General features: G+C 30.2%; 10 protein-coding genes and 1 long non-coding RNA gene across 19 annotated transcripts; 5 read left to right on the forward strand and 6 right to left on the reverse strand.

Annotated features, from left to right (window-relative positions):
• The first annotated feature begins 6,215 nt into the window (after nucleotides 1-6,215).
• Nucleotides 6,216-10,629, forward strand: LOC122852005 (nardilysin-like). Its single transcript, XM_044151548.1, has one exon. The coding sequence runs from the start codon at nucleotides 6,291-6,293 to the stop codon at nucleotides 9,588-9,590; it is 3,300 nt and encodes a 1,099-aa protein (XP_044007483.1). The 5' UTR covers nucleotides 6,216-6,290; the 3' UTR covers nucleotides 9,591-10,629.
• Nucleotides 10,630-11,823: 1,194 nt separating this feature from the next.
• On the reverse strand, nucleotides 11,824-18,406 carry LOC122852006 (constitutive coactivator of PPAR-gamma-like protein 1 homolog). Of its 3 annotated transcripts, XM_044151549.1 has the most exons (9): nucleotides 18,171-18,406; nucleotides 17,121-17,488; nucleotides 15,373-17,017; nucleotides 15,264-15,281; nucleotides 14,793-15,033; nucleotides 14,156-14,719; nucleotides 13,982-14,077; nucleotides 13,797-13,906; nucleotides 11,824-13,729 (listed from the first exon to the last, which is right to left on the reverse strand). In XM_044151549.1, exons 2-9 carry the CDS (start codon nucleotides 17,317-17,319, stop codon nucleotides 13,561-13,563), a joined length of 3,042 nt encoding a protein of 1,013 aa, XP_044007484.1. In that variant the 5' UTR covers nucleotides 17,320-17,488; nucleotides 18,171-18,406; the 3' UTR covers nucleotides 11,824-13,560. The 3 variants fall into 3 exon arrangements, with proteins under 3 accessions (XP_044007484.1, XP_044007486.1, XP_044007487.1); XM_044151551.1 differs by lacking the exon at nucleotides 15,264-15,281; XM_044151552.1 differs by lacking the exon at nucleotides 15,264-15,281 and having other exon boundaries at nucleotides 18,134-18,406.
• Nucleotides 18,407-25,661: 7,255 nt separating this feature from the next.
• LOC122852007 lies at nucleotides 25,662-26,435 on the forward strand. Its single transcript, XR_006373786.1, has 4 exons — nucleotides 25,662-25,740; nucleotides 25,847-26,107; nucleotides 26,184-26,299; nucleotides 26,382-26,435. It is a non-coding gene; the product is annotated as an uncharacterized LOC122852007 (long non-coding RNA).
• A 1,934-nt stretch (nucleotides 26,436-28,369) lies between these two features.
• Nucleotides 28,370-41,192, forward strand: LOC122852008 (calcineurin-binding protein cabin-1-like). The gene is made up of 5 exons (XM_044151553.1): nucleotides 28,370-28,755; nucleotides 28,855-33,793; nucleotides 33,886-34,139; nucleotides 38,283-38,446; nucleotides 38,533-41,192. Exons 1-5 carry the CDS (start codon nucleotides 28,672-28,674, stop codon nucleotides 40,640-40,642), a joined length of 7,551 nt encoding a protein of 2,516 aa, XP_044007488.1. The 5' UTR covers nucleotides 28,370-28,671; the 3' UTR covers nucleotides 40,643-41,192.
• A 6,904-nt stretch (nucleotides 41,193-48,096) lies between these two features.
• Nucleotides 48,097-50,152, reverse strand: LOC122852009 (probable uridine nucleosidase 2). 2 transcript variants are annotated; one of them, XM_044151555.1, is made up of 5 exons: nucleotides 50,015-50,152; nucleotides 49,810-49,898; nucleotides 49,443-49,641; nucleotides 48,951-49,379; nucleotides 48,097-48,853 (listed from the first exon to the last, which is right to left on the reverse strand). In XM_044151555.1, exons 2-5 carry the CDS (start codon nucleotides 49,869-49,871, stop codon nucleotides 48,545-48,547), a joined length of 999 nt encoding a protein of 332 aa, XP_044007490.1. In that variant the 5' UTR covers nucleotides 49,872-49,898; nucleotides 50,015-50,152; the 3' UTR covers nucleotides 48,097-48,544. The 2 variants fall into 2 exon arrangements, with proteins under 2 accessions (XP_044007490.1, XP_044007489.1); XM_044151554.1 differs by having other exon boundaries at nucleotides 48,266-48,853; nucleotides 48,951-49,397.
• An 18,742-nt stretch (nucleotides 50,153-68,894) lies between these two features.
• LOC122852011 (regucalcin-like) lies at nucleotides 68,895-70,865 on the reverse strand. 3 transcript variants are annotated; one of them, XM_044151557.1, is made up of 6 exons: nucleotides 70,600-70,865; nucleotides 70,265-70,428; nucleotides 69,988-70,197; nucleotides 69,511-69,720; nucleotides 69,309-69,421; nucleotides 68,895-69,221 (listed from the first exon to the last, which is right to left on the reverse strand). In XM_044151557.1, coding segments are annotated over exons 1-6 (924 nt in total). In that variant the 5' UTR covers nucleotides 70,602-70,865; the 3' UTR covers nucleotides 68,895-68,996. The 3 variants fall into 3 exon arrangements, with proteins under 3 accessions (XP_044007492.1, XP_044007495.1, XP_044007494.1); XM_044151560.1 differs by having other exon boundaries at nucleotides 70,763-70,858; XM_044151559.1 differs by having other exon boundaries at nucleotides 70,713-70,858.
• Nucleotides 70,866-71,412: 547 nt separating this feature from the next.
• LOC122852010 (regucalcin-like) lies at nucleotides 71,413-73,581 on the reverse strand. Its single transcript, XM_044151556.1, has 6 exons — nucleotides 73,378-73,581; nucleotides 72,708-72,871; nucleotides 72,404-72,613; nucleotides 72,109-72,318; nucleotides 71,889-72,001; nucleotides 71,413-71,814 (listed from the first exon to the last, which is right to left on the reverse strand). The coding sequence occupies exons 1-6, from the start codon at nucleotides 73,440-73,442 to the stop codon at nucleotides 71,578-71,580; spliced, it is 999 nt and encodes a 332-aa protein (XP_044007491.1). The 5' UTR covers nucleotides 73,443-73,581; the 3' UTR covers nucleotides 71,413-71,577.
• A 21,324-nt stretch (nucleotides 73,582-94,905) lies between these two features.
• On the reverse strand, nucleotides 94,906-96,297 carry LOC122852012 (RING-box protein 1A). The gene is made up of 5 exons (XM_044151561.1): nucleotides 96,080-96,297; nucleotides 95,879-95,906; nucleotides 95,510-95,631; nucleotides 95,325-95,410; nucleotides 94,906-95,225 (listed from the first exon to the last, which is right to left on the reverse strand). Exons 1-5 carry the CDS (start codon nucleotides 96,182-96,184, stop codon nucleotides 95,213-95,215), a joined length of 354 nt encoding a protein of 117 aa, XP_044007496.1. The 5' UTR covers nucleotides 96,185-96,297; the 3' UTR covers nucleotides 94,906-95,212.
• Nucleotides 96,298-107,588: 11,291 nt separating this feature from the next.
• LOC122852015 (protein anon-73B1) lies at nucleotides 107,589-111,428 on the forward strand. The gene is made up of 2 exons (XM_044151567.1): nucleotides 107,589-108,059; nucleotides 111,319-111,428. The coding sequence occupies exons 1-2, from the start codon at nucleotides 107,895-107,897 to the stop codon at nucleotides 111,418-111,420; spliced, it is 267 nt and encodes an 88-aa protein (XP_044007502.1). The 5' UTR covers nucleotides 107,589-107,894; the 3' UTR covers nucleotides 111,421-111,428.
• An 8,468-nt stretch (nucleotides 111,429-119,896) lies between these two features.
• Nucleotides 119,897-134,528, forward strand: LOC122852013 (exocyst complex component 8). Of its 3 annotated transcripts, none has more exons than XM_044151562.1 (6): nucleotides 127,907-127,945; nucleotides 130,520-130,660; nucleotides 130,737-131,095; nucleotides 131,532-131,837; nucleotides 132,478-133,683; nucleotides 134,212-134,528. In XM_044151562.1, the coding sequence occupies exons 2-6, from the start codon at nucleotides 130,606-130,608 to the stop codon at nucleotides 134,416-134,418; spliced, it is 2,133 nt and encodes a 710-aa protein (XP_044007497.1). In that variant the 5' UTR covers nucleotides 127,907-127,945; nucleotides 130,520-130,605; the 3' UTR covers nucleotides 134,419-134,528. The 3 variants fall into 3 exon arrangements, with proteins under 3 accessions (XP_044007498.1, XP_044007497.1, XP_044007499.1); XM_044151564.1 differs by having other exon boundaries at nucleotides 132,478-133,692; nucleotides 134,212-134,315; XM_044151563.1 differs by lacking the exons at nucleotides 127,907-127,945; nucleotides 130,520-130,660 and adding an exon at nucleotides 119,897-120,092.
• Nucleotides 134,502-135,728, reverse strand: LOC122852014 (sperm-associated antigen 7). Of its 2 annotated transcripts, none has more exons than XM_044151566.1 (5): nucleotides 135,515-135,728; nucleotides 135,361-135,428; nucleotides 135,202-135,290; nucleotides 134,782-135,119; nucleotides 134,502-134,702 (listed from the first exon to the last, which is right to left on the reverse strand). In XM_044151566.1, the coding sequence occupies exons 1-5, from the start codon at nucleotides 135,591-135,593 to the stop codon at nucleotides 134,569-134,571; spliced, it is 708 nt and encodes a 235-aa protein (XP_044007501.1). In that variant the 5' UTR covers nucleotides 135,594-135,728; the 3' UTR covers nucleotides 134,502-134,568. The 2 variants fall into 2 exon arrangements, with proteins under 2 accessions (XP_044007501.1, XP_044007500.1); XM_044151565.1 differs by having other exon boundaries at nucleotides 135,193-135,290.
• Nucleotides 135,729-140,179: the final 4,451 nt, after the last annotated feature.

Consider the following 140,179-nt stretch of genomic DNA (forward strand, 5'->3'; position numbering starts at 1 on the left):
AAGCAAATATATTTTTTTAAAACATAATTCTTTGGCAGCATTAATTCCTTAGCTACATCTTTTCCTTAGCTATTGCTTTTCCTTGGACAATTTCGTTTTTTTTTTAAAATAAAAATGACTTGTATTTTATCTATTCAATAAATAAAAATGTCCAGGAGTAGTAGTAGTGAGAAAGATGTTATAGGAATTGATGCTGCCAAAGAATATATATTTCAAGCAAATATATTTTTTTAAAACACAATTCTTTGGCATCATTATTTCCTTAGCTACATCTTTTCCTTAGCTACTGCTTTTCCTCGGACAATTTTATTTTTTTTTTAAATAAAAATACATGTTTTTTATCTATTTAATAAATAAAAATGTCCTAGGAAAAGCAGTAGCTAAGGAAAAGATGTAGCTAAGGAATCAATGCTGCCAAAGAATATATATTTCAAGCAAATATATTTCTTTAAAACATAATTCTTTGGCAGCATTAATTCTTTAGCTACATCTTTTCCTAAGCTACTGCTTTTCCTTGGACATTTTTATTTTTTTTAATAAAAATACATGTATTTTATCTATTTATTAAATAAAAATGTCTAAGGAAAAGCAGTAGCTAAGGAATTAATGCTGCCAAATAATATATATTTCAAGCAAATATATTTCTTTAAAACATAATTCTTTGGCAGCATTAATTCCTTAGCTACATCTTTTCCTTAGCTACTGCTTTTCCTTGGACAATTTTTTATTTTTTAAATAAAAAGACTTGTATTTTTTCTATTTAATAAATAAAAATGTCCAAGGAAAAGCAGTAGCTAAGGAATAAATGCTGCCAAAGAATATATATTTCAAGCAAATATATTTTTTTAAAACATAATTCTTTGGCAGCATTAATTCCTTAGCTCCATCCTTTCCTTAGCTACTGCTTTTCCTTGGACATATTCATTTTTTTATATAAATTTATTTTATAAATAAAATACATATAAATTTATTTTATAAAAATACGAATGTCCAAGGAAAAGATGTAGCTAAGGAAAAGATGTTTTTTACATGTTTATTTTTTTTAGGTGAATCAATTTTTTATAACATAATATGTGGCTACATTCTTTTCTTAGACCTTTTTTCTATAGCTTATTATTTATTCAAATTAATCAATTACCTAAATATAGTTATTACAATCATCAAAAAGAAATTCAATTTAGCGGGTAAGAAAGAATCGCGACAGATAACGTAGAAATAAACCGATTTACCATCTCAATACAATATGGCGGGCTATACTTATACTCACTAGACTCAGTCTAGGGTCCCTTGTGGCAAATAAGCCCACATAAAAATACATGTAGTGCTATACCCCTGGGCAACACTGCATGCAGCGTTGCCAACCATACCATAATTATGGTATGTTTACCATATTTTGATCTTCCATACCATATACCATAACGACTTTACCATATACCATAATTTAGTTGTAACGCTGATAGTGAGAGAACTTTCAGTAAAATTAACTTGGCTAAAACAAAAATAAGAAATAAATTAGCTGTACCAACAATGCGTGGAATATTATTAGCTAGTCAACATGTTATTTCCAATTGAAATTGTATTAAATTTAAGCCATCCAAATAAATGCTTTCACGTATGACTACAAGTACTTTATATTATAAACCAAATGTTAAAGAAAAAGAAAATTATATTAATGATGATGATGAGTTATGGGGAGTTTCGTTTGATACAAACTAAATATTTTAATTAAAAAAAAAATTAAACAATATATATTGGGTGCATTCCTTTAATAAAAAATTTTTTTTCGTTTTGCAATTTCGCCCTGTAATACCGACTAAAAACTAGAAACAGAAAAAACGACAAAAGTGATAAATTTCTCTATGCAATATTCCAGCCTTTACAGTTTACGATAATGTGTGGTATGAGCTATGTGACAATAACAAACAATCACAACAAGTCAATTTTCTATTTATTTCAGTTTGATATAAACATTGAACAGTTATCCATCTAATAATTGGAAGCCAAAAAAAATAATGTCATGTGCCAGTACTGCCACTACACGAAACAGCTTTTTCCTATAAAATTTTGGCCGGTATTACAGGGCGAAATTGCAAAACGAAAAAAAATTTTTTATTAAAGGAATGCACCCATTGTTTTTTAATTAAAAATATATTTTACATTAAAGAGTACTAAAATTCATTTGATAAAAATTAAAAAAAATTAATATGAAAAATGTCATTATTAATAAATAATTATATTAATAAAAATAAGTAAATATGAATAAATAAATAAATAATAAAAAAAAAAAATTAATTGCATGGTTTCATTTAATTTATTTCAATAAAAAATTTAAAATTTCATTTTTTACCATAATGGTATCCATTTTACCATATTTTCCCCTCCTTCATACCATATTGCTGTTTTTAGAGTTGGCAACGCTGACTGCATGGAGTTTTATACTCCATGGCTTTAACCAGTGATGGGTAATTCGACGATTTTCGGGGTATCATACAATCATACGTATCATACTACATAAAGCGTATGATAGTTGAAAGTGCCCTCTTTTTTTATAAAATGAACTAAATGATTTATTAAACTCTCACTCACACTACTGTACAAAGCTGTCAAACTTTTTTTTTTTTATTACACGATAAATAATAAATAAAAGCTGTGTTCGATGGTCGTCTCGGCTCAGTTCCGTCTCACTTACGGCTCACTTATGGCGCTAGCGACGTACGGTTGTTTGAAGAACTACAAAGGCACAAAATCTCAATACAGGTGCCTATCTATATCATCACTGTATTAATGTTCATTGTTAAAGCCACAAACAAATGGAGCTTCCGATAAACGCCAATACAAACGTGATTTTCAAAATAGAAAATGGCTGAGCATTAGCGTCAACTCTGTTATTTATTTGTTATAGTTGTCGGTCGACCAGATAACCGGGAAAACAGAGTTGACGCCAATGCTCAGCCATTTTCTATTTTCAAAATCACGTTTGTACATTTGCCCACAGATGACGCTCTTCATTCCAACAGATGGCGTTTATCTGGAGCTCCGCTACAAGATTTTTGTGAAAGAAAGCAACTAATAAATGGCTTGCGGCCCGGAGCGCTAGTTTCGGTTACACCGTTCAGGGTGAACATCCAAAAAATAAAGTCTCTTTCAGCTCATTCAGTCCGTAATAGGGATATTGAATGTTGGTAAATATCCAGTTGGCACTATGTCCGACTTGAATACTTTACGTAAATCAACTTTTCCTAATTACATATTAAGCTATTTTGCTTTTATCCGATATAATGTTATGCCACAAGATGAATGATAAATAAGATATATTTATTATGTTTAAGAGTTATAATTTTCGATGATATATTTTTTTTTATTTTCTCGTATTTTGTAATAATAAATTTATGACACTATGTATTTCTATTAATTAGCATATTTTAATTTTTTAATTTTTTAAATTCATGTTATTACGATATTTATCATAATATATGAGTCACCTTTTAACGAAAAATAATATCCAATAATTATACCGAATACGATAAAAATCACTAGTAATTTTTTACGAGTTTGTGTCTATGAGTTTGTGTCTATTCATCGTCTGAAAAATAATCCGTCTTATATTTATATGTAGAAATAGATTACAGACAACAAATAATCAACGGTAAAATCTATCGTAAAAAAATTGGTTCATCCATATACATAGAGTACTCTTATTATCAAATTCCGCTAGTACGAATGAGCCAAAAACGATTTTATTCAAATGTATATGTAGCTAATTCTACTTTTCTATATTAAAATTATTGTCCGTTTGATTGATATAGCCGAATAATAATCTATGTATATTATTTTACAACCTCTTTCTGTTTTCAGATTCAATCAGCTAAGCCGATCAATAGCTTTCTGAAGTTGTATCTTTATTGTCTAATCATATATTCATTTGTTCTATATTTTTCGCAATGTATTTTCTCCGTTCGAATATATTAACCATTATAGAGTTTCTGAAATTTAATAAAACTCTAGTGATGATTCCATCATAATTATGTAACACTAGATTTTTACAATGCTCAGATTTGCATTTGTTATTAAAACGAAATACTAGAAATCCTGATTCATCCGCAAAATTAATCGATAAATAGGGCCCTGTTCTACTAACTCTTTTGGCACAAGATGGCGACACCATTCACATTTATTTAAAATTTATGTTTGTTATTATTTATAACATAAAAAATTTTTTATTTACAATTTAAGGCTATGTATAATAATAATAACAACAACAACAATAATAATAATAATTGAAAAACTGTACGCCTAAAATTTCTGCCTCATCGACGGTATTTTTTGGGTGATAAATCATACGGCGGATGAATCAGGATTTTCACACTTTGGATTTTGTAGAGAACCGTTTAATGAAAAACCATTATGTACATATTTGTATTAACGTTGCATGCACACAAGCGGTCAATAATCTGATTATATTATTTTCACTTTTGACTATTGTTTATTCTTAAGATTGAAAACTTTAACGACTCAGGGTGAGAGATGATTTTCAGTGTCGTATGGCTATAAAATTGGTGTAACAATACAATAGGCCTAAGGTACAATTATACGATGCTTAAAAAGTTCCATAGCATTTTTATAGAATTGTTTATTCGGATTAACTTTTTTTGATTGTGCACAAAAATAACAGCTTCCTATTTTCGAAAATTGGTGTAGAAATAGAATATTAATTTTATTGAAACAATATTTGCGGACACATAACTATTTGGTTGTTAAGTGCAAATTCAGAATTCTATTTTATTATCGTTTATAAAGTGGCATTTAATTCTTTATCAATATTTATTAAAATGATAAAAAGTTGTAGAATAAAATTCGCTTTTATCACCAACTCGTATTAAGAGAATCAAAAGTTTAGTGTGATAATATCATATATTTTCCAAATATATGAACAAAAAAAAATTATACTTTTATCTAATAATATTTTTAGTAAATATTATCAACTCACATGAAACATAATTTTTTTTTAGTAGAATTCAGTAAACGGCAAAAAAATGTTTATCATTTTCAATATAATGCAAACAACAATATTCGAAATCTCTAAATTCGTCCTAATCTAATTTACAAATGATAATTATAAACGTTAATTAATAATTTCTATTTTTAAGAGTTCGGCCCAACTTAAGAAAAGTTCATTTACGAAGCTTACACTTCAGAATTTGGAAAGATCCGCTAGTCGGCTAAAACATTACGGCGGCAACTTGTTCTAGCTCACAATAGATGGAATCGCAATATTATGTCAGAAGGACTTTTTCATTTACGGTGTTTTCTGATTCCCGAAGATTGAGACATGGCGCTGCAGGCCGCAAGCCTAATAAATATTGTTTATTTACAGTGATGATATAGATAGGCACCTGTATTGAGATTTTGTGCCTTTGTAGTTCTTCAAACAACCGTACGTCGCTAGCGCCATAAGTGAGCCGTAAGTGAGACGGAACTGAGCCGAGACGACCATCGAACATAGTATAATTCATCAACGTGTATAAAAAATTTTATCAGAATTAAAGCATTATACGAGAAAATAATTTAACAGTTAATATTATGACTTCTTTGAAAAATTGGCTCATGAGTTCGCCTGGAATATATTCAAGTATGCTATTATGATGAAAGAGGTCAACTTGGCAAATAGGTCTCCCAGATTCATATAATACGTTTCTCATGAAGAACAACAGGGAAAATATATTTGTGATATTGAGTGATGTTAAATTATCTGTGTGATTATAATCTCATAATTACTGTATTTATTATTTTTTTGTTGCAAGCTAATGAAACTATCTTTTTTCTTGGCATTTCATGATGTTCCTTAGAACTTGTCAAAACCCTCCTTGCCCACATATCATGTCTATTATCTCATTTTTTTATTGTAATTTTTGAGATTATTCAAATAAAATACACACAATCATTTTTCGTTAGTTGATTTATTAATGAATATTAATAAACTCTTGAGATTCCATATTATGTTGGATGTTGACATATTGTTTTTGGGCGCCAAATATGTGTATAATGGCGGATAGGCAAAATGGCGTCAGTAAAATAGTTTAAAAAGTGAAATGTAGAGGCGCTCTTAATGTATGATACATGACGTATGATAATGGAGATGTATCATACTGTATGATACAGTGTATGATACTGCTGTATGATACACCGGTATCATACCTACCCAACACTGGCTTTAACACAGTAAAAAGGGTAAAAAGGCAAAGATTAAACTCCTCATTCACCTCCATGATCTAATACATATCTGTCGAATAATGCCAAAACGATGTTTTAATTCTACTGTGATAAATAAAAAATTCAAAAATAATAAAAAAATAATAACTACGAAAAGAGCACGTTTGCAAGTTGACTATAACCTTGAAATCAACTTATGCAATATGGCACAAGGATGTATTGAAAAAACAACTAAGCATGACATTATTGATAATAAGTTTGTAGATATTAAAGTTGACTATTTAGATACGCCTGTTAAGTCAGAAAATGATAAGAAAGATTATAAGGTTATCAAATTACCGAATGGATTGACAGCATTATTAATTGCTGACTTGCATGATGACAATAAATCAATTAATTGTCATCAAGGTGATTCATTACAAAGTGAAGATGACGAGAGTGAATCAGATAACTCAGATGATGATGTTGATTCCGGTGACAGTGGTGATAGTGAGGAAGTAGATGGGATTGATAATGGTGACGATTGCCAAAAACGAAAATCATCAAATGTAGAAGAAAAAATGGCAGCTTGTGGTCTTTGTGTTGGTGTTGGTAGTTTTTCTGACCCACCGGAGATACCAGGAATGGCTCATTTCCTTGAGCACATGGTATTTATGGGCTCAACCAAGTATCCACTCGAAAATGATTTTGATGTATTTATAAAAAAACACGGTGGCTCAAACAATGCATCAACGGAATGTGAACAAACAACGTTTTATTTTGAAATTAATGAAAAATATTTACTTCCAGCACTTGATAGATTTGCTCAATTTTTTGTAAGTCCATTGATGCTGAGAGATGCAATAACTCGAGAACGAGAAGCTGTGGAGAGTGAATTTCAAATGGCACTTCCATTAGATTCGTACAGGAAAGAGCAACTCTTTTGCAGCTTTGCTGAGCATGATCATCCATCAAGAAAATTTACTTGGGGGAATCTAGTTACTCTAAAAGACAATGTTACCGAAGATAAGCTTTACGAAACATTGCACGAATTTCGAGAACGTCACTATTCAGCACATCGCATGACAGTGACAATCCAGGCAAGATTACCACTAGACACATTGGAAGATTATGTTAAAAAATGTTTTGCAAATGTACCATGTAATAATCTTCCTTCAGATGATTTCAGTAAATTCATGGGTGCCGAGTCATTTGATACACCGTCGTTCAAGCGAATCTATAAAATAAAACCCAGTAAAGATGTTTGTCAGATTGAATTGACATGGGCAATGCCAACGTTGCAACATTTGTATAAATCAAAGCCACATCAATATGTTTCTTGGATAATTGGTCATGAAGGTAAAGGTTCGTTAATATCTTACCTGAGAAAAAAAATGTGGTGTCTTGACATATTTTCTGGCAACGGTGAATCTGGATTTGAGCATAGTTCAATGTATGCTCTTTTCAGCATTTCCCTTGTTCTCACTGATCTTGGACACGTTCACATCAAGGATGTTCTTAATGCTGTTTTTTCTTATATCAATATGCTCAAGAAAATAGGACCAAAAAAACGCATTTACGATGAAATTTGTAAAATTGAGGAAACTAATTTTCGATTTGCTGATGATGAAGCACCTTGTGACTATGTTGAACAAATGTGTGAAAGTATGCAATTTTATCCGCCAATAGATTATATTACTGGTTCAGAGCTTTACTTTGAGTATGATCCAGTATCAATTGTTCTTTGTATCGAAGCCCTGAATGCTGACAATGTCAACATCATTATTTTTAACAAGAAATTTGATGATGATAATTTTGAAAAAATTGAACCGTGGTTTAGGACAAAATACACTGACACTAAAATTCCTGAAGATTGGATAAACAATTGGAAAACAATTGAACCATTACCCAGCTTTCATCTGCCAGAACCAAATAAATTTGTTACTGATGATTTTACGTTAATTCCAATTGAAAATCAAGAATATCCAAAAAAAATTCACCAAGATAATCTCTCGGAAATTTGGTATAAGCCAGACGCAAAATTTCGCCTTCCTGAGTGTTACATTAATTATTTACTAATATCACCATTAATACATAATTCACCCGAAGGTTCAGTAATAGTTGATCTGATGGTTTCAATATTAAAACAACAATTGGTAGAAGAGCTGTATCCAGCAACAGCAGCTGAGTTGAATTACGATATTCAAGCTCATGAAAGAGGCATGATCATTAAAGTTTGGGGATTTAATCAAAAACTTCCTCTTGTTCTTCAGACAATTGCCAAATACATTTCAGAACTTTCTGTATTAGTTCGTGAAGATTTATTTGAGGTTATGAAAAAACAACAGATTAAATCATATTACAATATGTTTTTGAAACCTTCAAAATTGAATAATGAAGTTAGATTATCAATATTGACGATTCCACACTGGACATCAATTGATAAACACACTGCAGCAGCAAGTATATTTTTTGATAAGTTTAAAATTCTTTCAAAAAAATTTATGGACAGTATTTATATCAAATGCCTTGCACAAGGTAATATGCCAAAAGCTGATGTGATCGCACATTCATTGAAAGTTTTTAAGAGACTTAGTTGCAAAGCTTTACTGCCTGGAATTGTACCAACAATACGAGTATATGAAATACCAAAAGGAATCAAGTGTTGTCGAATTAAAAATTTTAATCCAATTGACACCAACTCAGTTGTGACGAATTACTATCAATCAAAATCTACAATGCAGCTGTCTGTAATTATTGAAATGATAATAATGATCATGGAAGAGCCATTGTTCAATCAACTCAGAACTTTGGAGCAATTAGGCTACAATGTATCCTGCCGATTCAGGGACACATATGGTGTTATGGGATTCTCGGTGACGGTTTGCACCCAGGCATCTAAATTCAGCGTCGAGCATATTGACAACAGGATTGAAGAGTTCTTAAAAACATTTGATGATTCATTGGGCAAAATGGACGAGGATGAGTTGAAAGAGTTTAAGGATTCTCTACTTTATATCAAGCAGTGTGCTGACAATCATTTGAAGGAAGAGCTTGACAGAAATTGGTCAGAAATCACATCAGGTGATTATATATTTGATCGGCTACCCAAAGAAGTTGAAGCAATAAGCAAACTTCAAATTCTTGAAATTCAAGATTGGCTAAAAAAACACAGAGTTGGAGGCGAAAATTTTTGCAAATTGACGGTACAAATTGTTGGCAATGACAAAAATGAATCTGATGAGCAAATACAGAAAGTAAACGATAAAGAAAATATATCTCAATATTCATTGCAATATGTTCATATTTTAGAGAATAAAAGCAAAAATTATTGCATCAACGATATTGATAGTTTTAAAAAAACACTTGTCGTATTACCTCTTCAAAACATAAATTCATGATAAAATTAGAATTAAAAAAAACAAATAAATACTATTATCAAGTTGATCATTTTTGAACGAATTTTTATCTACATAATATAAGTTTTGTATAAATACAAAAAGGATAGAATATGTTTAATAAATTCATTTTGAATACTTAATATGTTTTTTGTTCTCACTTTATTTATTATTATTATTATTAATTTATTTTTATTTTCCCAAAAATTTATTCAAGTTTACGAAGATGAATTTTTTTTCAACTACTTCGATAGTTGTGGTTTTTTTTTTTTTGAAATACTGCTTACGTGCACACATACATTCTATGACACAAACAAAAAAGCATTACAACAATGTAAATGTATTCAATTAAACAATATCTAGATGCGATTTATCCTTATTTAATATTTTATTTTTTTTCGAAAAATTACATTCACAATTGATGTTTTTTAATAAAATCAATAATTTTCTGGGTGACTGTACTAATTTTAATCAATTACCGTACGACGAATGACGGCAACTGCGTACATCAAAGGGGGTTGAGGCACATTGACTACTCTCGGCGTTGCTCTTTTGCCTCTACGGCTAAATGTGCAAGCCTCATTTCACGACGTTTTTTGTCCCATTGACTCGAGTCTTCTTGCCCATTCCCAATATATGTACATAGTGAACTCTCCTGGTGTCTAGCCTTCTTGGTTTAAAAAAAGAAAATTTAAAAAAAACTGCACCGCAAAAAGTATGGTGTATTTCGCATTTATGAGATTGAAAAAAAAAAAAGGGAAATTTAAAATTATATTTTAGATGGAAACAGTTAAACACGAGAATACATCGGACGTACCTATAAATAATTAAATATTTTTATTTATTGTTTAAAAAAAAAAACATTGTAAGATTATTTTTTCTTGTCTTTTACGTACTATTTCATTAATGTTATTATATTAGGACCCACTTATGTTTTATCTACATCAATAGCATTGGTTTTCATTTTTTTATTTTTTTTTATTTTTTGTATTTTTAATTTTTTTTTATGACATTCTAACAATTTTCGTTTCTTTTTTTTCTTTACTGTTTATGAAATTATTAGAAAATCCATCTTTTTCTTGATATAAACTACGAACTGCTTATCAGGCACTATATACCGATTTTTCATCTGGAATATATATTTATTTTATATATTTATATATTTCTTTTATCAATCTGATGCGAAATTCTGGAATTGAGTTTACATATTATTATCAGAAATTAAAACTATGATTTTTGTTTTTGTTTCATTTCATCTAAGTTTTATGACAGTATAATCAAGTAGTATAGGCTACAACAAAAGAAATTGATTCCATTTCTTTTCATTTATTACATTTATATTTGATTATTTAAATTTTTAATCATTTTCTATATTATTGAAATATTCTCTTGAGTAAAATTTTTCCGTTGTCAAAAACTAAGAAATTTATAAATGATTAAACTGTTTATTCGGAAAAATTCAATAATCATCATCGCATTTTTTAAATTTATTCTCTTAATTTCTATTTCAATTGAAGTATTTTAGTCGTTTATCATCATTCATAATTTTTATCATACCTTATTTAGAAGTGTGTGAATTGCGCAATTAATTGCATTTTTCGAGTGTCATTTTTTAGTTTTAACTATTCGCAAATTTTTATTTTTTAGTCGTTGAATGATTTTTTTTAAATTATTCATCTTGAATTATTATTTAATTTTTGTGGTTTATATTGAATCATTCGAAAAATACGATATATGTAGTTTTACATAAACATTGATTTGTATTACTTTTTTTACTTTGTAAGGAAACTTTTGTTCTTGATGAAAAAATTATAACTTTTAGCAAGCTCAAATACGATTCGTATAATTTCACGTTTTTTTCATGATTAGTTCGAAATCAGTGGTTCTAATTTTAGTTAGTTGTTTCGATTTGTTCACATATAAAGTTTCAAACTAATTATCAATTTTTGAGACTTCCATTATTATTATTTCATTGTGTATTAATTGACATTTATACACAATTAATTAGCCAAACAAAACTTTGGTAACCATATGCAATTATCACATTTTATTTTAAAGAATAAGATAAATATTAAAAAAAAAAAAAAAATGCTTATCTATGAACGCATTATAAAATAATATTCTAATAATAATAATAATATTCTAATAATAATAATAATAATAATAATAATAATAATAATAAACAATGACCAAAGATTTGTCTAGCATTGAAATAATTATTGTTGATCACATTCATAAATAATTAATTAACATGGCTACTCTTACGTTGTTTATTTTTTAAATATTAAAAAACTATCGCACGTTAAAGTTATCTCATAATTGTCATGATACATTTAATGCAATAACAAATCTACAAAAATATAACATATTTTTTCATTTTCAATCTTGACCGTTATAATATCTCGTTTAACGGCATTATCACGTTATGATTTTTTTTTTTTTTTTTTAACAAATAATATTATTTATTTGTCACATTAATTTAACTCTTAAGAGGCTATCTCCATTCAAGTCAATTATTAATTTATGCCTCATATACTTTTTTATTTGTTATCAATAAACTTCTTTCACACAGTAACACACTAATTCGGGCGTTATTCGAATAAATAAATATGTACATTGTTCTTCATCTATAAAAACTGAACAAATTAAAAAAAAAATTATTAGATACTCTATTGCGTATTTTTTACATCCAAATTTAATAATAATTTATAATAATAATAGTGCTGCATATTATCATAAATAATGTATTTATGTTTCAATAATGTTTTCATTTTTTATTATAACAGACATTTACGGTTCAGCTCATATATACTTTTTTGAAAATGAATGTATTTCTCAAAAAAATCATACTTGATGAAAAATCCTACACATTTTAATTGAGAAACAAACTATTCAAGGATTTATCGGTTGTAATAAAGGGTATAGTGAAAAGCAGTCTCTGCGTTAATAATGCTACGACTTGATACATATTTTTTTTACTTTTTTGTGTTTTAGAAAAAAGTCGTCGTTTTAAAAAAAAAAAATTAAAAAAACTACAGCTAGTAATATTATTCTCATTGTTCATCTACGAGGCACTCTCTGCAGTTTTTTTTTGTTTCATAAATTGGTCAACATAAATTACATTATATACTTTTATATGAATCACGATATATGTAGGCAAGATTGGACAAAGCGAGCATTTCACATGATACCGGAGAATATACATTTCTATTATGGTAAAAAAAATAATTACGCTTATTCAACAATACATTTTTTTTCTTTTTAACAGCTGATTTGGTGCTATTCCAAATTAGTTTTTTTTTCTTGATCTTGGATTGAAAGTTGGTAAACAAGTAGTTTCGATGAGATAAAGAAAAAAAAATCATTTCTATTTTTTCTTCATTTGTCAGAAGTATTATTTTTTACAATGCATAGCGAGCTAGTATTTGGCAGTGGGAAAATTGTAACAATTTAATTATTAACATTTCCGTTCTTCTCAATATCCACATGATACCACAGTTCGATTTAAAATAGTTTTGAGCTCCTACCAGAGAGCATTATATGCACACCGAGCCAATGTGCACTTGATATTACTATTCATGCTTAAACATTACATGTAGTAACACAAAACTTATAATGAAATTATACTTTTGTTATTTATAAATATATATATATATATGTACATATAATATATATATTTATTTAATAATACAAAAATATAATTATTATTATTATTATTTTTTTAGTTTAATATTTATAATAAAAAATAAAAGTTTAAATTAAATTGTTAATATTCTATAAAAACTAAAATATTTTATTTAAAAAAAAAAACTGAACTTTTTTTGTTATGAATTGAACTGAATATTTTGAGCACACAAAAAGTTGCTTTTTTTTTTTTGTTTTGTGCCCGATCGCTCGATACCCATCCAATAATATTGGTTTGCAGTCTTTAGTCACATCCGAGAGATTAAATTTTTTTTTTTCTTAAAACGTTTTAATTATCTTTTACTGATTGTGAAGCAGCATTAGTAGCAGCATCGACAGTGGAAATAGCATCAGTAGCGACTAGTTTGTCCTTTTCAATAGTTTGGTCAACACCAGATTTATCAGCTACTGTTGCTGAGATTATTTCTTTGGTATTTATATCTTTTTTAAGTAATTTACTGCACATTAAAAAAATTTAATTGATCATTAAATATTAAAAAATAAAAATTCAATTTTTTTACTTACGAAAATTCATCAGCATTAACAATTTCTTCAACAGAATTGTCACGTAACTTGATATCTTTTTTATTATCATTTTCTTGGTTTTTCTTTATTCCTTTCTTTTTACTTGTGGCCTAGACATTTTATAAGATATTTATCATTTACTTATAAATAAAATAGTTTGAGAAATTATATTTATTTTAAGCTACCTTCATTTGAGTTTTTTTTCCTCTTACTGCAGAAGAGTTAATATTGTTATTTGCCCTTGGTTGGAACAGTCGTGCATTAATACGCGGAAATTGTGGCTGAAAAATCATCATTAAAATTATCAATCAATTGTTTATAGAAGAGAAAAAAAAGCATACAAATAATTTAGTCAATACCTGGGGTGGTATGCGTCCTCGAGAAGGTCCTTGAATAGTGGCATGAGGTTTTGTAGGTTGTCCATAATTAGCCCCCCATTGTCCTACAACAACACCAGCAACTTCTAGGCGACCACCACGCGATGGTACTGGACGACGAATAAGTTCTCTAAATAAATTATTGTTGTTATTACGTGGGTTTGTTCGACCACGTGCTATTGTGTCATTAACGACGCAACCAACTGGTAAAATATTTGATGGTAATGTTGGAACTCGTAAACCCGGTACAGTTGGTACAATTGGTGGTCTGGCGAAGACAACACTAAGGCCTTCAAGTATTGCCTTTCGCATTCTTTCAACTTTAACAACACGATCAATATGACCACCACAAAGTTCCAAAAGATTTTTAGCAATTGTTGAACGTGCCAGAGTGTGATGAAATAGTTTACCATCAAAATACAACCATGGACAACACATGAGCCATGGTATTGGTGCACCACAAGCATCATTGGCCAAAAGAGCCGTTTCAACACCAGCCATAAACAGTGTGGCAAGTTGAACTCCACGGAATGTAACAAGTGGAAGCTAAAATAAATTAATAATATAATGATTTTTATTATTTATTTTATTTTATAAATAAATTGATATAAATAAGTACCTGCAGATCTTGAAGATACTGAGCATTCATGAGATTTGGTGAAAATGCCTGAGCAATAAATGCATCAAGCTCTTGACGTCGTAATATTTTTTTGTCAGAATATGTCATTATGTATCTGAGTACACAAGCCATGATAAGCAAATGTTGAGGTACATGTGAAACGTTGAGTATTAATGGTGTATCTGATCTCATACATGTCAAAAAGCCACGAAGTCTTCGGCGTTTATCATCTATACTAGAGCTAGAATCAATATTAAGTACTCAAAATAAATTAATACAAGTTGGCTAATGGCTTAATGTTCTTTTTTGATTTTTGCCATGGGTTCTTTTTTAGAGAATTGTGCCCAGGTTATTATCATCACTGCACACAAATACATTATAATCAGCAGAATTAAATAAGGATAGTTGTGCTAAAGTAAAATTAAGATAATGAAAAAATAAACATTGAAACGTTGAGAGCCTCAAACATACCCGAAACGCCCTCGTGAGCTGTAACGAGTTTTAGTTTATTGTACAAAACTCATTATTATCATCATCATAATTAAAAAAATAAAATATAAAATAATTTTAATAAACTTACCCAAACCAAAGACGCTGAATTGTTGGTACTCCCCATCCAATTTTTTCAGCCTTAACTTCTTCTGGTGTTTGATATGGATTATTCTTTGACCATATCCATTCCTTAATAATAACATCAGGCACTTTAATTTTTTCATTACAATTTTTTTCTTTTCCATTAGTTGCCAGGAAAATTTTGTGATTTAAATTAAATAATATTGCATAAACCATTTGTCTTATTGGACGATAAATTAAATGTATAGATGGAAATTCACGATTATTTTCATCTTCAAGTAACATCGGTAATTTAATTTCACCAGTCTCTAGAATTTGATAAATATCTGGTGACATGAGACCCTTTTGATGACGTTCAATTGCTGTACGCATAACTTCAGCCACTGTAGTTGGAATACTAATTGGTTTTTCACAACTGTGTTTTGTTGCTGTTGTATTATTATGAGATACAGCTGTTATTATTGAACTGGATGCACTCGATGAATTGATTGATAAATTGTTTGTAACACCATTAATAGTTGCATGTCCATTGCTTGCAGGCTCTTTAATTTTAACGTCATCATCATTTCCTGTATTTTTATTCAACTGTACAACAGGTGGTTCAATGACAATTTGCGGTGCAACTTTAGAATTTGCAGTTGCTTCGTTATAAGCATTTAAACTTTCTTGTTCACTCTCTAATGTTTCAGATGCAAATTTCGATGTTTCAATATTATCACTATTATCATGTTGAATTGCTGATATTTCTGTTATTGACTTTGATGATATTGTCACTGACGAGGATGACGATGATGATGATGATGATAATGATAATGATAATGATGGCTTAACATTTTGTTTGATATGATTTTGGGATATTTGTTTTGATGTTTTTTGACGTGAGGCCTCCTTGGTTCCACTGATGTAATATTGGATAGATTGCTCTAATTTTGAGCATCGCGAATCAGTCGTTGTTCCAAAAACTTTCTCGGAAACAAAATCAATATTACTTGATAATAAGTCTTTAACAAAACCAGCAATAATTTTAATTGATTGATCGATATTTGTTTTATTTGGTCCAGTACTGTTAATACTCAATTTTTTATAAAAATCATTGAGTTCTTGTTCTGATAAAATAAAATTACCAAGTAATGCTGTAAGTATACAAAGACGATCAGCTTGAATACCAAGAGATTTAATAACTTCTGGTATAAGATATTCTTTTGTTTCAAGAGAACCTTTGTAAGTAAGTTTTAATTGTTCAGATGAAAAATAACGTGGAGGATCAAATGCAATATATTCAGCATCATCAGCAATCAATCCATTGTAATTATTATCACGACAGTATTTAATAACTTCAAGATGATGATCATTCATACTTAAAACAACTGTTGTTTTTAAATGACGTAATGACATACGTAAACTTGTATGTAAACAAATTGGTGGTATCCACCATATTTTGGGTGGCGGTGTACCTTTTGTTGCTATGTGTTTTAAAACATTATTTACTTTTACACGCATATCTAATTGACTTTTTATCCATTCAGTACGACGTTGTGTTTCATTACATCCATTTAAAAATACAATTAGTTTAACACCATACATTTCTGTTTGTTGTATTAATACAGCAAGAAATTGTACCATACGATTCCATTGTCCACCTGACGCCCAATCTATTTTTTTTGAATAAAATAAATTTTAATAAATCAGTCTTTTTGAATGATTACAGTTCTCAATTTTTTAAAATGAAAATGAATGTATAGAGATCTTACTTACCGGAAAAATAACCACCATACAGCCTATCAAGACAACATTCACCATCCAAAACAAGTCGAAGAAGACCCAGTGGCTGTTGATGATTCTTATTTGAACGATTACGCTGACGTTGTTTCGCTATTTTCAGCAAATCAACTGGCACAACACCACTGGGCGCACAATTACTGTCTAAAAATGTCTGCAAATCCTGTATTCCCATTTTTATTTATTATTTTATAAGAGTAATCGAAAAAATATAAATAACTGCTTATTGTTGAATTTATTTATCTAATCAACTTCAATAATTAGAAGTTTTATATTGCATTAATAATTAGAATTATTATTGAATAGCTTAAATGAACATGTCTTGATTTTATTCAAACTGACACCTGAAACAAAATAATTTATTATTATTGACAATAACTTATAAAATGCCGATCATCCTAAATGATGAGCAGTGTTAAGGCAATTAATGAGTTGCCAGATCCCTAGATCCAAACAAAGTCAACGACATTAACTTTTAAGATAAAACTAAAAATTTTATAAAATTCATCAGTGTTAAAGAATATTGTCAATATGGATTGGTTATGTTTACATAAAATACATAAAATAATACATAAAATCAAAATAAGATATAAAACAGTATGAAACAAGTAAACTCCGATTAGGTTACATGCCAAATAAATAGTACCAATAATGTCGATTATTAAAATTAACAGTTATTTATGAAAAAAAAAAAAATGTATCGGATGATAATGATTTTTGAGAAAAAACGATGATGTTTGATTTGATTAGATTAATCAACTTAACTAAAATAAACAGGATATTAGAATTAACAGGATTATAACAGCAAAATATGAGGAATATAAGTGACGAACCGGCATGGCGACTAATGATTTACAGTGATAGAGATGACGCCATTGTTGATTGTTGATGATAGAAAAAGAAAGATATAAACTTATGTAAGGAATTCGGGCGTATATGCTGCCATATATCATAATGTGCAAAAAATGCCTTATAAAATTATCATTAACCTTTTTGTTAGCAATAATTGAGACTTATTAAACTCACGTGACATTCAGCGTATAACATCGTATTTGCAGATCGTAAAAAACCATGATAAATCAAAGAAAAATTGCCTTTTTTTTTGCAATTGTAACGTTTGAGTAGGGATGTGCGGTATCAGACGGTATATCGGAAACTCGATATTTTTACTCGATATCGACCATATATTTATCCGATATGGGTAGGCGTTAAATATCGGATATTCGATATCACTCTCGGAATATCGACAGGAAAATATCGGTTGATATACCGACTGAAAAACGACTAGTGAATAGTGATGAGGTGCATTCCTTTAAGGTACAACTAGGGAAAATTAAAAATAATGACGATTTCACGAATTTTATAGAGTAGATAATTGAAATAACGATACACCTTTTTCTTTAATCAGTTTTTTTGTTATAAGATGTTTTTTTGATTAATTAACTGTTAAAGATGGTCCTTTTTTTGAGGTTAAACATAGGCTCTTATGGAAAATGATGTTCGGCTTTTCATAATACCCCATCGAAATACTTGAAAAAATAATGCCATATTTACCAAAAACTAAAGGAAAAAAAGACGAAAAATCATCACCCAAATTTGGTATAGATTTTAATATTCAATTTTAATTAATAGAGGATAATAAATTTTTGTCTTTGTCTAAATACTTGAGTGGAAGAGAGAAACAGTATTCTCTTTCTAATCTTTCGTCCTTTTCGCACTCATGAATATATAATGTTTTTAGCAAACATCCGCCAGATGTCTCTCATTTTGCCCTAGTTGTACCTTAATAAAAAATTTTTTTTCGCTCTGCAATTTCGCCCTGCACCCGTATTCACAGGGCATTACAATTTAGGGCTTTTTTCATCCACCGGTGGCGCTTGTGGAGCTTTTATATGTAAAATCTATATAAAAAAAATTTTATAAGCGCCATCAGTGGCAAAAAGAAGCCCTAAATTGTATAAAATTTGCCCTGAGAATACGGGTGCTGTAGCAGTGTTGAGTAGGTAAGATACCATGTAAGATACTGTATCTTACATCATCGATTTCATACATCGAGGTATCTTACATTGCGTTCCCAGCGCCTTCTACGAATAAAAGTGGTACCTTCGTGCTACAATTTTTTTTTATTCGATAAATACATGTAATTCATTTATTAAATAAATAAAAATTCCAAAAACAAGCAGTAGCTAAGGAAAAGATGTAGCTAAGGAATTAATGTTGCTTCAAAAAGAATTTCTTTGGCAACTGTAATTCCTTAGCTCCATCTTTTCTTTAGCTACTATTTTTCCTTGGGATTTTTATTTATTTAAAAAATTAGTTATATAAAATTAAAGCAACATTAATTCCTTAGCTACATCTTTTTCTTAGCTACTGCTTTCCTTGGACATTTTAATTTATTTAATAAATAAAATTACATGCATTTTATTTTTAAATAAATAAAATCCCAAGGAAAATAGTAGCTAAGGAAAAAATGAATAGAACCCCAATTATAAAAGAAATTTTAACGACATTAATTCCTTAGCTACATCTTTCCTTTAGCTACTGCTTTTTCTTGGACATTTCCATCTTTTAAAAATAAAATGACATGTATATTATTTATTTAATAAATAGAAAATGTCCGAGGAAAAGCAGTAGCTAGAGATGGAGCACTAAGAAAATTAATGTTGCCAAAAATCTATGTTTCAAGCAACATTAATTCCTCAAAACTGGTTTTTCTTAATATTATATATATATTCATATAACAAATAAATTACATGTACCAATATATATCGAGCAATAAGAACTAGTTGTCGAGTCGACAGTCAATAAGAATTTTCAAAATGGCGTCAGAGGTATCTTACAGTTTCTTACAGTACCTTACAGTATCTTACTGTAAGTGTATGAAACCTCGAAAATCGACCATTTACCCATCACTGCCCTGTAGAACCGACTAAAAACTAGAAACAGAAACAACGACAAAAGTGATAGATTCCTCTATGTAATTCTCCAGACTTTGAACATTTACCATAATATCCTGAACAACTTATGTGACAATAACAAGCAATTACAACAAGTAAATTCTCTTTTTATTTCAGTTTGACCAAGAAGACTAAAAATACAGGAGGACTTACTCCTCATCTTGCCTGTATATAAAAACCGTATCGCTATATGGTCGCCACAAAATTGAGGGGCGCTAGTAGTACCACGGTAACGTACGCGACTTGTATCGCTTTTTTTTTACAATGCGCACAATACAAACATACTCTACCAAACATCATGTGTATAATGCTCTATTAGTGTTTGTCAGAGTATGTTTGTATTGTGCGATATAAAAACGATAAATCGCACGTACCGTGGTACTATCGGCAACAACCGTATAGCGATACGGTGAACAAGTTCCTCCTGTATTTCTAGTCTTCTTGAGTTTGACATAAATATTGAACAGTCGTTTGGATAATTTTTCCAATAATTGAAGACCAAAAAAAATAATGTCATGTGCTAGTCATATATTTAATACTACTATATTGCGCATCGCCTATGCTTTCCCATAAGTGGAACACTGGTTCCTCAAACGGTGCAGACAATCTCTCTGTCGCAGTCCTTGGAAGATTTAGGCAATGACAAGAGTGGGGATTCGGCTTCCATACATGCGCAATGAATTTGTGTGCGTATTATTTCTGTATATGTGTTGAGCTATTCCGAGTTCTGGGGGACGTTCCAAAAATCACTCGGAAACCCGGACCGGCGCAGTAGATGAAAAAATATAGTGATAAAATAAACTTAAACGTGACTAGAGGTTACTGTAGATATTGTAAACAACAAAAACAGCCATATTGCATATGCCATTTGCTTTTGTTACTTATTACGGTTGTAAAAAGTATTTCTATAATTATTATTAATAATTAAACAATAATAATTTATTGATTTGTGCCTATAAAAATACATGAACAAAAAATCATGTCTACCACAACAAAATATCAAAAATTTTCTATGATCACAATCTTGAACTTCCGGGTTTCCGAGCGATTTTTGGAACGTCCCCCTGCCGAATCCCCACTCTTGTCATTGCCTAAATCTTCCAAGGACTGCGACAGAGAGATTGTCTGCACCGTTTGAGGAACCAGCAAAATCGAGCCCCATGCGCAATATAGTAGTATTAAATATATGGTGCTAGTACTGCCACTACAAGAAACAGCTTTTTCCTATAGCATTTTGGTCGGTATTACAGGGCGAAATTGCAGAGCGAAAAGAAAAATTTTATTAAAGGAATGGGGTGCATTCCTGTAATATCGACTAAAATTTTATAGGAAAGCGAGCTGTTTCTTGTAGTGGCAGTACTGGCGCATGATATTATTCTTTTTTTGGTTTTAATTATTGGAAGAATAATCTGAATGACAGTTCAATGTTTCTATCAAACTGAAATAAATAGAAAATAGACTTGTTGTACTTGCTTGTTATTGTCACATAGCCACATAGGTCGTACTAGACTGTACTTGACATTCGGTTAAGGCGTGTGGCCACTAGCATAGTTTTTCGAACAAGATCTATGCCATAGTCCATTTATTACCAGAAACAACTGACTTTTTCAGTGATAACTGGGAATAATCTAGATGTTTCCGGTAATAAATTGACTATGGCATAGAACTTGTTCGAAAAACTATGCTAGTGGCCACACGCCTTTAGACCATATAGTCGCGTGCAGTGTTGGGTAGGTAAGATACCTCGGTATCTTACATCATTGGTTTCATAAATCGAGGTATCTTACACTGCGTTCCCAGCGCCTCTTATGATTTTTTAGTGGAACCTTCATGCCACAATTTTTTTTTTATTCGATAAATACATATCATTTATTCATTAAATAAATAAAAATCCCAAGAACAAGCAGTAGCTAAGGAAAAGATGGAGCTAAGGAATTACAGTTGCTGCAGTGGGTATAAGGAATTATTTTTTGAGCAACTGTAATTCCTTAGCCACGCATCTTTTCCTTAGCTACTGCTTTACATGTATTTTATTCATAAAATAAATAAAAATGTCCAAGGAAAAACAGTAGCTAAGGAGAAGATGTAGCTAAGGAATTGATGTGACTAAGGAATTATTTCCTTGAAACATAATTCTTTGGCAACCTCAATTCCTTAGCTACATCTTTTCCTCAGATACTGCTTTTCCTTGGACATTTGTATTTTTAGAAAATAAATTTACATGTATTTTATTCATAAAATAAATAAAAAATGTCCAAGGAAAAGCAGTAGCTAAGGAATTGATGTGACTAAGGGATTATTTCCTCGAAACATAATTCTTTGGCAGCCTCAATTCCTTAGCTACATCTTTTCCGATGGTGGCGTTTGTGAAGCTTTTCTATGTGAAATCTATGAAAAAAAATTTTGTCAAGCGCCATCAGCGGAAAAGAAAAGCCCTAATGAGAACAATTTTGCCCCGTGAATATGAAAATATTCAGAGAATGCCTCATAGGCTTTTTTTCCGATGGCGGCGCTTGTGAACTTTTTATATAGATTTTAGATAGAAAAGCTTCACAAGCGCCACCATCGGAAAAAAAACGCCCTAATGAGAACATCCTCTGAATACGGGTGCTGGTTTGGCCGCTGTGAATCGACCAATCAAAACGTCGCCTTCTCGCCACAAAAATGGAAGACTTTATGCGCGCGCGATACAAATTTGTTAAGAAAATTTTCAAGTTTTTTTTAAATTTTTCAAAAGTTATCATATTTATTCAACTAGATTTGGTATATTTTATAATGATTCACATACATCAAAAATAAAAATTAATTATTTATATTAAATAAATAAATCCAAGTATAATAAATACAACACAACCTCCATTGTTTGTGGAAAAAAAAAAATAACAATAATGAAAATATTATAATTTATTTGTTAAACTGTCTTGGTTTTTTTATTTTTTTGATTTTTTATAAACATGCTCCACATATATTTAGGGCCGGTTTTTTTGTCCAACATTACAGTTAACTGAGCATTAACTAACTTTAACTAACTAAGGATTAACTACTTATCGATTGATATTTTCAATACTAAAGCATGTAAAAAACGCAGTCGGTAACCAAATCCTTAGTTAGTTAACTAGAGTTTAAACCTTAGTTAACTGTAATGTTGGACGAAAAAACCGGCCCTTATTAGTATTTACAACAATATAAAAAATAGTTGTCAAAACAGTATGTTAGAGAGAGAAGATCTTATAATAGAGATTGCGTGTTAGAAAGAAAAGCAAAACAGCTCGATGGCGCGTTGTTGATTGGTTGAAAAAATAAGGCTGCGCAGAACGCGACGAAAAAAGCATGGACTACTGCCATACCTGTAGTACTTCTACCATGCTTTTTTCCTCCACTGGCGGCGCTTGTAGAGCTTTTGTATGTGAAATCTATATAAAAAAAATTTTACAAGCGCCATCACCGGCAAAAAAAGCCCTAAATTGTAAGAAATTTGCCCTGTGAATCGGACTGCCGTATTCAGCAGTCCAATTCACAGGGCATTACAATTTAGGGCTTTTTTTCACCACTCACGGCGCTTGTGAAGCTTTTATATGTAAAATATATATAAAAAAAATCTTTACAAGTGCCATTAGCGTCAAAAAAAAGCCCTAAATTGTAAAAAATTTGCCCTGTGAATTGGACTGCTGAGGATGTTCTCATTAGGGCGTTTTTTTTCCGATGGTGGCGTTTGTGAAGCTTTTCTATATGAAATCTATATAAAAAAAATTTTGTCAAGCGCCATCCGCGGAAAAAAAAAGCCCTAATGAGAACAATTTTGCCCCGTGAATACCAAGGTCTGCAGTCTAATTCACAGGGCATTACAATTTAGGGCTTTTTTTCACCACTCACGGCGCTTGTGAAGCTTTTGTATGTAAAATCTATATAAAAAAAATTTTTACAAGCGCCATTAGCGGCAAAAAAAAGCCCTAAATTGTAAAAAATTTGCCCTGTGAATTGGACTGCTTAATAGATAGATTAATAGACGGCTAATAGATTTTTGATAGATTTTTTAAGTAAAATTCACCAAAATACAAGTGACGTGAGTAAGAATAAACATTGAATTTTAACTTATATTAAAGTTGTCTTGATAAAAAAATATTAATAGTTATTTTTTTTTTAGAACATGATGTTAATTAGACTTCATGTGAATCACTAAAGCAGTTGTCAACAACAAACTTAGGTGAATCCTTTTCCAGACCATTGCTTGATGTAATCATAGATAAATATACCACTGACAACAAAAAGAGTTTATTCAAGTTACCAAAGTCTAATAATACCAAATGTTTACCAAGTGATGAGCAGCAGATTGAATTGCCACTAGTAAACTTGGATAAGGATCATTTAGTATCAATTCTTGCTGATGAATTACAAGCAGAAATAATAAAAAAATATAATGAAGGAGTTATTAAATTTAATTTCATGCTTCAAAATCAACATTGTCTTTATCACCACGAAATTTCGAGTTTAAACTAGGAAGTAGAAAGCTTAAAAAAAATAAATATTAGTTTAGACTGCGAATTACGAGTTGAATAAGAAAAAAGGATACTGTCAAAAAGACAACGAGAAAAAATTAAAAACGAGTTTAACAAGCTTCTTAATGTATTCGGAAAATTGTCCATTTTTAAAAAACCTTTTAATTGAGTTATTTTATTCACTTATTTATAGTATGCGACAGGCAAAAGCCTACTAAAGCCAGAAAAATATATTTTGTTGTCAGATAAAAAATTGCATTCGATTATTTTATTTTTATATTGAAAAAGAAAAAATTATATTATTCTTCTTCTTCTTTTGTTTCACTTTTTTACAACTATTTATATTAAACTGTCTGATAACTTTGTCAATTTTTCAGAATATTTAATTAATTATTAATTGAAAAAAATTAAGTGTTAACTTCTTGTTGTATACTGTTTCTGTAATAGACCAGATGTAAGCTATAAAGATGGTTTAAATAATGCGCGCCTAAAAGTTGGCCATGTTTGATGCTTGTGCGACGACCTTATCCCAGCCGTCTATTAATCTACAGACCTTGGTGAATACGGGTGCAGATAAATATGCATTTGAGTGCTTCAATATTCGCGCATGTGTATAAGGTTTCTCATGATCTTCTGCCGGTTTTTCACTCTATAGCTGTGTTCGATGGTCGTCTCGGCTCAGTTCCGTCTCACTTACGGCTCACTTATGGCGCTAGCGACGTACGGTTGTTTGAAGAACTACAAAGGCACAAAATCTCAATACAGGTGCCTATCTATATCATCACTGTAAATAAACAATATTTATTGGGGCATTAATACAGTGATGATATAGATAAGCACCTGTATTGAGATTTTGTGCCTTTGTAGTTCTTCAAACAACCGTACGTCGCTAGCGCCATAAGTGAGCCGTAAGGGCCGGTTTTATAATCCATAATTACAGTTAACTACTAGTCCATAAAAAATTTAACTACTAGTTAAGTAACTAACCGAATTCATTACCATAAGTCGACTTATTTCTTCTGTTCAAACGGTAGATGTCACGGTATGTTAAGTACTTTTAATAATAATTATTATTATTTTAATAAAAAAATATTAATAATTTATAAGGATTATTATATTATTTTTTATTCCTTTCAAATTTTGGTAAGACAAATGTTTATTTAATAAAAAAATATTGTGTTAAAATAATTAAAAGAGTAATTTTCCTTATAAATATACCTATATATTGACAAGTTTTTATTCTTTATAGCTGGTGACTGCTCTTGCAGCAATGGGAACAATAACTGTTGGTGCTGTTGTTAAAAATTATTTATCATGGAAAACAAAGCAAAAGAAAGACACCAGTTCGCTTGGAAGATCCAACAGCCAAGAATCAATTGCCTTTAATTGAAAAAGAGATATTAGTTCATATACAAGAAGATTTAGATTTGGTTTACGAACACCAGAACATGTATCTGGTTTACCACTTGGTCAGCATGTTCATTTGATAGCCACAACTAATGATGAAATTGTTATCCGACCATATGTTATTATATTTTAACTTAAAATGTGATTAAATTAGTAAAATAAATAATTTGTTTAAACAGGATACGACAAGATCAACAACAGTTAGTCCAAGTATAATAATTGACAAATGCAAAGAAGACACACTACCATCAGTACCAAGAAAATGCACATGAACTTTGACATAATCTTCTTGAGGGTATATAAAACGCATATTTAAATGAAGCAAGTTAACTTGATAGAAACAACACCGATTAATCAAATATTTGGTGGTTACATAGGTACTAAAGTTGGATGATGTCGTCATTGTCGTCATATACCTATATTTAAAAGCATTTTACATTTTAAGATTTACTTTTGATATTATAAAAGCAAGTACACTTGATGAAGCATCATAAAATTATTTTAGTCGTCAACAACTTGATAATAATGATTATAAATAAGGATTCTGTCAAAGATGTGTACCACTAACCAAAAAATTTAGTTTATAACAAACACCCAAAGTTTTATGTGTGCAAGTAACATGTTTTGTACTTGGTGGTAACATATCATGTTGTATTGAATTTAAACAAACAATTAATATGGGACAATATTTATAGCGTGAAAATAATGAAAAAACACTTAAATTAAATTATAAATTAATGTCAATTGTAGCACATGGGACTATCTATCTTAATTGTGGTCATTATATTGCTGCTGCACAAGTAAAAGCTAGACAATATTATACATTTGATGATTTATCAGTACGCTCAATTAATTTTTCAAATATGAACACAAATCCATATACCTATTATAATATATTTGAAATAGAAAAATCATCACATGATCAATTAATAAATAATCCGAACCAATGATGATCAATTACAACAACAACAACAACACCAACAGATAATAATAAGATATTAATACAGCTTTTATCAATTTATCTAATAATTGTTAATAATAAATAATAAATAAATCATAATATATATAAACAATCTTATAACCTCTAAAAGTCTTTCCTTATGTTTTTATTTTCAAAGAAGACGACGTCCTGACATCTAGATGTAAAATTTGTATCAATATGATAAAGCAGCCGATAAAAAGTTAATCACTAGTTAACAAACTACTAGTTAAATATTTTAACTACTAGTTAACTGTAACTATGGATTATAAAACCGGCTCTAAGTGAGACGGAACTGAGCCGAGACGACCATCGAACACAGGAGTGCTATTCTTGGTCCCGTATTGCGGGAGTTATTGCGGGTCCCGCAATAACGATTCGCCGACAAGATATGTTTGTCGCGATCAGAAAAATATGAAGGTGCTTGTTGTTGCTTTCATGTAAATTCTACCTTATTTTTGTATTTGCTGCACCCGCAGTCCAATTCACAGGGCATTACAATTTAGGGCTTTTTTCCTCTACTGGCGGCGCTTGTAGAGCTTTTGTATGTGAAATCTATATAAAAAAAATTTGACAAGCGCCATCACCGGCAAAAAAAAGCCCTAAATTGTAAAAAATTTGCCTTGTGAATTGGACTGTTGTGATTCAGAGGGATAGCCATTAGCGTTTTTTTTCCGATGGTGGCGTTTGTGAAGCTTTTCTATATGAAATCTATATAAAAAAAATTTTGTTTAGCGCCATCAGCGGAAAAAAAAGCCCTAATGAGAACAATTTTGCCCCGTGGGCCGTGAATACGGGTGCTGGTATTTGCATACGACTATGGCAGCTTTCCATGAAAGCAACAACAAGCGCCTTCATATTTTTCTATCGCGACAAACATTTCTGTCGAGTGAATTGTGTTGATAGGTAGCTTATTAGGGTAATTTTTACTTAGGAGTTTTGCTGGTGATGGCGTTTTGTCAAATTTTTATATAGATTTCGTTATTATATAAGCTTACAGCGCCATCAGTGGCAAAAAAAAGCCCTAAATTGTAATGCCCTGTGAATTAGACTGCTGGACCCGCATTACAATTTAGGGCTTTTTTCCTCCACTGGCGGCGCTTGTAGAGCATTTGTATGTGAAATCTATGTAAAAAAAAGTTTACAAGCGCCATCACCGGCAAAAAAAAGCCCTAAATTGTAAAAAATTTGCCCTGTGAATTGACTGTCTTCCAGAAACTAATTACAGGGTATTATATAATTTAGGGCTTTTTTCCTCCACTGGCGGCGCTTGTGAAGCTTTTGTATGTAAAATCTATATGAAAAAAATTTTACAAGCGCCATCAGCGGCAAAAAATAGCCCTAAATTGTAAAAAATTTGCCCTGTGAATCGGACTGCCGCAATACGGGACCAAGAATAGCACTCCAGCTAATGTCCCGCAATTTTTTATTTTAATTAATGTTTTCATCAATTGATTATATGTAGTCATTTGGTACTCACCCAGTCATTTGGATTTGACAGAACAATTTATTTTCCTTTTTTTAATTTCGTAGTATATTTGATGAAGATCGAACTTACTTGTGCAATGAAAAACTATGTGTTTTTAAATATTTAAAACGAAGGGTTTGACATTTGTTTGTTTTGAAAAAATCGAGCCATATTGTTGCATATTATTTTTAATTTTTTTGAATAAATAAACATTAATAAAATGATTAAAATAACAGCATTGAATGAGGAATTAAGTGAGGAAAGTGATGAAGAAAATATACCAGCACTTACCCAAGAAGCTGAGGTACTAAAAATTGAATATATAAATAAATTACTAAAACAATTTTTGTTTACATTTGTCGTTTCGTATAACCTTCAAACCCGTTTAATGTTTGTTTTGTAGGAACAAATAGCCTTGACAGAATACAACAGAGCCTTAGTGTTACTGAAAGAGGAACAAATTGATGAGGCACTTGATGTCCTTAAAGACCTTTTAGAAACAGAATTGCTTGATCAAGTTGAAAAACCAGATGTTTCTGATGGACGTACACGTCCTATGATTTCTTTGAAATACTGTTGCTACAAAAACATTGGGGCAATTTATTCACAAAAAGAAAAGTATAACGAAGCTATCGACAACTATTGTGAAGCAGCTAATCTCGATGACACTGATGTTATGCTCTGGTGTAGAATGGGTAAATTAGCCATCAAAACTTCAAATTTGGAATTTGCAGGTTCAGCATTCAAACAAGGCCTTAAATGCAATCCGAATCACTGGCCCTGTCTTGACAGCATTATTACAGTTATGTTTGCTGTACCAGATTACATGAATTGCCTTTTGTATATCTCAATGGCACTTGAACGAGATCCAAGCTACGTCAAGGGTCTAGCATTTCGTGATAAAATATACAGAGACATTCCATACTTTGAAGAAAGCTATAAACTTTTCAATAGTGACTGGGCCCTTGATCCACCAATAAACCGTGAATTTGATCGTTTGTTAGGAGACAAGTTGATCACAGAGGCCAAAGATATAGCTAACAAGTGGATTGAATATTGTAAACCTGATTTTACGTGTAAATCATTGTTAGAATTATCATTAAGAAAACCAATAATCAGTTATTCGTGGCTTGACTTTGGACTGTCTCTTGTTGATATGCATCAATTTATCAGTGATAATAATTTAAATTTCATAAGTAAAATAAAGCTAAATGTAAATAATTTGGATGATGAGAAAATGGAGACTGATGTAAATCAGCAAGATATCGAAAAAGATAATGGAATCCTTGAGGATGTTGTTCCCGAAATTAATAATTTATTAGCTGATAGTGTAAATATTACAGAAGAACGGAAAAACTCAGTAAATAATGATCAAGAAGTACCAAATGTTAATATTGATATTGAATTGATGGAGGTCGATGTTAAGAAAGAGGACGGAAAAGATGATAAAACAGATAAATTGAGTAATATTCAGGCAGATAGTGAAAATAAAGCTTTTATCCAAAATAAACAAGTTGAGACTGTTGATAATAATCAAGAAGAACTCGAAAAACCATGTTATGCTGTAAATCTGGACTATGATGATGTTAATAATAATGGTGATGCTTGTGAAAAATCCGAAGCAAGTGAAGAAAAAAAAACAGAAGAAAAATCTAAAAATGATCAACAAAAAGTAAAAAAAAGGCGTAGAAGTTCACTCTGTTTTCTTCAACAATGGGCTTGGAGTAGTAGCAGTCAACGTAGATCACCGAGGGTAAGAGGATCAAATCGTCGAGAAGCTGAAAGAGAAGAAGTACAATTGGAAGAAATAATGCGTCGTATATTTCCAAACAATTTACTTCCTGATACAACTAAAATTATTCGTGATGATCCATTAAAAAGTATAGATGATTCTATGGATACAATGGATCTTTATCAATTATTTGCTAATCGGGATAATAATTCTAACAATGAAGGTACAAAAAGTTCAGAAAGTTCAAAACCAACGAGTCCAGAAATAAATGAAAAATATTTTGATACTGATTTGGAAAAAAATGATGTTTCTGATTTTATTTTACGACACAGTGGAAAAAGCAATATAATGATTATTATTGCTAGATTTACTGAAATATTAGCTACCAAATGGAACATTGAATGGCCCAAGAAGTTAACTGAAATTTACTTGCAAACTTATTTATTTATGAGAGAGCATATTCCACATGGTTCACCTTTTAGTGAGTCATATAAGGAAGAATCAATTCTCAAGTATGATGCTGAAATGACTCTTCTATTTTGCGAACTTCACACAGACAAGTGGCTTGATAATAAACCAGATACTCTTCCAAGTGCAGCAATTGATAGATTTGGCACTGGTATACCATCAGAAGAACTTGGATACGTATTGTTTTCAAGTATACCGGATATATCAAATGAAGAAAGAACATTATTTTTATTAAGAGTTCTTTGGGTAAAGGCAAATGTATTTATGTGTCAGGGTGATGCAGATGTGGCAATCAAAACACTAGAGCTTCTTCTCCATGATATGCAAGAATTGTTCTCGTCAAAAACATCAATTAGACTGCCAAATTGCAAATATTATTCGTGTTTCAATGCGGAAATTGTGAAAAAAAGACTGGCCTCAGTTGAAAGAGGACAAAAATTAGGAGAAGTACAAAAGTTGTATGATGAGCAAAGATACATGGAGCTGTCATTAATTCTCCAAGATACTTTTAAATTTACAAAGCAACGCAATGAAATTGTCACAGTTACAAAGCTCAATGTTGATCGAATACAACAACTATCAATGTTATTAGATTGCTTTTGGCAACTTCAACAGTATGAAGATTGTTTTGTCTGGGCTGAAATGTGTCTAAATGAGGCTTGGCAGGTTTATATTAATTTGTCTGAAGATGCTGAGCAAATTAAATGGTCACAAAGTGTTATGAATACTCTTGAAAAACTTGAATCTTGTATTGAAGCTACTGGTACGATGATTGTAAAATATTTACCCGATTCAAAATCAAAGAGATTAATTCAAAATCTCATACAAGTTCTCTGTCATCAGTTAGATGTTCCAGAAGGAACTATTGAAATGCCCATCGAGACTGTAATACCATGGATTATTCTTCATCATATATTGCAATACGAAGATGATAAAGAACGTGCTAAATCAAAAATATCACAAAAAATAAAATCATCTAATGTCCATAATTCTGTGTCTGATGATGAGGATGATGATAAAAACATACCAGCAGCAATAATGATATTATTTACTGGTCATGATTTTTTGGGTCGACATTCTTGGTGTTGTATTAATGAAGCAAAATTACTTATTTTTACTATTAAAACAGTCATACCAAGTATATGTGGACCAAGATTACATGGTTTACGAGAAAAAATTGGCAAACATGTTGAGCAAATATTTTGGTGTCTATATGGGCATCCAAATCGTTTTAATAAAACAAAACCTAAACATCTTGAGGACCATGTTGTACCTCAAATCCCAATGACATGGGATGTTGCACAGCTATTGTTTGAATTTTACAAGCCAGATATTTATCCAGAATTTGATACAGCCAAGGCTACCGCAATATCAGCTGATACAAAAATATTATTTAAAAAAATAAGTACACTTGTGCCAAAAGAACATGATCCAAGTTATTTAGTCGATGACATGGCAGCTTATATTGTTGGTGACATGGATAAACCACCAACTGTAAAAAAACCTTTACCATATCAAGTTGATTCACTCTACTATCTTCTTGGTGATTATTCATTTAAAAATAATGTCTGGCCATCAGCAATTAAATATTACACAATGGACATTATACTTCATCCTTTAGCTTTTAATTCGTGGGTAGCATTGGCAATGTCAGTATCAACAGTCATTGGAACATCACTCAATAATTGTAAACCTCTTTTAGACATAATGAAACTTCTTCATCAGGCGAAAATGGCACAATGCAGTTATCGACGAGCAACTGAGTTGAAACCCGGTCACAGTGTCATTTGGATTGAATATGGTAATTTTGTTTATGCTATTCATTCATTTTGTTCACGTCTATTAAAACAAGAGTCTGATACATTGAGTATGGAAAAATTTGCAATTCTCGAAACACGAAAAGAAGAAACATTGGATGTTGCTGCTAATTGTTTTAATTCAGCAAATAGTATTTATTTGGCTAATATTGATGATGAACCACATATGCAAGATGAAAGATGGCTTTATCAGTATATGTTGGCAAAAATATCCGAAAAAAAAAATGATGAACCACTTATTTTTTTGGGATATTATAAACATGCTAGTGATTTATTACATCAAAATAATGCATTTTATCCACGAAGAATAAGTCATAAAAATGCTCTTTATTTATCAATTGAAGCAATTGAAGTCCACTATAGAATTCATGCAAGTATATTAAAATATCTTGAGCAACATGATTGTAAAAAATTGAAAAAATCAATGGGTCAATTGTTCATGAAAAATCTTATGGACTGTGCAAGTAGTCCTTTTATGCAATTTCCATCAAAATTAATGAAAAATAAAAAAAAAGAAGATGATAATGGTCAGGAAAAAGTGGTTAATAATCCAAGTGAAAATATGAGTATTGATATTGTGTCGAATAGTAGAACAAATGGGGAAAAACGTCAGAACAGTGTTGAAGAAGTTATTATCTATGAGAAAAGTGAGACAATCAAGTCTAAAAAACGATCAAGAGAAAGTTTATTAGATGATTCATCAAAAAGAATTAAACTAAGTAGTGTCTCACACCTACAATTGATGCAAGATGTAGTTGGTCTTATTGATGATTTGATAACTAAGGTTTGTGAAAATGTTGTTAATGAAAAAGAACAAAGAGATACATCGAGTGATGAAGTAATGATTATTTCAAGTGATGAAAGTGATAAAGAACGATCAAATCAGCCAGATAATAAAAACGACACACTCGGTGCTAAAATTGCTGGTAATTCTCAAGATATTATAGATGATTTAATGAAACATGCTAACGAAATCAACGATATACCTCTGTTGTTGCCCCATGATAATATTGATAATGTAAATGTGCAGGCTAATGACTCCTTTACATCATCAAAGGATAAATCTGATAAGAAAAAGAGCCAAGTTAATGCTGTTAAAAATGAGGCTGCATCGACAATGAGTCGACGAGGCTCACAAGAAAGTACTACAACGACTCTTACTACAACAACTAATGAAACTAATAATTCAAGCTTCAGTAGCAGTGATGAATCAAGTAGTAGCGATGACAGTTCAAATTCTGATAGTTCAAGTGTTGAAACAGATAGTGATTCTGGTGACAGCGACACTGAGAAAAAAAAGACATTGACTTTGGAAGAAGAGAAAGGTATAAATTAATTGCTATTTACTATAATTATTTTAAATAATAGTTTTTTTTTCACTCAGTACATTTTATCTTCAATATTTTTATTGTTACAGAAGAATACATGACTGATGCCGAAGTCGGAAAAATTATTGCACTCAGTATAGCTGGTCTTGAACAGTGTGTTTTGCGATTTCCTGAACATTACAAATCAATTTATCGTATTTGTCATTACTATTTTAACTCAAAAACATTAAAAGATAACAACAAATGTCGTGATTTACTTTTGGGAACATATAAATGCCAGTATTATACTGGTCTCACATTTCAAGGATTATTTGCAGACCGCAAAAATACAAATTTTTTTAATGTGAGTTCAATTTTATTATTATTATTGTTATTATTATTATATAAGGGAAAGCAGGGCAAAATGGAACACTTAAGGAAAAAATATGAATCGATGCATGAGAATAGTATTTTCCGATTAGTTTTTCTCACTAATGAATTAAAAAAACGAAAATAATTTTTGAAAATTAAAAAAAAAAATTTTTTCGTTTTCAAAATTTTTTTTTTTTTTCTATTATTTTTTTACTTGAAAATCAATGGATATTGATTTAGAAACACTCCCAAAAAAAAAAAATTTGCATATCTTTTTGCCACTACGTGTTTATTAGTAGAGACCTGACTCTTGTAGGTCCATTAAGGTTGAATGTAAATACGAGTTCCCTCTACTCGATTTCGCTGATTTTTTTTTAATTGCCAGCTAGAAGAATTCTCTATTCGGTAGAATTTTTTTAGATTTTTCAATAGTAAAATAAAGTTTACCTATTCAACACAGCCGTAAATAGAAAAACCCACGTTTTGATTTGTATCTACTAAACCCTCTACTCGAAATTACTAAATTTAATTGAGATTTATACTTTTTTAAATTACGAAAATTAAAAAAAAAATCGAGAATATCCGAGGCAACGTCCGAATTCAGGCCCGTGGTGAGGGACGTAACTTATCGTTCATTCTGGCTTCCATGACCGTCCGTTGTCATTTTTATTTATTGACTAGTTTCGTCTAGTTTTGCCAAGTTCAAAATAATGGACTTAGAAAAAAAAATGAAATTTTACAAAAAAAAAAACAGATATCTACATTATTTTACAAGCAAAATCTCTTACTTAGCTAGATTTTTTACTTCGCTGTAACTGTAGCCAAACAATCAATATCTACATTATTTTACTTAGCTAGATTTTTTACTTAGCTTTGATTATAGCCAAACAATCAATATCTATACATTATTTTACTTAGCTAGATTTTTCACTTAGCTTTGATTATAGCCAAACAATCAATATCTACATTATTTTACTTAGCTAGATTTTTTACTTAGAGTTCGGTATCAGCCTTATCCACATATCCGAATTTAGGGCAATTGCCGAGTTCGTTCCCGCTTCCCCGAAATGCCCGGATTAATTTTGGAGGGCGGGGCCCGTTCATCCGAGTTCGTTCCCGAAAAAAAATCCGAGTTCGTTCCAACGATTCCCCTACGCTGTCCCCTCCATTTCGCCAGTTTGCTTTTTTCCGAAGACCGAATCTAACCGAGTCTACCCGGTGTAGCACGACTTTTTAGTATTATTAAGATATTATTGACTAATATCAAATATTAATACTTTATTAATTAACTTATTAATTACAATACTAATTTATTAATTAATTCATTATTTTTAATTGAGATTACTAATTAATATAAAGTTTGACTTTTATATATTGACATATATATCGAATTTAGGGACGTAGGTGAATTCAGTTCCGTGGTACCCCATGGTGCCCCCTGTGGCGGCTTATTGCAGATTATGGCCATCATGACCGTCCGTAGTCATTTTTTTTTTTTTGACTCATTTCGTCTAGTTTTGCCAAGTTCAAAATAAGGGAAAAAGGAATAAGTTTTTTTTTTGTAATTTTTTTTTTTCAAGAAATTAAAATAATGCAGATATTGATTGTGAGGCTACTATTACAGCTAAGTAGAAAATCTAGCCAAGTGAAAAATCTACTTAAGTAAAATAATGTAGATATTGATTGTTTGGCTGTAATTAAAGTAAAAAATCTAGCTAAGTAAAATATTTAGCTAAGTAACAATTATAGCTAAGTAAAAAAATAAAAATTTGGACTTTTTTTTTTTCCGATATCCGAGACAACATTTTTTTTTGTCGGTTTCTTACTATATTTTTTACTTAGCTATATTTATAGCCAAACACACAATATCTACATAATTTTACCAGCTATATTTTTTACTTAGCTATATTAACATTAGAAAGATATCGATAACTCGAAAACTTGCAGTTTTTTGGTCGGCCATTAAAAAAGTGCCCTCTAAATGGTCGGCCATTATTATTTTCTTATTTAGGGCATCATTACCAATCGATTGGGCCTATTTTGAATCGTTATGCGATGAGGTAAGTTAACTTACCTCATCCACCTACTTTGACCGTCAGCCACCCCCTGTCGTTCAACCAAAACGGTCGGCCACTGAAGCTGCATATTGTACTCGTCAAGACACGTCGAATAAACGTATTTCAAATCGTTATGCGATGAGGTAAGAAAAAGCACGATGGGCTCCCTAACTAATTCGCGCGATCAAAAAATTGTATTTGATTTTCTTTTTCTCCTTGATGAGTTAAATCGATTTCCGAATTTTTATTTAGGCTTATTTCTTAGCTCGGCGAGTTTTATCGATTGCCTTTATTAAAATAAAAAAAAAAAAAAAATCGGTATATCGAAATTTTAAAAAATATTATAACTCGAAAACTATTCGAGATATCGAAAATTTTCTTAAGACATTTTTTTTTCTTTAATTGCGATCATTAAATTTTGAAATTAATCGTTATTTTAATAACCATACGATATATAACCGATAAATAGCCATTTTTTCCATATTTCAACTCCATTTTCAACCACTTTGCGCATTCGTAGGAATTTTTTCTGTATTTTTCCCGTAATCCTGAGGAAATTTCCTATAAGAAACCGACAAAAAAACATGTTGTCTCGGATATGATAACATCCCCAATTAATGAAGATTACTAAATGATTTATTCAACCTAGTGGTCTTCGATATTGAGCGATATACCGGAGACACGAGTATCTACTCGGTATACCGAGTACCCAACTATTCGGTATTTTTTTCCCCCGATATACCGGTACTCGGTATATTTTTGGCCAATATCGGACGCGAGTACTTTGACCGGTGGCGACCTCAAAGTGAACTTAAATTATTATCAATTATTATTATTTTTTTTTTTATAATAGTGCCATTTTTAGAGGCTTTACGTTGCCACATATAAAACAACTTTTATTTGCAGTTGACGTTATGGCGTCTATTTTTGCACAACATTGTGACAACCAGTGACAACAACAAATTGACATTTGACAATATTAATTATATTTATTTCATTGAGACCAAACAACTAACTAAAAAATAAATATATGAAATGTTTATGCAATATTAACATTATATTTAACAAGTTTTATATAATATTAATAATTATCAAAGAATTTAAAATTATCTGTTTGACTTGACTATAAATATATGTATTAATTTTATTTTTATTGCATGTATTATAATTATTATTGTTAATAATAATTAATTATTATACGCAAATTTTGTACTGACTGATAAATTATAAAAAAATTAAAAAATGTCTCACAATATTTTGTTTTATTTAGCAAAAAAATACTAGTTGAATTCTTTAAAAAAAAAAAAAAACAAAGTACTCGATAGTCGATATACCGGTAGTTTTTTGAGCCGATATACCGAGTACCCGGTATTCCCACGAAACTATTCGATTCATTTTATACCGAGTACTTTTGTTGAATATCGAAGACCACTAATTCAACCATATCTTTTCCTTAGCTACTGTTTGTCCCTAATCATTGATTTATATAACAAATAAATTTATTTAAATACATGTAATTTAAAACAAATAAAATACATACAGTATAATTTAGAAAATTTTGTCCTATCTAATATTTTAGATAATTAACTTTAAACATTGAAACTTTTAGCTCATCGTAAATGGAGAATCATTATTTTTTCAAAAGTAAATTCATAACAAAAAAAAAAACTGTTCTTACCAATTTCGCGAAAAACTGATATTTTTTTAGTGAAATTATTTAGAAAATTTCTATTTTTTTAGTCATACAAATCCGAAGATCAAAACAAACATCAATTAATTTTTTTATGGTTAGAAAGCAAACGAGCTTCCATGGCAGGTATATCCCTACTTTTCGTCGTCCTCCTCTTACTTTTTTCCCTTCTCTAACCTGTACTATACCAAGGATATTCTTTTATGGCGGATTTTATAGCGGATTTCCACCTCGACTAGATGTCCCTTCTTTTTTTATACCCCTTCTTAAGGCATGTCCAACGCGGAACGAAAATACAAAGAAGTTTTTGAAATTTTGACAGTAGATTATTTAATAGTAAATCTGTTTAAAGAATATTTTGAAATTTTAAAATATTGTATAACTATAGGGTGTTTGGAGAATTCCAAGTGAGGAGATTGATAGACCAGGTAGTTTTGCATCTCACATGTCGCGATGTGTTACACTTCTCATGCAAATTTTGAAAGAGACAGATGACAGTAAAATGCTGATGGAACTTTGTATACAATTGCGAAAAATACCTGATTCTGACAAGTACGTATTTTTGTTTTTTTTTTTTTTTTTTACAGATACAAAAAATAACGAAATCGTTTTTTTTTTTTTTTTTTATTGTATTTTAGAAAATATGTACGGGATTCTGAACGCGAACAGTTATCAACGCAGGCATTGACACTGTGTTTGCAATCCTTGAGAACACGAGTTAGTATCATGGGACCTCCAAGTATCACTGATAATATCCAACAGTCACGTTTAGATGCTAGAACACATTGTCTTTTAGATGTTTGGAAAGCATATCAATTAGTACAAAAAAACATTCAAGGAAAAGAAGCTCAAGCTTTTGCAACACTACTTGTTGATGCATATAAATCATACATGGGTATTAAAACGGCTGAAGGTAATCTTGTAGAAGTAGCATTAAGGTTTTGCCAACAGCAAAATGCCGCAAATAAAAATGCATCTGTAAATTCATTGCAACAAAACAGCAATACTTTAACATCAATAGCAACAGCAGTAGCATCATCATCATCATTAACAACATCTACTGCTGTTGCTGCTGCTACTGCTATTGCTGTCACTACTGTATCAAGTGAACCAGCAATCCAAACTCAGTCACAATCAGTACCAACATCCCCAAAATCATTAAATCATCAACGAAAAGCCTACAAGCATTCAGGTACTGGTCGTCCTCGCGGTCGACCACCAAACATAAACAAACATCTTCAAAATCCATTTAATACATCTGGAGCATATGGAAATTATTTGGGAGCAACTGGAAATCAATCGCTTATGGCTCCTTTTTACATGATGGATCCAAATATGCTTTCAGCAGTTATTGCCAGTGGGCTTAGTGGAAATATGATGGATCCTCTTGCAACAGTTAATTATCTTGCACGAATGGGTAATTATCAAGATATGTATAGGCAATACTCCAATTTATCATCATTAAGTAGTTTTGGCAATCTTCCAACAAGTTTACCAAGTGTCAGTAGTATCTCTACAATGAGCACAAGTGCAACAAGTAACTCAACATCATCACAGCCAATTGTTTCTGTCCATGGATCATTGATGACTAATGCCGGCAATCCCACTGTTCAACATGTGTTAAATAAAAAAAAATCAACAAGCACCCCAACAACGTACAATCCAATGACGTTCAATCAATCAAAACCAATTACAACGATATCGTCCTTGTCAAGTAAGGAATTGTCGCACAGTGTCTCAATTACACCAGTTACTGCTGCTAATTCTAAGCAAAAATCAATACACATACCAGTACACACTGATCCAGTTTCTGCACAGTTTGCAAAAGTCATAGATGCCGCACAACCATTAAAATCAATATCTCATTCACCAACTCAAATGCCATTGCTGAAATCTTCACCAGCAACACAGCTACCACTACCACAATCATCAACATCACCACTGCCTAAACAAATGTCAGCTACACAAATTCGTATATCAAAAACTCTCTCCGAACCACAACCAGCTCACAATTCTTCATTTTCGGTATCACCAGTAAAATCCAGTGGTTCAACTGGTATCAGTTTACCACCAGTTGGTATCAATCATCAAAGTTCAAGTTTAAATATACAATCAGTGCCACATGGTATGTCACAATCATATGGTCCATCTTTGCAACAAAAATTACAATTTAAAAAGCAAGGACAGCCAATTTCTACAAGTCAAAAAACATCTAGCAGCAATCCAGCTAAAAAGCAAAAAACATCATTGAAAAATCAAATTCCATCATTACCTACGAATATTCAGAATTTGTTGAATATGGGTGGTGCCGGTGCAATTGCTGCTGCACCATTTGTTCCCTCAGAACTTGGTGGTTTGTCTGTAAGTGCTGTTAATCATTCTATAAATCAAAAAGGATCTTCAAAATTATCAAGTTTTCGTAAACCTAGTAAATCAAAAACCGGTGATTTACCAACAAGTTCACAAAATTCAGTATTACAGCCAAGTCCGTCTGAAGCACTATCAATGCTATCACAATTACAGCAACATTCACATCTTGAAATAATACCACAAGCAAAGACATACAAATCAGCTGTTGATTATTCGACAAACGTGCCATCATCTTCGAGTGTTTTACCCAAAAAAACAGTAGACAATACTCGATCTGTTGTCTCACCTCATGATGCCTCACGAAAATCAAATAATTCACAAAAACAAATTGATAAACATGTGCATGATAAAGTGGAAATAATCACTTTGGATGATTAAATTATGTAAAATGCTTAAACTCTAGGCTTACTAATAATTATTAATTACTAGTAGTCTCATTTTAGATTATGTAAAATTTATTTATTTATTTTTGTTTTTTGTTCATCAGAAATAAAGTGTTTTATCAATTTTAAAATAAACAGTGAGAAACAGTTTGTATTTCAGTGTTGTTTTTTAGATTCCGGCCAGAGAGTCTATTGGTTTTTACATGATGTTTCTTTTTTTTTTCTAGTTTTTTGTGACTGGAGAGCTTTGATATGTGGCTTATAAATAGAGGAGAGAATTAATTTGACGTTATACGAACGAAGGAGAAATGAGCCGGAGAGTGGGAGTATAGGTTTACCGAAAAATTTCCTCTCCTCTTACCTATTGACTATCTTATAAAAAGAGTGTACTGTACTTTTTTTCTTTTAAACAAAAAATCGTGCGTAAAAGTATTTCTTTACGCATTATAATTGGTGCGTAATGGCGTCTTTTACAGAGTGTCAAAAATGTGTGAATTTCCAAAGCGTCGGAGGGGTAGTGCGTTTTTTGGAAATTCACACATTATTACCACTGTCCCTAGTAACATCAAGAGGCACGGTAGTGCCTCGCGTCAAGTATGAGAAAAAAAAAAAAAGTGGGGGAAACGAGATTTAATCAAGAGGCACGGTAGTGCCTCGCGTCAAGTATGAGAAAAAAAAAAAAGTGGGAGAAACGAGATTTAACTACCGTGCCTATATATTATCGACACAAAGCTAACCCTAACCCTCCAATTCCTCGGGAAATTATTTTGAAATATGATTGATCAGATAAATATATTATGTCTTCTGATCATTTTATTAAATCAATATCACACTTTTTTATAAAAAAAAAAACAGATTTTTTAGAAGTATACTTTTCTTTTAAACTTCAAAATCATTTTCAGAAATTGCGCTTTTCTTGAAATTCTTATAAAACCTTACCGCACTCTGACAAACATTATAAAACCAAAATCAGATCAAAGCATTATGGCTGCCAAGTCCAGAGCAATTCACAACCTTATAAAATAAAAATTGAGCAATAATAGTAGAATGGTGTGAAAGAACCTTTATTTATATCATATACAGTATTCAATATCGCATCGTTGGTGCTACAGTATTCAATATCGCAGCGATGGTGCGCGCGCCATATGCCGTTGGGATATAGGCGCGAATCAAGAAGACTAGAAATACAGGAGGACTTACTACCTATCTCGCCTGTATATGAAAACCGTTCCGCTATATGGTCGCCGCATAATTGAGGGGCGCTAGTAGTACCCCGGTAACGTGCGCGACTTGTATCGCTTTTTTTTTACAATGCGCACAATGCAAACATACTTTGACAAACACTAATAGAACATTATACACATGATGTTTGTCAGAGTATGTTTGTATTGTGCGCATTGTAACAAAAAAGAGATACAAGTCGCGCACGTCAGGTACTAACACGGCGGCTCTATAACGGAACGGTTTTAGTGAGATTCGTCCTCCTGTATTTCTAGTCTTCTTGGCGCGAATTCTACTCATCAGGAGTGCTAATGTGTGCTAATATACAACATACACATGCTTACTGATAAACGTAACCTTTTGTTTATACATCCTTTTGTCTTTATCGTGCCCTTGTTTCTTGTGCCTTTTGGAATATATTATTCGATTGATGTGAAAAATATTAGATAATTATATATTTATTTGGTGTAAATTGGATAACAACTGTCAAGGTAATAATATATTATACTATATAGTAAATAATACAATTTCAATATCAAGAGGCACGGTAGTGCCTCGCGTCAAGTATGAGAAAAAAAAAAAAAAAGTGGGAGAAACGAGATTAACTACCGTGCCTATATATTATCGGCATAGAGCTAACCTTAACCCTTCAATTCCTCGGGAAATTATTTTAAGATATGATTGATCAGATAAATATATTATGTCTTCTGATCATTTTATTAAATATCATACTTTTTTTAAAAAAAAAAAAACAGAATTTTTAGATGTATACTTTTTTTTTAAACTTCAAAATCAATTTCAGAAATTGCGTTTTTCTTGATATTATCTTAAAAACTCAGGGCACTCTGACAAACATTAAAAACCAAAATTAAATCAAAGCATTATGGCTTCTGTGACGTATTCATATTGAGCAACGTTTGTATAAAATAATTTAAATCAAGAAAAGTAAAATAAATAATTAATTTTAATTTCACAATAAAATATCATATATCGGGGCAATAAACTCAGTATTTTTCGCTGACTATTTAAAATCAAAATAAAACAATAAATTTAATTAAAGTTATTTAGTCCACGATATTCAGCTATAATTTTGCTGACTATCGTGAGATACAAAAATTATTATTGAACAAGAGTTCAATCCCACCAATATTTTTGGGCTAATTTCAAGTTTATAAAAACGTTAATTTTTTAAGTCAAGACACTCATCGTTTCACCTTCAAACTTGTAACTTATATTTTTATTCAATAAACCATTTAATTAAAAGTTCAATCATTTTTATTTAATTATTTTATTCACTCATAAATCAATTCAAACATCGTTGTAAAATCAAATACTAGTGTGTGCTATACAGTTCATTCAACATCTGGGCGACCATCCATTTTGACACTCTCAACATTTATACTGGAAGTACACATTTACAACATCAAGGTATTTACAAATTCTTACACATTTTCCTTTCCTAAATCCTGTTACCCTGTAGGGAATAACAAAATTAGGTAAAATTAATAATTGTTTAGTGACTTGTTTATTCATGTGTTTAAATAATTTAATGTTAATTTTCTTTTGAGTTCAATTAAATTATTTTAATAAACAAAATAAACCTGTCACGTAACACTTCTAAGTCCAGAGCAATTCGACAACCTTATAAAATAAAATTGAGCAATAATAGTAGAATGGTGTGAGAGAACCTTTATTTATATCAGTACAGCACCCGTATTCACGGGGCAAAATTGTTCTCATTAGGGCTTTTTTTTTCCGCTGATGGCGCTTGACAAAATTTTTTTTATATAGATTTCATATAGAAAGGCTTCACAAACGCCACCATCGAAAAAAAAACGCCCTAATGAGAACATCCTCTGAATACGGGTGCAGTACAGTATTCAATATCGCAGCGATGGTGCCTCCGCCATATGCCGTTGGGATATGGGCGCGAATCCTGCTCATCAGGTGTGCTAATGTACTAATATACAACATACACATGCTTGCTGATAAACGTAACCTTTTGTTTATAGATCCTTTTGTCTTTATCGTGCCTTTGTTTCTTGTGCCTTTTGGAATATATTATTTGATTGATGTGAAAAATATTCTGTCTTCTGATCATCTTATAAATTAATTGAATCTTTTTAATAAAAATAAAAACAGATTTTTGAGATGTATACCTTTTTTTTAAACTTTAAAATCATTTTTAGAAATTGCGTTTTTCTTACCACAGTATCCAATATCGCATCGATGGCGCAAATTAAATAATGATACTTTAAGCTATGTTCCCAAGTCACATGTTATTGTTTATTTTTTCCATTAAGTTTAATGAGTTTTTTACATCATGTGTAAACAAAAATATAAAATATTTTATTTACGAAAGGATTTATTTTCGATTATCTAAATCAGCTGCCAGAAGCATCGGTCTATAGAGCAAGAAAGCTAACATATTTAGATGGTGTAAAAACCTTTATATTTGTCAGTATAGTATTCAATATCGCATCGATGGCGCGAATCAAATAATGATACTTCAACCTATGTTCCCAAGTCTCATGTTGTTATTGTTTATTTTCTTTCCGTCAAGTTTAATGAGTTTTTACAGGATATGTAAATAGAAATATAAAATATTTTTATTTACGAAATTATTTACGAAAGGATTTATTTTTCAATATCAAAATCAGCTGCTAAAAGCATCTGTCTATAGAGCAAAAAAACTAACATATTTAGATGGTGTAAAAAATCCTTTATATATGTCAGTATAGTATTTAATATCGCATCGATGGTGCGTGCGCCATATGTTGTTGGGATATAGGCGCGAATCCCAGGTCTGTAAAGTTAGCACATACATTTATAGCACAATCAAACCAGACTATAAAAACAAAAAGCACAAAATTGCGGATTCACAAAAACGCATATAATTCGCACCTAACTCCTGATATAGTCCGGTTTGATTGTGCTATAATGTATGTGCTAACTTCACATACCTGCAAATCCTGTCATCCTAATTATGCTAATATATACAACATACACATGTTTCCTGATGAACGTAACCTTTTGTTTATATATCTTTTCGTATTTATTGTGCTTTTGGGAATATATATATATTATTATGTTATTATATAAAAAATATTCATAATTATATATTTATTTGATTTGAATTTGGATATTAATTGTCAAGGTAATTAATATTATAATAATACAATAAATAAATAATATCAATATAGATTGATGCATATAGTAATTAAGTAAATTTTATAAATTTGTATTGTGTGCAATTGTGTGATATTTTGGTGACAATTCATTTACATTTACAAATGAAAAACAATAAAAGAAAAGAATGAAATTAAATGTAACCAGTGCAATAAAATTTTTAGTGGAAAAAGAAGTCTTCATGCTTATACAAGTTGAATTCATAAAATTGAGCTGGTTAAGACAATAACTGAAAACGAAACTTGTGTATACTGTGATGAAGAATATGCAAATAAAACAAACTTGTATTATCACTATTCACATTGTCATCAAGTCTCAGAGTATCAAACTATAAATTGTCCATTCGTAGGTTGTCCATTCGTAGGTTTATGAATCTGTGAATATATATAAGTATACTTATTTAAAACTGAGAAAACACATTTGAAACAAGCATCATTATCCAGTGAAGATGGAAGAATTCGCTTTTCTTAATGATGATAGTGATTACAATGTTATTTGTTCATTTATTCATTTCATTAATAATAATTAGTGTGATATTTTCTAATATAAATTATATTTATTCATTGTAAAATATATTATTTATACAGATTTCATGGATTGGAAGGGTAGAGTTAAAACTAAAAAGGCTGCACCTTTATAATAAATGATACGAAAAGCAGAGTTTTGGTAATTCCAACACCAAAAGACAATACATCTGCAACTGCAACTTTAAAAAATTCAAAACCACTGTATGTCCATCTATGATGGATGTTACAGGTGTTAAAGATCCTGACAATAATAATCAAAGTAAGGGTGCGAACTCACGACAAGCTAAAATTTCCGCTTATAAACATGGCAGCTATAAAAATAACCAAAAAGTAATTAAATTCACTAAATTATCACTGAATTAACTACTATTTACTGAATTGACTGCAAATCCGTGGTGTCTCTCCGTGACTGCAGAACAAGCTTGACACCACCAAGCTTGTTCTAAAATCACGGATTCGCGATAAATTTAGTAAATTTAGTTACTTTTTGGTGATTTTTATAGCCGCCATGTTAACAAGCGGAAATTTTAGCTTGTCATGAGTTCGCACCCTAAAATTGATGTCAAGTATTGGTTATTTGATTGTAGAAAACCCTTAATTTTCGAAAAAAAACTGTTTTTGAAATATTTCCATGTTAAATAAAGTGTATTTTATATTTTGTTATTTTTGGCTTATTAATATTTTTTTATTATTGTTTTATCAATTATCGATATTTTATATATTTTTCTATTGTTGTCAAGTGTATTCAATTTTAGAGCTGTGTGTTCACACGCAAGCTTTTGCTGCAATGCTTTATGATTCATGAATGAGTGCCCTCATCGGTAAGTTTTCTCGCTCACTGACGAATCGAGTCTCCGCTCGGTCTCTACGACTTCACAGCTCTATGGTGTTATTCTTTTTTCATTAGCAATCTACAATTGTAGCTACGAACAAAAGTATTTAGAAAAATGTGAATCGTGTTCATATGCAAATGTTTCCTTGTCAAACGAATTTATGATAAATCTTTTAATACCAAATAAAAATAACACATCCATTTTGCAAGAAACTTATCGATCAATCACTATCATTGTGGCACGAAGGGGTTGGTACATGTGTCGATTGTTTTAGATCAACGTATTGAAGTCCTCAAAATTAATGATATCATTGTTTTAAGTCTACTCTACATCAATAAATTTAAATGGTCAAGTAAAAATGATAATTGCTTAATCAAAGGAATACCTACTTCTTAAATTCACATTTGTGGTTCTACCAAGAAGACTAGAAAGAAGAGGAGTCAACTCCGTACATTGGAAATGGGACAAAATATGTCCTGTACCTCGAGCTTCTTAAATTTGCCAATTTGGCGCTGATTGGGTTCTACGTATAAAGTTAGTTATTTTGTCAGTTATTTCCGCAAAAATACTAGCTGGATAAAAATTGATAATTTGTTCGTTGCTAGCAAAAACTGGTGAAGTAATGCAAAAAATGCTTACATATTTTTTTTTTTAGAACGAACAAAAATTAATACGGATGGTACCAAGTAATTTTATATACTTCTTAATATTATAGTTTTTTCTATCGAATGATTGAAGGACTTTACAAAAAGATGTGATATCTAAACAAAAAAAGAAACACAGTTTTTTTTACAAAAAGGAGCGTCAAGTATTCAAAATCCCCACTAATTATGTGATTATAGTAATTTTATTTTATATTGATATTTATTAATTTTTTAGATACAAAAAGATATAATACCAAAATAAGTCAAGAAGGAAATATTTAACGCATATAATTAAGTCTTAATCTTTGACAAAATTTTATACTTGACCCCACCCGGTTCTTCCCAAATAAAATTTAAAGACTTTCACACTAATGCAGATCTACTGAAATTTAGTAGACGTTCACTTTCAACATAAATGTATGCGCAGTCACAACCTTGCAACTTTATTATAGTAGTTTCATATAAAAAAGACAAGAATAGAGCGTGACAAGTGTGATTTTTTTGAAAATCTATGAAAAGTATTTGAATTATATTAAATTAATGTCTTAGAGCTCAAACGCACGACAAGCTAACTTTTGCTTGTAAACATGGCTGACGTAATTCTGAGTGATCTAAGCATGCGCAACACGTAAAATTACTAGAAAAACCACGATGGCTGGGGACATATTACTAGTTTCATGGGAATTAGGACGGCAATGTTTACAAGTTCGACACAACCCAACTTGTTGCGCGTGCTCAGTGCGCTTTACAAGCGAAACTAGGCTTATCGTGAGTTTAAACCCTTAGCTTATTAGCATTGTAACTGAATTCATTTAGATTTTTTGGTGATATCTGGGAAAATTGCATAGTGGACACCACCTTTTACACTGTAAAATATATATTCGGCGCTCGTGTCATATTGTGTCATACGCATTCATTATTGAATTGTTGATTGACGAAATAAGTATATATATATATGTATAGAGGCCGGGTATATATATATATATATATATATATATTTTTAAACACGCCGGCAAGGTAACAAGATTGTACGCTGCCAGTCCTAAGCCTAGATAAAATGTGAAGGGTATATATATATAATAATGGATAATTGGAAAATACCATTAACTCTGTTGTCGAGACGTGTGTAGGCTTCAAATTTTATTTGGGAAGAACCGGGCGGGGTCAAGTATAAAATTTTGTCAAAGATTAAGACTTAATTATATGCGTTAAATATTTCCTTCTTGACTTATTTTGGTATTATATCTTTTTGTATGTAAAAAATTAATAAATATCAATATAAAATAAAATTACTATAATCACATAATTAGTGGGGATTTCGAATACTTGACGCTCCTTTTTGTAAAAAAAACTGTGTTTCTTTTTTTGTTTAGGTAATAGTATATTTGAAACAAAAAATAATTATAATGCAAAAACACAACAAATTTACTCGCGTCAGTGAAAACAAATCAACTTTTTTTAATTAATTTTTCATTTCATATTTTTACGATAAATAAAATATGAGCATTTTTTTAAACTCTTCAACATTGACTTCTTGTACGATTTCAACATTTTTTAGTTTTGTTGTTAAATCAGAGTAGTCAGTGAGTAATCCACCTCTAGCTTCACCATTAATTATTGGAGTTACATTTTTTACAAGGGATTTTTTAATTAAATTTGGCCACAGCATTACCGCTGCTGCCAAAGGATCAGCTGGATTATAAAATGGAGTTTCTTTAATTTTAGATTCAGCTAAATTTAAAAACTTGATAAATTTTGAATCAATACTGCCAAGCTCATCTCGTCTCCATGACTAGGATAAAAAAAAATTTAGTTGATAAATTTATAAAAATTTTTTTTTTTTTTTTTGTTACATTGAATAAGTTTTTATAAGTGAAAATCAATCTTACCATTGATATATTTAATGATAAAACTGTTTCCCATGGAAGCAAAAGATTGATTTTACCTCTTGTTGAATTTAAAAAAATAAAATTACTGGCAGGATCCATACCAAAATTAAATTCAACACCTGGTCGAACATTCCCAATGCCACCAACACTTCCACCCATAACATAAAATCTTTTAACATTATCTACAAATTTTGGATCCATTGAAATAGCTAGAGCGATGTTTGTCGTTGGCCCAAGGACAAGAATTGAAATTTTACCAGCATATTTTTTTGCTAATTTAATTAGTGCAATTGCTGAATGCTTGGATCTATCAATTTCAGTAGTAATTTTTTCATTGAATTGAAAATCACCAAACCCATCTTCTCCAAAAAAATTATCAGATGTATAATTATTAATCAGAGGCTTGTGAGCACCAGAATAAACTGGAATCTTGAGAAAAAATATTAACTTTATAATTTTCAATTATTAATCAAAAATAGTTTTATTTTTTACTTTTGATGCATTGGCGATCGTCAGTATTTTCAAAACATTATTTTCGACGTTTGTTAGATATGTGTTACCATATGTGCACGTAATTCCAACTAGATCAAAATCAGTGTCATTGTTTGCATACGCTGATAGTACAAGCAAAATTGATATTGCATCATCAGCACCAGCATCTGTGTCAATTACAAGTTTATCGGCATTTATCCTAGCAAAATTAATTAATTGAAAGATTAATGAATTTTGATAATTATACAATATGAACAACTGAATTTATGTTTAGAATTGAATCATATAGTGTTTAGAATATAAAAAAAAGGCAGATTGATTTTCTTATTATAAGATAAACAAAACAAAAATAAATATTCAAGATTACCCCAAAGAAGTTGTCATCACTATGATAATGGCAAAAAACGATAATTTTTTTTTACTCAGCATTTTCAGATTTGTTGTAACTGTATTTATCTTGCAAAAAATAAGAAAAATTATTATACATTGTTATCACTAAAACTGTTCACAGTTATTTTTTTTCCTAAACTCCTGAATTTTTTTATTAACTTTATTTTTTTTTTCAAGCTTACCTAAATAGCGTGTTAAATATTGTTACAGTTTACAGCGACGGTAAAACTTAATTTGAATTAAAAAAGGAAAAAAAAAAAAATGATAAAATAATCAACACATGTTGATGAATGATGTCGATATAATATAACATCTACACTTCCGACAATATTTATAACAATTTTCTTTTTTCATTTTATTTATCTACAAATAAATAATCAATTTATTTACAGTATATTGTAATGACATTTATCAGCTGTTTAATCACTGGAATTGTTTATATAGTGATAAGACTTGACAGCTTGATTGCCATACAACTTTTTGTAAAACAACAGAATAATTCAAAAGTAAATACGTATAAAGTTATATTGTATTTTTGATAACGGGAAGGTTAAACTTGCAATATGTTATATAGAAATAATATTTCTGAAGTTTGAGTATTGTTTAATAAGAGGTAAAAAATAAAAGAATATCACTCTAAAGTTAAAAATAATGAATTGGTATTTTGCATGATTGTCCTCAACTCATTTATGATATATTAATTTAAAAAATAATAAGACAAAAAAAGTCATAATTCAAATGCAGTGAAATTGTTTATTTTATTACCGAAATTTTATGGTATAACTGTCTAGACATTCATTGTCATTTCGAAAAAAATATTTTCGGACTACTTCGTTTAGGTAGAAAGTTAGAGTTTTTCAATCAAGGAATTAAAACCTTCTAGTTTTATTATTATAAACAAGGAAGACAACCAAGCAAATAGCCAATAACATCATCTGGCGATTTGACAGATTTAAAGGCAATTGCCGAGTTCGTGCCCGCTTCCACGAAATACCCGGATCAATTTTGAATGTCGTATCTTATATATTATAAATATAATATTTTTTTAAATCAATTTTTCGATATTTATATATTTATTTTTTAAAAATATGAGTCAAAATTAATAAATTTTTGCTTATAAAATAGATAAAAACTTTTACATGTAAGTATATAGAAAATTTATGTCCCCAAAAAACCTCAATTTTTAATTACCTACATCATACCTTGAATAATCAAAAGACGTGAAATATCTAAAAAAAAATGTCAAAATTATGAAATATAAAGTTGAATAATTTGCTGGATAAAAAAAAAAAAATTAGGCGGTTTTTATCAAGAGACTCGGTAGAGTCTCGCCTCAATTTTTAAAAAGCGAGACTCTTTACCGGGTATTAGTATTTTAAGTCAGTGGTCCGTGACGTCGTCGTTTTTAATTTATCAAATGGCGTTCTAATTATTTGTTAAAAAAAAAAAATAAAAATAGTTTCACTATGTATATCGATGCCTCTCTTTCCAATAAGCCTACTCTCGATTTTTTCCAACAAATAATAAAAAAGATATAAGAGTCAGTAAAAGCCAGGTATTAAATCTTACTAAATAGTGGTCTTCGATATTGAGCGATATACCGGAGACACGAGTATCTACTCGGTATACCGAGTACCCAACTATTCGGTATTTTTTTCCCCCGATATACCGGTACTCGGTATATTTTTGGCCAATATCGGACGCGAGTACTTTGACCGGTGGCGACCTCAAAGTGAACTTAAATTTGTGGCCGCATAATAGCGCCATTTTTAGAGGATTTACGTTGCCACATATAAAACAACCTTTATTTGCAGTTGACGTGATGGCGTCTATTTTTGCACAACATTGTGACAACAACAAATTGACATTTGACAATATTAATTATATTTATTTCATTGAGACCAAACAACTAACTAAAAAATAAATATATGAAATGTTTATGCAATATTAACATTATATTTAACAAGTTTTATATAATATTAATAATTATCAAAGAATTAAAAATTATCTGTTTGACTTGACTATAAATATATGTATTAATTTTATTTTTATTGCATGTATTATAATTATTATTGTTAATAATAATTAATTATTACAGGCAAATTTTGTACTGACTGATAAATTATAAAAAAATTAAAGAATGTCTTACAACATTTTGTTTTATTTAGCAAAAAAATACTAGTTGAATTCTTAAAAAAAAAAAAAAAAACAAAGTACTCGATAGTCGATATACCGGTAGTTTTTTGAGCCGATATACCGAGTACCCGGTATTCCCACGAAACTATTCGATTCATTTTATACCGAGTACTTTTGTTGAATATCGAAGACCACTATTACTAAAAAATAAATTTTCAAGCTGAAATGTCTAATTTCTTCGGATACGTTGCGCATACCCCGCGCCTATCCCTACTCCTGAATTTTTTTTATATATGCGTGTATGCAGCCGCATGTGTTAGTTATTTATCATTGATGGTATAGTCTGCTCAAAATCTTATCAACCTCGGAAATTTTTAAGTTTTTTAAAACAAAAAATATAGGGGTATGTAATCGGGGCTCGCGAATCGAATGGTTGGGTTTATAATTTGATAGGGCTAAGGGAAAGAGTTAAAAAAAAAATAATTAAACATAAAATAATCAATTACGCGTTTCCCGTTAGACTTAAAGTAAAATGTTTCAAGTAAAAGTTGTAGATAATAAGATTTTAGGGGGGGGGGGGTAGTTCCTATAAGTTTTTTTGTTTTAACCGACCGTTTACGCGTAATTAATTTTTAAAGTTTGTGATTTTCTATTAAATCGTTACCCCTCACGTGTCCCCACTCAAAACTCCCATGCGCGAGCGCGATAGATATATGAAAAAGAGAGATAGTGTTATTTTGAGCCGACTGTACCCGACTCGACGCACGTACACACACACAGCTATTGTATTTACGCGCACTGTAATAGTATTAGTGATATACACTTTTAAATTCGATTTCAGGCAATTTTCTTATTTCTCGCGTTGTCGGCCCGGAATAACAACAAACAAGAATTGTTAATAAAAAAAAAATCTTAACAAATGGCTCCAATATTCAAAAATGCATCGATTTAAAAAATTTTTTTTTCATCGTGTTAATGATTACATGCACTATCGTATGCTAATAAAAATACTCTCATATCTATTTTCTCATGAAACGTAATTATTTTTGATATAAAAGGGGTGGTTTTTTCGAGAAAATGCCCAAAGACGAAATTAATCTACTACAATCAAAGAAAATTTTCCTGTTCTTATTTTATTTTTCCGTCGATGATTTAACAAATTATTCACGATTTCTCCGGCAAAAAGAATTTTTTTTAAATTCTTTTCGCGACGCGTAATTATTTTTGAGATGAAAGGGGTGGTTTTTTCATGAAAGTGCCCTACAACGAAATTAATGTAATACAATTAAAGAAAATTTTCCTGTTTTTATTTTATTTTTCCGTTGATTATTTAAAAAGTTATTCGCGATTTCTCCGGCAAAAATAAATTTTTTTTTATTTTTTTCGCGACGCGTAATTATTTTTGAGATAAAAGGGGTGGTTATTTCGCGAAAAAAAAATTGTAATATCTAGTAGACAATATGTAGATTATTATGAAATAAATTAATTTTTATGTCTCACCATATTAACAATAGATATTTACATAAACATAAAAAAGAAAAAAACTCGTTCATTTAAAGACTTTTATTTGTTTATGCAAATATTAATTATTGATTAGGCAATACACTTTAAAAATTTATTTACTTTATAATAATCTACATATTGTTTACTATATATTACTATTTTTTTTATTGTAAATATCCCGCGATTAAATTGTTTAAACAATTTAACAATTTAAATTCATCGAATATATACACTTTTTTCTAGTTGTTGAATTATTTAAACAATTTAATCGCGGGATATTTACAATAAAAAAAATAGTAATATATAGTAAACAATATGTAGATTATTATAAAGTAAATAAATTTTTAAAGTGTATTGCCTAATCAATAATTAATATTTTCATAAACAAATAAAATCTTAAATGGAGCTTTTATTTTAAAATATGTTAATATGGTGAGACATAAAATTATTTAAACAATACATATTGTCTACTAGATAACAAGTAACCACCTTCTCAAAAATAATTACGCGTCGCGAAAAAAATTTTGCCGAAAAACGCGAATAACTTTTAAATAATCAACGAAAAAATAAAAACAGGAAAATTTTAATTTTAATTGTTACATTGAGCAAGTTGTGAAACAATAAACACCCAAAAATAATTACGCGTCGCGAAAATTTAAAAATTCTTTTGCCGGAGAAATCGTGAATAATTTGTTAAATCATCGACGGAAAAATAAAATAAGAACAGGAAAATTTTCTTTGATTGTAGTAGATTAATTTCGTCTTTGGGCATTTTCTCGAAAAAACCACCCCTTTTATATCAAAAATAATTACGTTTCATGAGAAAATAGATATGAGAGTATTTTTATTAGCATACGATAGTGCATGTAATCATTAACACGATGAAAAAAAAATTTTTTAAATCGATGCATTTTTGAATATTGGAGCCATTTGTTAAGATTTTTTTTTTATTAACAATTCTTGTTTGTTGTTATTCCGGGCCGACAACGCGAGAAATAAGAAAATTGCCTGAAATCGAATTTAAAAGTGTATATCACTAATACTATTACAGTGCGCGTAAATACAATAGCTGTGTGTGTGTACGTGCGTCGAGTCGGGTACAGTCGGCTCAAAATAACACTATCTCTCTTTTTCATATATCTATCGCGCTCGCGCATGGGAGTTTTGAGTGGGGACACGTGAGGGGTAACGATTTAATAGAAAATCACAAACTTTAAAAATTAATTACGCGTAAACGGTCGGTTAAAACAAAAAAACTTATAGGAACTACCCCCCCCCTCCCCTAAAATCTTATTATCTACAACTTTTACTTGAAACATTTTACTTTAAGTCTAACGGGAAACGCGTAATTGATTATTTTATGTTTAATTATTTTTTTTTTAACTCTTTCCCTTAGCCCTATCAAATTATAAACCCAACCATTCGATTCGCGAGCCCCGATTACATACCCCTATATTTTTTGTTTTAAAAAACTTAAAAATTTCCGGGATTGAAAAAATTTTGAGGAGACTAGTATAGCAGAATTTGTTTCTTTTTCCTTTTATTCAAAGCGTGCATATATAGTATACATACACGTTTAAATTTTTATATTCCAGAAAATTAGTATTCGATTATTATTTTTTATTTATTATGGTATTCACGGTCAATTTAAAGTAGATGAATTACAAATATAATTTATTATTAATTTAAACAAAATAAGTGAAATAAAAACAAAACATAAATTTACAATTAATGTCGCCAAAAAGCCTCAATTTTTAAATACCTGTCTATTCATCATACCTTTAATAATCAAAAGACGTAAAATATCCAAAACAATGTCAAAATTTTGAAGTATAAAGTTGAATAATTTGCTGGATAAAAAAATTTTTTTTTTTAAATTAGGCGCTATTTCGATACATGGTATAATAATAATATAATAAATAATAAAAACTGCAGCGCCTAATTTTTAAAAAAATTTTTTTTTATCCAGCAAATTATTCAACTTTATACTTCAAAATTTTGACATTGTTTTGGATATTTTACGTCTTTTGATTATTAAAGGTATGATGAATAGACAGGTATTTCAAAATTGAGGCTTTTTGGCGACATTAATTGTAAATTTATGTTTTGTTTTTATTATAATATTATTATATTATATTATTATTATAATAATATTATAATAAAAACCGCCTAATTTTTTTTTTTTTTTATTTAGTAAATTATTTAACTTTATATTTCAACATATTGACATTTTTTTTTAGATATTTCGGATCTTTTGATTATTAAAGATATGGCGAATAGTTACACTGAGAGAAATTTTAACTAATAGAATTACAAACGTAAAAGAAAAAATTACAAAATAAATAGTAAAAACTGCGTTCCCCCGTCATTTATAAGAATTATTCGTATATTGATACATAATTTTTACAATAAAGTTATGTAAAAAATCTGGCCATTGACTATATACAATACTAAGCCATAGAATTTACACAATTTTATTGTAATTTCTGTTTAAAAAAATGACTAAATTCATGACACTCACAAGTAAATTTTAGCAGGGTGAGAATTTACCAACTACCGGTTTTAGAATTTACTAAATTTTATTAGTAAATTAATTAATTAGTTAATTAATTTATTTAAAAGTTGGACATTACTTGTGTTAAGTTCGGCAGTTTGTGCTAGATTCACGGAAAATAGCAATCAATTCCCGGCAACATTTTTTCTTTTCTGTTTACACGCTCAAAACTCGAAAACTAATTGTTAAATAGAAAAAAGTTATTCTTGATAAATTGGTTAGAAATAATTAACCAATAATAAACCTCGCTTAACCCCATACCTAGCTTCAACAGATAAGGCTGTAGAAATGCTTGAAATTACATGACAGTTCAATCATTTGTTCAATCGGTCGGCCATCTTTGTGTTATTTCGCCCCACAAACAGAATTTTTACAAAGCTATATAGTAAAAAATATTTAAGTCTATGCTAACTTTTATATGTGTCTATGATAATTTTTATTATATATATAAGAATATTTATTAAATTGTGCAGTATTTTTCATTCAAACATATAATAATTTTTATTGTTTTCACTAAACATGTATGTTCTTTATTTTAATTAACTCATAACTCATAATCTAAGAGATTAATCAAAAAAAGTAATTCTTCATAAATTGTTTAGAATTGAATTTTCAATAATAAACTTCACTCAACCCGATGTCCCCATGGTAGAAGTACTACAGGTATGGCAGTAGTTCATGCTTTTTTCGTCGCGTTCTGCGCAGCCTTATTTTTTCAACCAATCAACAACGCGCCATCGAGCTGTTTTGCTTTTCTTTCTAACACGCAATCTCTATTATAAGAGCCTCTCTCTCTAACATACTGTTTTGACAACTATTTTTTATATTGTTGTAAATACTAATAAATACTATGTACACATACTATGTACACAAATAAATGTATATGTGGAGCATGTTTATAAAAAATCAAAAAAATAAAAAAACCAAGACAGTTTAACAAATAAATTATAATATTTTCATTATTGTTGTTTTTTTTATGCCACAAACAATAGAGGTTGTGTTGTATTTATTATACTTGGATTTATTTATTTAATATAAATAATTAGTTTTTATTTTTGATGTATGTGAATCATTATAAAATATACCAAATCTAGTTGAATAAATATGATAACTTTTGAAAAATTTAAAAAAAACTTGAAAATTTTCTTAACAAATTTGTATCGCGCGCGCATAAAGTCTTCCATTTTTGTGGCAAGAAGGCGACCTTTTGATTGGTCGATTCACAGCGGCCAAACCAGGCTGCGCACTGCCATACCTGTAGTATTTCTACCATGCCCTAACCCCATGTCTATCTGCAATGGATAACGATGTATAGAGGCTTGAAGTAACCTAGCAATTTTTTGACATTTTACACATTTTACATATTAGCTAAGGAAAGGATGTTGTCTGCATGTTTATTTCTTTGGCAAAATTAATTTCGTATAAATTAACATGTGACAACTTCCTTTCCTTAGCTACTATTTTTCCTATGACCATTTATTTATTTAAATAAATAAAAAGCTATGGGAAAAATATTAGCTAAGGAAAGGGTGTTGCCTGCATGTTAATTTCTTTGACAAAATTAATTTCGTATAAATTAACATGTGACAACTTCCTTTCCTTAGCTACCATTTGTCCTATTAGTCCGTAAGACAGAGGCAAAAACAGTGTGTGACACTGAATTGAACGAAATATCTGTTGAATGGTCGTCTTTAAGACCCAGAACACGTTGCACCTATTTCCAATCATTTTTATTGTCTGCCGTCCACGCAGGTACACGGAGAAAAATTTACATTTTTTTTTAATATAATACCATAGCAATTTTTGCGTTATGTTACAGTAAGCTGGAACCATAAGAGCATCATATTAAATTTTGAGATAGGCCATAGCAATTTTCATTGAAAAACGCCACTTACTGGCCGTACGACCTTTCGCGATGTACCATAGTAATTTTTGCGATAGGCAAACGCAAAATTTATTATGTTTATAAACGCTCGTAAAAAAATTTAAAAATATTGTAAAAAAACATTTCAAGCTTAGGATTTGAACCCTATATCATCGGGATACAAATTCCACGAGTTATCCGCTGCGCCACAACAACGTATCTGTAAAGGAAATATTATTTGTTTTACATTAACAATTTGAAAATAAGCAAAGTCACGCCTGCGCAGTTGACTAAAAAGTGGGGCAGTTGACATTTCTGAGTCCTTCATCAATTTTGCTATGGCCCATTGTAATTTTAAATATGTTGCTTTGTATTTGTTAGTGACACCTACAGGAAATCCAAGAAAGTTATTAAAATTACTATGGTACATTGTAAATTTTCAGAGGATCATTTTAATTTTGTCCATAACAACAAAGTAAAATTTTAAAAATAAACAAAGCAAAAAAAAAAAAAATATTTTTTGCTATGGTGCAATGTAATTTTTAGACTGGATTATTTTAAATTTTAAATTTGGTTTCTGTAAAAATTTCTTTATGTGTTGTAATTTTTTCATTGGGGAATAGCAAAAAAAAAACATGACAAAATCGCTATGGTACATTTTAATTTTTCAAGACTACAATTGTTTTTTTTCGTTGAAATGACAGTAAATTTTTTAATAATCATAATATAGTTCTATGGTAATGTGGCACCATAGTAATATTGAGTGAAAATTTTTCTCCGTGTAAGCCAGGTAAAAAATCGATAATTTATATGACTCTGAATTGATTGGAATTTGTTTAATACTTTTAATTTTATTATATTAAGTTAATTTTTAAATTCCAATCAAATGAGTTATCATCCGGCCAAGATATTAATTTTTGAAAATTGAAAAAAACATGAATTATAGCGTACGTCTAAACTGATTGGTGAGCTAGGTTATTTTTCTTTAATGTATTTTAAATATAAAAAAAAAAATTCCAATAAAAAAAAAATCATTAAAAGGGTTAAAAAAATTATTAAAAATTAAATTGAATTGTAGAGTAATGCGGGGGCTGAGCGTGAAAATAATAGAATGGTGGGGAGTTTGACAGTCAGCTTGGAGTTTATATTAGAAGAGGAAAACTATAGAGAAAAAAAAGATAAAAAACTCCCATCACTCTATTATTTTCACGCCCCTCTGTATTCCCCATACCGCTCAGCCCCCGCATTACTCTACACTTCAATTTAATTTTTAATAATTTTTTTAACCCTTTTAATGATTTTTTTTTTAATTGGAATTTTTTTTTTATATTTAAAATACATTAAAGAAAAATAACCTAGCTCGCCAATCAGTTTAGACGTACGCTATAATTCATGTTTTTTTCACTTTTCAAAAATTAATATCTCGGCCGGATGATAACTAATTTGATTGGAATTTAAAAATTAACTTAATATAATAAAATAAAAGTATTAAACAAATTCCAATCAGTTCAGAGTCATATAAATTATCGATTTTTTACCTGGCTTACCTGCGTGGACGGCAGACAATAAAAATGATTGGAAATAGGTGCAACGTGTTCTGGGTCTTAAAGACTACCATTTAACAGATATTTCGTTCAATTCAGTGTCACACACTGTTTTTGCCTTTGTCTTACCGTTTATATAGCTTTTTATTAATTTAATCAAATAAAAACCTATGGGAAAAATATTAGCTAAGGAAAGCGTGTTGCCTGCATGTTAATTTCTTTGGCAAAATTAATTTCGTATAAATTAACATGTGGCAACTTCCTTTCCTTAGCTACCATTTTTCCTATGACCATTTATTTATTTAAATAAATAAAAAGCTATGGGAAAAATATTAGCTAAGGAAAGGATGTTGCCTGCATGTTAATTTCCTTGGCAAAATTAATTTCGTATAAATTAACACGTAAACAACTTCCTTTCCTTACCTTTATTTTTTAAATTTAATATATGTTTTGAAATAATCAAAAAGCTATGGGAAAAGTGTCTAAGGAAAGGATGTTGCCACTTGTTAATCTATAAAGAATCAATTAAGCTAAAGAAATTAACAGGTAGGCAACAGTTTTTTTTCAGCAATTTGTCATTATTTTTTTATTTATTTAATTTTAAAATTTTAAATTTTAAAATATTTTATGACAAGTGTGTGATTGAAATAAAAATATAAATTATGCTTTTTTTAATATTATTTCAATTTATTTGACAAAATCTGCTTTTGAGCTGGTACTGTAGATATTCGAATTGAGACCGATATTGTAGAAAATAAATGGGATTATCATTTGATATCAAAAATTTACTATAAGAAACAAAAAAAAAAACCTGTTGTTTGGTATATGATCTCGCCTGATTTTAGTAAATTTAACACGGAAAAAAAAATTTTTTATAATGAACCCATCGTTATCCCATGATGAAATCTGGAAATTAAGCTTATCTTGTGCTCTACTATTCACAGTAAAAAAATCAGAATTTTAAAAAATGGCGAAATTGTAGTTTACTCTTGTGAAGGAGGTGTTTTTTGATTCTGGCTCGGCGGTTAATGATGGTAAAAATAAAAAAAAAATCAGAGGTACATCTGAGTCGATGACTAACTCAAACAAAATATTTGTTTTTGAATCTAAGAGGGTGAAGGAAAAAACCCTGTGAGTTGACATGGAATGCCCCATATATTTTACTGGTTGTGAGGTGGGGGTGCGTTCCGTAGAGGACCGCGGTCTACCAAAAATAGGCGTGGTTTATCATGGTGAATTTAATTTCGTTGTAGTGTCAGCACTGCTATGTATTAGAAAACGTAAACAAACATAAGCAAACGTAAACACCGAAAAATATGATTAACGTATTATAAAGAAAAAAATAATTTGGCATCAAAAAAAAATTGTCAATTAAAATAGTAGGTGTATATTGTTGTTATCTCAATTATTTAGCTTGTAAATTGTATTTCTTTTCAAAGTTAATGCTTCAAAACGCTATCATAACTCAAATGTAAGGTTAGGACAGCACTTATATTTTTGTTATCTTTCAAGATCTTAAACTGGCTGATGTTGCTGTTCATTTTCAACAAAAACAACAATTACTACCAACATCAGTCAATAGATAATGTGTTTGAAGTGGAATTTTTCTTTTCATTTTGTTAACTGTTATTAACAAATTTATTGTTTTAATAATTTTATTCAGTACAAAATTCAGTAAGCACCACATCCACAACATTAACAATACATACATAGAAAGGTGTAAAAAAAAGTATACATGAGACTAGTTATTTTTTAGGGATTCCTAGGGAGATTTTTAATTTTTATGGATCCACTCTGATTATGGCCAAAAAGGACCGCGGTCCCCCTACGGAACGCACCCTGACATAGCCACATCACCAATACAAATTTACAAGTATAGTTCGGACGCACCGTTTGGCTTGGTGGCCAGACTAGAAGCGAAGAGAGCAGAGTCTCAATCGACAAGAGGAAGTGAGGGTTCTCGTACCCACACATATATACATGGCTAAAACACCTCACTGACTACGTCACATGACATGTCAGTGTGGTGGGAGACATCAAATATTTCTGGGGACGTTCCAAAAATCACTCGGAAACCCGGACCGGCGCAGTAGTATAGATAAAATATAGTGATAAAATAAACTTAAAAGTAACTAGAGGTTACTGTAGATATTGTAAGCAACAAAACAGCCATATTGCATATGCCATTTACTTTTGTTACTTATTACAGTTGTGAAAAGTATTTTTATAATTATTATTAATAATTAAACAATAATAATTTATTGTTTTGCGGCTATAAGGGCTCAAACTCACGACAAGCAACATTTCGCTTGTAAACATGGCCGCTGTTCCTACGGACCTACTGGGCATGCGCGAATCCGTGATTTCAGTATGAGCTGTGCTATTGTCACGGTTCAAAATAAATAAATATAACCTTATTAAAATCTCAATATTGATGTTTTGATTAAATTTTGGAGTATTTTTTAAATCCTTTTTTAATTGAACACTTTTGCTCAAGGTTTTGTTTATATATTTTTTTGTGTAATGTGGTGTCATGCCCAAATGTTTTTATAATTATTTGGTTTTTATTTTTGTAGCACTACTGACAGCTGACTATTTACACTGCATATAAACACAGTGCCGTGATGAATCACAAGTTCGACACTGTCGAACTTGTGACTTATCTCACGGATTTGCGCATGCTCAGATCGCTCAGAATTATGTCGGCCATATTTACAAGCAAAATGTTGCTTGTCGTGAGTTTGAGCCCTTTGTCGCTACACATGATTTTAATTTTTAGTTAAAATTTCTCTCAGTGTAGGTAATTACAAATTGAGGTTTTTACTTTTTTGGGGACATAAATCGTAAATTTATGTTTTGTTTTTATTTCCCCCTTGGTAGAAAAATTCCGTCGGCCCGACGTTGGCCCGACTTTACATGTATAATCATATATGCTTATTAGGGTGGCCGTTATTTTTTTTTTTTTCGAAAAATTCTGCTCCTAGGGGTTTTTTTTTCTTTAATCCGTGAAAAAAAAATATACGCAAAATTTTAAAGCTTTATCTCAACTCTAACCCGTGCCGCTGGAATATTGATTTTTGCATTTGAAATAACATTGCATTCTTGTGATTTTCAATTTTTTTTTTCTGGAGGTCGTAAAAAAAATCGGAAAAATATGAAATTTGCGGTGTTTAATTTAAGAATTAATGCACTTTAAACTAGGAATTCTCAAACTGCTGGATCGTATATTTTCGCTTGCCCATAGACGTTATCCAGTGATTTTTTCTGATTTCACACAAAAATGACGGTTTTTTCCATTAAAATGGTTTATACGAACTGTAATCACGTTTTTTCTATTAATTTGAAATAAACTACTCGAAATTATGGTAAAAGTAATATTCCGTAAAATTCTACAGAAAAAAAAATTGTGATCCATTATAACAGCAAAACCCTGGTGAAAATATTTCTCCGCGATTTCTCCTGAATTTCTCCGCGATTACTCCGAATTTCTCCTCATTTACTCCGAATTTGTCCGTGATTACTCCGAATTTCTTCCGAATTGACCCATGCGGAGAAATGAGTGGAGAGAGGTATCAAAATTTTTTTCCGAATTTTCTCCGAATCGACTTGGGTAGAGAAACGTTCGGAAATATTTTTCCACGATGAGAATACGCGGAGAAACATGTGAAAAGAAAATTTACCGCGGAGAAATTTTACGAATTTTCTCCGAATCGATTTGGGCGGAGAAACGTTCGAAATATTTTTCCGCGATAAAAGTACGCGGAGAAACGTGTGGAAAAAAAATTATCACAGAGAAATTCTTCCGAAATCAACGACGAAGAGAAATTTTTCCACTTATTTTCCCACATTCATCAATTTGATGAAACGATCGGGAGTTTTGTAGACCAAGTACCAGGTATATCAACTTTTTGAAAAGTGTCTTCGAATTTCATTTTTTCAAAAAAAATAAACATCATTATGCTTTGCGTTATGTAACAATTAATAATTAGTCATTCTTTTTTTAAATAATTGAAAATTAAAAAAGTTGGAAAAAAATTGAACAAATGGTGGAGAAAGTTGGAGAAAGGGTAAAGAGATTCGTCCGCCATTTCTCCAACCGTGTGAAAAAAAAATTTTACTGCTGAGAAATTTTTTCTAAAATCAACGAAGAAGAGAAATTTTTCTTTCGTTTCTCCGAATCAACTTGGGTAAGGGAACATTCGGAAATATTTCTACGCGAAAAAAAATACACGCGGAGAAACATGTGAAAAAAATAATTTTACCCCGGGGAAATTCTTCCGAAATCAACGACGAGGAGAAAATTTTTCCACTCATTTCTCCGCATGGGTCAATTTGGGAGAAATTCGGAGTAATCGCGGAGAAATTCGGAGTAACCGCGGAGAAATTTGGAGTAATCACGGAGAAATTCGGAAAAATTCGGAGAAATATTTTCACCAGGGAAATATCAAAAGAATAGCAGTAGCTAAGAGAAACATGTTTTGTTGCAACATAATTATTTTGGCTACATTAATTCCTTAGCTCCATTTTTGTTCTGTTGTCTTGAGATATATTAAAGAAATAAAATACATGTAATTGTATTTTTAAAAAATACGAATGTCAAAAGAGAAGCAGTAGCTAAGGAAAAGATGTAGCTAAGTGAATTTGCCAAGAAGTATGTTTTAGCATTATTAATTCCTGGCCACAGTTTTCTGTAGCTACCGTTTTCTTTTTCGACATTTTGTTTTGAAATAATCAATCACATGTATTTTATTTATTAAATAAATAAAAATCTCAAGGACAAGCAGAAGCTGAGTAAAGGAAGGACTTACTTGTTCTCGGATTTTCATTTCATACAATAAATAAAAAACATTTAATTCATTATTTCAAAAACAAAAATGTCCAAAGAAAAGCGGTAGCTACGGAAAAACTGTGGCCAAGGAATTAATAATGGTACAAACATACTTTTCTTGGCTTAAGTAATTCCTTAGCTACATCTTTTCCTTAGCTACTGCTTGTCTTTTGACATTTGTATTTTTAAAATAAAATTACATGTATTTTATTTATTTAATATATGAAAATCTCAAGGACAAGCAGGGTAAAAAATAGGGAAAAAATGGAGCTAAGGAATTAATGTAGCCAAAATAATTATGTTTGTTGCAACATTAATTTCTTAGACACGTTTTTCTTAGCTACTGCTATTCTTTTGATATTTTTGTTGTTAAAATAATGAATCACATGTATTTTATTTATTAAATAAATAAAAATACCAAGGACAAGCAGTAGCTAAGGAAAAGATGGAGCTAAAGAATTATTGTAGCCAAAAAATTGTGTTTTCAGCAACATCGATTTCTTAGCAACATCTTTTTCTTAGCTACTGCTATTCCTTGCCCATTTATATTTCTTAAAATTGAAATTACATGTATTTTATTCATTCAATAATACGGAAAAATTTTTTCTGTAGAATGTTTTACGGAATATTACTTTTACCATAATTAGGAGTAGTTTATTTTAAATTAATAGAAAAAACGTGATTACTGTTCGTATAAACCATTTTAATGGAAAAAAACCGTCATTTTGTGTGAAATCAGAAAAAATCACTGGATAACGTCTATGGGCAAGCGCAAAATATACGATCCAGCAGTTTGAGAATTTCTAGTTTAAAGTGCATTCATTCTTAAATTCAACACCGCAAATTTCATATTTTTCCGATTTTTTTTACGACCTCCAGAAAAAAAAAATTGAAAATCCCAAGAATGCAATGTTATTTCAAATGCAAAAATCAATATTCCAGCGGCACGGGTTAGAGTTGAGATAAAGCTTCAAAATTTTGCCTATTATTTTTTTTCACGGAATAAAGAAAAAAAACCCCTAGGAGCAGAATTTTTCGAAAAAAAAAAAAATAACGGCCACCCTAATGCTTATACAGGTTAAGTCGGTCAGCGCTCACAAATTTCTTCCAGGGCCTTATTTTGTTTAAACTAATAATAATTTATATTTGTAATTCGTTTACTTTAAATTAACCGTGAACACCGTGATCAATAATAAATAACAATCGAATACTAATTTTCTTTAATACAAAAATTAAAATGTGTATATAAATGCTTTGAAAAAAAAAAAAAAAAACAAATTCTGCTATACCATCAATGGTAAAATAACTAACGCATGTGGCTGTATACACACACGTATATGCATGAAGAAAAAATTCGCGGAGTATGGCGCGACCTATCCGAAGAAACGAAGACATTTCAGTTTGGAAATTTATATTATTTTTCATTATAGACGGTGGGCTGATGGCAAAAAAACTAGACAGAACCGCGTCGGACAAATACCTGTTAATTGGTAGTCCTTGGTAGACTCAGATCACGTTGCACCTATTTTCAAGCAGTTTTTTGTCTCTCGTCCACAGGTAAGCCAGGTAAAAAATCGATAATTTAGACAACTTATAATTACATAATTTTTTGTTCAAAATTTTTAATTTTATTATATTAAGTTAATTTTAAAATGCCAATTCAATCAATTGTCACCCGGCCGAGATATTAATTTTTGAAAATTGAAAAAAAACACCAATTATAAAGTACGTTAAAACTGATTCGCGAGCTAAGGTAATTTTTTTTAATGTATTTTAAATATAAAAAAAAAATCTCAATCAAAAGAAAATTGGTTAAAGGGGTTAAAAGAATTATTGAAGATTAAATCAAATTGTAGAGCAATGCGGGGGCTGAGCGGTATGGGTATTAAGCGGCGCAAAAATAATAGAGTGGTGGGGAGTTTTTTATCTTTTTTTCTCTATAGTTTTCCTTTTCTAATAGGGATATTAAGGATATTCTTTCAACTAGTTATGCTCAAACGCTCAAAGAAGGGGTAAAAAAAAGAAGGGACATCTAGTGGAGGTGGAAATCCGCAAGAATATCCCTAATATAAACTCCAAGCTGACTGCCAAACTCCCCACCACTTTATTATTTTTGCTCTGCTCTGTAATTCCCATACCGCTCAGCTCCCGCATTGCTCTACAATTCAAATTTTATAATTTAATTTTTAATTGATTCTTTAACCTCTTGAACTATTTTTTGCCAGTTTTTTATAAAAAGCTGACAAGAACCATGGTAGAAATACTACAGGTATGGCAGTGCGCAGCCTGGTTTGGCCGCTGTGAATCGACCAATCAAAAGGTCGCCTTCTTGCCACAAAAATGGAAGACTTTATGCGCGCGCGATACAAATTTGTTAAGAAAATTTTCAAGTTTTTTTTAAATTTTTCAAAAGTTATCATATTTATTCAACTAGATTTGGTATATTTTATAATGATTCACATACATCAAAAATAAAAACTAATTATTTATATTAAATAAATAAATCCAAGTATAATAAATACAACACAACCTCTATTGTTTGTGGCATAAAAAAAACAACAATAATGAAAATATTATAATTTATCTGTTAAACTGTCTTGGTTTTTTTATTTTTTTGATTTTTTATAAACATGCTCCACATATACATTTATTTGTGTACATAGTATGTGTACATAGTATTTATTAGTATTTACAACAATATAAAAAATAGTTGTCAAAACAGTATGTTAGAGAGAGAGGCTCTTATAATAGAGATTGCGTGTTAGAAAGAAAAGCAAAACAGCTCGATGGCGCGTTGTTGATTGGTTGAAAAAATAAGGCTGCGCAGAACGCGACGAAAAAAGCATGAACTACTGCCATACCTGTAGTACTTCTACCATGACAAGAACTTTGCTGAAACTTTTTTTATAAAATCATAACGGCTAATATACCATTCTGTTGGAGCAAAGCCATTTTACTGTGCTGCCCTGGTAAATATTTCTCCGACTTTTCTTCAACTTTTCTCCGCCATTTCTCCACCTTTTTACGAAAATGACCTATAGGGATCTGACCTATTCTCCATGGCATCTGGTGGCGCACAGTAAACTATTTCCAGACCATTGAAAAATTTTATATGGTATAGTTTGTTGACGATAGCATACTATAGTAAAATGGTCTGGAATGCGCCATATTGCTTCACAGATAAGCTTTTACACAATAAATGTGTGCGTGAGCGACCAAACCCCGCCCATAGGTCAGATCCCTATGGTTGGAGAAATGGCGGATAAATTTCTCCAACCTTTCTCCAACCTGAAATTTACTGCAACTTTTCTCTACCATATCTCTGACTTTTCTCCAACTTTTTTCTGCCATTTTTCCAACCTGAAGTTTACTCCAACTTTTTCCCATCATTTCTCCAACCTTCTCCGCCATTTCTTTACCTAAAAATGATTTCTTTATTTTTCAGCAATTACTAAGCTTTCTCTGCCTAAAATTTATACGACTATTGTCCACCTAAAATTTATACAAATCTTTTTCCATCATGAAACGATCATGGGAGTTTTGTAGACCAAGCACCATAGGTATATCAACTTTTTGTAAAAAAAGTGTCTTTAAATATTCATTTTTTTCAAAAGAAATAAACATCATCATGCTTTGCATTATGTAACGATAATAAGTGATTTTTTTTTTTGGAAAAAATAAAAATTGAAAAAAATTGGAAAAAAGTCAGACAAATGGTGGAAGAAAGTTGGAAAATTGGTGCACCATGGAGAAAAGGTGCACTGAAAAAAATTTTTTCTGTTTTTAAGAATAAAACTTCTATCTGGTAGAATTTTTGTTCTTGGAAATTTTTAGTATTGAATTATGAAAAAGATGTCTTGATACAAAAAAAAAAAATTCTTAATTGAAACCGTAAATTTTGTTGAATTATTAAATATTTGATTTAAATTAAGGCTGAATGTCAAAATATTGAAAAAAAATTCCCTCTCACAAATTCTGATCAAAGTAGACTTATTTTTTAAGTGAAATAAAGATCTATTTTATCAAATTTTTTTTGTAATTTTCTACCACGATTTAAGCGAGATAATTGGGGTCAAAGTTGACGCTTTTTACACACGCATAGGAAGCATCGGCACGTTTTCACTTCTATTGAAAAAACGCTCTCACAAAAAACCTTTGTTTTACTACAGCTAATACTTCTTCAAATTACGAAAATAATAAAAAAAAAATCATCGATTTCTACCACGGATTTTGAAAGTTATTAATTATTTAAGAATATTAAAAACAGTCAAAAAGTACCGGGTGAAGCATTGAAAATCTGCTGAAGTAGATTAGTGTGTGTAAATACACTCATACTTTTAAAGACGCGGCAGTAAAGTATAAAAATTTTAGACATTAGGGGGCGCTTATTATTTTTTTTAACTATGGTTATAAGGGTGCCCTTTTGCACCCAAAGAGTCGTCCTACTTTGGGATTTACATTCAGCCTTAATAGTAAATTGCATTTGATAAGAGTAATACTGTTCTTGTTTCAAAGAAAAACTTGCCCGGTGTGCAAACGACCCGGGTTCGAATCCCGGCGGGGAACTTCTTAATTTTATTTCAAGTTTCTGTTTTATAAAAATGGTTTTTTAAAATTTTTACAAAAAATAGTATTATTTTTAGTAGTTATTTATGTTTATTATTTATTAGTATTTAAAAAGTTATTTTTTATATAACAGAGTACAAGGATCTTTGAAACAAAACTTAATAAAAATTTAAATTTTAACAGCCATCATAGGATTTCCAGTTTCACCAAGGCCATGGATTTCAAAAAGACATCCTGCCATTGGTTGTTTATCATTTTCTGTTTCTTTTTGTCTTGCTGACGTTACATAAAGAATATCTCGGTTTTTACCACCAAATGCCACACTCGTTGTCTCTTTTGATGGTACTTCAATTTGACGCATCAGTTCACTAGTATTGGGATTGATTTGAATCACCTAATTGAAAAATTTTAATGATAATAATTATCTAGAACATTGATCACAAATACGATTGATTAATAAATAAATATTCTTCCTATATACCATTCCACCATCGTAACAAGCGATCCAAAGATTTCCTGATTTATCAATCGTCATTCCATCAGGTATTCCAGGGATACCATTCTCAATAAAATTAAATATTGTTTTCTTGTTTGCTAAAATTAAATAAACAATAGTTAAAAATATAATATATGTGTACCATATGTCGATGAGTTATTTGAGAGTAAATTAAATATTTCATTACAAATATCACCAGTTTCTTCATCAAAATCATAGGCAAAAACTTCATAAGTTGGTGAATCAATAAAATAAAATATTTTGTTATCATGACTCCAGGCTAGGCCATTGCTGATAGTAATTGAAGAAGCTATCGTGTTTGGGACATAATCAGCTCCAAATCTGTAAAGTGATCCTTGATTGGGTGGAAAAGTATTACCTATGTGTCCCATTGTACCTAGAAATAATTAACGTAAACTTTACGCACTTTTTTTTCCATTATCTAATCTATAAAAATAATAATAATAATAATGATTATTTTGATATAATTTTTAATTTTCAAGAATAAAATATTTATCATTTGTCATTGATATCTCAAGTTGTTGATAAAATTATATGATTGCTTTTTGTATGATAAAAAATTATTCTTTTACTTTTTTTTTTCGTTCAATTAATGTTTGTTATAAAATGAATGATTATGAATGACAAAAAAATATTTTGTTACCAGCCCATAATCGGCCAAAAGAATCAACTTTGCCGTCATTGAATCGTGTATTTGATTTCCCAACGTCCACAGTTGTCAATATCTTGAAATCAGGATTTAAATTATCAAACTTTGGATCCCAAATTACTTGGACTAGATCAGTGCCACTCCCAGCGATAAAAGTATTTTTTTTTCCAGCAGCTGGTATAATAAACCCAACTGGACCATTGTCTATAAAAATAAATAAAGAAAAAATATTTATAGAATTTTTGGCAGTTAAAAACAATATTTTATTTACTTATAATAGCTTTTGTAACTTTCGTTGTTACTGGATCATATGCATGGATCGTTTTAGCCATCAGGTCGACAAAATAAAGAACTTGATTTAAATCATCCCAGTGTGGACCCTCACTAAGATCGAATGGTCCAGCAATTTTCTTAATTTCAATTTCTTGTAAGCTCCTAAAAATAAAAAAATTAATAATAAAATTAATTAACACTTTAAATAATGTTAAATAATGACTGAACGAATTTAAAATTAAAACAATAAACTTGCACATGCGCAAATGATATTTTTTAATTTACAAAAACAAAAAAAATATTATTGAAATAAAGTCTTTTTTTTTTTTTTACATTTTCTGTTGATAACGAATTTAAGTATAGTTTTTATAAAAAAATAAATTTTTCTTGTTCTCGAAATAAAGAAGTTTTGTTCTTATGATAAACAATAAACAAAAAACACTAACAATTGTCAATGCTTAACGATAACTGGATGTAAAATTCAATAAAACTTCACTTTTATGGTCTAGACACTCTCAGGGTTTCAATAATGGATGATAATAAACGTTGCACGAGACATATTCTCTTGTAAACGTCGTCGGGACGAGATAAATAGTCATCACTAACACACTAATAAATTTATATATCTTTATCATATCAGAGATGAACTATCGCAAACTTATTAGTTAATTTTTATTCGTTATGTAATTCTTTTTTTTTCCAATAGAGTGTACTTACTACTTACTACTTACTACTTGGTATAAATCATAATGGATACTATGAATCGATTTTTATTTTATATTGAAAAACAATATAATTATCGTTTTTGAAATTAGTAATGAAAGTGTAATTAGTCAAGATGTATATCTTGAAAAAAAGCCACTTTTTATAGGAAATAAGAAAACAATATAATATAATATTGTTTTTTTTTTTTCAAATAATTTATATAGCATTGCTCTTGAAGTTGTGACATTGAAGTTTATATTATCGTCCAAGCGTAAAAATGATCACAAAAAATGTTTGATTACATTTTTAATTTAATGCTGATATACTTGTTGTTTTGATAAACAAAAGAGGATAAAAATCCGAATAAGTTTAATAGCTTTTGCATTTTAATATGCATATACATGTATGTATATATTATAAATAAAAAGAAAAGTTTTGAAATACTCGTTTAATCGATTTTTATTTTTAGAATATATTGATAACGTTAATAAAAATTTGTTTACTCAACTTGCTACATTTATTTTTTATTTTTATGAAATCTATTTAAATATAATTTTAATATACCAAATATTCAAATATATGGATAAAGAACATTTATTTTTTGATTTAAAAAACATATCTACAGTCAAGCATAGGAATACCAACAGCCCCAATATTATAAATAGCAAAAACAGATCCAGCCATTGGTTGTTTTGCAATTTGTTGCTCATTTAAATTTTCTCTGCCTGAGGTGACATAAAGGATGTCAAGATTAGTTCCACCAAAAGCAAGACTGGTTATTTGATCAACTGGCATTTCTATTTGTCGCAAAAGCTTACCAGTATTCGGATCAATCTGAATGACCTGATAAACAAGAAAAAAAAAACAATTTAACGATACTACAATATTGAGGATAGAAAAAATAATATTTATCATACTCGTTTGCCATTGTAGCAAGCAACCCAGAGATTTCCATTTTTGTCAATGGTCATTCCATCAGGATGACCCGGAACACTATTTTCTGATAAATTGAAAATAACTCGTTTCTTTGCTATTTAATGGTACATGATAATGATTGTTATTATTGTTGATATTAATATTATTATTATTATTGTTATTGGTACATTAATGTATATATGTATATATATATATGCTTACTGATATTTCCTGACTCCATGTTGTAGTCAAAGCGATAAATATTGTCAGTAGGTGTGTCGATCCAGTAAAATGTTTTATTATCATGACTCCAAGTTAGACCATTACTGATAGATGTTTCATTGAGGATTGCCACTGGAGTGTAATGAGCTTCAAACTTGTAAAGAGTACCTTCGTTTGGATAGAGTACTCCACCAGCTTGACCCATGGTTCCTGGTGTTATTATTAAAATTTTAATTTTAAATATTATTATAATTTTCAATTTTGATTAAATAATTTCAATTAACATTTTTTTTACCAGCCCAAAATCTTCCCATGGGATCGACTTTCCCATCATTAAATCTTGTGACATTTTTATTCACATCAACTTTTGTTAACACCTTAATATCAGGGTTTTCATTATCTGTTTTTGGATCCCAGGTCACTTGAACTAGATCAGTACCACTTCCTGCGATGAATGAGTTTTTCTTTTCAGCTACAGGAACAACAACACCAACTGGTCCATTTTCTATGCAAAACATATGATTGGTATATCATTTGAATAATAAAAGTTATAAGCATGAAAAATAAAAACACATTTTAACATTTTAATATATAAATACTTATGTAAGTGCTTGTAGTTTTATTTGTTTCAGGATTAAAACAATATACTCGTTGACGGGGGATATCAACAAAATATAAAACTTTATTTATCACATCCCAATGAGGTCCTTCTGACAAATAATTTGGTCCAGCTATTTTTTCAATTCTTATTGAATCTGTTGCTCTATAAAAAAAAAAAAAAAGTTAAAATAAGTATTATTAAAAATAATTGAAACCGTTTTTCTCAAATTGTCTTTTTCAATTGACTTTATATATGTATAATATTAAATTGATACTCTTACTTTTTATTAGATTCGCATTGAATCCTAATAACGCATAATAAACAAGAATTTAGATTTATTTGCCATCACAAATAATTTATTTGAATGAATATATATTTAAATAAATTGAAAGTTTTTTTATTGAAGTCGAAAAGAAAAGGTCAATATTTTCGCAGTTTTGACAGATAAAATTATAAAAAAATAGACAGGCGCGCCTACGTTTGATTATTTTATATTATTTAAAATGTTGTTAAAAACAATTGAAATTGCAAAATAACAAAATTTATGATTGATTAATTTTTAAATTTTCTCTAGATTAAAGAATGGAGATTTTAATTTAATAAAATCATTAACTTTATCAAATTAGATGAATAATTATTAAATTTTTATTATATTAACAATTACTTACTGTCCATAAACTAGGAGAAGATTATAAAACATAAAAATGATCTCAATAATCAGATTAATTTTCATGACGATTTTCAAAAGAATGACGAAACAAATAAACACACAAAGTTGAAAATAAAACCGAGAAATGAAAGATTTGAATCGAGTGAATGAGCCTTATATATATATATATACTCGAGAGAAACTTTATTCATCACTTGTCCTTGGAAATTGCGACAATGGAACTCATTATACTAACCTGTAGAAATGTACAAAGGAAAAAGTTAGATTACGTCAATAATTTCAATATGTATATTAACATATATAAATAAATAAATAAATAAATAAATGAATAAATAAGTAAGTCAATATACCGAGGGAACATCCGGTTAGATAATTTTTTATTTATCAATATTTATTTTGAGAAAAAGAGGCGTGAATAATAATATTTTATTATTATTATATTATTTTTTTTGTTTCTTTATTTTTTTTTCAACGGTATGAAAAATGAAAGGTCCATCTTGATCGATGATATTATTAATATTTCGGCAACAATATGGATTATCGACAGATAAATACTATAGAAATATATAAATATTAAAAAATAAAATTTGATATTTTATAAAGTAAAAAAAAAAAATTGAGTTTTTAAAAGTGCTACGATATGTGCTCAGTAAATTTAAAATAAACGGTTAGAAAAATTACCATATAAATCCTATTTTTTAAAGTTTAACAAATTGAATTTTATAAAAATGAACATATTCTACACGGAGAGAAATCCGCAGCATATAATACTGTAGTGGTATCGTAAAAATCATAGCCGACGTCATTAAAGCGACTAATTCCCACTTATTATAATGATTATTATTATATTTCATCTAAATTTTTTACTGAAGTCTACCGGAATTTTTGGAAGTTCTGAGTTAAGGTTGTTTTTAAATCGCATGACCGGGCGACGTTTTGGGTTCACAAGGGTACTTACAAACGCATATTAAATAAAAAAATTAGCGCCCCCTAATATCTAAAATCTTTTCACTTTACTGATGCGTCATAAGTAGTGTGAGGGAGCGTTCCGTGGCTATCCAGTCCGTACGAACTTCAAAATGGCGGAGTTTGGAAGTATTTTGATCCTTTGTTGTGGTAGATCTGATTTTTTTCATTTGAAAATATCTGATCAAATTTGACGTCAGCCAATTTATTCGACAGATTTAAAATAATTAAATAGAAACTCTGTCAACTTAAACCTGAAAAAATACTAATACTTAATATTTCAAGTTATTATAAATCTCTGGCCTTCTCTTTGGCTATAGTGATGTATCATAGTAACTTTTAACATTATTAGGATTTTCATTTTTTTCGTCGCCATTTTGAAGTTCGTACGGACTGGATAGCCACGGAACGCACCCTGAGTGTTGCCGGCTTATACAATATCTTTTCTAATTTAAAATCACATTTATATTTTTTGATCACATTATGTGATTTATTTATTGATCACATTGATAGAATAATCACATAATGTGATCAAAAAAAATATAAAAGTATTTTAAATTAAAATGTGATCAAAAAATAAATCACATAGTGTGATCAAAAATATAAATGTGATTTTAAATTATAAGTGATTATTTTGTCATAATTAGTAGGTGCTTTCTTTTGTGTATTTATTTTTTTTCGTGTTTATTTTCGCGCATGCGCAATTGAATGCGCAGTCAGCAAAAAGTCAGTTTGCAACAGCGTAGGACATGAGGGGCTGGATCAGCCATGTTTCAATTCTTATTTTTTAAGAATTATTTGTTTGACGCCATTGTTCTTTCATCAAGTTTGCATGACAGGCGCATGTGCACGATCATGCGCATTAAAGTAAAAAAAAATAAATACACAAAAGAAAGCACCTAGTGTGAGAGCTGTGTGTGTGAGTATGCAGCTGCGCATTCATCCAGCGAATTTATGATTTAGCTCTATCTGGCGTTCGAATTTTGAATTAATTAAAAAAACAAAAACATTTTAATCCATGGCGCGTAAACACACACGTGGGTTCAGACGCCATAATGATGATAATTATCGACGCTCGATTCTCATTGGTCAACTTAAAACGTTAATAACTCGGGCACAAAGCGTCGTAGACCCAAAATTTAAAAACACGTACTATTTAAAATTTCACGTTCAATCTCGTGGTATACCTGGCATGCGCGACTTACGAGACATCCTGTATTTACAGACACTAATACTACTCTAGCAATAAACATTCAGGGGGAAGTTCCAAAACCGTACATTTCTTCAGAGAGAAGACTGAGAGGTCCCACGCCGATAGTTTTATAATTCACTAGTTTTTGCGCCATCTTACGTGTCTTGTTCAATTGGTACTACGTAGCCAAATGTATATGGTAAAGTCACAGTAAAATGGTAATGCAGAGTCTTTAATTTCAATTTTTTCTTTTATTAAATTTTATTTGGCATAACTCTTTTATGAATTTTAAAAATAAAAATATTAATTTCTTGAGAGAAAATTTTCATATTGATTTTGATATTAGTCCATGGATTTCATATTATTATCAAGGGCACTAAAAATAAAATAAAATTGTATTATTGAATTATTTATATTAATTTTTAATAATTTTTAAGCCATATGTGTTCTATTGGATTTTAAACATTAAATATGTTTGTAAATGTGTATATGAAAAATCCAGCAATGTTTATCCTGATGTATTTTTTACAGTGGACTTAGTTTCATAAATGTATTTGAGGCTCTAAGTATATAATAAGTCATCTACAAAGAGAAGCAGTCAATGTCACGGTTCAAGTTCAAACCCCATCATTATCATCATTATCGAATTTAAATAAAAAATATATCTTATAATTTTAAATAACTTAAAATTTTAAAATCAATATGACAAATAAAGTAAAAAGTGTGTGGATGATAATAAAAGGTAATAAATTACAAAGTCAATATGAAAAATTTTTAAATAATTGATAAAACGCGTATCGAAAAATCGTAATTAGCTCATATCATCGACAACTTGAACGGATATGGTAAATAACAAGAAAAGATAAAATGAAAAGAAATGAAATTTTGTATTTTTATTCTACTTGAGATGAAATGATTGGTAACCTTGTATCAAAAAAAAAAAAAAAAAACTATTTAAAAACAAATATTTGTTATTGAAAAACTAAAATATTGTAGATGTAAAATTCTATAAAGTTATACTTTTTATTTCACTTTATTTATTTATCCTCATGCGTTGGTAAAAAATAGATGGAATATTATTATTATTGAATTAACAAAAAAACTAGTGTTTTGTAATTTATTTACACAAAAAAAATTGAAATGAATAGTTAATTAGATACTCATGACATAAAAATCAACGCACTCGAATTGCAGTATCAAGGTACTGGCTCATCGTTTTATTCCAATTGAATAGTGATCAACTGATATTAATAATACGTGAAGGTAATGCATTCTGTCCAATGAAATTAATGACAAAGCTAAAAATCAAAGAAATTTAAAAAATACATTAAGTGATATTAAAAAAAGATTATGTGGACAATTAAAATTTGATTAACGTATCTATAAAAAATAAATTACTCAAGCATAAAAAATAAAAAACGTTGAAGTCTCAATCTTCAAGATCCAATTGCATGTGGATTTTTTAAAATGTTTTCAATGATGACCAATATATTTTCAAAGAAAAACAAAGTTCCCAAAGAGATAAAATTGAGAAACTTCGATGGAATATCTCAGGGTCAAGGCGTGCAAATTGGTTTTCCGGCTTGAAGGCTCTTAAAAACATTTTCAAACTATCTTATCTTTTTTTTTCATATATTTTGTATACTGTGGTTGTGAACACCCTGCTGTTTGAACACAGTTACTGTTTTTTTTTTTTTTTTTTTCTATTGAAAAATTATTCTGTCAACAAATAAAACTATAAGATGTTGCAGATACAGATGACTTTTAGTTCCTTTTCTAACGGCTTTTTCGAGGTCATTTTTATGAATAAACTCTTCTGCCAATGTCTCAATTATTTTTTCTTTAATTTTTCAACATAAGATATCGGGTTGTTGGACAGTCAAGATCTCTTGGTATTAATTTGTAAACCGATCTAGTAAATATATATTTTTTTTCAAGTCGTTAACGTGTAATTGTTTTTTTTTTTTTGATAAAATGGTTTTCATTTTTTTAAAAAAGTAAAAAAATTGATGGCATATTTTGACCATATCGTATTGTCATAGTGGTATATTTCTATTTTCCATGGTTTTACATTGTGGTGGAAATTGTGTTAGCCAAACCACCAGCTAAATCACTGATACATCAAACAATATATCATATTATTATTTAGATAACATCAAATTAATAAATAAATTACATAATGAAAAATTATTTGAATTAGCAAATGTTTATGCAATCTGTGAAAGCTCGATATTTTTATTATTTCCTTTTTCATCTAACACAACAATATAACAGTGTCTCAGCAAGTTGATAAAAGTTATAGATTATTTTATCGTTAAATGATTGTTTATGGTGTGTGAAAAAATTTAATCACTTAATTAATTATTAACATATTTATTTGTTAATAACAATTGGCATATATATCAACTTAAAAAAGAAAAAAATATTTCAAATGTTTTTAATAATTTAAAAATCAATTTTTATTACGAACACTAATTTTGAATACCAATAAAAAATAATCGGAATAATTTTTTAACTAATGAAATAAAAATCATACTGACATATTTATTTTGTTGAAGTCGTGGAACGTTTTTTTGTTTTTTTTATTAGTTTGTTTTTGTTGATTGGTAAAAACAAAAACACATCGTTATCTTAAGTGTTGGCTTTGCCGTTGTTATTCAGGCAGCTTTATATATGGTGTCATTTTCGATTTAAAACATATTATATTAGTCAACAACAGAAAAGATTGTAAGTATAAATTAAAAATGAAAAATACATATACATAATAATTTTTATTGTGACTAGGTTCATTATGTCATCATACATACGAACAGATCGTCGTTGTAGTTATGCAAATTGTAAAAATGACTGTTTTTCTGGTGTATATCTTTTTGCTTTCCCCGGAGGTAAATCAGAGAAATCTATTGCAAAGAAAAAAAAGTGGATTGAAAATTGTGGTAAGTGTTGAATTAATTATTTACATTAACCAATGATTTTGTGACACGATAATTAAAAAATAATAATTTTAACTATTACTTTGAAATTTTTTTTTTTTTTTATTAATTTTTATTAACTAAAATGCGCGCATATATATATCATTTTGAGTATATATATATGTAATACATATACATAAAGTATGTGTATATATTTAAAAATTTTTTTGTTTTTAATTTTGCTTTAAAAATGTTAAAAATGGTTAAAAATTATTATTATTTATTAATTAAAATAAATTTTTTTTGTAATAAAATATAATTTACTGCAATACATTTCAACATTGCCTAGATCATTTTGAGAATCACGATTATAAATAATAATTTTATCAATGTTCACGTTAAAAATTTTTAGTTTATTTTATTCTGTATTTTAGTTATTATTATTTACTGCGGGGTGTCAAATTTGAGTCACCAAGAACAAGAAATAGAGAGACTACGATTGCTTTTTCTAAACACTTTCAGAAGAAAATAATAATAACTATAAAAAATAAAATAAATTGACAATTTTTTATAATATTGGTTTTATTTAACATTTATCTATTAATTAATTCACTGATTAGTATATCATTAATCATAAATCATAATACATTCCAATATTGCCTACTATTGTCTAAATATATATGGTTGCAATCAATAATGGTTATTAATAATTCTGAGAATGACGATTATAAATGATAATTTTATAAATATTCAATTATTAAGTGTGATTTTTTAAATTCACATTGTCAAAAACAGGGGCCAAGCATATGGCTTGAGTGGACCACGAAGAAGCATCTCAATTGTGAATGGTTTAAGGGAAATTCTGAAGCTTCTCCTCTTATTCGTTCGGTCAAACTTTGTTTTTTTGTCTTCCTCTTTTTCTGTCTCTGTCTTTACTGCACTTGAGTATGAAAATTTCAAGATAGTGTTGCTTGTACGAGCATATTCACATCAAATTATTTTGATAAATTACAAATAAATAACATACAAGTAACTTGTTGTATCGCAAGGGTTAATTTTTATTAACTCGAATTTCTTGTTTAATTTCTAGCCAGCCCTTGTGAAAATATATCTTCGCGATTCCTCTTGAATTTCTCTTGAATTACCTCTTCTCTCTACCTTTGTTTATCTTATTTAAATACAAATACGTCAATATACATATGATGTACCATTTACCCGACTTGATTGTCAAATCAAATGATTCATTTTTTCAACTTCTTTCCAGTAAGCTAATTACACATGTATAACTAGTTATTATGGATAATCATTGTATTAAAATTTAATATTTTTTCATAACGTTAATAAATAATTTCATTACTCAAATTAAAAAAAAAAAAATTCAAAAGCGAATAATCTTTCAAGCAGTAAGTGGAAAACAAATATTTTTGAAAAATCCTCACGTATAAACCTTTTTTTTCGTTTTCATAATTATTCAAACATATCTCGTAACGCCAAATTTTATGTCCAGTTAGACAAAATTTTGTTGCGCTTCTGCCTCGAAAACTGGCTTTTGAGTGTGTCTGTGCATATACAGACAGACATTAACCTGCTAGCAAACAAGTATAGAACATTGCTACACTATATGCTTGTGTGTGTCACGTCTGTGTGCATCACTTGCCACGAAAAAGCAAATAGAAAAAAATAAGTTTTCAAGTAGACAATGAATCAGCTATACGCTGTTTAAGAGAAAAAAAAATTGTTAAAAAATAAATTTCTCTGTCTGGCCTAATAAAAATTTAATATTTGCATAAACAAATGAAATTCTTTAAATAATCGAGTTTTTTTCTTTAATTTGTTTATGTAAATATCTATTGTTAATAAGGAAAGACACAAAAATTTATTTATTTTATAATAATCGGCACATTTTCTACAATATATTACGCGTTTTTTTTTCGCGAAATAACCACCCCTTTTCCCCTAAAAATAATTACGCGTCACGAAAAGAATAAAAAAAAAAATATTTTTGCCGGAGAAATCGCGAATAACTTTTTAAATAATCAACGGAAAAATAAAATAAGAACGGGAAAATTTTCTTCGATAATAGTAGATTAATTTCGTCTTAGGGAATTTTCGCGAAAAAACCACCCCTTTCATCTTAAAATCAATTACGCGTCGCGAAAAGAATAGAAAAAAAATATTTTTGCCGGAGAAATCGCGAATAATTTTTCAAATAATCAACGGAAAAATAAAATAAGAACGGGAAAATTTTCTTTGATTAGAGTAGATTAATTTCGTCTTAGGGCATTTTCGCGAAAAAACCACCCCTTTCATCTTAAAAATAATTACGTGTCATGAGAAAATAGAAATGATAGTATTTTTATTAGCATACGATAGTGCATGTAATCATTAACACGATGAAAAAAAAATTTTCAAAATTGATGCATTTTTGAATATTGGAGCTATTTGTTAAGTTTTTTTTTTTATTAACAATTCCTGTTTGTTGTTATTCCGGGCCGACAACGCGAGAAATAAGAAAATTGCCTGAAATCGAATTTAAAAGTTTATTTCACTAATGCTTTCATGGTGCGTGTAAATACAACAGCTGCGTGTGTGTGTGTGTGTGCGTCGAGTCGGGTACAGTCAGGTAGCGTCGGATCGAAATAAAACTATCTCTTTTTTTTATATATCTATCGCGGTTGCGCAGGAGAGTTTTGAGTGGGGGTTCATGAGGGGTAACGCGTTAATCAAAAAAATATAAAACTTTAAAAATTAATTACGCGAAAAGGGATGGTTAAAAAAAAAAAAACTTATGAAATCTACCTCCCCTAAAAAATTATTCTCTACAACTTTTACTTGAAACTTTTCATTCTAATTCTAACAGGAATCGCGAAATTGATTATTTTAATTTTAATTAATTATTTTCACCCTTTCCCGGGAGGATAGAAATTTTTAAATATTTTTAATTGAAATCGGAGGTCGAAATACCCCTAAAATAATTTTTTCGTCAAAATCGGGTAAAATTTTTTAAAATGCCCATTTAAAACAGAACTTGCCTGGATGAGGGAGAATCTTTAATGGGGGTCACCGTCTCCGCTTTGTCCTATCCTTCGTAGCTTGAGTTCTGGGAATTTTAAGCAACAATAAAATTTATTAGCAACAATTTATTTATTTGAATTGTTGTTAAATTTTTTTTTTATGAATAAATTATTAACAAATTGTAAATTATTATTATTATTATGATTATTATAAATAATAATAATATTATATTGTTAATAAAAATGTTTGATAAACAATTGCATGGCGCCTTTAAAAATTATCATTTTTAAATAATTTTTTTTTATAAGAAAAAGCAGTAAGCAATCTAAAAAAGATTCACACGTTTTTTTTACCCTACTTTCTCTTTTTCTATTATTTTTATATACATACATTCATTTTTATCGCGAAGAAATATTTCCGAACGTTTCTCCACCCAAGTCGATTCGGAGAGAATTCGTAAAAAATTTCTTCGCGGTGAAATTATTCTTTTTGCATGTTTCTCCGCGTATTGTCATCGTGGAAAAATATTTCCGAACGTTTCTCCACCTCGAGAAATTCGGAGTGATCGCGGAGAAATATTTTCACCAGGGTGTACTAAATAAAAAACCCCTAAATAGCGTACTATCTCGATGCTTACAATTCTTCTTAGAAAAGTGTCGAATAGAAGTTGTTGGAAAAGAAAACTAAAGGATAGGTTGTAGAAAATTTTTTATTTGTAAGGGTTAATGAGTAAATTGGATTTGAAATTTAGGAGTTATAGCGCGTAGTTGATTTATTGTTTGACGCGAATATATTTAAAAATTTATATTTAATTCAAAAATTAATAAGGTAAACGGGGGTGTATGTGTCCCTGTGCGTGTATGTGTCCGTTTTGGTATAATTTCCCTTATTATAAAAAACACGAGATATACCGACACACGATTAATTTTTATATTGAAAATTAACTTATTGCGCATTATTCAGGCAGGAATTTTACACTTTATCTTCATTTTTAATATTTTTACATTTAACCGCAATATCAGATAATACTCAAGACAACAAATAAGATAATAATAAAAATGTAAGTACACGAATAATTTCTTTTGTTTTCAACAATAATTCAATATTATTAATTATTTATTAAATGCAAAAAAAAAATTATTTTATTTTCGTTAAATGTGCCAAATCAGTAGGACACGTACACCCACTTGATTTTTTAGTATGGTTTTTAGTATGTGTCCTCTAGTTCTAACCTCACTAAAAAATTATTGTACATGTATTATAATAATTATTATAATTTTATTTTCACAGAAAAAAATTGATATAAAAAAAAATATTATAATTGTATAATGTTTTTTAATTTTTTTTTTTTGGAGTAATTATTGATTTTTTGGCAAATGTATCTAAAGAGAGGATGTAAACAAATAAATTAAGTAGTCATCTTATCATTAATTTGCCATAATTATTTCATTTTATTATGGCAAATATTGCTGAGGAATTAATCTAGACTACAAATTAATCTATTTGGCTACATCCTTTCTTAAGCAACATTTGCCATACCTAATTAATTAAAAAGTTATTGGCAAATGTATCTAAGAAAAGGATGTAAACAAATAACTTAATAAAAAATCTCCATCAAGGCTGTTTCTAAATCGCATGCGTCCGGTGACGTTTTGGGTTCACAAAGGTGCTTATAAACTCATATTAAAAAAAAAATATTATATAGCGCCTTCTCATGCTTAAAATCTTTTCACTTTACTGATGCGTCATAAGTAGTGCGAGTGTTGCCGGCTTATATTTACAGACTCTAATACTACTTCAGTAATAGACATTCAGGGGGAAGCTCCAAAATCGCAGATTTTCTTCTAAGAGAAGGATCGAAGGGATAGAAGATTGAGCTAGAAAAAATCATATATTTAATACTACTATATTGCGCATATGGTATGATTTTGTTCGGATTCATTACGGTGCAGACTATGGGTACGTTCCAAAAATCACTCAAAAGCCCGGAAGCGGCGCAGTAGACGGAAAAATATAGGGATAAAATAAATTGAAAAGTTACTAGAGGTTACTGTAAATATTGTAAACTTCAAAAACAGTCCTATTGCATATGCCATTTGTTTTTGTTACTTATTACAGTTGTAAAAAGTATTTCTATAATTATTATTAATAATTAAACAATAATATTTTATTGATAAGTGCCTATAAAAATTCATGAAAAAAAATCATGTCTACCACAACAAAATATCAAAAATTTTCTATGATCACAATCTTGAACTTCCGGGCTTCCGAGTGATTTTTGGAACGTACCCCAGTATGACTGCGACAGAGACATTGGGTACGTTCCAAAAATCAGAAAATGTGATTTGATAATTTGTTGTGGTAGACATGATTTTTGTTCTATGAATTTTAATAGGTGCCAATCAGAAAAATATTATTGTTTAATTATTATAAAAATACTTTTCACAACTGTAATAAATAACAAAAGCAAGTGGCATGCATGCAATATGGCTAATTTTGTTGTTTACAATCAACAGTAACCTCCAGTAACTTTTAAGTTTATTTTATTCCTAAATTTTTCTGTCTACTGCGCCGTTTCCGGGCTTCTGAGTTATTTTTGAACGAACCCCAACTCGACAAAAAATCTTTTGCGCATGTCCGAATTATTATTCGAGTGGGAGCTCGGAAACATTTGGCAACGCACACAAATTCATTGTGTATACGTGTGAACCAAACGGATTATTTGGACATGCGCAAAAAATTTTTGTCGAGGAGTATGACTGCGATAGAGAGATTGTCGGCACCGTAATAAATTCGAACAGCCCACTTATAGAAAAGCATAGGCGATGCGCAATATAAGGTGTGTTCGTTCACTTTTCACACCGAGCGTATGCACGGAGCGTATGCAAGAAAGCGCTAGCGTTTTGCGGTCATTTGAAGAAACCGTAGTAACTAAAATTTACTATTTATTTATTGGTATTCGTTTTTTCCAGTTCTTTCGCTCTCTTTCATTATTATTAATTGGTAGTTTGTTCTTGCGTCTGAGAAAAAATTATCAAATTAACAAAATAAACACAATGACTGCAGTCCAATTCACAGGGCATTACAATTTAGGGCTTTTTTCCTCCACTGACGGCGCTTGTGGAGCTTTTGTATGTAAAATCTATATAAAAAAAATTTTACAAGCGCCATCAGCGGCAAAAAAAGACCCTAAATTGTAAAAAATTTGCCCTGTGAATTGGACTGCTGAAAATAACGAATGTTTTAGTAAATTTTAGTTACTAAAGTTTCTTCAAATGACCGCAAAACTCTAGCGCTTCCTTGCATACGCTCCGTGCATACGCTCGGTGTGAATAGTGAACGAACACACCTATAGTAGTATTAAGGAGGTTATGCACAAATTCATTGCGGGTGTTGCGGGGCGCTTCTGACGTCACAGACAAAACTTCAATCTGGCTACACTGTGAAAAAAAAGTGAAAAGCGCCTGCGCCCCGTATACAATATATGGGATTGCGGGTATGTGTGTGTGTGTTTGAACATGCCCTACGTTGCCACATCTAATTTTTGTAAAGTTTATAATCAATTTCTCATTAATTGACCGAACAACATGTGAAAATTTTTCGCGCAATTAATAAAACTCGGTTTCTAGTATATGTGTGATTTTTTCAAGACTTTTTCATCATTTTTTCTATCCGAAAAAAATGGTTGAAATCTCCATAAGAGCCAATGTTAAATATTATTTTCAATAATTGATTACAAAAAATTTAACCGATCGACATAAGAAAATAATTATACCGTTGTATTCAGAATGAAAAGATCTACTTGTGTACAAAATTTCAGAACATTCTCATTATATTTAAAAAAAAAGTAATTTCTGCATAACCTCCTTAAATATATGGAAAAAATAGAGAAAAGGATGGAGCTAGAAGATCAGAACCGAACCACGGTATTGAACTTACCCCAGATTTTCAATGTAATTCAGCTGGCTAAAACCCGTTAACTTCAGAAGTAATTAGCCAATATCTTTTAAACGGTACTGAGGAAATGAATAATTTTTTTTCATCAATTTCGTAGTTGTGAAATGTATAAATCTATAGAAAAAAATCAAAATTTAAATTAAGAATTTAAAAAATACAAGCTCAAACGTACCTACACTCCCTGTGCTTGCGTGTTAAAGTGTGCGAGGTTGGAATGTGCTAAAAAAAAAACCGAAAACAAACCCTTTTTAAACCTCAAAATAACCAAATTAGAACCAATCGTAAAAAGCGACTTTACTTTTCCATGTCGCCGCAAAACTTTATGCTAGCGAATAGATGTTGCAGGTTCCGCAACATCTCCCGCAATATTTTTTATGTAAATCTACCATATCCCATGGGTGCGTTCCGTAGAGGACCACGGTCTACCAAAAATAGGCGTGGTTTATCATGGTGAATTTAATTTCGTTGTAGTGTCAGCACTGCTATGTATTAGAAAACGTAAACAAACATAAGCAAACGTAAACACCGAAAAATATGATTAACGTATTATAAAGAAAAAATAATTTGGCATCAAAAAAAAATTGTCAATTAAAATAGTAGGTGTATATTGTTGTTATCTCAATTATTTAGCCTGTAAATTGTATTTCTTTTCAAAGTTAATGCTTCAAAACGCTATCATAACTCAAATGTAAGGTTAGGACAGCACTTATATTTTTGTTATCTTTCAAGATCTTAAACTGGCTGATGTTGCTGTTCATTTTCAACAAAAACAACAATTACTACCTACATCAGTCAATAGATAATGTGTTTGAAGTGGAATTTTTCCTTTCATTTTGTTAACTGTTATTAACAAATTTATTGTTTTAATAATTTTATTCAGTACAAAATTCAGTAAGCACCACATCCACAACATTAACAATACATACATAGAAAGGTGTAAAAAAAAGTATACATGAGACTAGTTATTTTTTAGGGATTCCTAGGGAGATTTTTAATTTTTATGGATCCACTCTGATTATGGCCAAAAAGGACCGCGGTCCCCCTACGGAACGCACCCCATGTTTTCCTAAGATATTTCACCAAATTTGGTCTGCGGGAGTTGTTGTTAGTCAAGCAATATCTATTCGCTGGCATGGATTCGTGCGTAATATTTTCCATGTAAATCGACTATATTCTGGTGAAATAGGTTAGGACAACGTAGAATATGGTCAATTCACATGAAAATTTTGAGCAGCAACTTTACTTTTCTATGTCACCGCATAAATTCATCCCGGCGAATGGATGTTGCTTGACTAGCAACATCTTCCGCAACATTGGACCAAGAATAGTAGAGTGAAACCGGCAGCAGTCCTATTTACAAGGCATTACAATTTAGGGCTTTTTTCCTCTACTGGCGGCGTTTTTAGAGCTTTTGTATGTGAAATCTATGTAAAAAAAAGTTTACAAGCGCCATCACCGGCAAAAAAAGCCCTAAATTGTAAAAAATTTGCCCTGTGAATTGGACTGCAGAAGATCATGTGAAACTTTATGCACATGCGCGAATATAGAAGCACACAAAAGCTTGTATATTTGTGAGTACAAGAATTCTGAGTGGGGGAATGAAGCTGTTAACACAGATATACAATTTGCCTTTGTGTGCTTCTATATTCGCGCATGTGCATAAGGTTTCTTGTGATCTTCTTCGACCGGTTTCACTCTACTCCTGGCTATCATATTAGGTGTTTTCTTTTGTGTATTTAGGTGCTTTCTTTTGGGTGTTTATTTTTTGTCCTGTTTATTTTGCAATTGAATGCGCAGTCAGCAAAAAGTCGGTTTGCAACAGCGTAAGACATGAGGGGCTAGATCAGCCATGTTTTAATTCTTATTTTTGAAATATCATTTGTTCGACGCCACTGTTCTTTCGACAAGTCTGCATAACAGGCGCATGTGCATGATCATGCGCATGCAAGTGAAAAAAATAAATACACAGGGGGGACGTTCCAAAAAGCATTCGGAAACCCGGAAGTTCAAGATTGTGATCATAGAAAATTTTTGATACTTTGTTGTGGTAGACATGATTGTTTGTTCATGTATTTTTATAGGCACAAATCAATAAATTATTATTGTTTAATTATTAATAATAATTATAAAAATACTTTTCACAACCGTATTAAGTAACAAAAGCAAATGACATATGCAATATGGCTGTTTTTGTTATTTACAATATCTATAGTAACCTCTAGTTACTCTTAAGTTTATTTTATCACTATATTTTTTCATCTACTGCGCCGGTCCGGGTTTCCAAGTGATTTTTGGAACGTCCCCAAAAAAAAGCACCTTTTTTATTTTTTTTGTCTGTTTATTTTCGCGCATGCGCAGTTGAATGCACAGTTGAATTGCAACAGCGTAGCACATGAAGGGTTGGATCAGCTTTATGTCAATTCTTATTTTTTAAGAATTATTCGTTCTACGCCACTGCTCTTTCCGCATGTTTGCATAATATGATCATGCACATGCGCTTGTCATGCAAACTTGATGAGAGAACAGTGGCGTCGAACAAGGAATTCTTAAAAAATAAGAATTAAAACATGGCTGATCCAGCCCCTCATGCCCTACGCTGTTGCAAACTGACTTTTTTCTGACTGCGCATTCAATTGCGCATGCGTGAAAATAAACAGGAAAAAAATAAATACACAAAAGAAAGCACCTATTAGATGTTGTTTATTTTCACGCATGCACAATTGAATGCGCAGTCCGAAAAAAGTCAGTTTGCAACAGCGTAGGGCATGAGGGGCTGGATCAGCTATGTTTTAATTCTTATTTTTTAAGAATTCTTGGTTCGACACCACTGTTCTCTCATCAAGTTTGCATGACAGGCGCATGTGCATGATCATGCGCATAAAAATGAAAAAAAAAAAATACACAAAAGAAAGCAACTATTGGCAGCGTTCTTTGGCAAGTTTTTTTTCACGCATTCTGACCGCGCAGTTGCGCAGAAGTAGAGGAATCAAGTAAAATTTTTAAAGTATATATGTGTGCGTTACACACACTTACAAACACTTGAAAACTCACGTGCTTTTTCAGCTTTTGCGCAAATGCGTAGTCATGATGCGCTAAAAAAAATTGACGAAAGAACTTTGCCATTATTTTTAGCTATAGCCAATACTGCCAATACCTACCTTTGTTCATTTTCAAGCAAGAATCAAAAAGTTTTTTTACATGATTACTCGTGATCAATGGAGGCGCACTGCGCGCGCCTCTTTTCTCCTGTATTTTCTTTATGTTTATTATGAGAAATTGTTTATAGATTAATAAAATTATTTATTTTAAAAAAAAAAAAATTACCTCATAATTTCTTAATATGTATTTAATTTTCAATTGATATTTATTATTAATATTAATCAAATAATATCTACAGCATGTCCGCATGCATATATTAAACAATTTTCGGAAGGATTGAATCTGGCTCTAAACAATTAATTTTGTTATTGGAGGTGAACGTATACTGTATTTTTACTGAATATTAAATAATAAATATTTTTAATAATAGTCATTTATGAATGCATAATTTTTCACATTTATTGAAAAATAATACAAAAAATGTTCCTGAGCAACGCGTACACAACATTCATGAATAAATTAATCAATTAATCAAAAACAAAGCTAGGCTCAGGCACCTAAAAAACAGACGAAGAAACAAAATAATAATTTTAAAATAATTATTTTATTAATTAAAAAAAAAGAGAATTTTTGACCCCACAGCTACCGTTGCTAACCGCAATATTTATAAAATTGACGAAAAAAAAAAGAGAAAAAACAGACGAAGAAATAGATTAATAAATAATGTTATTATTTAAAATGAAGAGAGAGAGAGAGAAAGAATATCAAGCTAGGGACCCGGGAGACAACCAATCACACAACGAAAAACCAGCATTACAGTTCTTCTTTTTATAAATTAGAATAACAAAAATGACCAAATTCTCCATACAATTTACAAGACTTTAGGACTTTTTGTGGGGGGGGGGGGGTGTTTTCAACCATTATTTGTTTTTTTTATTTATTCCTTAGCTACATCTTTTCCTTAGCTACTGCTTTTCCTTGGACATTTGTATTTTAAAAAAATGAATTTACATGTATTTTATTTATTTTATTTATAAAATAAAAAAAAAAGATCAAGGAAAAGCAGGAGCTAAGGAAAAAATGTAGCTAAGGAATTGAGGTTGCCAAAGAATTATATTTTTAGCAACATTATTTTCTTCAAACATAATATTCTTTGGCAACCTCAATTCCTTAGCTACATCTTTTCTTTAGCTACTGCTTTTCCTTGGAAATTTGTATGTTTAAAAAATAAATTTACATGTATTTTATTTAGAAAATGAAAAAAAATGTCCAAGAAAAAGCAGTAGCTAAGAAAAAAATGGAGCTAAGGAATTGAGGTAGCCAAAGAATTATATTTTTAGCAATATTAATTTCTTCAAACATAATTCTTTGGCAACCTCAATTCCTTAGCTACATCTTTTCCTTAGTTACTGCTTTTTCTTGGACATTCTTATTTTTAAAAAATAAATTAATATCCATTTTATTTGTAAAATAAATAAAAATGTCCAAGGATCAAAACCTAAGGAATTGCGGTTGCCAAAAAAATATATTTTAAGCAACATTTTTTCCTTTAAACATAATTTTTTGGCAACATTCATTTCTTAGCTACATCTTTTTCTTAGCTACTGCTTTTCCTTGGACATTTGTATCATTAAAAAATAAATTTACATGTATTTTATTTATGAAAAAAATCAAAAAGGTCCAAGGAAAAGCAGTAGCTAAGGGAAAGATGTAGCTAAGGAATTAAGGTTGCCGAAGAATTATATTTTAAGCAACATTATTTCCTTGAAACATAATTTTTTGGCAACCCTAATTCCTTAGCTACATCCTTTTCTTAGCTACTGCTTTTCTTTTGACATTTGTATTATTGAAAAATAAATTTACATGTATTTTATTTATGAAAAACATTAAAAAGGTCCAAGGAAAAGCAGTAGCTAAGGAAAAGATGTATACAGGTAACCACAACTACTACCCAGATAAGCAAGATACCCAGATAACCACATACCAGTAATCTACTGGTAGCTACCGGTAAATTTCATTTGAAATCTACCAGTAAGACCTACCAGTAATCTACTGGTAGATAACTGGTAAAAACTACCGGTAATTCCTACGAGTAACCTACCAGTAGATTACTGGTAGGACCTACTGGTAGATTACTGGTAAGTCTTTCCGGTATCTCCTACCAGTAATTTACCGGTAGATTACTGATAAGATCTACCAGTAGGACCTACCAGTAATCTACTGGTAGGTTACTCGTAGGAATTACTGGTAGATCTTACCAGTAATCTACCGGTAGATTACTGGTAGTTTCTGCCAGTCAATTAATTCGCAGTTTGAAAACTAAAGATTCAGCTATTAATTGTATCAATATATGCTCGGTGACACAAAATAAATTCAAAGCATGATGATTGAATAGGAAATAAATGTAGAAACATATATAGTTTTGTGATGAATATATAATTTTATAAATAAATTTTTTGAATAAAATCTACATGAATAAATATATTGTATATTTTGATGAATAATTTATAACATAGATTAAATATAATATAATTAATAGAACAGAAAAATTAATTATTTTTTGTAATGTTTTTTTTTTTTTTAAATGTCGATCTATGCTGCTCCGGCTGTTTTAGTTTTTTCAGCCCTACGATTTTTGGTACTTTTGAATGCACATTGCATAAATTTGTTGAACTCTTCATCTGTTGGCTGACGTTGTCTAAAAATACGTGAAACAGCTTCTGAAAAACCAAAGAAGGGTGCTCAAATATTATTTTATTTATTATTAATACATATGTGATATTTTTTTTTTAAACAAAAACATCCAAGGGAAAGCAGTAGCTAAAGAATTAATTTGGCCAGGAAAATTATGTTTTAAGCAACATTAATTTCTCAGCTACATCTTCTCCTTAAAAATCCATTTATCTGTAAATAAAACACATGGAGTTTATTATTAATAAATAAAACACAGGGAATTTTATTATTTATTAATTTTATTATTTATTAAATTCCATGTGTTTTATTTACAGATAAATGGATTACTAAGGAGAAGATGTACCTAAAAAAATTAATGTTGCTAAAACATATCTTTTCTGGCCACATTAATTCCTTAGCTACTGCTTTTCCTTGGAAATTTTTGTTATAAAAAAAAAAGATTACATGTATTTTATTTATTAAATGAATAAAAAAATACCAAGGACGAGCAGTAGCTAAGGAAAAGATGTAGCTAAGGACTTGAGGTGCCAAAGAATTATGTTTTAAGGAAACAATGTTGCTAAAAATATAATTCTTTGGCAACCTTAATTCCTTAGCTACATCTTTTCCTTAGCTACTGCTTTTCCTTGGACATTTGTATTTTTAAAAAATAAATTTTCATGTATTTTATGTATAAAAGTAATAAAAATGTCCAAGGAAAAGCAGTAGCTAAGGAAAAGATGTAGCTAAGAAATTGAGGTTGCCAAAGAATTATATTTTAAGCAACATCATTTCCCTAAATTATAATTCTTTGGCAGCCTTAATTCCTTAGCTACATCTTTTCCTTAGTCACATCTTTTTCTTAGTTACTGCTTTTCTTTAGTCTTATCTTTTCCTTAGCTACATCTTTTCCTTAGCTACTGCTTTTACTTGGACATTTGTATTTCTAAAAAATAAACTTTCATGTATTTTATTTATAAAAGAAATAAAAGTGTCTAAGGAAAAGCAGTATCTAAGGAAAAGATGTAGCTAAGGGATTGAGATTGCCAAAGAATTATATTTTAAGCAACATTATTATTTTCAAAAAGTTTTCGGCAACCTTAATTCCTTTGCTACATCTTTTCCTTAGCTACTGCTTTTCCTTGGACATTTGTATTTTTAAAAACTAAATTTCTTATGTATTTTCCCGGGTGCAAATTTTATTCCGCATTTCTCCGTTTTTGGCCCATTTCCGGAGAAATTACTCCGGCATGAGGTTGATGGCGGAGAAATTATTCCGGCATGAGATTGATGGTGGAGAAAACATTCCGGCATAAAAGTAGTGGCAGATTCATTTTTTCGACATTAATCTCATGCCGGAGTAATTTCTCCGCCACTACTCTTGTGCCGGAGTAATTTCTCCGGAAATAGACCAAAACGGAGTAATGCCGGAGAAATATTTCTACCAGGGTTATATTTAAAATAAATAAAAATGCCAAGGAGAAGCAGTAGCTAAGAAAAAAAGATGTAAGGTTATATTTTTTAAGCAATTAATGTTGCCTAAAACATAATTTTTTGGCAACCTTAATTTTTTAGCCACATTTTTTCGTTAGCTACTGCTTGTTCTTGCGATTTTTATTTTTGTAATGACTAAAAAATATAATATTTTATTTTCGAAAATAAAAACCCCAAGGAAAAGATGTAGCTAAGGAAAAGATATAGCTAAGAAATTAATGTGGCCAGAAAAATTATGTTTAAAGCAACTTCAATTCCTTAGCTACATTTTTTCCTTAGCTACATCTTATCCTTAGACATATTTATCCTTCACAAATTAAATTACATGTTATTAAATAAATGAATTTATATATGGGACAAGCAGTAGCTAAGGGAAAAATGTAGCTCAGGAATCAATGTGGCTAGAAAAATTATGTTTTAAGCAACATTAATTCCTCAGCTACATCTTCTTCTGGGACATTTTTCTTTTAAAAAAAAAAAATTTTTTTAGCTGCATTTATACTTTAGCTGTATGCCGTAAAATATTAATTTATTCTATAATATTATTACAAGCAAGCGTGATATTTATTACGGCAAATACTCTGATGCTGAGGCTTTCGGGTTTATCAAAATGATTTACCAGTAATCTACCAGTAGACTACTGGTAGTTGATACCAGTCATTTTTTACCGGAAATTTACTGGTAGATTACTGGTAGTTCCTACCAGTAATTTTTTACTGGAATTCTACTGGTAGATTACTGGTAGTTCCTACCAGTAATTTGTTACTGGAATTTTACTGGTAGTTCCTACTGGTAGTATCTACCAGTAGAATTCCAGTAATATACTGGTTGGAAATTACTGGTAGGAGCTACCAGTTATCTACCAGTAGGAGTTACTGGTAAGCTACCAGTAGATTACCGGTAGCATATAATCCTACCAGGATAGCTATTCTCGACATAATTATCCCCTCAGTTATCCCCGGCGACAGGGATAACTATTTTGTGGAAATTCACCTTAATTTATGGCTTTATTTGTATCTTTTTCAATGGTTTCCATCAAAGGACTATATCGCTTTTGAGCGTTTTCATGTTATCCCCGGTACAGGCGATAATTATGTCGAGAATAGCTATCCAGTTGTGGTTATCTGGGTTGTGGTTACCTGTATACATCTTGGTTGGTTACCTGTATACATTAAGGTTGCCAAAGATTTATGTTTTAAGCAACATTATTTCCTTGAAACATAATTTTTTGGCAACCTTAATTCCTTAGCTACATCCTTTTCTTAGCTCCTGCTTTTTCTTGGACATTTTTATTTTCAAAAAATAAAATGACATGTATATTATTTATTTGATATAAATAGAAAATGTCCGAGGAAAAGCAGTAGCTAAGGAAAAGATGGAGCTAAGGAATTAATGTTGCCAAAAATTTATGTTACAAGCGACATTAATTCCTTAAAACTGGTTTTCCTTGATATTTATATAACAAATAAATTACATGTACCAATATATATCGAGCAATAAGAACTAATTGTCGAGTCGACAGTCAATAAGAATGTTCAAAATGGCGTCAGAGGTATCTTACAGTTTCTTACAGTATCTTACTGTAAGTGTATGAAACCTCAAAAATCGACCATTTACCCATCACTGCCCTGCCCTGCAGTCCAATTCACAGGGCAAATATTTTACAATTTAGGTCTTTTTTTTGCCGCTGATAGCGCTTGTAAAAATTTTTTTTATATAGATTTTACAAACAAAAGCTTCACAACCGCCGTGAGTGGTAAAAAAAAGCCCTAAAATGCAATACCTTATGAATTGGACTGCTGAACGGTGTAACCGAAACTAGCGCTCCGGGCCACAAGCATTTTTAATCAATTGCCGATATTGCAGAGCGGAAAAAGTAGAGGGAGGTGAACCTCCATGAGCGAAACGAAATCCGTGAAAAAAAAGAATGCACCCAAGAAGACTAGAGACTCTACTAGAGAGACTCGACTAGAGACCCAAGGATTACTCGGTAAAAATTTTAATGCAAAATTAGTCATACAATGAACATCATTCTCTAATTCTAAAAATGTTTTATCGAGTATCTGAGATTTGAAAAGTCAAGAATTATGGTTCTAGAGTATGGACAGCTATGCTAATGATTTCATGACGAAATAAGCTGAGTCTTGAGATAATAATTATCTAAATATTGTGTTGTCTATTATTAGGAGTAGAGGACGAAAGATAAGATGGTTATCGATTAACTCATTACAAATTTATTCATCTTAAAGATTATACAGTATTATGGTATTACTAGAAAACCTAGCAGACTTTAAATTCCAAATTTTTTACAAGGTAGTAATCACGGCAGTTGACAATATTTTTTATCGAATACAAAAAAAAACAAACAGTTGTGGGACTAAAAAATGTTGTTTAGTTGGTGACAGAAATTTTTTATCGATCTTTAGCAATTTTAGAATGTTGTTTTTCAGTTGGTTGGTTATGCTGTCCTATGCATTAAACAAATCAGATCTGACGAAAAACTTGAAATTACCAACATAATTCATTTAATGACCGTACCTAAAATAAAATATAAATTAATATCATGAACTCTCAATAATCTTTTTAATTATTGTCAATTCTAATTGTATCAAAGAAAACCATGATTGTCAAACTTACTTCTGGAATTCCCATTCACGATTATCAAGGGGGCATACCTGGCGAGTCTTGAGCCATCGTGAAATACAGTGAAAATGGAAGGCATGCTAAAAAATAAAAGAAAAGAATATTCAAGAGTTAATTAGTACCACTTCTTCAATTATTAATTCGTCTCTTATCGATGAATTTATCAAGAACAAACTCACGTTACATACTCCCCAAGCAACAGTACATTCTTCACTTGTCGCTGATGCTTGATTAGCCTGACATTCAATGCACAAATCCATAATATGATTTCTACAAATGGCACAATTGTCTACGACGATATCTGCAAAAATAAACTTAATTTATAAAATTTGTTGCTAAATAAAAATAAAGTTTATTTAAAAAGTTATATTTAGACCTAGTATGGAAGTTTTTGAGAAAGAAATTGAAACACAAATGAAATGAATATTTTTTTTAACTTTATCATATATGAGGAATTTCTTGAATTCAAAAGAACAAACATCTTATAGTTTCTGATACACATGTATAATTAACAATGAAAGTATGAGATTTGAACCTTATATACATACCCCATGCCCAAAGAGCAACAGCGTTCCACTAGAATAAACAACAATGTAACATTAGAATAACATCGATGAGAATATCTTAACTACAATATAATATTCATAGCGTTTTGTTAATACTGAATCACCCAACAGTGACTGGCGACAATGTATAATGATCAGGGTTAGAATATCAATGTAAATTATTATTAGCAAATAAGAAATTACCTTTTTAACTTCAAAACGTTTTTTATCACCTTTACCACTGCTCGAGGTAGGTAAATCGTTTTCTTCGTCGTCAATGTCCATTGCTGAAGCAACCACAGCCATCATACAGGACTATAATAATATGCAATGAAATGTATTATGTGTGTAGCAAACGCAAATCAGTAACATCAGCAGTGATCAGCAGTCTATGGTAGAAGTCAGTAGAAAGACTACAGGTATGGCAGTAGTCCATGCTTTTTTCGTCGCGTTCTGCGCAGCCTTATTTTTTTCAACCAATCAACAACGCGCCATCGAGCTGTTTTGCTTTTCTTTCTAACACGCAATCTCTATTATAAGATCCTCTCTCTCTAACATACTGTTTTGACAACTATTTTTCATATTGTTGTAAATACTAATAAATATATGTGAAGCATGTTTATAAAAAATCAAAAAAATAAAAAAACCAAGACAGTTTAACAAATAAATTATAATATTTTCATTGTTGTCGTTTTTTTTGATGCCACAAACAATAGAGGTTGTGTTGTATTTATTATACTTGGATTCATTTATTTAATATAAATAATTAATTTTTATTATTGAGGTATGTGAATAATTATAAAATATACCAAATCTAGTTGAATAAATATGATAACTTTTGAAAAATTTAAAAAAAACTTGAAAATTTTCTTAACAAATTTGTATCGCGCGCGCATAAAAGTCTTCCATTTTTGCGGCGAGAAGGCGACCTTTTCAAGGATGATTCGCATTCGCGTCGTGAGTCGCTCGGCACTGACGCAGGCACTTGCGACTTTTCTAAAACGAAGACGCAGAATGCTTGCGGCTTGACGCAGAGCCCGCGACACCACCTTCCGTCTTTTTCGAAATAATAATCCGCCATTGTTGTTGACATATTTATTCTTTGAGGGTTAGGTTGTTGCACAATATGTAAACAAATAAATATATGTCAACAACAATGGCGGATTATTATTTCGAAAAAGACGCAAGGTGGCAGTGTTGGGTAGGTAAGATACCTTGGTATCTTACATGTGTAAGATACCATGTAAGATACTGTATCTTACATCATCGGTTTCATACATCGAGGTATCTTACATTGCGTTCCCAGCGCCTTCTACGAATAAAAGTGGAACCTTCGTGCTACAATTTTTTTTATTCGATAAATACATGTAATTCATTTATTAAATAAATAAAAATTCCAAAAACAAGCAGTAGCTAAGGAAAAGATGTAGCTAAGGAATTAATGTTGCTTAAAAAAGAATTTCTTTGGCAACTGTAATTCCTTAGCTCCATCTTTTCCTTAGCTACTATTTTTCCTTGGGATTTTTATTTATTTAAAAAATTAGTTATTTAAAATTAAAGCAACATTAATTCCTTAAAATATAATTTTTTGGCAACATTAATTTCTTAGCTACATCTTTTTCTTAGCTACTGCTTTTCCTTAGACATTTTAATTTATTTAATAAATAAAATTACATGCATTTTATTTTTTAAATAAATAAAAATCCCAAGGAAAAATAGTAGCTGAAAAAAGCAAATTACAGTTGCCAAAGAAATATTTTAAGCAACATTAATTCCTTAGCTACATCTTTCCCTTAGCTACTGCTTTTTCTTGGACATTTCCATCTTTTAAAAATGAAATGACATGTATATTATTTATTTAATAAATAGAAAATGTCCGAGGAAAAGCAGTAGCTAAGGAAAGGATGGAGCTAAGAAATTAATGTTGCCAAAAAATTATGTTTCAAGCAACATTAATTCCTTAAAACTGGTTTTCCTTGATATTATATATATTTATATAACAAATAAATTACATGTACCAATATATATCGAGCAATAAGAACTAATTGTCGAGTCGACAGTCAATAAGAATGTTCAAAATGGCGTCAGAGGTATCTTACAGTTTCTTACAGTATCTTACAGTATCTTACTGTAAGTGTATGAAACCTCAAAAATCGACCATTTACCCATCACTGCAAGGTGGTGTCGCGGGCTCTGCGTCAAGCCGCAAGCATTCTGCGTCTTCGTTTTAGAAAAGTCGCAAGTGCCTGCGTCAGTGCCGAGCGACTCACGACGCGAATGCGAATCATCCTTCATTGGTCGATTCACAGCGGCCAAACCAGGCTGCGCACTGCCATACCTGTAGTATTTCTAGCATGGTCTATAATAACCATTCACGGCCCACGGGGCTAACTTTTTGGCTCTACGTAGGGATGAGCGATATTTTCCGATTAATCGGAACAACGATATTTTTTTATCGTAAAGCGGTGTCTCCACGCTATAGAAATCTCATGCAAGATCTTGCACGGAAAAAATGGAACATGTCCTCTTGATTGCGGCAGTCCAATTCACAGGGCATTACAATTTAGGGCTTTTTTTCACCACTCACGGCGCTTGTGAAGCTTTTGTATGTAAAATCTATATCAAGAAGACTAGAAATACAGGAGGACGAACTTGCCTCAAAAAACCGTTCCGCTATATGGTCGCCGCATAATTCAGGGGCGCTAGTAGTACCCCGGTAACGTGCGCGACTTGTATTGCTTTTTTTTTACAATGCGCGCAATACAAACATACTCTAACAAACATGTGTGAATGTGTGTGACTATCCACGCATACATACGTACCTGTCTTGTGTACATAGACGCATGCACACAACTACTGATCCCCAATATGGCGTCAAAAATTCTAGCTTCGGCACCCGTATTCAGAGGATGTTTTCATTAGGGCTTCTTCCGATGGCGGCGCTTGTGAACTTTTTATATAGATTTTACATAGAAAAGCTTCACAAGCGCCACCATCGGAAAAAAAAGCCCTAATGAGAACATCCTCTGAATACGGGTGCTGATGACCTGTCTCAATCCAGTAACTCATCTAGGGACCTTAAGGTATGTATATTAAGGCATAGTATGAAAAAAAAGCTTGAAAAGAAGTTAATGAAATGATAGAATTATGTAAAATGTAATTGAGTTTCTCAAAAATCTATCTTATACAGACTCATTAAATATTAAATAATTTGTAATACTATGTATCTTAAAAAAAAAAATTGAAACCCCAATCCTTCTCATTGAATTGAAAAATCCGTAAAATCTCATCGAATATTACAGTCTCATAAAATGTGATAAAAAACAGAATTTTGTTTTTGTGCCTCATAGATTTTCATAAAACACGAAAAAAAAAAATTTCACCCCATAAAATATCATTGGAAAATTATTTTTTTTTTACATCTCATAAGAACATATAAAATCTTGAAAACTTAACAGATAAAAGTTTTATCATATTCAATGAGACAAAAACTAGGACACTTACAACTATTGAATCTTATTAAAATCGGGTACATCATATTTTTTTTATGATTTTGTAAGACATTTCGAGGTGGGTTGCTATAGCGTAGAGACACCGCTTAAGGCGTGTGGTCACTAGCATAGTTTTTGGATCAAGTTCTATGCCATAGCAGGGGTAGGTTCCAAAACATTCCAAAACCTTCGTTTGGTTCGGTATATCAAGATGGCGGATTTCAGTGTTTTGTTTGTCATTTTTTTTATCGCAATAATAAGGTAATCACTTATACTTATTATTGTCTATTGATCAGAATAAAAAATAACTAACTTATATTATTCTCCTTTCTCTACTAAAAATACATCAACTGACACTAATATAGAAAAGTTTATAGGGGTGTTTAAAATTTTCATATATTTGATTTGACTCACAGCCATCTTGATATACCGAACCGAACGAAGTTTTGGAACTTACCCCAGTTGTGTCACTAAATGTCACTAGAAATTTACTAGAAAATGGCCGCCGAGGACTATTGGACCAAGAATAGTAGAGTGAAACCGGCAGCAGTCCAATCAAGAAGACTAGAAATACAGGAGGACTTACTCCCTATCTCGCCTGTATATAAAAACCGTATCGCTATATGGTCGCCGCAAAATTGAGGGGCGCTAGTAGTACCACGGTAACGTGCGCGACTTGTATCGCTTTTTTTTTACAATGCGCACAATACAAACATACTCTAACAAACATCATGTGTATAATGCTCTATTAGTGTTTGTCAGAGTATGTTTGTATTGTGCGCATTGTAAAAAAAAGCGATACAAGTCGCGCACGTTACCGTGTTACTACTAGCGCCCCTCAATTATGCGGCGACCGTATAGCGATACGGTTTTTTGAGGCAAGTTCGTCCTCCTGTATTTCTGTATTCCTGTATTGTTGTTGACATATTTATTCTTTGAGGGTTAGGTTGTTGCACAATATGTAAACAAATAAATATATGTCAACAACAATGGCGGATTATTATTTCGAAAAAGACGCAAGGTGGCAGTGTTGGGTAGGTAAGATACCTTGGTATCTTACATGTGTAAGATACCATGTAAGATACTGTATCTTACATCATCGGTTTCATACATCGAGGTATCTTACATTGCGTTCCCAGCGCCTTCTACGAATAAAAGTGGAACCTTCGTGCTACAATTTGTTTTTATTCGATAAATACATGTAATTCATTTATTAAATAAATAAAAATTCCAAAAACAAGCAGTAGCTAAGGAAAAGATTTAGCTAAGGAATTAATGTTGCTTAAAAAAGAATTTCTTTGGCAACTGTAATTCCTTAGCTCCATCTTTTCCTTAGCTACTATTTCTCTTTGGGATTTTTATTTATTTAAAAAATTAGTTATTTAAAATCAAAGCAACATTAATTCCTTAAAATATAATTTTTTGGCAACATTAATTTCTTAGCTACATCTTTTTCTTAGCTACTGCTTTTCCTTGGACATTTTAATTTATTTAATAAATAAAATTACATGCATTTTATTTTTTAAATAAATAAAAATCCCAAGGAAAAATAGTAGCTAAGGAAAAGATAAAGCTAAGGAATTACAGTTGCCAAAGAAATTCTTTTTTAAGCAACATTAATTCCTTAGCTACATCTTTCCCTTAGCTACTGCTTTTTCTTGGACATTTCCATCTTTTAAAAATGAAATGACATGTATATTATTTATTTAATAAATAGAAAATGTCCGAGGAAAAGCAGTAGCTAAGGAAAGGATGGAGCTAAGAAATTAATGTTGCCAAAAAATTATGTTTCAAGCAACATTAATTCCTTAAAACTGGTTTTCCTTGATATTATATATATTTATATAACAAATAAATTACATGTACCAATATATATCGAGCAATAAGAACTAATTGTCGAGTCGACAGTCAATAAGAATGTTCAAAATGGCGTCAGAGGTATCTTACAGTTTCTTACAGTATCTTACAGTATCTTACTGTAAGTGTATGAAACCTCAAAAATCGACCATTTACCCATCACTGCAAGGTGGTGTCGCGGGCTCTGCGTCAAGCCGCAAGCATTCTGCGTCTTCGTTTTAGAAAAGTCGCAAGTGCCTGCGTCAGTGCCGAGCGACTCACGACGCGAATGCGAATCATCCTTCATTGGTCGATTCACAGCGGCCAAACCGGGCTGCGCACTGCCATACCTGTAGTATTTCTAGCATGGTCTATAATAACCATTCACGGCCCACGGGGCTAACTTTTTGGCTCTACGTAGGGATGAGCGATATTTTCCGATGCGCATTGTAAAAAAAAGCGATACAAGTCGCGCACGTTACCGTGTTACTACTAGCGCCCCTCAATTATGCGGCGACCGTATAGCGATACGGTTTTTTGAGGCAAGTTCGTCCTCCTGTATTTCTAGTCTTCTTGAGTCCAATTCACAGGGCAATACAATTAGGGCTTTTTCCTCCACTGGCGGCGCTTGTGAGCTTTTGTATGTGAAATCTATATTAAAAATAGAGCTGTGAGTCGGTTATTAACCGGTTAATGACAAGTGGTTAAAATTTTTTCGGTTTGTAACCAGAAAAGAGAGGAGCCTGCGCACAAAAAGCTGCGCGTACTTCATACTGCGTATGTATTATTTATTAATTTTCAACAATAAAAATAAATTTATTATAAATAATATTAACATTAAATATTATTTATTTAATGTCAAAAAAATATAAATTATTAAATTATGTTAACAAAAATTTAATCGTAGTGCCAACTCAAAAATTTATAAATAAAAAAAGACAGTGAAAAAGGTAAACATCATAACAACTTTAATTTTTATTGTCATTAATATTTTTTTAAACATTTATCTAAAAAATAAGAATTATCAGTGATAAATTTCAAATAATTATATAACAATTAATATTATAATTTGCAGTTGATGGGTATGTCAGTTCAGAGAGACTTGATTACCCTGGTGGAAATATTTCTCCGGAATTGCTTTGGATTTCTCCGGAATTGTTCCGGATTACTCCGGATTATTCTGGAATTGCTCCGGATTATTCCCAATTGCTCTGAATTATTCCGGAATTGGCTCACTTTGAAAAAATTCGGAAAATTACAAGAAATCCGTAGCAATTCCAAAATACACGAATTCTTGTGTAAAATGAAGGAAAATGAACGACCAAAAAACCATTTTTTTCCGATGGTGGCGTTTGGGAAGCTTTTCTATGTGAAATCTATATAAAAAAAATTTTGTCAAGCGCCAACAGCGGAAAAAAAAAGCCCTAATGAGAACAATTTTGCCCCGTGAATACGGGTGCAGAGTAATACGGAGCTTTCCAAAATTTTACGGAGTACTTTTGGAATTTTACGGAGAAATTATTTCCACCAGGGTTACCATTTTTTTCAGCTGTAAGTCGACAGAGTTTCTATTCAGTTATTTCGAATCCATCAAATAAATTGGCTATTGTCAAATTTTATCAGATTTCTGTTTCTAGTTTTTTGTCTGTATTACAGGGTGAAATTGCAAAACGAAAAAAAATTTTTCATTAAAGGAATGCACCCCAGCACCCGTATTTAGAGGATGTTCTCATTAGGGCTTTTTTTTCCGATGGTGGCGCTTGTTAAGCTTTTCTATGTAAAACCTATATAAAAACTTCACAAGCGCCGCCATCGGAAAAAAAAGCCCTCATGAGAACATCCTCTGAATACGGGTGCAGATCTACTACAACAAATAATCAAAAGATTTCCAAACGTCGCCATTTTAAAGTTCGTACAGAATGGGTAGCCATGGAACGCACCCTTTAACACGCAAGCACAGGGAGTGTAGGTACGTATGTTTTTTTTATTCTCTTTGTGTATGATTATATATAATTAATTAATTATAAATACGGTAAAATGTAAAATGTAAAATTTAAACAAGTTTATTACAAACATATTTGGTTTTTTTTGAGAGCTGTAAAAGTTTTTTCTACCATTTTGTACATTCAGGAAGGGTATCAAGATGTTTATAGTCCAAAAATTTAATTTCGTTTAACAATCCATTATCAGACACTCTTTATAAATTTTTTACCATAACATGTGGTTGTATACATATAGTTTCCGATACGAATAACAAGAGAAATTTTACGAATCATATTTGATCGGGTTGACAAGAGTTCATTTTTTTCTTGAATGGAAACAATATGATCGACTGCCACTTTCATTTTTATACCCTGGTAGAAATAATCTCTCCGGATTTTCTCCGGATTGTCTCCTGTCTTTCTCCGGATCGTCTCCGGATTTCTCCGGATTTTCTACGCAATTAAGACTTCCGGAGATATTATTCCGGAGTTTTTTCGGGTATTCTCCGGATTTTCTCCGGATTTTTTCAGAAAAAATTTCTTTTTTATTTTTCGTATGTAAACTCTTATTTCTACTTTTTCTTATTAATTTTTCCATTTTTTTGTGTTTGTTTTTTTAAGTCAAAATTCCGGAAAAAATCCGGAGATATTATAGAAATAGTCTGGAGATTACTCCGTACATATTTCCGGAAGTCTCAATTACGTAGAAAATCCGGAGAAATCCGGGGAAATCCGGAGACATCCGGAGAAAATCCGGAGAAATCCAGAGAAATCCGGAGAGATTATTTCTACCAGGGTATGTTTCAAAAAATTATTATTTTTTGAACTAAAAAATTTCATAATAAAACAAAACCAACAAAACTCATCATTGTGGTCAACGAAACGAGCCTTCATATTTATATGTGTTAGTCTTAACCCCGAAATTGACATTGGCAAGCTCATCTGTAATGTACTTATATTCGAAAATAAGTCAATTGAATGTGAGAAAAAAAAAAAAAATTGACGAAAAATCTTGAAGAATAAAAATTACTCAAGTTCAAACTTAATCTACTTTCATAACTATTCTTATAACTTTATCTTGTCATATACTTAAGATAGATTTAAACTTAGATATTTTTAAGAGTTATCCAAATATGTTGACTAAAAGTACAATTATCGTATTAAAAACTATAAATTAAAACAAAACTTCATTTAAAAAAAAAAAAAAAAATTGTCCTCTTTAAATATTTGAACTAACACATGTCATGTTTGATATTGGATAAGAACAAATTATATAACATTTTTTTTTTCGTATTAAAATGTATTGAATGAATCTTGAATTTTCCAAAAATCATATTATATCGTCGCATTAAAGGATAACGGGCGTAAGTGCCAAAAACGTCAATTTTGAGGGAAGAAGGGCGTAAGTGCAAATTTATTAATTTTTGGGTTTTTCATCTAATTTTAAGGCTTTAAAAAAAAAAAAGGAAAAAGGGCGTAACAACCTTTTATAAAGGATGAAAGGCGTATGTCCAGGGACTTACGCCTTTTTTCCATTATCAAATTCATTTTTGATAGAAGATGAAGGGCGTATTTCCAATTTTATTTTCAATTTATTCAAAGGTAGTGTTTTTAAATTATTGATTATTTATTCATAATTACCAATAAATAAATGATCAGTCTAAGTACACTGCCTTTGGATAAATTGAAAATAAAATTGGAAATACGCCCTTCATCTTTTATCAAAAATTATTTTCATAACGGAAAAAAGGCGTAAATCCTCGGACATACGCCTTTCATCTTTTATCGAAATGATTTTGATAATGGAAAAATGGCGTAAGTCCCTGGACATACGCCTTCAAATCACATTACGCCCTTTTCTTTTAAGCTTTGAAATTGCATGAAAAACCCAAAAATAAATAAATTTGTATTTACGCCCTTTTTCCTTTAATAAAAAAAAAATTTCAAAAATGGCACTCACGCGCTTCATCCTCTAATGCGACGATATATCTTATTATCTTATTTATATAATAATATATCTTTATATATATATAAAAGAAATCTTTCTATATTTACATACAATTATATATGATTGTATATAATTATATACAGGAATTGACAATGTATAATAATATATGATTATATATAAATATATATAATTATATAAAATTATATATAATTATATATGAACCTTTTTTCCCGGGTACCATTTTTCCTAGAGGTTTTTATTTCTTTATATGAAAAAAAAGCTATAAGAAAAATAGTAGCTAAAGATAGAAAGTTGCCACATGTTCATTTTTACAGAATTAATTTAGCCAATTAAATTAACATGTAGGCAATTTCCTTTCCGTAGCTACCATTTTTCCTATAGCTTTTTATTAATTTAAATAAACAAAAAGCTATAGAAAAATTGGTAGCTAAGGAAAGGAAGTTGTTTACATGTTAATTTACAAAGAATTAATAATAAACCAATAAAATTAACATGTACCGGCAACTTCCTTTTCTTAGCTACCATTTTTCCTATAGCTTTTTATTTCTTTAAATAAATAAAAAACTATGAAAAAAATGGTAGCTAAGGAAAGGAAGTTGTCACATCTTAATTGATACAGAATTAATTTAGCCAATGAAATTAACATGTAGCGGCAACTTCCTTTTTTTAGCTACCATCTTTCCTATAGCTTTTTATTTATTTAAAGAAAGAATAACTATTGAAAAGTCGGTCTTGTAGAAAGCATAAATTGTCGCGTTTTATCTGTCTGTCTGTCTCATTCTCTGTCACTTTCTACGACGAAAATTGGTCTTCTGCGTTGATGTACGGTCCACTGGTTACAAAAAATAAGCTCCACCGAAATACACAGAGAGCAGTGTTGGGTTTGTATAATACCGCGGTATCATACCGGTCGTAAACCTCGGTATAATACCGGTATTATACCGCGGAGGTTTCATACTTTCATACTTTCATATCACGTTAGTAGCGCCATCTGTAGGAATTTTTCGTATATTACGTCACACACCATTTTGAATTGCTCCTAATTTAAATTTAAGAATATCATTCCTTTAATTATAGCATAATAGTAATAATCTTCATCCTTTTCTCAGACTTTTGTCAGTAGTAATAAATTTATTGAATATATTAAAAACTATTGACAAATGTCTAAGGAAAGGATGAGGCTTACCTGTTAATTTCTTTGGCTCAATTAATTCTTTATAAATCAATATGTGGCAACACCCTTCCTTAGTTATTTTTTCCATAGTTTTTTACTTTTTTATTTATGTAAAAACCTATTGGAAAAATGTCTATGGACAGAATGTTGTTTACATGTTAATTCATAAAATATTAATTTAGCCAAAGAAATTATGCTAACATCCTTTCCGTAGCTAATACTTTTCCCATAGCTTTTATTAATTTAAACAAATAAAAGCTATAAAAATGGTAGCTAAGAAGGAAGTTATCTGTTAATTATAAATTAATTTTGACAGAGAAATTAACAGGGCAACATCCTTTCCTTGGATAATATTTTTCCCATAGCTCTTTATTTATTTAAATAAAAAAAGGTCATAGGAAAAATGGTAGCTGAGGAAAGGATGTTGCTACATGTTTTCTTTGGCAAAATTAATTTCGTATGAATTAACATGTGACAACTTCCTTTCCTTAGCTACCATTTTTCTTATGACCATTTATTTATTTAAATAAATAAAGAGCTATGGGAAAAATATTATCCAAGGAAAGGATGTTGCCTGCATGTTAATTTCTCTGGCAAAATTAATTTCGTAAAAATTAACATGTGACAACTTCCTTTCCTTAGCTACCATTTTCCCTATAGCTTTTTATTTATTTAAATAAATAAATGGTCATAGAAAAAAACGGTAGCTAATAAGGAAAGGATATGCATGTTAATTTCTTTGGCAAAATTAATTTCGTATGAATTAACATGTGACAACTTCCTTTCTTAGCTACCATTTTTCCTATGACCATTTATTTATTTAAATTATAATAAAAGCTATGGGAAAATGGTAGCTAAGAAAGATGTTAATTACTTTGGCTGAATTAATTCTTTAGAAATTAACAGGGAAGCTACATCCGTTTCTTAGCCATTTGTCAATAGCTTATTATCTGTTCAAATAAATTAAAATACATTACTGTTGTTGTTTTTATAATCAAATATTGTTCATATTATTTGTTTATTCTGTAATACATCTATTAATATATCAACAAAAAATTTAACATTCGAGAGTTTTATGCTGGTATGGTAGACAATTTTGATGCCATAGGGGGCGTTCCTGAGTTTCATATTTTCATACTTTCATACCGGTATTATACCGGTTTAATACTTTCATACCGGTATGAAAGTATTAAACCCAAAAATCGACCATTTACCCAACACTGACAGAGAGTGCTACAGAGTGTATACTATACCCCTGTCCGGTGCTATCTACAGACTGCTACAGACTACAGTGTATATAGATAACAATATAGATCCTACATCTCTGTTTTGTATTGTCATTTGTCAGGCAGTTCCATAGGCACTCTGTGCCTTTACTTAAACAAACAGTCCTTATTTTGTTCATTTGTTCTATCTGTTCACAAAAAATTGAACATATTGATGTTTGTCTTTGAAAATTGTGCTTCAAAAGCACATTATATGGTTATTCTTTAACCGAAATTTTTTTTGTTTTTTTTTGTTGGTTGTGTCAAATAAATGAAAAACAGGTTATACATGACAGAAAGGTATGGAAAACGAACACATAAAAAGACTTCTTTTACCCGACGAGGAAACACTGTTTGAATTGATCATCAGATATGGTCTGTATGTCGGTGCTGTCTTTCAAATTATTTGCATATTAACTGTTGCAATTTATCACAACTGGCCAGGTGATGGATTTTCATCTTTCAAGGTAAACATTAATCGCAAAGTCTCTAGATAATAACAAACTTTAGGATAATATTGCTGTTCAACTCTTTTTGTTTTTGTCAACCTTAACGGAGGACTCATTAATGAAATGGGCGCTTTCTCTATAGCGGTTATTAGAAAGTTAATATCATAAAGAATAATAAATGACGAAGGCTCCGCAACATACAAAACATAATAATTGTTCTAAATAAATTAAATAAAAAATTTGAAATTTTTCTATTACAAAATTATTGCGTGATTTAATGTTATATCTTACTAATCATAGCGAAGAATGACGTTAAATTTTTTAAGGTTATGTTCAAGCTGTCATTCGTTGTAATTTCAGTTTTGGTAATTTATGAAAAGTTAACGCGCCCTGGCGGAAATGGTGAGAGAGAAGCCAGAGGAAAACGATATCGCTTTTGTCGCCGAAGCAATAGCAGAACCAGAGCAGAGCCAGAGATAATAAATACAGAATATTAATGATGTTAAACGTAAATTTGTGCTTTTTATGGATATATTATTTGAATTAAATCATTATTTAACTTATTTTAAGCAATAATATTGATGTAGAGAGATAAATATAAGTGGAACAAGTAATGTAAAAGTTGACAGATTTTGATGTTTTGAGGTTGACTAAAATATGCTAAACACAAAAATCCCTAGCGTAAAGCAATAGTAAATCCGGACCTTTTCCAGAATGAAGCCAGACTTGTAAAAAAGACGTTTATTTATAACAATAGCATGAATTATTAATAAATAAAAATGAATTAATGAATATTAGAGACTTTTTTATTGTTGAAATGAATTTTTCGCGTAAAAAAAAAAAAAAACATCCCTGGTAGAAATATTTCTCCAACGTTTCTCCGCCATTTCTCCACTTTTTTACGAAAATGACTTATGGTTGGAGAAATGGCGAACAAATTTCTCCAACCTTTCTCCAACCAAAAATTTACTCCAACTTTTTTCCGCCATTTCTCCAACCTGAAACGTACTCCAACTTTTTTCCAACCTTTCTTAAACCAAGAATTTACTCTAACTTTATTCCAACTTCTTTCCAACTTTCTCCAACCATGGGTCATTTTCGTAAAAAGGTGGAGAAAGTTGGAAAACGTTGGAGAAATATTTCTACCAGGGATTAATCTGTGGCAATACAAAAGCCAGAGGAATGCCAGAGCAAAGCCAGAATTGTAAAAAAGACATTTATTTATAATAATAGCAATAATTATTAATAAATGAAAATGAATTAATGAATTTCAATGAATTTTAGAGACTTTTTTATTGTGAAAACTAATTTTTCGCGCAGAAAAAAAAAAAAAACACATCAATCTGTGGCAATACAAAGGCCAGAGCAAAGCCACACTTGTGAAAAAGACATTTATTTATAATAATAGCAATAATTATTAATAAATAAAAATAAATTAATGAATTTTAGAGACTTTTTTATTGTTAAAATTAATTTTTCGCGTAAAAAAAAAAAAAAACAATAATCTGTGGCAATACAAAAGCCAAAAGAAAGCCAGAGTAAAACCAGACAAAAGCCAGAGCAAAGCCAGAGCAGCGCCAGACTTGTAGAAAAGACATTTATTTATAATAATAGCAATAATTATTGATAAACAAAAATAAACTAATGAATTTAAATAAATTTTAGAAACTTTTTTATTTATTATTATAAATAAATGTCTTTTTTACAAGTCTGGCTTTGCTCTGGCTTTTGTTCGGTTTTACTCTGACTTTCCTCTGGCTTTTGTATTGCCACAGATTGATGGGTTTTTTTTTTTTTTTACGCGAAAAATTAATTTTAACAATAAAAAAGTCTCTAAAATTCATTAATTTATTTTTATTTATTAATAATTAATGCTTCTGTTATAAATAAATGTCTTTTTTACAAGTCTGGCTTCATTCTGGAAAAGGTCTGGATTTACTATTGCTTTACGCTAGAATTTACGCTGAATTTCTATTTTAATAGATAATTGCAATTTTTTTTTTTTATTTTTTGTTTTAAAGGAGACAAGACAAACTGCAATTTTACTGTGAAAAACATATTTTCACTTGAAAAATAACAATAAAATTAATTGTTTATTGTAAAATTATTATTTAAAAATTAAATTTCTATTTTAATAATTGATTGATTTCTTTTTTTTTTTTCTGTTCTAAAGAAGTCAAGACAAACTTCAATATTAGAAGAAAAAAAACAATTCATAAACTTGAAAAACAACAACAAAATTAATTATACCTATATATTTAATGATATGATATAGGTATATTTAAAGAAGACAGATATAGTAGGAACTGAATGAGAGAGCGTGGCCGAGTGTAACCGAGTATGAGCGCGACAACAATGTATTTCCCTCTCAACTTTCCCCTGAAACTTTTAGCTCCCCCACTACTTACAACGATTACGCGATTAATTTAAACTTTGAACCCTGATATAAAATCAACCCTTCTATAAAAAAAAAAAAACTAAAAAAACCAAAAAATTGCAAATTTTTTTCTCTACAAAAAGTTACTAAACTTTATTCCTGTAAAATTATTTTTTCTATGTGTTTTTTAAAAAATAAACCTTATTTATTTTTTTTCAACCCTTTCCCGGGGGTTGATGCAAATTTTTTTTACATATCTTTAATCAGCTCGTCACAAGGAATCTGCCCATATTTTTCATTTCTTTTGTTGAGAAATTTGGCGAACTTCGAAGTTTTTTGACTGGACTATATATGTTGGACGGATTTGTGTAAAAAGTTTTTTTTTCTTTCAATTTTTATGTAATGCTGACAAAAACTTTTAATGTTTAATGTAAACAACAATGTTTAATAATGTATTTCAAACTTTTTTTTTTTGCTATTGACTAGCTATTAAGTTGCTGAGAATTTGCTAATGATTGGTTGTTGACTCGCTATTGCGTAGATGTTTTATTTGATATTATTCTCGCAGTAACTTTTTATAAATTACCAAAACTGAGATTACAACGAATGACAGCTTGAACATAAAACATTATTCTTCGCTCTGATTATTAAGATATAACATCGAACCACGCAATAATATTGGGATAGGAACATTTTTAATTTTTTATTAAATTGATTTAGATCAAATATTATGTTTTGTATAATGTGAAGCCTTTGTCATTTCTTATTCTTTATGATATTAACTTGCTAATAATCTGCTATTGAGTAAGCGCCCATTTCATTTACAAGTAGGGAATATAATTAAAACATTAATTAATATCAGTTGTGTTACAATCATATTTGTCCTTTTTTCATTAACAGGAAGATACGACAAGTGAAGTTGATTGCTCTGAGAGTAGTCCCCAGGTAACACCGAGAAAACCACATCGTAATCGTAAACAAGAAAAAAAAAAAAGACGTTAAAATTGAAATAAGTAATAGCCAATGTATTTAAAACAACCGTTACACTATTACGAAAAAAAATATTCTTATCAATTCTTATTATTTTTTATTTTTCTTATATTTTACAAATTCATAGAATATTATATAAAATAATAATGACATAGGGTGCATTCCTTTAATAAAAAATTTTTTTTCGTTTTGCAATTTCGTCCTGTAAATCCGGCCAAAATTTTATAGGAATAAGCTGTTTCTTGTAGTGGCAGTACTGGCACATTACATTATTTTTTTTGGTTTCCAATTATTAGATGGATAACTGTTCAATGTTTATATCAAACTGAAATAAATAGAAAATTGACTTGTTGTGATTGTTTGTTATTGTCACATAGCTCGTACCACACATTATCGTAAACTGTAAAGCCTGGAATATTGCATAGAGAAATTTATCACTTTTGTCGTTGTTTCTGTTTCTAGTTTTTAGTCGGTATTACAGGGCGAAATTGCAAAACGAAAAAAAATTTTTTATTAAAGGATATATATATATAAAAGGATAACTATTTTGTGGAAATTCACCTTAATTTATGGCGTAATAATAAATAACTCGACGCAAAATCATAGTAGAGACTTCGTATTAGGCTCAATTTATGTGTCTCAAAAAACTCTATCGCGCGCGTTGCAAAATTCCTTTCCATTTATAATAGTTTTTTGAGAAAAAAAAAAAAAAAACTATAAAATTGAAAAAAAAAATTCCGATATTTAATTTTTTTTCTCGAAAACCGTTATTGAGAGAGAAAATAACCCCTAATGCCGTCACTAGATTTTTTTGAGACGCATAATTTGAGCTTAATACGAACTCCCTATCTTGATTATAACAAAAGTTATGGCTCGCCGAAAAAAAACTGAAAAACGGCGCAATGAATAACTCAACGCGAAATCAAAAAAGAGACTTCGTATGGCTTATATCATGCGTCTCAAAAAACTCTATCGCCCGCATAATGGGTTTTTTCCCCTATCTATAATAGTTTTTGAGAAAAAAAAAAAAAACTTCAAAATTTGACAAAAAATTCGGATATTTAATTTTTTTGCTCGAAAACTGTTATTGAGAGAAAAAAAAAACCCAATGCCGTCACTAGATTTTTTTAAGGTAATAAACTAATGTTTATAAGGCTCAAAAAAAAAGCCTCGATTCGAGTAATGTTATTGTTGATAAACCATTAAATTATATTTCAGCAATAATTTGAAATAATCATGGCCCTAGCCGGAGTATTGAAAATTTTTAATTTTCAACGGGTAACGCGGGCCACACGCCCCAACAAACGTTACCAGGTCTTTTCGTTTATCATGGAATTATATAAATTACGACTAAAAAATATATACGAGTAGATGTGTCACGATTAAAAAGATCTTGAAAATTAATCTTCAATTTTTTGCAATGCTAGCATATTTAAATCATTTAGTCTTGTGTACTCATAAGCTTTTTATTTTCTTATACTTTTCACATTTACAAATAAAATAATGTCACAAAATTATTATAAATACTTTTTTTTTTGTTTTTATTATTTTTTTATGTCTTTGTGCTTACGCAATGTTTTTGTAACAGTAGTAAATTTTTAAATACATTTGTGTATATTAATTAAATTTACATTTTTTTGTGGTTTTGTCAACCTTGTTGTCTTTGGTATTCAATTTTTGCAGTTCATATAAACATGTATATTTAGATTCTGCACGTCCTGCAGTTTCCATTGTTTCATTGTTTTACAGGTTCTACTTCAAACACCTTCTCTATATTTGACGGTCAACAAGTTGCATTAACTCCAACAAGTATTTGTACCGCAACAACTTGTTTTTTCTATACAGATCTTCATATTTTTCAATATTTGTTTTAGAGTTTAGTCTGACTTTTTATTCATTAGACTCGTCCTTTTGGTTCAAGCCTTTTATATGTATATCCTTCCCTTCATTTACACACTACTGTATTACTGTGTGATTTATTGGTAATTTACCACCGTCGTCAATTGAGACTTGGTCATTTGAGTTCAAGCTTAATTAGTTACAGTTAACTATGGACTGCAAAGCCAGCCTTTTTACATAATATTTTTGGTAAATGATTAAGTAATTAATTTTTTTAACAACAAGTAGCCGCTCGCCAAAATAATTTACAAGCTCACTTGTAATCAACTTGAGCAAGAAATTAAAGTATTTTTGACAAAAACTGCACTAAAAGCTGCCTTAAAGCTCGATTCAATGCTTGATCAGCTGGTGATAAATCACATGATTCACTTTTTAATATTTCCATTTAATTTGGCATTACAATTTGAATAAAAATGTTAAACCAATTTAATTACACTAATAGCCCATGAATAACACTTGGATACCTAATTGACTCAGCAAGTTTTTTTTTTTTATTTTAAATAAATTATTAAAATGCCTTTTTTTCATTCATATACAAGATTGTTTTTTGTTTCCTAAATTACCAACTTATACTGCTTGTTGACTCCAGATCTTTGCGGGGACCCAGGCATACTTTGTTTCAGTCAAAAGTTCATTTGCCAAGAAGCAACACTTGATCATCTCTCAGTAAGGATTATAAACTTGTCAAATCGTTGGTTTTTATTGCTTTTTTTCTAGCAGAGTCAAGTAAAAATAGCCACTGAATGTAGCCATCGTGCACACACCGTGTAGTCAGCATTGCTGACTTTGTGTCACGTCTATAAATTCTCTATCTGACTGTACGCTGCGTCCACGGCGTGTACACGAAGCGCAGGCATTTACAATACACATCAATGAGCATAGTGTATTCACCGTGCTTTCAATGCAAGTAATTTTTTAATAACTTTTGAAATAGATTCAAAAAACAATAATATTAATAATAATAATAAAGAAAGGGTATTAAATGCAGGCAAAAGAAAACTTTAATTGATTAAATTATTATTTAACAAAAACAATAAATAATTTTTGAGTTGAACAATATTTTTTTTCTTTAATTTAGGAATAATAAAATCATATTGATCTAAATCAAAAATAATATTATTTATCAAAAAAAAAAAAAAAAACAAATTATTCTTGAATTAAACATTACTTTTTTTTTAATTTGGAACGATACAAACATATTGATTTAAATCATTATATATCGAAAAAAAAAACAAATTATTCCTGAATTGAACATTACTTTTTTTTAAACTTAAGAACAATAAAAGCATATACTGATTTAAATCATTATATATATATATGTATAAAAAAAAAAAACAAATTATTCTTGAATTGAACATTACTTTTTTTTAAATTTAAGAACAATAAAAGCATATTGATTATTTAAACGTGAATCTTGATAATTAAATCATGATTTACCTAATCACTATTTAACAAAAACATGAACATTACTTTTCTTTAAATTTAAGAACAGCAAAAGCATATTGATTATTTAAACGTGAATCTTGATAATTAAATCATGATTTACCTAATCACTATTTGACAAAAACATGAACGTTACTTTTCTTTAAATTTAAGAACAATAAAAGCATATTAATTATTTAAACGTGAATCTTAATAATTACATCATGAATTGACCAGTATTTTTTTTTTAATTAAAGAATAATAAAAGCATATAGATTTGAATAATCATTTTGCTAATCATTATGTATCGGAATTTTCTCTGCAAAGTTGTTCTTCAGTTAGTTGAATATCTCCATCTGAATATGTACTTTCTTTGTCTAAATTGTCAGAATCCAATGTTTTTGTCGCTGTTCCCTTGCGATTTGCTGTAGGTGTGACTGTTTCGTTGCTGGTTGATAACGTAATATTTTCATTATTACTCAAATTTTAAAAAATTAAAAAGGTCTAAGGAAAAGCAGTAGCTAAGGAAAAGATGTAGCTAAGGAATTGAGGTGACCAAAGAATTATGTTTCAAGGAAATAATTCCTTAGTCACATTAATTCCTTAGCTACATCTTTCCCTTAGCTACTGCTTTTCCTTGGACATTTGCAATTATGCATCATACAGCAGTATCATACACTGTATCATACAGTATGATACATCTCCATTATTATACGCCATGTATCATACATTAAGAGCGCCTCTACATTTCACTTTTTAAACTATTTTACTGACGCCATTTTTTGCCTATCCGCCATTATACACATATTTGGCGCCCAAAACCAATATGCCAACATCCAACATAATATGTAATCTCAAGAATTTATTAATATTCATTAATAAATCAACTAACGAAAAATGAATGTGTGTATTTTATTTGAATAATCTCAAAAATTACAATAAAAAAATGAGATAATAGACATCATATGTGGGCAAGTAAGGTTTTGACAACTTCTAAGGAACATCATGAAATGCCAAGAAAAAAGACAGTTTCATTAGCTTGCAAAAAAAAAATAATAAATACAGTAATTATGAGATTATAATCACACAGATAATTTAACATCACTCAATATCACAAATATATTTTCCCTATTGTTCTTCATGAGAAACGTATTATATGAATCTGGGAGACCTATTTGCCAAGTTGACCTCTTTCATCATATTAGCATACTTGAATATACCCTGGTGAAAATATTTCTTCGAATTTTTCCGAATTTCTCCGCGATTACTCCGAATTTCTCCCAAATTGACCCATGCGGAGAAAGGAGTGGAAAAATTTTCTCCTCGTCGTTGATTTCGGAACAATTTCCCCGCGGTAAAATTATTTTTTTCACATGTTTCTCCGCGTGTGTTTTTTTTCGCGGAGAAATATTTCCGAATGTTCCCATACCCAAGTTGATTCGGAGAAACGAAAGAAAAATCGTTTACTACCGCCTCTCACTCGCTGAGACACCATTTGACTTCATTAGACGTCAATGACGACAAATGAGTATTCTCAATCCTCCTCTTCGTTGATTTTAGAAAAAATTTCTCAGCAGTAAAATTATTTTTTCACACGGTTGGAGAAATGGCGGATGAATCTCTCCACCCTTTCTCCAACTTTCTCCACTATATTTTGTTCAACTTTTGTCCAACTTTTTCAATTTTCAATTATTTAAAAAAAGAATGACTAATTATTAATTGTTACATAACGCAAAGCATAATGATGTTTATTTTTTTTGAAAAAAATGAAAATTTGAAGACACTTTTTTTCAAAAAAGTTGATATACCTGAGGTACTTGGTCTACAAAACTCCCGTGATCGTTTCATCAAATTGATGAATGTGGGAAAATAAGTGGAAAAATTTCTCCTCGTCGTTGATTTCGGAAGAATTTCTCTGTGATATATTTTTTTTTTTCACACGTTTCTCCGCCCAAATCGATTCGGAGAAAATTTGTAAAAAATTTCTCCGCGTATTCTCATCGTGGAAAAATATTTCCGAACGTTTCTCCACCCAAGTCGATTCGGAGAAAATTCGGAAAAAAATTTTGATACCTTTCTCCACTCATTTCTCCGCATGGGTCAATTTGGGAGAAATGCGGAGTAATCACGGAGAAATTCGGAAAAATGCGGAGAAATTCGGAGTAATCGCGGAGAAATTCAGGAGAAATCGCGGAGAAATATTTTCACCAGGGTATTCCAGGCGAACTCATGAGCCAATTTTTCAAAGAAATCATAATATTAAGTATTAAATTATTTTCTCGTATAATGTTTTAATTCTAATAAAATTTTTTATACACGTTGATGAATTTATTTATTATTTATCGCGTAATAAAAAAAAAAGTTTGACACCTTTGTACAGTGGTGTGAGTGAGAGTTTAATAAATCATTTAGTTCATTTTATAAAAAAAGAGGGCACTTTCAACTATCATACTTTTTATGTAGTATGATACGTATGATACGTATCATACGTATGATTGTATGATACCCCGAAAATCGTCGAATTACCCATCACTGGATGCATGCATTGATGTACGTTTTTGTCCTCTTGGTATATTTGGATTTGCACCGAGTGTCAATAACACAACAAACCATTGTCTCACTACAAACATTAAGTTTTACATATTTAATGCCACATCGGTGTGTCAGTACTAGATGTGACAAACACAAAATACTAAAAAGTTACCTTTTATAATCTACCTTATCAATGAATTTTACGAAAGAATATATCGGAAAAAATGAATGTAAATAGGGTGCATTCCTTTAATAAAAAATTTTTTTTCGTTTTGCAATTTTGCCCTGTAATACCGACTAAAAACTAGAAACAGAAACAACGACAAAAGTGATAAAATTCTCTATGCAATATTCCAGGCTTTACAGTTTACGATAATGTGTGGTACGACCTATGTGACAATAACAAACAATCACAACAAGTCAATTTTCTATTTATTTCAGTTTGATATAAACATTGAACAGTTATCCATCTAATAATTGGAAACCAAAAAAAATAATGTCATGTGCCAGTACTGCCACTACAAGAAACAGCTTTTTCCTATAAAATTTTGGCCGGTATTACAGGCGAAATTGCAAAACGAAAAAAAATTTTTTATTAAAGGAATGCACCCAATGTTTTAATTCTAATAAAATTTTTTATACACGTTTATGAATTTATTTATTATTTATCGTGTAATAAAAAAAAAAAGTTTGACAGCTGTGTACAGTGGTGTGAGTGAGAGTTTAATAAATCATTTAGTTCATTTTATAAAAAAAGAGGGCACTTTCAACTATCATACACTAGAGTGGGTATAAGCAGAGTGACGCCAATAGCAAAAAGGTGCCCAGAAGTGACGTCACTGTGCCTATACCAACTCTATACAAAAAGCATGATATGGCGGACCTGAACCCGCTGTTGGCGTCACTCTGCTTATACCCACTCTATCATACACTTTATGTAGTATGATACGTATCATACGTATGATTGTATGATACCCTGAAAATCGTCGAATTACCCATTACTGCCCGCAATAACTCTCGCAATACGGGACCAAGAATAGCACTCCAGCACCCGTATTCAGAGAATGTTCTCATTAGGGCGTTTTTTTCCGATGGTGGCGTTTGTGAAGCTTTTCTATATGAAATCTATATAAAAAAAATTTTGTCAAGCGCCATCAGCGGAAAAAAAAAGCTCTAATGAGAACAATTTTGCCCCGTGAATACGGGTGCAGCAGCCGTATTCAGAGGATATTCTCATTAGGGCGTTTTTTTTTCGATGGTGGCGTTTTTGGAGCTTTTCTATGTGAAATCTATATAAAAAAAATTTTGTCAAGCGCCATCAGCGGAAAAAAAGCCCTAATGAGAACAATTTTGCCCCGTGAATACGGGTGAAGATCTAATCTAGTGTTGGGTAAATGGTCGATTTTCGGGTTCAATACTTTCATACCGGTATGAAAGTATTAAACCAGTATAATACCGGTATGAAAGTATGAAACTCAGGAACGCCTCCTATGCCATCAAAACTGTCTACTATACCAGCCTAAAACTCTCGACTGTCACATTTTTTGTTGATATATTTATAGATATATTACAGAATAAAGCGGTGCAGTCTTCACGCTATAGAAATCTCATTCAAATTCTTGCAGCAAGATCTTGCACGAAAAAATGGAGCATGTCCCATTGGCTGCGATAGTCTTGCAAGGCTTTTAAAGGCTTATTTTCACCGAAATTCTAGTAATTATCTAGTGATGAAAGATCTTGCAAGCATTTCTATAGCGTGGAGACACCGCTTAAACAAATGATATAAACAATATTTGATTATAAAAACAACAACAGCAATGTAATATAATTTATTTGAACAGATAATAAGCTATTGACAAATGGCCAAGGAATGGATGTAGCTTACCTGTTAATTTCTAAAGAATTAATTTAGCCAAATTAATTAACATTCTTTCCTTAGCTATTTTTTCCATTGCTTTTTATTTATTTAAATACACAAAAAGCTATGGGGAAAATGGCTAAGGACAAAACGTTAATTTCTTTGGCTAAATTAATTCTTTATTAATTAACATGTGGCCACATCCTTCCCTTAGACATTTTTCCCATAGCTTTTCGTTTATTTAAATTCATCTATTCAAATGAATGAAACGCTATGGGAAAAATATTAGCTAAGGAAAGGAAGTTGCCTACGTGTTAATTTCTTTGGCTTAATTGATTTATTGTAAATTAACAGGTAAACAAATTTTCCGCATAGCTTTTTATATTCAATAAATTTATTATTACTGACAAATGTCTGAGGAAAGGATAAAGATTATTACTGTATGCTATAATTAAAGGAATGATATTTTTAAATTCATATTATGAGGAATTAAAAATGGTGTGTGACGTGATATACGAAAATTCTTACAGATGGTCTTAAAATGTATATATATATTGATTTAGTGTTGATTAAATATTATTTATTATTACTATTTTCATCAACTTTGGTAAATATTTTTTCAACAAATGAAAAACAATTCTGGATTTCAAGTTTAGAGGTTATACATTATTTTTGTCAAGGTAAGAAAAAAACAATGAATTATTTTCAATTGTTATTTGATAATAATTTGAACTATTGAATAAATAGTAAAGCTAATTTGTTTTTAAAAATTCAAGGTTAAAATAAACATCATGGGAAGGTGGTTTGGAGATACTTTGACTAAGTAACTTTGACAGACAATGCAAACGATAGTTAATACAAAAAAGGACGATGCAAGTTTTGTAGCCAAGAATATATATTTAAATTTAAACTTTTATTATAATGAATCATGGAATTCTTTCGCAATAATAATTCAATCGAATGGACTCATTAGGTATTATAATTTATAATACGAAGAATAACCATATATCAATTAGTTTAATAATAATAAAATTAATAATAAAAATATAATTTATTGAATAATAAATTAAAAATCAATTATTCATTAAACAATACATAATAATAAATTAATTACTTAATAAATTTGATCATAAAGTAATAATTTAATTATTATTTATTAAATAATTCACATTAAAGATGAGATAAAGTATTTGAAATCACCCGCGCAAACGGTGATTGACACTGGTAAGCTCCGCCTTTTTTGGTTAAAAATGATTTTTTACCGGTAAAAAATGCTAAAAAAATAAAACACCCGTAAATTACCAACCCTAATTGTCATTCATTGTGGTTACTTTTGTTGATAGTTCTAAGTTTCACCGCTAGAGAGAGATGTTTTATACAAATGGATAAAACTAAGGATGTTCAAAACTCTGTAAAATACTCAGGACAAGCAGTAGCTAAGGAAAAAATGTAGCTAAAAAAAAGATGTGGCCAAGGAATCAATGTAAATAACCATATAATTTATTCAGCTACATCAATTCCTTAGCTACATTTTTTCCTCAGCTACTGCTTGTCCTTAGACATTTTAATTCATGAAAATAAAATACATGTATTTCATTTGTTAAATAAATAAATGACTAAGGACAAGCAGTAGCTAAGGAATCGAAGTGGTTTACTACATAATTTATTTGGCTACCCTGGTGAATATAATTTAGCGGATTATGTCATAATATGACAGAATATGCCATATTCCGACAAAACTCATTTGCCAGAAAATGGCATATTTTGTCATATTTTTGGATGTTAGCAAAATCATTTTGATAATAGTTTTTTGGAAAACCAATGTTTTTTCCTAGATCACGTCAGTGTTTTAATTTTGTGATTTTGTCGTTAAACTATTACGCAAGAAATTTTCTAAGTGATACCATTTTTTTTACATTTTTTGTTGTACATTGTCATTTGAAATTTCTCGCATGTAGTCATCTCACAACTAGTTATTATATATACGATACGGATCTATTATATTCATATTCAAAAAATATGACGATATAATAATAAAAAAAAATTAAATAATCAATTTTTCCCGTAATTGTTTGAAAAAAATAAAAATGAAAAATACGTAAATAATTATGTTTAATAAATATCAGAAATTCTCAGGACATGAAAGTTAGCGGATTATGCCATAAAAAGACATAACACCTTTGTTGAAAATAATTTTGACAAAATTTGCCAAAATTCGTTAAAGTTTGCCAAAATTTCCAATTTTTCGTCAAACATCGGCAACTTTTGACAAAATTCGTCTAATTTTCGCAAATTTTGTCAATATTTATCAAATTTTGTCAATTTTAATAAATTTTTTCTTTTGATAAATTTTGTCAATTGTAATTTTGTTTTCGATAAATTTTGTCTAATTTTGACAAATTTTTTTTTGACAAATTTTGGCAATATTTGTCAAATTTTGACAATTATAATAATTTTTTTTTTTTTGATAAATTTTGAATACATTCGACTAAATTTGTCAGAGTTAGACAAATTTTCTCAAACTTTGCCAAATTTTTTTAAACCGTTAATTTAGAGGAAACTATATGAATTTGATAATTTTTTAAAATTTATCTATAAACTGGAAGATATCGTCGAAATGTTACTATCTTTGCTACTGATGATATTAATCAATCAGAAGAAAATAGAAAATAATATATTGATGAATATTTTTTGCATGCAGGCATGTAATGTTAGGTTAGTATATAAAGAAAATCATATATCCATCACTTATATGGTAATATTGAGCAGATAGACGAATTTCTATAGATGATGTGTTAAGGTATAACCGGCCAAAATGAAAAATGGTCTGAGGCTCATGAAATTAATAATTTAGATGAATTATATAAATTAGATAAATGAAATAATAATGCATCTTTTTGTCAATTCAGTTTTTAAGTTATAAGACTTTTTTTTTTAAAATAATTATTTAAAGTTGACATAATTTAGAGAGGTTAAACATGGGCTCTTACGGGAGGAGGTGTTAGAAAATATCTACGAACTTAACAAAACAATACTTGTTTTGGTCTCACCTATCCAAAAAACTAATAGATAATAAAAGAAAAAATAAGGAATTTTTTGATATCAGCATGAAATGGACTTATAAGACTAAATCTCACGTAATTAATAAAAATATAAGCTAAAAACACGATTTTCAGCAATTTTATGAGAACAAGTATTGAAGCTCTGGCAACAGCGCATTGAAGCGGGAAAATTTAAACAGCAAATTTAGCAAAATTTAGCATCCATGTTTAGCTTTTACACAGCATACACACACATACATTCATGAAATAGATATTAAGATGGCGTCAAGATCAGTGTTGCAAACTGACAAAAAAAGCACTATTGCCGGGGTCATTACCCCTCCCGAGGAACGAAATTTATATATAACTTTATATAATTATAGAAAATTTTATAAAGTTGTATAAAGTTATATATGGTTTTATATTGCCACTTTATTTATAAAGCTATATATAACAGGTTGTATAAAACTTTATATAACTATATAAAACTTCATACAATTGTATAAAGTTTTATATAAAGATCGATAACTATTACTTTTATAAAATTTTATACAAGTGTATAAAGGTATATGAAATTGTATTAATGTATATGTAACTGTATTTTAAAATGGTCAAACGCAAAATTTAGACATAAAAAACTGTCCACGCTCAGGACTTGAACCCCATACCTTTCGGTTACCAACCCTACGCAGTACCCGATGCGACACGATAACGCATGTGAATACAAAAATTTATTTGCTTTACATCAACAAGCAAAAGTCACGCCTGCGCAGTCAACTAAAAAGTGGGGGCAGTTGACATTTCTGAGTCCGTCATCAATTTGCTATGCCCCATTGTAATTTTAAATATGTTATTAAGTTATTAAAATTACTATGCTACATTTTAAATTTTCAGAGGATCATTTTAATTTTGTCCACAACAGCAGAGTAAATTTTATAAATATACAAAGCAAAAAAAAAAAAAATATTTTTTGCTATGCTGCAATGTAATTTTTAGGCTGGATTATTTTAAATTTGGTTTCTGTAAAAATTTCTTTATGCGTTGTAATTTTTTCATCGAGAAATAGCAAAAAAAAACGTAAGAAAATTGCTATGGTACATTTTAATTTTTCAAGACTACAATTGTTTTTTTTTCGTTAAAATGATAGTAAATTTTTTAATAGTTAAAAGATAGTTCTTTGGTAATGTGGCAGCATAGTAAAATTTGATGAAATTTTTTTTCCGTGTAAGCTCTATTTACCTTATTATACCTTCTTTGCTTACATACTTATTATACTTATTGACCTTTTTTTCGATAGTAGCCTATCATTTTTCGTTCATGATGCTGTTGGAATCCGAATAGAACACATTATTCCAATTAAAGAAGCCAGCGAATATATGAACTCGCTCTATATTATTATTTGTAACTTTGGTTCACTAATTTATAAATATTATGTTCTATAAAGGTTAATATAATTATATAAAACTGTACATGTATAAAACTTATTTATACTGCTATATATAGCTATATATAACCTTATAAAGGTATATAAAGTTATATATACACAGTAAAAAAAAAAATGTAAAATGTAAAAAAAATGTAAATATTAAAATAAAAATGTCAAATTTTTAACATTTTTTTAAGTGTTAAATGGAAATTTAACATTTTTTTCATCTTTAACATCTAAAAAAATGTAAAAATTAAAAAAAATGTAAATTTGACATTTAAAAAAATGTCAATTTTTTTTACACATACAATTAACACTTAAAAAAATGTTAAATTTTGGATTTGACATTTTTCGAATGTTAAAAATTAGTTGAGAGATGACCGCTAGGTCTTGACTCTTGCGAGTTGCGTTAATTATTTTCCCTCGCTTTTACCGGTGAACGACGCCAAATAAAACTTAGTGTTACAGAAATAAGTTTAATACATATTATAAAAATAAATAATATAATTAAAGAAGTTACAAAACATAAGTTATTCTTCAGTTCATCTTTTTTTTGTTTTATCGAGATCATATCCATTCGAAATAAATAATTATTTACTTTTTATTACCAATGTGTCATACCTAACCTATGATTTTGCTCGTTTGTGTCAATTTTTTTTTTATATTATATATCCATTTTACTACAAATAAATTTATTTTGTGAATATAAATATTATTATTAATATTTTGTGTGATTGTTTGTAATTTTATAATTAAGAAAAGATTGAAATAAATAATTTGAAACATAATCATATTCATATGCTTTTTTTCTTCAAGACAATTTACATTTTTTCTTCAAGACAATTTACATTTTTTTAAATGTAAAATTTTTAACATTTTTTTGGATGTCAAAATCGGTCTACACTTTTTTAAATGTTAAATGTTAACATTTTTTCGAATGTTAATTTTTAACACTTTTTTAAATGTTAAAATTTAACACTTAAAAAAATGTTGAATTTAACATTTAAAAAAGTGTAGACCGATTTTGACATCCAAAAAATGTTAAATTTTACATTTTTTTTTTTACTGTGTAGTCATATACAATTGTATATATCTTCATACAATTGTATATAACTATATATAACTTTATATACCTTTATAACGATCGTTCCTTGGGTAAAAATATCTTCGTATATTCATATACAAGTTTATATACTTTTATAAAACTATATGAAACTTTATACAGCTACATATAGAAATATATAGCTTTATATAATTATATATACTTATACACAAATCGTTCACAACTTTGTACACATTTATATATAACTTTATAAAATTATATATAGCTGTATGTAACCTTATAAAGTTGTATATAATTATATATAGAGAGTTTAAAAATTCTTCAAATTTTTATATAATTATATAAAATTATATAAAATTTTATAAAATTTTATAAAGTTTTATGTAAATATATAAAGGTATATAAAGATATATATAAATTTCGTTCCTCGGGCTGGTGAAAAAAATCTGGCAGATTCTGTTAGATTCTGGCAGATTCTGCAAGATTCGACAAAAAATGAAAAAATCTGACAGAGTCTGGCAGATTCTGCCAGCCAAATATTCGGCTTTCAACAGTCTGCCAGATTCTGTCAGATTTAGCCAGCCAAATACTCGATCTTAACAGTCTGCTAGATTCTGCCAGATTCTGTCAGCCACATATTTGATTTCCAACAGTCTGCCGGTTTCTGCCAGTTCAATTGATAAATATTGTTTTTTTTTCAATAAATTGATTTTTTTGAATTAATGCAACTGATTAGGAGACATCAAGTCGTCATCGAACTATTAGTATGTTATAATTTATTCTTTTATAGCTCATTTATCATTATTTTACGTTAGTTGTTATTCAACGGTTCTCACATGCGCTCAGGTCAGAGTTAATTCACATATATAGGAACTGAGATTATGATACTTATAAAAATTTATAAAAACATATTCAAGTTTAAAAAAAAAAATGCAACGCTTCGAGATTGAAGTTTCTTGATACCTTACCGTGATGTTTGTAATAACCACAATAATTCGTCCAGAATTTTTTTTTTTTTTTAGAATTTTTTCGTAAAAATAGTCTGGCAGATTCTGGCAGATTATGGCAGATTATGACAGATTATGGCAGATTCTGGCAGATTATGACAGATTCTGGCAGATTATGGCAGATTCTTACAGATTATGGCAGATTCTGGCAGATTATGGCAGATTCTTACAGATTATGGCAGATTCTGGCAGATTATGACAGATTCTGGCAGATTCTTACAGATTTAGGCCGGTTTTTGGAACAACTGCCAGATTCTGTCAGATTCTTGCAGATTCTGCCAGATTCTTGCAGATTCTGCCAGATTCTTGCAGATTCTGCCAGATTCTTACAGATTCTTACAGATTTAGACCGGTTTTTGGAACAACTGCCAGATTATTCTGCCAGATTCTGTCAGTTTATTCTGCCAGATTCTGCCAGTTTTTTTTCACCAGGGACGAGAAAATAAAAACTAATTAAAATTGTTTAAATTACAAGAATATGATTTATTATGCAATAAAATAGACGAAATGATAAGATTCTCTAGTAAAAAGTATTATTAATAAGCCACAAACGACCGAGAAAGATCCATTTTTTTAGTTATTTGGGGTTGGCAGCGCAAAAACTATCCATGTAAAAGCATAGGCAGTATATTTAGGACACGCCCCCAAAAATTTTGGCCGGTTATACCTTAAGCTTATGACAATGGTATATCACTGTCGGAAATTGGGTACATAATATAATTATGCAGACAACATAACTAGGTTTTTTTTTTTTTCAATTCAAATAATTTTAGCAAAATTTGGCAAATTTCGACAAAATTATTTCACCAGGGACGCCATAAATTGACGTTAAAAAATGGCGGATTATGTCATAATATAGCATAATCTTCCAAAAAAAATATTGTCAGATTTTGTTGGAAGTCCAAATAACCTTAGAAATTTTGGCATTTTCCGCCAAATTCTGGGAAACAATAACGACAGAAGATGTCAGATTATGTCATATTATGCCATAATACGCCATAATATGCCATAATTTCAGGGGGATAGCACTACATGTATTTTTATGGGCTGTAGTTTGTCACCCTAGATGAGTCGATTCCCCAGAAAAAGTCTAGTAACGGAACGCCATTTTGTAGTCACATGATAAAAACCTTTTTAATTCCTACGTTATCTATCTCGTTTCTTCCTTACCAGTTAAATTGCAGTTTTCCTCGAATGGATAGTAAATTTAAATATATAATGAAACCATACAATTAATTTGATTAACATTTGTATTTTAAAAAAATAAATTTACATGTATTTTATTTATAATATAAATAAAAACTGTCCAAGGAAAAGCAGTAGCTAAGGAAAAGATGTAACTAAGGAATTAATTCTAATACACGTAGTGCTACCCCCCTGCATAATTTTCTTGTCATTTTATGGTACATTATGACATAATCCGACAAATTATTTTCACCAGGGTACATGGGTCAATTTGGGAGAAATTCGGAGTAATTGCGGAGAAATTCGGAGTAATCACGAAGAAATTCGGAAAAATTCTGAGAAATATTTTCACCAGGGTTAGCTACATCTTTTCCTCAGCTACTGCTTGTCTTAGACCTTTTAATTCATAAAAATGAAGCACAGGTATTTTTATTTGTTAAATAAATAAATGATTAAGGATAAGCAGTAACTAATGAAAAGATGTAGCTTAGGAATCAATGTAGCTAAAATAAATTATATCGGAACAATTTGAACTCCTGAGAGGTCACGTGCGTTTTATTCTTTTTATCCTGTTTTATACGTTCTAAACGTTTTATCCATGGATAATTGTAAACAACTCAAAAACTCACAATATGCCCATTCTTGGTGCTAGCTCCCTGCACCCGTATTCACGGGGCAAAATTGTTCTCATTAGGGTTTTTTTTTCCGCTGATGGCGCTTGTAAAATTTTTTTTATATAGATTTCACATACAAAAGCTTTACAAGCGCCGCCAGTGGAAGAAAAGAGCCCTAAATTGTAATGCCCAGCACCCGTATTCAGAGGATGTTCTCATTAGGGCGTTTTTTTTCCGATGGTGGCGCTTGTGAACTTTTTATATAGATTTTACATAGAAAAGCTTCACAAGCGCCACCATCGGAAAAAACCCTAATAAACATCCTCTACACCAGTCAATTCACAGGGCAAATTTTTTACAATTTAGGGCTTTTTTTTGCCGGTAATGGCGCTTGTCAAATTTTTTTCATGTAGATTTCACATACAAAAGCTCTACAAGCGCCACCAGTATAGGAAAAAAGCCCTAAATTGTAATGCCCTGTGAATTGGACTGCCGTATTCAGAGGATGTTCTCATTAGGGCTTTTTTTTTCCGATGGCGGCGCTTGTGAACTTTTTATATAGATTTTACATAGAAAAGCTTCACAAGCGCCACCATCGGAAAAACATCCTAATATCTGAATACGGGCTACTGAGTGCTGCAGTCCAATTCACAGGGCAAATTTTTTACAATTTAGGGCTTTTTTTTGCCGGTGATGGCGCTTGTCAAATTTTTTTTATATAGATTTCACATACAAAAGCTCTACAAGCGCCGCCAGTAGAGGAAAAAAGCCCTAAATTGTAATGCCCTGTGAATTGGACTGCTGTATTCACAGGGCAAATTTTTTACAATTTAGGGCTTTTTTTTGCCGCTGATGGCGCTTGACAAAATTTTTTTTATATAGATTTCACATACAAAAGCTTCACAAGCGCTGCCAGTGGAGGAAAAAAGCCCTGAATTGTAATGCCCTGTGAATTGAACTGCTGCACCCGTATTCAGCACCCGTATTCAGAGGATGTTCTCATTAGGGCGTTTTTTTTCCGATGGTGGCGTTTGTGAAGCTTTTCTATATGAAATCTATATAAAAAAAATTTTGTTTAGCGCCATCAGCGGAAAAAAAAGCCTTAATGAGAACAATTTTGCCCCGTGAATACGGGTGCAGAGGATGTTCTCATTAGGGCTTTTTTTTTCCGATGGCGGCGCTTGTGAACTTTTTATATAGATTTCAGTGTTGGGTAGGTAAGATACCTTGGTATCTTACATGTGTAAGATACCATGTAAGATACCGTATCTTACATCATTGGTTTCATACATCGAGGTATCTTACATTGCGTTCCCAGCGCCTCCTACGAATAAAAGTGGAACCTTCGTGCTACAATTTTTTTTTATCCGATAAATATTAAATAAATAAAAATTCCAAAAACAAGCAGTAGCTAAGAAAAAGATGTAGCTAAGGAATTAATGTTGCCAAAGATTTATATTTTAAGCAACATTATTTCCTTGAAACATAATTTTTTGGCAACCTCAATTCCTTAGCTACATCCTTTTCTTAGCTACTGCTTTTCCTTTGACATTTGTATTATTGAAAAATAAATTTACATGTATTTTATTTATGAAAAAAATTAAAAAAGTCCAAGGAAAAGCAGTAGCTAAGGAAAAGATGTAGCTAAGGAATTAAGGTTGCCAAAGATTTATATTTTAAGCAACATTATTTCCTTGAAACATAATTTTTTGGCAACCTTAATTCCTTAGCTACATCCTTTTCTTAGCTACTGCTTTTTCTTGGACATTTGTATTATTTAAAAATAAATTTACATGTATTTTTTGGACATTTTTATTTTCAAAAAATAAAATGACATGTATATTATTTATTTAATACAAGGGTTACCCCGCGCCTCCGGCGCGTCGTTGTATATAATATTATGTATATGATTATTAATATACTATTTTCTTTATCATAATTGTAATTTTTATCAATTACGTGAAGTACTTTTCTTATTTTTCATTTCCATGAATTACTATATTTATTTCAAGTTTATAATCAATATTATAATTATCGTGATGAACAAAAATATCATTTGATCAAATTATAAACAATCATTAAATCATTTTAGTGGCATCGTTGCCCAATCAAAGTATTGAAGTCATATTACAGCTTTTTATAAAGTCAATTGTATTATTATCTTTGATAAAAAAATATAATTAGCAATCACACGTAGTAACCGCACGCTAACTTTTTCTATTTATGTTTATACTTATTTATATAAATATTTATATTTTATACAATATTCAAATCTATATATTATTTCAATTAAGTAATATTGATAAATATGATGACGTTCTTGATAAACGTAGTAACCGTAACGTATAATAACCACACTAACTTTTTTTTTATTTGAATATTAATTTAATATAATATAAATTAGTTGTATTCATATAACAATACTATTTTTATTAAATATGAATATATAGAAATTAGTAAAAAGCTGTAATATGACTTTTGATCTAGAAACGACACAACTCAAATAAATTAATTGCCGAAAATAAGCAAACGTAGCAACCATATAACAACACGTAGCAACGTGTTAGTATGAGAGAGAAAATAATTAAATATTAGTTATAAACAAATGCTAAAAATTTTCGACCAATCAAATCACGAATAAAAAGCGGTCAAGTGTCCTTTTTATAATAGGATAAATAGAAAATGTCCGAGGAAAAGCAGTGGCTAAGGAAAAGATGGAGCTAAGGAATTAACGTTGCCAAAAAATTATGTTTCAAGCAACATTAATTCCTTAAAACTGGTTTTCCTTGATATTATATATATTTATATAACAAATAAATTACATGTACCAATATATATCGAGCAATAAGAACTAATTGTCGAGTCGACAGTCAATAAGAATGTTCAAAATGGCGTCAGAGGTATCTTACAGTTTCTTACAGTATCTTACAGTATCTTACTGTAAGTGTATGAAACCTCAAAAATCGACCATTTACCCATCACTGATAGATTTTACATGAAAAAGCTTCACAAGCGCCATCATCGGAAAAAAAACGCCCTAATGAGAACATCCTCTGAATACGGGTGCTGATAATAATTAATATTATTAGATGTCTATTGTCTACTGATTGTCAACAAGTAGGAAAACAAATTTTTCGAGTAAATATTAAAATGACTGATATATTGGAAAAAAGTTGGTCATCTCAAGATTTTAATCCGGACAAATGTAATCTGTCCAAGTTATAGTTTTTAAATAAAACTGGAAGTTATGAACACAATAATGAATTTTTTTGTTTACATAGTCGTCAAGGGTCTCAGCGCTCAATGTATTGGATCAGATGAGTTGCGAAAACAACGTGCCAAAATTCAAGGACTTGCTGATACTACCTCAGTACAACTAAAAAAAAATGTCTATCAAAATTACATGCAATTTATTGAAACAGCCAAAGAAATATCTCATCTCGAAAGTGAAATGTATCAACTGTCACAACTACTTGGTGAACAAAGATCGTTATTAAATACTCTCGTATCCAATCAGGCAACAGGACCAATTTTTAATAATAATCTCGAAGTAGAACTTGAAAACTCTAGCCTAATTAGCAAAGAAGAAGAACAGAAACAAAAAATTGTTAAATTACTCGAAAATGTTGAAGGTGCAATGGTTAGTATTGATTAATTACATTTTTAATCTTCACGATTTCTTACTATAAGTCGAAAATGGGTTCTTGATAAATTCTGAACTAGTAAACAAATTGTGACAAAAAAAAGAAAGGTATTTTTTTTTCAGTTAATAGATTGCTTCATGTCATCCATTTTTCAAAATTGTGTGAAAATATTGAGTAATATGTTAATTGTAGGGTAATTTTAAACTAATCTACGTTATTTGTACATATTTTTTTGTTTTTTCTTTATTTGGAAAGTATTAGAGTGATATCAACTTCTCTTGTGGATTCTCCTTGTAGATGATTATATATCAAATAGATAACGATTTTAGCTTTAAATGATAATTAATCATTTACGATACGTTTATATTTGCTCTACGGTATTTTTAAATTTAGCATTGTTATTTAGTTAGGAAATTATTCTCAAAAATACAGGGTTTGGTAGAAACACCAGGACGAATTTGCTTGCATGAAGGATCTCTTTTGGAGTTAGATCCTTTGGATGGCACTCCGCTAAAAAGAAACCATGCATATCTATTCAACGATATCTTGATGATCGCTTCGTGGCTAGCAACCGGCGGAAAAAGAGGTCCACCACGATATAAAATGCAAGCAATATATAATTTGCTAAGTCTAGCAATTGTTAATGTTCGGGATAAAACCTGCTCAGTAAAACTCGCTTTCAAACTCTTGGCATTTCCAGATACCAGAGTGTTTCAGTGCGCGACTGCAACAAGCAAGGTATTTATTAAATGAAATTATGTAATAAATTCACTGAACCTTTCTCTTAAATTCTTATTTTTTTTCTGGAACTGTTTTTTTTACGTTGATAAAAAAGTCGTGGCTCTGTCCTAGTATTGAATTTGTCTGCAAAAAATTTTCTCATTTCTAAACTAATTGTTCCAACAAAAATTTTTCAAGTCCTAAACTGATTGACTTAAAATATGACTCAGAAGAAGCGTCAATGCATATAAATTAATTTGTTAAATTGTTAAGAAACGGAAATGTTAATCAACTCAAATGATTTTACCGACTATATAAAACTTTTCTCATCATTTTTAATGTACCAGGATTCGACTTTCTTATATTAATTTTTTTTTTTTATTTCACGTAGATATTAATATTTTTTGATTGGTCGATTAGTTGCGTAGTAAATTCAAGTGAGAGATAAATGTATATTCTATAAGAGGATAGAATAAATAATCTCTAGTTTTTTTACACTGTGAATTACACTATCAATTAAAATCATTTCAACTATCAATAATACCTTATTTTATAACAAAATGTATCCTTAACACTGAGGATACAAAGCAAATGCAAAAAAAAATCAAAATTTCCTAAAATTAAGTTTAATCAATCTACACTATTATTTCTCTTTTAGAAAGAATGGTTGGACAAATTTGAGCAAGCAAAGCGAGCAAGATTGATTCAGGAAAATCAAAAAGATTCATTAGAAAATCGAGAGTTACCAAAAGAAAAGAAATTAGTACCGTCAAGGTCAATGTCATTAGAATTGAATAATTTCGTCGTAGACGATACCGATAAACGTGAGAGCATCGAGCCTTTTTCCGAGTGGTTACTTGAAGTCACTGAAGATTTAGACTCATGTATGGCTCAACGTCACTTCGAGGAGGCTTTCAATCTTTTGGAAAAGACTAAAAATTATTTGAAAGATGCGCAGTTAACACCACAGGTGGATGATATAAAGACAAAAACTGACGATCGTGGTCGCATTTTGGTTGATCTACTCACAAGGGAATTAGAACAAAGTGCAGATGCACAATCTCTACAAGGTGGTGGACTCCGAAGTGCTAGACGTGCTGTCAAACTGTTGATACAACTTGATCGCAGTGCACAAGCATGTCAGTTGTATCTTCAGCTTTGCAATGCTGCGCTCAAAGCCAGATTGAAACGTGTTAAACGTGAAGGTGCAACTATTCCATATGTAAAACAACTAAGTGCGATTGCATTCAGTAACATAGTTGAAATGGTTAGAGAATTTTTAAAATTGTTTCAAGAAACAACGAATTGCACTCCGAGTCTCATTGTTTGGTGTTGTCAAGAAATTAAATATTTAACATCACATTTCATTAAACAACTGTTTATTCCACAAGTTACATTAGGAACACTGGTGGAATGTATCGGAGCTGTTCGAAGTCATTGTGATCAGTTAACACAGTTAGGTATAGACCTAAGGTATCAACTTGATGGTCAACTGCGAACACCACTAACAAGGGCGCTTCAAGATTCCGGTGAAAAATACATTGATGCTGTGAAGGTACGCGCTGCTGAAGACATTTGGCGTCCAACCAACTGCATGACAACATACAATCTACAAAAAATTCTAACTGAATTAGATGATCTTGGCATTGCTGTTCCAATATCATATAGAACTGACGATTGTTGGCTTTCACTTACGAGCAACACTTTGGCGTTCGCTAGACTATATATAGGTTTACTAGAAGATTGTCTGAGCGTTACAACACCTGAACTCATCAATACCATTGATGATGTTCTAATTTCTGTTATGCATGCTCAAGTTCAACACCTTACTTCATCACTCAACAATCCAAAATTAAAACAAGAGGTGAATTAGGTTAATATAAAAACAATGTTAAATTTAACGTAGAGTGAATCTACTAGGATATCGCGAGGTTGTTACAGCCCATGCGGTAATGTGTAATTTTATATTTCTGTCTCGATATGAGCATTAGAAGATATGAAACTTCTAGTAGATTCACTCTATTTTCACAGTAAATAACTGATAGTTTCTACAATAGCAAACATCTTACAAACTCTTTTTAATACATTACTGGTTATATTTTTTGATTTATTAAACCAACTAGCTGACATTTTCATTTTAAGACGATTTTGACTGTATCAAAACTTAGGGTATATTAGGCTAAATTACTTCGGGTAACATTAGGTATTTTCCTTTTTTGGATGAGGCTATCATTGCCATTTCAGCTAGTGTTAGATCACTGGAATACTGCTAAAAGCTACTGTATAAGATATTCGTTTATCTTTAAAGCAATGTTGAAACATTGTGAAAACAGGCCTCAAGTATTTAGATACCATTATAAATAATTTCCGTTTTTAATTTTTTTGTTTACAGAAAAAATTAGTGCAAGACAATGTTACATACGTTTGTGATGTTATTATTGAACGTGGCAGGGAGCTTTACAAAAGTACAACGGGTCACGATTTCAAGCGACTTATTATCTTAAAGCAACAATTGATTTTTGCACCAGTATCAAGTAATAAACCAAAGCCTGCTCCACGTAAATCAATTCCCAAATATTCAACTACTGAATACTTGTAATTTTTCATTTTCACTTTTATAAATTGTAACGTTCGATTTTAGAAATATTTCTAAATACGTTGTAAATAAATTAACAATAATAATAAAATTAAATATCTGGCAATTATAATTGATTATTCTGCTTACAATAGAAATCGAAGTACATTGATTTCATGGAGTTGTATTATTCGGATCATTATATGCACTTGATTTTTCATTTTGACTCGCTAATTTTTGCTTTTTCGCTCTGATGTCTGCCAGCGTTTGTTCAATGCTTCTTTGATCTTTTTTATTTTCGCTGGGAACTTGAATGAAAAAAAAAACAACAAACTACAATTATTGCTTACTCAAATTACCTATAGGTTGATTAAAAAATTTACTCACCACAACCATAATTACTGTTTGCTTCAGTTTTTCTGGCAGCTTCTAAAGCAGCATCTTTGCCTATCAAATGTTCATATTTTTGTTTATAATCGCTTGTTGGCACGAATTCTAATTTACGTTTTCTGGATTTTTCCTCTTCCTCGGCTTCTATGGCCTCTCTTGCTCTACTATGTTGTAATTTCTTTGCAATCTCGTCATTCCACTCTTCCCCACGTCTCAAAGTGCTCAGTTGATCTTCAGATGGTGCATGCTCTCTTTTGAATATGATAATGTATCGATCAACCCCCTCCTCGCCGAATGTATAAGCTAAGACACTCGCAACTTCTGCTGATTCATGTCTGTTTTTAAAGATACATACGAATTAAAGTATTTCGTTAACATATTGATATTATTATTATTTTATTTTATTACGTCACGAACACAATGCTTCGGTGAACTTGATCCATTGGAGGAAATTTATATTCCTTTGCATTTCCATTCTTTAAAAATTTACCAACTGTTTCTTCCACCTGAAAATCGCAAAAGCCTACTACAATAAATTTTATAAAATAATGCGAATTAATGTTGTTTTTGAATAACCTGTTCACGAAAACGTTTGTGTTTTTCGGCTTCAATTTTTTGAAATTTGGCATGGTCCTCACGTTGCTCTGGATTTAGAAAAAAAAATTTAATAGTAACATTATTATAACCAAAAATTAAAGAGAGGTTCAAGAAATCTTAGCAAGTTATTTACTTTTTATTAACGCCTTCTGTTTGTCACTTATTTGTGGAGGCTTATCCATAGATTTTAATATAGAACCAAGTAAATCCATTATGAAATTTTTACTAAGAATTGCTAAGAATAATTAATGATATTGTTTTTTAATGTTTACAAGTTTTTCGATTATTGAGGATATGATTATGGAGTATGCATGGCGGTCTACGGCTTGAGGGCACACTGGCACAGCTTTTCAACTAGTGATGTGCAAATACCGGGGTGCGTTCCGTGGCTATCCAGTCCGTACGAACTTCAAAATGGCGGAGTTTGGAAATATTTTGATCCTTTGTTGTGGTAGACCTGATTTTTTTCATTTGAAAATAATCTGATCAAATTTGACGTTAGCCAATTTATTCGACAGATTTGAAATAATTAAATAGAAACTCTGTCAACTTAAACCTGAAAAAAATAGTAATACTTAATATTTTAAGTTTTTATAAATCTCTGGCCTTCTCTTTGGCTATAGTGATGTATCATAGTAACTTTTAACATTATTAGAATTTTCATTTTTTACGTCGCCATTTTGAAGTTCGTACGGACTGGATAGCCACGGAACGCACCCCCGGTATTTTATTTTTGATACCAAATACGGTACAAAATACGGTATTGATACGGTAATTTACCATTCAATACCGTATCAATAATCTGTATGTAAAAATACGGTATCAGTGAAATTTTCGATACCAATACCGTATTTACAACTATAGAGATGTTACTCATGGTATTGAAAAATAAAAAATATATGAACATAACTTGATTTTATTGTATAATTAAAATCAATACATACGAAGTTATAGATGATAAATAAATTCAATAAATAAATTCAGTAAACAAATTATATAGCAAAATTAAAATATAAAAAAAAAAAAATATTTGTCCTTAAAAAAATAAGGTTTTTTTAAATAAAAAAAGTTAGTATTATTGGAAGAAGTATTTATATTAATAAATTTTCATTACACTTAAAAAGTTTCTTTGTTATTATATCGGCTTTTAAAATAATAATGTCAAAGTGGAATGTGCAATATAATAAAAACAGCTGAGCAATTGACATTTGACAATAAAACAAAATATCAAATATGGCCGCTATCAATGACCAGTGCCACTGTTGATAATCTAGAAACTATCTATATAAAAAAAAAAAAAAAAAAAAATTTTTTTTTTTTTTGCTGCACCCGTATTCACAGGGCATTACAATTTAGGGCTTTTTTCATCCACCGGTGGCGCTTGTAGAGCTTTTATATGTAAAATCTATATAAAAAAAATTTTATAAGCGCCATCAGTGGCAAAAAAAAGCCCTAAATTGTATAAAATTTGCCCTGTGAATACGGGTGCTGGTACCAAAAACAGAAAATACCGTATTTTCACCTATATAGTTGTAAAAATACCGTATCGAAAATTTTACTCGTATTTTACGGTATTTACATGGAAAAATCGGTAAAAGGCATATTGGTATGGTATTTCAATTTGATACCAAATACCGTATTTTACCGTATTTAATACCGGTAAAATACCAAATACCGTATCAGTCGACATCACTATTTTCAACCGAGTTGTAAAAACTTACGAATACAAAAGTCCCTGTGATTAAGGGTGCGTTCCGTGGCTACCCAGTCCGTACGAACTTCAAAATGGCGACGAAAAAAATGAAAATTCTAATAATGTTGAAAGTTACTATGATACATCACTATAGCCACTATAGCCAAAGAGAAGGCCAGAGATTTATAAAAACTTAAAATATTAAGTATTACTATTTTTTTCAGGTTTGAGTTGACAGAGTTTCTATTTAATTATTTCAAATCTGTCGAATAAATTGGCTAACGTCAAATTTGATCAGATTATTTTCAAATGAAAAAAATCAGGTCTACCACAACAAAGGATCAAAATATTTCCAAACTCCGCCATTTTGAAGTTCGTACGGACTGGATAGCCACGGAACGCACCCTGGGATTGGTAGAATTTCGATTGGTCCTAGTAAAAAAATGGCTGACTAAGGAACTGGCTGACTCAAGAAATTTGAATAAATTGATTTTATTTGAAATATGTTTTTGAGTTACTTTGTCTCTCGACTATAAAATAAAATATAGGAAAGAAAATGATCTTTTAAATTTATCACACGATCAATTTTTTTATAGAATTGTAGATTATTAAACTTTAATTTGCACACAATATATTATTGCATCCACACAATATATTTAATGCCAGTGTCTAAGCTTATAGTTGTGAAGGATATTATTTCTGATTTATATAATTTAAATATTGTATGCATTAATGTTGGCACGAAAACAAAAAATATTATTTGCGATTTCATCAAACAAAATTATAAGTTGTCAATGGTTTCTAGCTAAATCCTTTCATGTACATAATAGTTTTTCAATTACGGCCGGATGAAATACCAATGTTTATCACTGAAAAAGAAATGAACTATCATTAATATTTGGTCGAATTTACGTGCTATTGAATAGTAAGTGGGTCAACACGCATATAAAATCGTTTTATCAAATTTAATCTCGAAAATTGATGAGAAATGCATACGCCATGTAAACAGAGTGATTCGAATTCAAGGAATTCTTGAAAAATAGAAAATACGTCTCACTTGATTCATAGAAACCAAAATTCACTCCATCAGCTTGCATTTTCCGTTTCAATTCAACAATAGAACAGCTGCAGTCCAATTCACAGGACAAATTTTTTACAATTTAGGGCTTTTTTTTGCCGCTAATGGCGCTTGTAAAGATTTTTTTTTTATATATATTTTACATACAAAAGCTTCACAAGCGCCGTGAGTGGTGAAAAAAATCTCTAAATTGTAATGCCCTGTGAATTGGACTGCTGAAAGAATACACGTTTTTATAAATATATATAATTCACGAGTTAAAGGGTGCGTTCCGTGGCTATCCAGCAGTCCAATTCACAGGGCAAATTTTATACAATTTAGGGCTTTTTTTGGCCGCTGATGGCGCTTGTCAAATTTTTTTTATATAGATTTCACATACAAAAGCTCTACAAGCGCCGCCAGTAGAGGAAAAAAGCCCTAAATTGTAATGCCCTGTGAATTGGACTGCAGTCCGTACGAACTTCAAAATGGCGACGAAAAAAATGAAAATTCTAATAATGTTAAAAGTTACTATGATACATCACTATAGCCAAAGAGAAGGCCAGAGATTTATAAAAACTTAAAATATTAAGTATTACTATTTTTTTCAGGTTTAAGTTGACAGAGTTTCTATTTAATTATTTCAAATCTGTCGAATAAATTGGCTAACGTCAAATTTGATCAGATTATTTTCAAATGAAAAAAATCAGGTCTACCACAACAAAGGATCAAAATATTTCCAAACTCCGCCATTTTGAAGTTCGTACGGACTGGATAGCCACGGAACGCACCCAAAGACTTTAATCACTAGATATGCATTTCGATATTTTTTTAGTGCAATCTACTTTTTATTGAATCGATGAACAATGTATAAATAAAAATGTCGATTCCGTTCTGTGAATTTTATTCAATCATAATATATGCAAATGAATCGAATTAGCTTTTGTACGAATATGTTTTACGAAACAGCAGTCCAATTCACAGGGCAAATTTCTTACAATTTAGGGCTATTTTTTGCCGCTGATGGCGCTTGTAAAATTTTTTTTATATAGATTTTACATAAAAAAGCCTCACAAGCACTGACAGTGGAGAAAAAAAGCCCTAAATTGTAATGCCCTGTGAATTGGACTGCAGGATTCATCCGAACAAGGTAAGAGATTTTTTTTTTTTTATCACAGATGGAGCTACCGTTAAGAAATTTCAGATATTAACATTTTTTTTTTTTTCTATAGCTTTTTATTAATTTAAATAAATAAAAAGCTATGGGAAAAATATTAGCTAAGGAAAGGATGTTGCCTGCATGTTAATTTCTTTGTCAAAATTAATTTCGTATAAATTAACATGTGACAACTTCTTTTCCTTAGCTACCATTTTTTCTATGACCATTTATTTATTTAAATAAAAATAAAAAGCTATGGGAAAAATATTAGCTGAAGAAAAGATGTTGCCTGCATGTTAATTTCTTTGTCAAAATTAATTTCGTATAAATCAACATGTGACAACTTCCTTTCCTTAGCTACCATTTTTTCTATGACCATTTATTTATTTAAATAAATAAAAAGCTATAGAAAAAATATTAGCTAAGAAAAGGATGTTGCCTGCATGTTAATTTTTATTTACCTTAATTGATCCTTTGATAAGGTGATAATTAATTTAGTAGTAAATGCAATAGATTTTGTTTTTTTTTCCACTACACCATATCATTGACTTGGTAACGTATTTGAAAAAAAAATAAATGTAATAATTTAATGATGTATAATTTTGTAATCAATTATACAATTAATCACAACAATAAATAATCACTCGGTAGAAAAAGTTTGGCCCCTGTGTCCTCAAGCCTTCTTTTTATGTAGATTTCATACAGAAAAGCTTCACAAACGCCACCATCGGAAAAAAAACGCCCTAATGATCCTCTGAATACGGGTGCAGAGTATGTTTGTATTATGCGCATTGTAAAAAAAAAGCGATCCAAGTTGCGCACGTTACCGGGGTACTACTAGCGCTTCTCAATTATGCGGCGATCACATAGCGATACGGTTTTTTGGGGC

This window comes from Aphidius gifuensis, linkage group LG3 (assembly GCF_014905175.1).
Source record: "Aphidius gifuensis isolate YNYX2018 linkage group LG3, ASM1490517v1, whole genome shotgun sequence".
Classification (NCBI taxonomy): Eukaryota; Metazoa; Arthropoda; class Insecta; order Hymenoptera; family Braconidae; genus Aphidius; species Aphidius gifuensis.

What these genes read in the sequence shown, in the direction of transcription:
- LOC122852009 (XM_044151554.1), bottom strand. Translation starts at nt 49,871, where the DNA reads ATGCTGAGTAAAAAAAAATTATCGTTTTTTGCCATTATCATAGTGATG. An exon ending in GTGATGACAACTTCTTTGGG is followed by an intron (nt 49,642 to 49,809) that starts GTAATCTTGAAT and finishes TAATTTTGCTAG; the next exon opens with GATAAATGCCGATAAACTTG. An exon ending in TATCATTAAATATATCAATG is followed by an intron (nt 48,854 to 48,950) that starts GTAAGATTGATT and finishes TTTTTATCCTAG; the next exon opens with TCATGGAGACGAGATGAGCT.
- LOC122852014 (XM_044151565.1), bottom strand. Translation starts at nt 135,593, where the DNA reads ATGGATTTACTTGGTTCTATATTAAAATCTATGGATAAGCCTCCACAA. An exon ending in ACAGAAGGCGTTAATAAAAA is followed by an intron (nt 135,429 to 135,514) that starts GTAAATAACTTG and finishes TTCTAAATCCAG; the next exon opens with AGCAACGTGAGGACCATGCC. An exon ending in AAACAGTAATTATGGTTGTG is followed by an intron (nt 134,703 to 134,781) that starts GTGAGTAAATTT and finishes TTTTCATTCAAG; the next exon opens with TTCCCAGCGAAAATAAAAAA.
- LOC122852011 (XM_044151557.1), bottom strand. An exon ending in AGTTACAAAAGCTATTATAA is followed by an intron (nt 70,198 to 70,264) that starts GTAAATAAAATA and finishes TTATTTTTATAG; the next exon opens with ACAATGGTCCAGTTGGGTTT. An exon ending in TGAAGAAACTGGTGATATTT is followed by an intron (nt 69,422 to 69,510) that starts GTAATGAAATAT and finishes ATTTAATTTTAG; the next exon opens with CAAACAAGAAAACAATATTT.
- LOC122852012 (XM_044151561.1), bottom strand. Translation starts at nt 96,184, where the DNA reads ATGATGGCTGTGGTTGCTTCAGCAATGGACATTGACGACGAAGAAAAC. An exon ending in TGTTGCTCTTTGGGCATGGG is followed by an intron (nt 95,632 to 95,878) that starts GTATGTATATAA and finishes TTATTTTTGCAG; the next exon opens with ATATCGTCGTAGACAATTGT. An exon ending in TTGCTTGGGGAGTATGTAAC is followed by an intron (nt 95,411 to 95,509) that starts GTGAGTTTGTTC and finishes TTTATTTTTTAG; the next exon opens with CATGCCTTCCATTTTCACTG.
- LOC122852013 (XM_044151562.1), top strand. Translation starts at nt 130,606, where the DNA reads ATGACTGATATATTGGAAAAAAGTTGGTCATCTCAAGATTTTAATCCG. An exon ending in AGATTTTAATCCGGACAAAT is followed by an intron (nt 130,661 to 130,736) that starts GTAATCTGTCCA and finishes TTGTTTACATAG; the next exon opens with TCGTCAAGGGTCTCAGCGCT. An exon ending in ATCCAAAATTAAAACAAGAG is followed by an intron (nt 133,684 to 134,211) that starts GTGAATTAGGTT and finishes TTTTGTTTACAG; the next exon opens with AAAAAATTAGTGCAAGACAA.
- LOC122852008 (XM_044151553.1), top strand. Translation starts at nt 28,672, where the DNA reads ATGATTAAAATAACAGCATTGAATGAGGAATTAAGTGAGGAAAGTGAT. An exon ending in GACTTTGGAAGAAGAGAAAG is followed by an intron (nt 33,794 to 33,885) that starts GTATAAATTAAT and finishes TTATTGTTACAG; the next exon opens with AAGAATACATGACTGATGCC. An exon ending in AAAATACAAATTTTTTTAAT is followed by an intron (nt 34,140 to 38,282) that starts GTGAGTTCAATT and finishes GTATAACTATAG; the next exon opens with GGTGTTTGGAGAATTCCAAG.
- LOC122852005 (XM_044151548.1), top strand. Translation starts at nt 6,291, where the DNA reads ATGCCAAAACGATGTTTTAATTCTACTGTGATAAATAAAAAATTCAAA.
- LOC122852006 (XM_044151549.1), bottom strand. Translation starts at nt 17,319, where the DNA reads ATGGGAATACAGGATTTGCAGACATTTTTAGACAGTAATTGTGCGCCC. An exon ending in GAAAAAAAACTCAAATGAAG is followed by an intron (nt 13,907 to 13,981) that starts GTAGCTTAAAAT and finishes TAAAATGTCTAG; the next exon opens with GCCACAAGTAAAAAGAAAGG. An exon ending in GTTAATGCTGATGAATTTTC is followed by an intron (nt 13,730 to 13,796) that starts GTAAGTAAAAAA and finishes TTTAATGTGCAG; the next exon opens with TAAATTACTTAAAAAAGATA.
- LOC122852015 (XM_044151567.1), top strand. Translation starts at nt 107,895, where the DNA reads ATGGAAAACGAACACATAAAAAGACTTCTTTTACCCGACGAGGAAACA. An exon ending in ATGGATTTTCATCTTTCAAG is followed by an intron (nt 108,060 to 111,318) that starts GTAAACATTAAT and finishes TTTCATTAACAG; the next exon opens with GAAGATACGACAAGTGAAGT.
- LOC122852010 (XM_044151556.1), bottom strand. Translation starts at nt 73,442, where the DNA reads ATGAAAATTAATCTGATTATTGAGATCATTTTTATGTTTTATAATCTT. An exon ending in CTTCTCCTAGTTTATGGACA is followed by an intron (nt 72,872 to 73,377) that starts GTAAGTAATTGT and finishes TTTTTTTTATAG; the next exon opens with AGCAACAGATTCAATAAGAA. An exon ending in CTTGCTACAATGGCAAACGA is followed by an intron (nt 71,815 to 71,888) that starts GTATGATAAATA and finishes CTTGTTTATCAG; the next exon opens with GTCATTCAGATTGATCCGAA.